Here is a 144,179-nt window from a genome sequence, read left to right on the forward strand (position 1 = left end):
TTAAAAATCCCTTTTCTGAGCCCTTGACTAAATGCCACCGACTTTAAAAAAAAAAAAAAATGCTTTCTCTAGTGCCTAAGTGAATAACAGATCCAAAGCAGGATTCCTACAGAGGGGCAACATGGACTGGGAGGGCGGAGGGTGGAATTATCACACAGGGTCAACAGCCAAGCCACACACATGGCCCCCAGCACCACCAGCATTGCTTGACGCCGTGCAGGTCCGCAGCTCCCTGCACGGAAGCCTCTTCATGGCCTTGCAGCCAAGCTGAAGCGCCTCTGAAAACTTGGCCTGACATCAGCCTGTAGCTGTTAATTAAGCTTCAGAAACTTTGCGTCATGTGTACATGCACTGCGAGAATAGCAAAATAAATGAGAACCCGAGGTAGAGAAGTTGGAGGTTTCAATAAATAGAACAGAGAGAGAGAGAGAGGAAGAAGGAAGGAAGGAAAGAAGGGACGGAAGGAGGGAGGAAGGAAGGAAAGGAAAGGCTTTCTCCTTCCAGAAAAGATTCCCCCACCCCGACATTTCTCATTCTGCTATTTCTTTCTAAGCGGGGAAAGTGGATTTTGAAAAGTAAACTAACTTTTCCTTTCTGAGAACAAAATGCCACACCTAGCCTGCCAATTTGCCACGGTCAGAACGGTCTGACTTAAATCATTTCTGCATGAACAAGGGAGTGGGAAAAGAAAGAGAAGCAGGTACAGGGCATGAAAAAGACATTCGTTCGCCACAGAGGAGGCCAAAAGTACGGGGCACAATGTGACATAATTCACACACACCCCCAGCCACTCAAAAGTACAAGACATGACGTGGCACAGCTCGTTGCCCCCCAAAAGTACAAGACACCATGTGGAACAGCTCACCCCCTGCTCAAAAGCAACCACAGAAAGTATCACAACAGCAGGGCTCAATATGAGCCCTGTAGCCGACAACAGGTATGTTTGCTGTCTGCTGTAGAGGAGATGTTCCGAGCCACCTGTGCTAAAATCAGAAGACCAAAAATAGCTTTATAAAAGGGCCATAAACAAAACCCCACACAAGCAAAAACAGCTGATGTTTTCCAAATCTCTACCCTTAAAGATAATCTTAAAATATATTCTTTAGACTGTTAGCACTTGATTTTCAAAATGAGGCACACATGCTTGTTTTCTTCTATAAATTTTATGCTCACGGATAAAAGGATTTGAGAGCTGACCCTAAAACTGATGTAAAACTGAGCTGATATTGAGGAACGGGGGAGGAAAGGGACCATGTGTTTGAATCAGGTAAACGCCTTTTGAAAAATAATTCCTACCAAGTAAATCATTTGTGTCAGTTCATCTTTTAAAATTTTAGGAGAATAAGAGCAATCTTCAATTTGACTTTTTGAAACATTTGAGAAGTTGTTTTAAAATTAGAGATTTGGCATCTGCCTCTTAGAATAGATACAAAAATGATATAAGATTGAATCATCTCGGCAGTCCACGTCTTGTCATAAAAGCTGTAAGTGATGAGAAATCAAAGGGGAAACAGAAAGACCAAAAAAAAAAAAAAAAATCATTGGAAAATGTCTCTGGAACATACCTGGTTTCAATCTCCAACAACACAGCGACTTTCCAAGAGACCGTCGCTATGGACATGATAGCCTCATGTTCCCCACCACCCCAAGGAGCTGTGCTGGGTTCCTTAATTTTTAAAACTCCTGGTATTCTGAAATCTCTAAGAATCCTAAATATTAAGATAGATGTGGTAACTAGAATTGTCACAGCACTGTCGGAAACTAGATATTCAGAAGGCATTACCCTCTGTCTTTTCATCAAGGTAGTAGAAACGCAGAGGTCACAGCTCTGAGCCAAAAGCTGGACTTTGTGAAGAACAGAAAACAAAACAAAAAAGCAGTGCTTGCTTTTACCCGTCCTGCCCTCCTCCCTCCCTCCCTCCCTCCCTCTCTCCCTCTGTCCTCCTTCCAGCTCTCATCCTTTCTTCCTTGACTCCCTTCTTTTCTTGTTTCCACTCTTGTTTATTTTTATCTCTTGTTTTTCTTTTCTTTGGTACAAATCTTGTTTATTTGTGGAATGCCCTGGGAAACAGCAAAGAACAAGGTTTGGAGGCTTCCTGCTTATTATCCTTGTACCTATAGGGCTAGGTGGCGCTGGCTCGTTTTGTGACAGAGGCCACGTGGGTTTGCTCGTAGAAATGTCGCTATGGAAGGGGAGAATCCTAACGGCCCAGTTAGAGAAGAAGCTTGGCCGTAGATCTGTGGCTAGAGCCGCAGGTCTAAGTTCGAAGGCTGACGTGGGACAGGCACAAGTCCAGGCCTCAGCACGTGGCAGATGCAGACAGAGGAACTGTGCTGGGGAAAGCTCTCGTGCAGATGTGACAGAGGCAGGTGGCCTGGAGGGCACAGCCTTGCTGCCAGTTTCATCTCCACCCTCGCCAGCTCACTGGCAAAGAGCAGAGCGGTAGAACAGCCGCCCGTGTTTGCTGTGAATGGAAGTGCGGGAAGTGAGACGTCAGCTCGGTGGACTGGGGGAGGGTCATGATCGTGTCTTTTCCTCACTCCGCAGCCACTTGGGATGCTTTGCGTTAAGAAGACTGCTTTTCTCAGCCTCATCTCTTTTTAAAAAAAACTTTTTTTAAACCGGGTGTGGTAGTGCACGCCTTTAGGCAGAGGTAGGAGGATCACTGTGAGTTCGAGGCCACCTTGAGACTACATAGTGAATTCCAGGTCAGCCTGAGCTAAAGTGAAACCCTACCTCAAAAATCGAAAAGAAAAAAAAAAAAAAAAAAAAAAAAAACCTTTTTTTTTTATTTATTTGAGACACAGAGAGAGGAACAGGCAGAGAGAGAGAGAATGGGCACACCAGGGCCTCTAGCCACTGAAAACAAATTCCAGATGCATGTGCCATCTTGTGCATCTGGCTTACATGGATACTGGGGAATCGAACGTGGGTCCTTTAGGCTTTGCAGGCAAGTGCCTTATCCACCAAGCCATCTCTCTAGACCCGTCTCAGCCTCCTCTGAAATGTCATAAATTCAGGTGTTCTGATACTAGCAATGAGGAGCACTCACTGAGTTCTTCCCTGCAGTCAGATGCCATGAAGAAGCAACCCAACTTCCCTATCATACTAAAGGTGAAGGACTAAATGAGAATCTCTCCATCTGACTGATGGAGAAACTGAGGCACAAAAGGCAGAGGAATAGGTGCTGAGCCCTGCAACTTGATACCCATGACTTTTAAGGAAACGTGCATACAGCAAACAATGGTTAGACACCTTAATTTGTGCACAGGCTGGCGCTTCTCCAGATAGAGACCAGTGTCTGCTCACAACTGCAGGAGTATGTGGAGATCTGATGTCTCGCTGTGAGGAACAGGACACACAGATCTTCAGGACAGAAAAGATCATGAGCACCGCAGAGCACAGTCAGGGGAGGCATTGCCAGTACACCTGACCCACCTCAAACCCTCCACGTGTCACAGACATATTGAAAGAATGCTTGTTCTGGGCCAGGCAGGCGGACACCTGTCACTCTGCCCCCTTCCCTCCATTTGACAGATGAAGAGAGCGAGACCCAAAAACAATGAGGCCAAGACCACCCTGCAGTTAGGTACAGAGACAAGCTCAACCTTGTGAGCGCCGGCCTCGGGTTCAAGGTCAAGGCTGGTATGATTTGCTGTACAGGAGGGAAAGTGGAGGAGTGGAACGAAGTTCACTTGTCCTTTGGTTACAAGAACGTGTTGTCCTCCTGTAGGAAGGGAAGTGAGCCAGGACCCTGGGCTCGCCAGTTCACCTGCCCTGTGATCCCAAGCAGCAGAAGCCTGTTTTGACATTTACACCCAGCTGCTAATAGCTTGGGTTTTTTTGCTTGTTTGTTTGTTTGTTTGTTTTGGTTTTTCGAGGTAGGGTCTGACTCTAGCTCAGATTGGCCTGGAATTTACCATGTCATCTCAGGGTGGCCTCGAACTCATGGCGATCCTCCTACCTCTGCCTCCCAAATGCTGGGATTAAAGGCATGCACCACTACACCCAGCCCTAGCTTGAGTTTTTGATGCTTGTGCAGGTGAATAAGAGAGAAATGTTCTCAGTTGCTCATAACATAAAATATCCAAGCACTTTCTGATTCTGCTGGTTGGTTTGCCCATGACTTTCATCCCATCTGAAGACAGTCTAGACCCACTCGACAGCAGATTGGATGTTGGCTATGTTCAAATGGATGAAATGGAACTCCCTTGGGCTAGGACTGGGAACGGTAGGTAAGGCCCAGCACCTGACCCCTTAGCCTCACTCTCTTTACCTGTGCCGTGGGGACAAGAAATCCAAAAGGACGATCAGGTACACAGGGTAGCTCCTGCCAAGTGCTAATTTGCACAGGCTCAGTCTTTGCCCTTTTACAAGGCATCCTTATCATCACCATGGGAGGTAGAACTTCAGCTCAGAGAAGGGGAAGGAAGCTAAGGCACAGCAAGGTCAAGTTACCTCCCCCAGTCACAGAGCTGGTAAAGGAGAAAAGACTTGCTTCTGGGCGGGTCTCACACTGGGCTTTAGTGGAGCAAATTCAAGACGACAGGCAAAAATGCTTTTGCGGACTGCACCAGGCCCCAGAGACGATGAAGCCTATAGGCTTGTGTGGTGGTTTGATTCAGGTGTCCCCCATAAACTCGGGTGTTCGGAATGCTAGCTTCCCAGCTGACAGAGATTTGAGAATTAACACCTCCTGGAGGCAGTGTATTGTGAGCAGGTGTTATAACCAGTTTCCCCTTGCCAGTGTTTGGCACACTCTTCTTTTCCTATTGTCTACCTTATATGAGCCAGGGGGTAATGTCCACCCTTTGTTCATGCCATTGTTTTCCCCTGCCATCGTGGAGCTTCCCCTCAAGCCTGTAAGCCAAAATAAACCTCTTTTCCCCACAAGCTGCTCTTGGTTGGGTGATTTCTACCAGCAATGCAAACCTGACTGTAACAATTTGCTTACTGCTATATATTGAATGTATATTTATTTATTTGCAGAGAGAGCTAACCTAGAGCTTAGAACATTTAAGAGATCCTGAGCTGGGGAATGGGTTCTCAGCCTGTCATTGGCTTTCATGCACTGTTCTCCTTGTGTTATTCTTCCTGAATAGTCTTTAGATTTGAAGTGTTCAAAAGGCGGGGTGTCAGACTGTCCTAAGATGCTCCCTGGGGGGTCCTTCCCCATCTCTGTTGCTAGATGGAAGTCAGTAGCCTCGCCCCTCCCCCTCCATTGCTACTTCTCCCACTTTCTTCCCTGGCTCCTTTTGCAAGAACCAGGATTAGAAAACTTCTGAAAGACAGAATAAATAATAAAAATAAAAATAAAAGTTCAATCTTTCTTTCAGCCATTAATTTTATATTCCTGATTGCAACCCTACTGTGTTTTTACAAAAATAAATAAATAAATAAAATAATACCACCAACCAATAAATAACATGGAAAAACAGTGGCTGATTCCATCACTTTTAGATTTTAGAGAAAGCAGCGGCTCTTACTTCTTACATCAATTCATTGCCTTTGAAGCAGCATAAATGTGACGACTCCTGTCATATGCATGTTAATCAGAATATGAGTGGATCTCAACATCAGTGGGCTATTTCCCTAAGTGTTAGGGCAGCTTTGGCCCAAAGTACATAATGTTACCTAGGATGCTTCTCCAGGGAACAGGTTTCTGGACTTCTGGGAGAAAAGGAATGTGTGTCACTAAACTCACCTTTTCTCAACTCAAAACCCTTTATACTCACAAAACGGTGTGGTGCCGCCTCTCCCAAGTACCCCTTATGAACTCAAGAAAGGTTTGCATAGCCCAGAACCGATCCTTCTGAAAAAAATAATTTTTTAAAAAATTAAGGAATTATCAAGGACTGGGAGTATGACCATGGATAAAGAAATTACCTAACAGGAGTGAAAAAAAAAGTAACCACAAAATACTGGCTACATGTCATATCTTAGAAAATATTCATGTCTCTTCTCACTTAAAATAGTTACAAGGGGCCTAAAATGTTCCCCAGTTAGTTGATAGGGCAGAATTATTCAAGAGTGTTCCTCTATTTACTTGTTTTATCAAGTAGGTCACAGTCTTTCACAGTACACTCAACGTTTATTAAGAATACAGACGTGTGTATGTGTGTGTGTGTATGCTTGCACGTGCACACACACATGCATGGTTGCAGTCATTTCTCCTTTACACATAAGACCTTCTCCCACTGAACACTCGCACAGAGAGTTGCTCACAATTTGACATGCATACAATTTGGGAAGATTGATTCATTATACAATTTTCAAAAATTCCTCCATTGTGATTGTCAAATCATGATTGTTCCGTGAAGGAGTTTTGATATTCTGAGAGTGGCCCTTCTACATCTAATTCAATAAACTTGCACAAATTTTCAAAGCAAAATAAAACACTTGGCCCTGAAAAGTAAGTGATGGCCCTGACGCAGAGTAGAAAGAAACATAGCAAGAAAGAGGTGCATTGAACACTGGTCCTTCTGGGTATTAAAGCCACATCATTGACCTGCTTGGCCGTTCATGTCTCAGGAGTGATGGAGGAATGGTATCAGGATGCAAAAGTTAAGGTTTGTTGTGTGTCTACTACAGACATTCTGGATGGAGGAACACTTTCCTATTCACTAACCATGTAACAGTCTGATAAAAGATGCCAGCAGCATAGTGGAAAGGAAGATTAACAGAGACATGTTAAGCCACTCGTCTGAGGTCACACAGCACTCCGTGACTGAGTTATTCTTACCCATTTATCATTCTGACCCTAAAGCCTAAAGTTATCCCCTACATCCCATACTGCTTCTTATCCTGAGTATAATTTATTTCTCCTTTTAAAATTATTTATTTTATTTTACTTATTTGAGAGAGAAAGAGAAATACACACAGAGAGAATGGACATGCCAAGGTTTTCAAACTCTGCAAATGAACTCCAGATGCATGTGCCACCTTGTGCATCTGGCTTACATGGGTCCTGGGGAGTTCACCCAGGATCATTTGGCATTCCAGGCAAACACCCTAACTGCTAAGCCATCCTTTTAGCCCCATTTCTTTTGTTAAGTCACAATAATAGTCAATACTAATGATAAAAAACATAGTTAAGAGGCAAGTTTACTCATAAGCCAAATACTCATAAAGAATCCCTTTTTGTTCCCATCTCTTTTACAGATACCAGTGTAATTTTATTAGAAGGGAGGAGAGGAGTGAGTCCTCTTGAGAGACTCAAACAGCCCTGGTTGTCCATGGTCTATGAGTCATAAAGACTTCCACATGATTATTCTAAGCCAGGTGGCCCTAAAGGGCTGAGCAGTGACTCTTGGGGCCCGGGGCAACGCGTCCCGGCTCTCTCACTTGTTCGCCCTGTTCTGTTCTTCACCAGGCACCACCTACACCCCAAGCACTTCCCTGACAACCCTCTCCCTTTCTCCCCAAACACAATGGAAAGTTAATTGAATGTTTTATGCCTTCGAAATATCAAAGAAATGAAAAGAACGTAGGTTTCAACCATATTCCAATAATAAGTGCATTAATTTTTACCTTTTAACTGACACTTGTACTAATTTCCTTAAATGCTCTCTCTGGTTCTTTTTTGATCTGTCTGGCTTTGTTGGACTGATGATGAAGGCTTTACTTCAAATGCAAAAAGATTAGCTCTCTTTTCCTTAATAGCACAATTACAGATTGTGTGATGTCTCCATCATGAGAGAGCTGGGACAGACTTTTAGAGTCGCACGAGTTTATTACAAAAGTGGCAGTAATAATTTTAATTACTTTACTCTAAAAAGATATCCAAATTGCTCTAATTGTCTGGTGGCATTCAGAAACTGTTGTGGGTAAAAATGGGAGAAGAGCATTTAATTTGACATGGGTCATTGTTTTAATAAAGTGCTGAGCTATATCATAGCCATAAGCCCACGTTCCGTAGAATGCTGGTTAAGAAAGTCTCAGGGAATGCAGAGTAATTTTCCTGTAATATTCAAAGTGAGCGAGAAGCAATAAGTCTTAGTACTATTTGTGGCTTACTATTTAAAGCCCAGGAAAAACAAAGAGTAAACTCCTTTAATTTTGTCAAATGCGTACAATGTTTAAATTCGGCAGTGACTATGGTTCAAAAGACCAGATGTTCTCTTGTATTTATATAATTATTTTGCACAATAGTTTACCACTGGAAAAAAAATCAAAGCTTATTGTTGTCTTTGGCATTTCTATGCTTAACACAAAAAAGTCTAAAGATTGTATTATATTAAATTAATTCTAATTTTATTAAAACCAGAAAGACAGAAATAAATGGAGAGACAGTCAAATTCATCTAATACTAAATTAAGTCCAAGAACAAGCCACATTGATCTGAGAATAAAAAGCCTCAAGTCTAACGCGTTCAGGTTAACGGAGGAGAAGCTGAAGCCGTGTGACCCATTGTCCGTCTATTTTAAGATGAACATTTGTTAATTCTAATGAAAAATGTTGCACTTAGACTCTGGCAAAGAGACAATTATACCTCCCCAACCCTGCCAGGACTCAAAAAAAAAAAAAAAAAAAAAGACCGAAGAATTTTAAGAAAGTAAAAGAAAAAAAAAAAAAAAAAAAAATATATATATATATATATATATATATATATATATGAGGAAGAAGCATTTGTAAAATGATCTGCAGGGGGATGCCAGCTTGTGATCAAACTAGATGTCCCAACAAGACAGCTGAAAAAGAGTCAGCCCTGGTTTTTATTATCTCTGCATACTCAGGTGAGAAATGACACAGGTTTCCATAATGAAGGACCTTTCAGGCAGTAAATCTATTAATTAAAAAAAATAGATCCTTTGAATAAAAGCCACTCACCTAAAAGCAATGATTCTGGAATATATGAACAGAACGAGTGTTGTATCATACCGTGCATGCAAAAGACCTCTTAGATTCTTAAATTTATATCTTTCTAATTCTCTGTTCACATGCATGATGAATGTGGAGTGTTGTTGGGAGGCGGGGATTAATATAAACGAATACCACATAGTGAAGGAGGCTGAAAACCTTGTCTCATCTCATATTATTCAGATTTAGTAACTTGTGGGGGGTTTTTTCTTGGAAGGAAAGAAGGAAGGAAGGGAGGGAGGGAGGGAGGGAGAGAAGAAGGAAGGGGAGAGAGAAGAAAAGGAGGGAGGAAGGGAGAAAATGGAGGAAAGGAGAAGAGGAGAGGAAAAAGAGAAGGGAGAAGGAGGGAGGACGAAGAAAGACAGCCTTTACTGTCGCTCCTCTAGAGAAAGAAGGAAGAGGGAGAAAGGCAGAAAGAAAGGCAGCATTTACTCTTAGTAGAGGGCTTGCAGAACCAAAGGCTCAAAGCAGTTATATAACAGAGAGAACCCCAATGGGGCGCTTTACTGCCCACCCCCCGGATCTGGAGTGGCATTAGAGAAAGAATGTGACTTTCAGAGTGGCACAAGGGATGTCCTCTTTGTCAGTGCCCAGACCGGCACGCAGAGCAGCCTCTTTCTAGCTGCCGTTTGGGTTTCTGTCTCTCTGGATCTGCGTGAGCTCACGAACATCACCAGGCCTGCAGGTGAACAGATGTCACAGGAAGGCCACGGCCTGGCTGTCTTTGGTGACAACTGGGCAATGTTTCATATCCTGAGCATCGGTGAGACTCGGCAAGTCACCATCCATTACAAAACATAAACACCGCAGAGAAACAGGTGAAATTTCCATCACCTTAGCTGGGAAAATAATTCTCTATTAAGTGCTACACATATAATTACAGGGGCTCTCCCTAAGGTAGGTGACATAAAGTTGCCTTCGTACACCATTTCAGCACAACAGTGAGCAAAGTGCCCTTCTTCCCCAGCCTCCCTAAGGGTCACACGAGCTGCCCCCAAGGCAAGCGAGGGGACGCTGGGAGCTTTACGGCGCACACGGCCACTTCCTGGCTCCTCCTGCCCGCTCTCAGGAGCCCACTGTTCCCTTAGCAGTCTGCGCTCGGTGGGGAAAGATGGCAAGCCAGACAGCTCGGTCCTTGCCAAAACTGCAAATGTGTGCCACCGCGAGCAAGACACCGTCAGGAGCAGTTGCTAATTTATTGTAAGTGCCCCCTGAGTTTTAACTTTATGTGGAAAAAAAATAAATAGATCTCAAGCTCTCCCTGCCAACCCAGCCCCGCGCCGGTCTGCAGTGGTGGCGGCGGAGGCTGGTGCGTGAGAGCCGCAGCCACCCGAGAGAGGGGTCACAGCGTCTGTCCGGCCGGCCAACCTAGGGCGGGTGTGCTGCGCCACGGCCGGACTGCATTAGGTGCGGGTGTGCCACGTGGGCACGAGCTGACCTTTCCTTTTCCTAAGTTGGCTAAAGACACACATACAAAATAGGGTGGTGTTTTTTTTTTCCTTCAGATAGTCTGCAATTCCAAATAGTACCGCAGGCTTCTCCAAGCCCGGATTCCGCAGCGAGCTTGGAACGCAATCAGTCTAGTTTAAAAATTCATTATCTAAAGTGAGGAGCCCGGCAAATATTATAGTTTCATAAATATGCAGATTTTGTTTATTTAAACATTTTTATGACACTTTGTGTTTTCCTAAATTGGGTCATCATTTTAATATAATTGGAATCTGATATGTGTCCTGTTTGCCTTGAAAGCCATCTGGTTCATTTTCGACTTTCAGAAACCAAATTGTTTGTGGTAATATTGGGCCTTGTTCATGGCTCCTTCTGAACTAAGACGCGGCTTGGGAACATTGGGCGGAGGAAGCTCAAGGCTATCTGGGGAGGCCTCCTTGCTTTCCACCTTCATGGAAGTGGACAGCAAGCCACGCAGTTAAGACAGGCTCCATGCCATCCTATGGGGAGAACAGAGCCCCTCCGGCACCTCTCGGATGGAAGACAGATGGCCAGATGTGCAGTTCTAAAGGCAGGTGGTGATGTGATGGTTTCCTCTCTGCCCAGTCAGAAGACCTCTGGAGCAAGACTCCTCTAGAGCTGCACCTTTCACAGGAATGAGCATCTAGCTACTGCTATAAATACCATTGTTGGTTGCCGGGATTCCAGAAACACAAATCTAATAGAGGTGTGGTGCATACAGAATTGTTACCTCACAAATTATTCCATAACTGGGTGGCTGAAAACCGCATGCATTTATCCCCTCCAAGTTTTCCTGGGGTCAGAAAGGCAGATGTGACCAAGCTGGACCCTCACATTGGCCTTCCCCTAGGGTAGATTACACCAGGGCTGCTTGCTGCTTCAGTGTAAGCTGAGCGTGGGGCAAAAAGCAGGAGCAAGACCCACGTCAAAGTCCTCTGCCACCTAACCTGGCACATGGTCCATCCCTGGGCTGTGCCAGGTAACAGCATCAGGCCACCCTTCCATGCCCAGTGAGGGTGAGGGTGAGAGTGAGACCCTGGTGTTCGAAAGCCCTGGTTCTACTATGTGTGAATTAATACAGTCTGCAAGGAGCCCCTCAACCAGCCTTCTCCTCTGGGAATAAGAAGTTAAACCAAAGCTTCCTCCTGCTTACTCTAAAGCATCACTGTGCCCCATTCACAAGGTATGTAGGTCACATATTCCCTTATTCATCTTCTATAGAGAGGTGGTGGAGAACGGGCCAATATTCCATTCCAAAAAGTACACCAATAAACCAAAACACTTAAAAATGCAGGCATGGTGGAGAATACCTGAAATCACAGCACTTGGGAAGCTGAGGCAGTAGGATTGAGACTTGAAGCCAGCCTGAGCTACATAATGTCTACAATAACCAAAACCAAACAAAATTAACAATCCGATTTGTGTACCATTCCCTTGACCAGAAACTGCTTATTAAGCACGCCCTCCTCGCAGAAGACACAGTGCACCTGTTGACCACAACTGGATCCACCCCTGGGCTGATGCGCACCAAAATCCCCATCCACTCTGCACGCAGACTGGCCTTTGTGGACAAAGTTATTCTCTTTCTCAGTTTCTCACTTGGAAATGACAACAACACAATCTCCCCAACGAGCAATGGTGAAAATGTCACAGGAAAATGCAACATTTTTCAAACTGTGGGACTGAACCCCTTCCAGGGTCTAAAGGCAGTTTCGTGTGAGCAGTGGAAAACTTTTTTTTTTTTTTTTGAAAGACAGTAGTATTTTGCACTTACCAGGTGTAATGATCTGTGTCTACTGAAACTTAGCCTTTGTAAAGCATTTGCATAGCAAATGTGTGGCTGTCTCCCAACAAAAACTTTATGAACAAGGACAGGTGGTGGGCTGGATCTGGCGCAGGGGCTCCAGTTTGCTGACCCCTGGCTCAGTAGAGGGCAACCAGCATTTCAAAAGTATACAGAAAATATCCCTGTGCTTTGTTCCGAGACAAGGTGAGCGCATGCCCTTGGCATTTCAGTGTCAGTAGTGGCGTAGACAGAACCACGGCCACGCCCTTTCCAGCTCACACACCGCGTGCTCATGCGAAATGTAAGATACACTTAATTATATAGCTTGTAATTTTTTTAAAAAGACCAAGATTGTGGTCAGTGAATGAGTTGGGCATATGTCGCCCTTAGGGGCCACCCACTGGCCATCTAGAACCCTGCATGGGCATTCAACAGAAAGGACAGGCATCCTGCACTTCAAAGGTGACGTAGTCCAAACAGGTTGCGAGCCGCAGCAAGCATGCGTGTTCAGTGTGTGGAGTGCTAGAAATCAGTCGGCTGTGATCAGTGCAATGCTCTGGGAACGGCACCCACCGAAGGGTTCAGACACTCACCAAGCAGCTGTGATACAGTAGGCATTGTTCTCATAACAGGCAGTGACTGTGACAAAACCCAAGCCCGCGAAGGCCGCAGTCTAGGTGGAGAGACTTAAAAAAAAAATGACCAAATGCGTGTGTGTGTGTGTGTGTGTGTGTGTGTGTGTGTGTAGTCACACTCTCAAAGGTGGCCCTGCAAGATTATAATGGAGCTGCAAAATGACTGTCCCCTGGCGACACTGTTGTCTCAGTAATGCCCCAGCATAAGAAATTACTCACGTGGGCTGGAGAGATGGCTTAGCGGTTAAGCGCTTGCCTGTGAAGCCTAAGGACCCCGGTTCGAGGCTCGGTTCCCCAGGTCCCACATTAGCCAGATGCACAAGGGGGCGCACACGTCTGGAGTTCATTGGCAGTGGCTGGAGACCCTGGTGCGCCCATTCTCTCTCTCTTTCTCTCTGTCACTCTCAAATAAATAAAATAAACAAAAATTTTAAAAGAACACTACTGCTCAAAAGGTCATACAGAAGAACAGCGTGTGTAAGGACAGACCAGATGTGATCTTCACCACGGGAGGCGACGTCACTGCCTCGTTCTGTCTCTGTGTACATCTAACGCCTTCTGTCGCTGTGACCAAATGTCTGACGAGAAGCGGCCTAGGGAAGAATGTGTGTTGGCTTGCACTTGAAGAAGAGATACAGTCCCTCATGTTGGGGAAGGAATGACTGGCAGCAGAAGTGTGAGACACATGGTCAGGAAGCAGAGAATGGTCAGGAAGTGGCTCCGGGCTATAGAATCTCAAGGCCCGCCCCCAGTGACCCACTTCCTCCTGCAAGGCTCCACCTACTAAAGGTTCCACAACCTTCCCGAACAGCCCCACCGGATGGGGACCAGGGGCTCAAATACCTGGGCCTGTAGGAGACATTTTACATCCAAACTGTAGCATTACACTACACTTTGGCCATTATTTTAGAGTACACTCTTACCCGTATTCAAAAATCCAGGGCTGGAGAGATGGATTAGTGGTTAAGGCACTTGCCTGCAAAGCCAAAGGACCCAGGTTCAATTCCCCAGGACCCACATAGTCAAACACAAGGTGGTGCATGCATCTGGAGTTCATTTGCAGTGGCTGGAAGCCCTGGTGTGCCCATTCCCTCTCTCTCTCCCAAACAAATAATTATAATTTAAAAATCTGCTGTAAAACACAATGCCATGCTGTATGAGCCTCATATGTCTTGAGTTGTGCATTTCATGATTGTCTAGAGAGGGTGACCTGCCCCAGACAAGCTGTGGGAGCACAATCCATGGTCTCTGCTCAGTGGGGAGTGAGATCTCCTGAGGACACATTGCTCAGGTCTCCTATGTTAGCTGAGTGTGGTTGGGACTCTGGGTGAGAACTGTAGCCCCATCTTCTCAAGAGACTGAGGTAAAAGGGTTGAAAGTTCAAGGTCTGCCTGGGATACAGCATGAGTTCAAAGACAGTCTGGGCAATTTAACAAGACCCTATCTCAAACTAGAAAGTGAAAGGACAGGTTGAGGTTGAGGATGGAACTCAGCAGTACAGTACTTTCCCAGCATGAGAGAGCGAGCTCTGGGTTCCATCCTCCACCACTGCAAGAAGAAAAGGAGAAAATGTCTGATTATCAAGCATCACGTGAATGAATATACAGGTGCAGTGATAAATGTATGCAATATACATAATAATATGTTACTCCCTAAATACTATCTATAAAACAAAATAAGAACGGAGAAGTGGGGACAAGGAGGGCCACTGGAGATATAATAGAAGCAAAGAAAAGACTTCTAAATTCCTGAGGGAGAGGGTCCCAGATGGGACAGCCAGTGCAGAGAGCCGAGGTGGCATGCGTTTAACGACAACAGAAACCGCTTATTTCCACCCCGGGTCCAGTGTGGACGCTCAGAGAAGCTGGCAAGGAGGACCTTGGATGAGACAGGCTACCTAGTACTGTTCCTTCCAGGGCTCATGTGGTGACTTATGGGTCACAGGTCCCTCGGCTGGGTGAGCAGCCCTGAGCAAGGGGAAATAAAGTCGTGTCAGACCTATGCCCTTGCTTGTGACCCGCATTGCCTCCAGGAGCCAGGAGCGCACCTGACACCGTAACTAAACCCGGAGACGCGGCTGTGATCCCGACCGATGCATCCCTCCCCACCGGAGCCGAGCTGAGCCCTCTTGGGGGTGGCTTTTCCAATGGCCCTGTGGACATCACAACATTACATGACGTGTGTGTGTGTGTGTGTGTGTGTGTGTGCGCGCGCGCGCGCGCGTGCGCATGCGCGTGTGCGTGCTTTCTATGAATATCCAGTGAAAGTTAGTTTTCCTCAAAGTAAGTGTGCCTTCGCTGTATCACTTATCAAATATGCCCAATGTATTAGTTTCTTTCCTCATTGCTACAAAAAGTAACCTGACAAAAGTAACTTTAAAAATGTATATTTGGGACTGGAGAGATTTCTCAGTGGTTAAAGGCACTTGCTTGGTAAGTCTGACAACCCAGGTTCAAATCCCCAGTACCCATGTAAAGTCAAAAATACAAAATGGTCCATGTACCTGGAATTCATTTGCAATTGCAAATGGTCCTAATGCATATCTCTTTCTCTCAAATAAATATTTTTTAAAAATGAAGAATGGTTGTGGCTTAAAAATGAGCTCAGTGGTTAAAGGTGCTTGCTTGCTTGCTTGCTAAGCCCGAGGGCCAGAGTTCTATTCCCCAGTACCCATGTAAAGCCAGATGCACAAAGTGCACATGCATCTGAAGTTTGTTTGCAGCAACAAGAGGGTCTCAACAAGAGGGTCTCTCCCCCTCTCTCTCTCTCTCTCTTTCTGTCTCTCTTTCCCTCCCTCTCTTATAAATGAAATTTAAACCAGTAACAACGAAAACCAGGAATAGTTTATTTCAGCCTGCTGTTCAAGGACTCTCAGTCCATCGTGGCGGGAAGGCATGGCGGCGGAAGTCACACTGCACCACCGTCAAGAAGAGAGAGCCTTGACTACAGCTGTGCAGGTCGCTCTCTCCTTTCCATACAATGCAAGCCGCCAGCCCATGGCGTGGTGCCGTTCACATTTACAGCGGACCTCCCCATCTCGATTCATCTACAGAACCCCTCCGGGACATGACCCGAAGGTGGTTTGTGTGGTGATTCTAAACCCTGTCAAGCTGACGACCAGAGATTTACCATTGCATTCATTATAGACTTTGAGGGTTTCAGGTAGAAATGGAATTCCACTCAGTGTCTCTCTTATGCCGCTTTCCTGAGTGTCACACTCGGATGTGTACACACTCACACTCACACTCACACTCATGGATATGTAGGTGCACAGGTGCACCTGGTCAGGGGCCTCTTTGTGCCCCTCAATGACCCACAGGGAAGAGTGAGATTCAATTTCTAAAAGGGTGCAAAATATTTGTTTTGTCATTCAAGCAGCCATGCATGCATTGGTTACTTTTGCATCAAAGGAACAGAACAGCTAAGAGAGGAGAGAGTCACTTTCCCGTGTCATGACAAGGAAGACATGGCAACTCAATTCACAATGGCTGCTCCTTTTGAGGCCAGTGTTAATGCAGCAGAGAGACCAGAACCAGGAGCAATTACCACCTCCAAAGACCCCTAGGGCGCTACCACTGACTTCTACCAGCTTCCACTGCCTTTGCAGAGCACCAACCGCTAAAAAGAGAGCAGTACTTAGAACATGAGCCTAGGGAGGGAAGCTTGATTCAAACCGCAGCAAACTGGGATGCAGACCCTCCCACTGCTACGTGAGCCCCGGGACTTTTAGGACAGTCACATCTGACAAGCAGGTACAGAACAGAAGTGTCTGGATGAATGCTCCTAGAGCGAGTGCTCCCTGGGCAAGAATGCTCTCTGGGTAGAACGCTTCCTGGAAAAGAGTGCCCCTGGGTAGAATGTGTCCTGGAAAGAATGCTCACTGGGCAGAATGTTTCCACGGCCAGATGCTCCCTAGGAAGCATGCTGCCTTGGAACGCTCCCTGAGCAGTGTCCCTCTCTTAGTTCTTCCGCTGCAATCTGCTGTGACGAGGATGTACTTCCTGGGGCTGAGGATAGCTACCTATCTAGCACACACCCTCTTCTCCATCCTTCCTAAATGAGCTCTGTCATGACTCAAAGCAGCAATGCATCCAGTCAAATGCTACTTTCTTGAGCCACTCTTGCAGTCAGGGATGGCCAATGGAGAGTGTAGGTGGACATAATCTGATGGGGCTTGGGGGAGTTCTGAAGGGCACGCCTTCTGTGGGAGGCTGCTCTCTTTAGCTTTGCCTCACTTGTTCCGCTGTGTAGAGCATGGGCATGATGCCTAGGGGTACAGCCGCCACCCGGGGAACCAGGAGGCATCCTTGAAACTGGGAATGATGGGCCGAGGACTGCAGGGCAGAACGCTGGAAAGTCTCAGGGTCACGAATTCAATGCAAAAAACCACCAAGGCAGCTCTGAGGAGTTCACACAGTACGAAGGAAAAACACCAGAAGGATGGAAGTCCCTGTTATTTTGGGTTACTAACAGCTGAGCAGGCTTCTAGACGGCATGTCACCTTACAGGTTTGCTGTGATTTTACAAAGGACAATTTTGTACCTATGCGACATACCCCATACAGTTGAGATGTAGGGACTGCTGTTATTAGATGTGGGTATGTACAGAGTCTATATTTAACAAGCACTGCAAGAGATTTTTAAAAAAGGAAGGGAGGAAGGAAGGAAGAAAAGTAGGAAATGAGGACTTGGAGTCCACATTAAATGGTGTAGAATCTTCGGCTTGACAAAGGTGTCTGCTGTACCCTCCAGAGCCACGCGCCTCAGCCACACCCACAGACCACGGCCGCCTCCTGAAGTCCTGTGAGGAGTCAGAAAAGCTCAGATTGCTAAGAGCTGATGTAAGACATGGGGCGACAGCCGAGCTCTGGGGAAACTGAAGTTTGATCTGAGGCTGGTCTTTGGTCTACTGATGTGAGCACTGGGGTTAAGGATTGATGCAAACAGCTCGCGATGGGTGATTCCCAGGAAATGGGGGGGGGAGCAGAATTCTGTGCTCACAAGCTGTCAATCTTAACAGAGACCGTCTTTTCTTCCCTTCCAAGGCTTAGGGAACCTTGTGCAAGAGAGGACAGAAAGAAGGTAAAAGCTGCAGGAGGGGAGGAATGCTGTGGCACTCTGCAGTCCAGACATGACAGGCCACTGCACTCGTGAATCCAAAGCAGCTGGGTCCTGCACAGGATAACGCCGGTCAGCATTCCTTCGGGGATGGGGGTGTAGCTCCCAAGACCTCGCTCCTCTCTGAGGAGCTAAGGGCAGGTAATGGTTGCTGGGGGAGGGGGATCGTTATCTCCTGTGGTGTAGCCACTAGTAAATGGTGGGGAGAAGAAGGGGCTAGTGACGAGGGAGATCGCTCAGGCTGGTTCAAAGTTGTGCTTACCACACAACTCGGAGGGCCTGAGTTTGGATCCTCAGAGCCCATGTAAAAGCCAGATGCTGTGGCAGTCTTCAGCAATTACAGTGAGCCTATAGCAAGAAGAGAAGTGGAGATGGAAATTTCCCGAAGCTCATGAAAGAAGTGATGAACAAGAGACTCTGCTTCAAAATGAGGTGGAGGACCCACTGACCTGGACATTTACCTCTGACCTCCACATACATGCACCCGCACACACATATACCACACACATGCACGTCAGAGATAACCTAAATAGGGCTGGAGAGATGGCTTAGCATTTAAGGTACATGTCTGAGAAGCCTAAGGACCCAGGTTTGATTCTCCAGGTCCCACATAAGCCAGATGCACAAGTTGGCATATGTGTCTGGAGTTCGTTTGCAGTGGCTAGAGGCCCTGGCATGCCCATTCCCACTCTCTTTCTCTCTGTGTATCATGTCCCTCTGTCTCTAATAAATAAATAAAAATAAATCTTAAAAAATAACCCAAATAAGTAATTTTAAATATTTTTAAAAGAAGGAGTCCAACAGCAGTGGGGAGGGCCATGCACACAATCAAAATGCAATATACATGCATAGGTGCATGAAGTTACCAAAGAACAAATAAAACAAAAACAATCCATTCCATCCTGTGCATATGACTGGAAGAAATTACCTAAACTCATCACTAGAATGCTGTCCACATCTTTTGGTTGTTGTTTTGAGGTAGGGTCACACTCTAGCCCAGGCTGACCTGGAATTCATTCTGTAGTCTCAGGGTGTCCTTGAACTCACAACAATCCACCTACCCCTGCCTCCCGACTGTTGGGATTAAAAGCGTGCACCACCACGCCCGGCTTCTGTCCATATCTTCACAGTATTAATTCCTTTTCATATTCAACAAATATTTCTTGGGTCTATCCTGAGCCAGGCAGTGTCACAGCATTTGGGATTCATCAGCCAACGACTGTGTCCTCCACTTTTTAGCTCATCTGAACTGAATTTATTTGGCAAGGAAAATTTATATCACTTTCCTAGGGGGAAAAAAAAGCCACACCCTTGCCAATGATAGAAAGTAGTGGTGAAAATAAATACAATTTCAAGAACAAACTCATGCCACTGTCATGAAATCTGTCTCCTGAAGTAGGCTCCAAGTCTCAAGAAAATGTAGCAAGGACTGGCGACATGACAGAAACCTACCAGCACCTTGGAAATCCTTACTCTTTATGCAAATCAAAAAGTGAGGAAAGAGTTGGCTATGAAATATCACATGCTCTCTCTGGTTCATGGTGTTCCCACCCTGGTGACCACGAAGTGAGTTATCCCAGGCAGATATACCTCACCTTCAGGGAAACCCAACAGGAAATCCCATCTGTGGTATTGTTTCAGGCTTAATCATGAAGCAGGGATGCCCCATAGCCTTAAGTACAATGACCTCACACACCCATGGCCTAAGAACACAGCGCTGTGCTTCCGTTCCTGGGGGCCGTGAATCTGATGGGCACCTGACGCTGTGAAGCTTTGGGACATGAAAGTGAATTCACATCCGTCGCACTCCTCCAGGGCTCTGTCCATCTGCTTGTCCACGACGTGGCCTTTTATTGGCGAGTTGCTCCATCATGACGGTGACTGGGTTCCATAGGTCACTTTATATGTTCTCCAGGCAAGACCTGGCCTCACACCACTCCAGAAATGTGCCCCAGCAGCCTATGCCGTAACATCCCCACACACCCCTGCAGATCACCCATGTTCACATGTTAGGCATTACAGAGAAAGGAACCAAGAGATGATTCGGGATGAAAAGGGTTAAACATTTTATTATTCTCTCTACATTTGTAGTAAATTGTGTAATAGTTTTCATGTCTTAATTACTTAGATTTTATATTGAGCCATAGTGATATTATCTCTCCTTTTGTCTCCACACAATTGTATTTTATCATAGCTTTTATTAGAACCTACATGAATGGAATTCAAAATGAACACATCATTTCTGTTACTTGGGCGGTATAGAAAAGAGCACCTCTCTGATATTTGGCATGAAAAGTACTTTCTTTTGTATTTTATGACATGAGCAAGTTATGTTAGGTGGGGACATATTTTGAACAGAACAGTAGCTAAGGGAGACTTTAAACCTACTTTGGCTGCTTTTAGTAACTTCCTCAGAAAAGAAGGGTGAGGACTGCTCTGTGGATTCAGATAAACTTCCCCACCAGAGCTACCTAATTATAGTAAAAATACAAATTCTATATATTAGAGATTTTCTTTTTGAAAAAGTTGGACTTAGTCTTTGTATTAGAAAATTGTCAGAAAATAAGGGAAAAATTAAGATATTGCATTTCATCTGTTAATAGAGCAGCTACACTTATTTTTAATCCAAAAGTTAATCTTACGTGTAGCTAATGGCACCAGTGGAATCCCCGGCTGGTTCCTTTTAAGAGCATGTGTGATCTCCACTACACAGAGTTTGAAAAATCAACCAGAAACTTGTGTTCAAAGAAATGTCGCAAGGCCTTCAGAACGGAGCTAGAAGTGTTTTGTTGTTGTTGGGTTTTTTTTAGCCTTTTTTTTTAAGCCAAGTATAGTGGAATCTATAAATCAAAAAGCCTCTTGCATATAAAAGCTCAAGTTCAGGAGGGGGAAACCTCTCAACAAAAGGCTCAGTCGATCCTTGAGAGTGATGGCATTGGAAATAAATGCAGAGAAATATTAAAGATGCATATTTAATATTGTTGTGTTTATTACTTCATTTGTAAAAGTCAACCAGCTAGAAAGTGTGAATGAATAAACTCCTCACTGGCTGGAAGTTACATGGAGAGGAGCGAGGAAGTTGTGCTTTAACTCTTGGTGTGCCTTCATCAGTTCGCCTGCATGGGGCATTTCCTCCACCTCTGCCTGGGAGGGGTGCTCAATGTGTCTCCACCTTTCCTGCCACCACACCTCCAAAATGCAACTCCCTCCCACTGGCATCAGGCTTCCCTGGAAATACGGCTCTCTCCTTACCTTGCCTCTCAATGTGCGAGTCTCGAGCCAGCAGGGCTCCACCTTCTGCGTGAACCTCCGCAACTCCGTCCCGTCCCTCTGCCGCACGCAGCCCGTGCAGGGCTGGGCCTTGTCTCATCAGCTTATGTTCTCAGCTCTCTCCGGCGGCCACGGCTTACAGACAGCCGTGGCAGTGTGGCGCAGTGTGGACCGACGCATGTGCCCCACCCAGATTTCACGCATGGGGGACCAGGTTCCTCACACTACTACCAGAAAGAAAAGTCTCACCCCATAGGACAGTTATTCGCCCCGAAGTGTACCCCTTAAGAAATGTGGAAGTCTAAACAAGGAGAGGAACCAACCAGCCGGGTGATCACCATCACCACACCCTTTCTGGTCATCCCAGGAGAGGCTCAAAGACTGGGCCATGGTGGGAAGGGATTCCAGTATGAGAAACACAAGGCTCTGAAGAAACCTGCAGCCATTTCCCTCTGAAGGAAAAGAGGAAAGGAAAGAAGGAAGAAAGACAGGAGAGAGGAAGAAGGGGGAGGAGGACTAGATCTCTTAAAGAGGAGAGAGAACACAAACCTCAGCTGCTGTCCCTTTATAAGAATCCTTCCATGACTTTCCAATTACCAGCCCAAGCGCATTTCCAGATGTTGCCTCGTTTTAACTTGCAGCTTAGTGTCCCACCCTGTACGCCCTCAACCCTCATGAAACCGTGGCAGTGCCAGCAGGGGGACAGCACGGGTTCCGTGCTTGTCGCGGCTCGGCTCCCCGCCTGCTCCCCGCGCTACAGAAGCCCGCGTCCATCTTCTCCTCGGCTCCATTCCTCTGCGCCACCACCTGCCGCCCAACGCACTCCCTTTGGAGCCACTTCCATTACCTCCCTTTTATTCACATGCCCACACTGCCACGAAATATAAAGGGCTTGTTGAGGAAGTCATTTCACCATATTTTCTTGGGTGTTATATGTATGCTCAGAAAGGAGATCAAGAGACACAGAAACAGGACTGCCCGTCAGCGTGGGCAAGCACGACACAGTCAAGGAAGCCAGGCGTCTGCTTCCCCTGCGTGTCAATTGGGAACTTTTGGTGCCAGATGTCAATCATTCATAAAGACCGCTGCTGTGGGAAGTGCCCGTCCCTTGTCTTTGCAAACACACGCTCCACACACTGTACCTAGCGCTTTCTGTCATTCGTAACAAGTGGTGGGAGTGGGATTTTAATGGCTACCATAAATACATTTCCAGCAGCAGGGAAATTAGGAAAGAAAGAGAAGAAACTCCACTTCCGGTAGTTCTAGAAGCCCTCCCGTTCACTTGTTGCTTCTCAGAGTTCTGGAAGAAATAAAAAAGATGTCACATTCAATTTTCATAATCCAACAGCTCCACAGCAGAGGATTGTGAGGACGCGGGGTCTATCAGCTCAGTGCTGTTCTTACTGGCTCTGAGACAACTGGAGAGGTCATTACCTTCTTGATGGGGCCCAACCATGAGTCCTACTTGGCCATATCCTGCCTCCCCTTGACTTCAGGCAGATGGTGAATGTCATGAATGGGGTGTCTAAGGAAGGCTCTGTCCCTCTTCCTGGGACAGCCACAGATGCATGGCTGAGTCGTGCCTGTGAGTACCCTCTGCTGTCCCCACCTCCTGCCAAAAGCAGTGGGCTTCCCATGGGAGTGGGGATGGGAAAGCAGACTGACCCAGATGTCTTCCATCTTCTGGCCAAGCTTTTAGGTCTAGTGGACAGGAGCCCACACTGGCTCAGACAACCACAGAATGATGCAGAAAGAAAATTGTCAGACTCAGTGGGTAAGACCCTTGCCCTGCATGCTTGAGGACCTGAGTTCGAATCCCCAGCACCACATCAGATGCTGGATGTGGTAGAGCCTGCCTGTGACCCTAGAGGCAGGGAAAGGGTTCCCGGGGCTAGTCTAAATCAATCATGAGCTCCTGCTTCAGCAAGAGAGTCTGTCTCTAATAATAACAGTAAGTTTGAGCGTGATTGAAGGGGACACCTGACATTGACCTCTTGGACTCCAAACACACATCTATACACATGTGCCCACACATGTTCACACATAAATGACACACTCAGACAAAAAGAAAAAACAGTCCCAATAATACATCCATAGACCAAGTGTGCCTGCGACTGATCTCCTCCAGTGGCTCCAATTCCTGGGCCCTCAAAACACTGTTTGTCCAATGTTCTTAGAATTTTTGAGCCATACGATGACCTTCTTTCCCTCAAAAGCCACACAGAACCAGTTTGGGCCACTTGTCCATAAGGAGTCTCCGTGCCCTCAGGAAAGGTTACTGTGGTTCAAACGCAGGGGAGCGGGATGGACGGATGTGGTCTGTCCAGGGGGAGGAAGCCTTCTGAGCAGGCTTCATGGAGGACATGATGTGAAAAAAAAAAAAAAAAAACCACAACCCAAAAACTGACCAGGGACAGGAATGTTCCAGATGAACTGCAAAACCCAACTTCTGAAACTGCTATAGTTGCTTGGGAGAAAAGGATTCTTCTAGCTGATGCTGCCACGCACGTTCTCTGCATAAAGCAAGAGGTATCATATAAAATACGTGGGTTTATTTTTTCCTTAAATCCTCTCAATCCTGCCTAGGATCACACAACTTGTCCCCCAAGTTCCTAAATGTGGGAGCTGCAGCAGCCGCCGGCCACCACTCTCCCAGACAATCAGGATGCAGGGGCAAGGGAAGAGTCCTTGGCACCTCTTCCCTGATATTCTCTTTTAAAGTGACCAGAATAGACAGCAAAGAAGTGGAGGATGTGAACACGATTTGGCATGTCTACAGACGCGTGTCCTAGCTGCTTTGTAGGTCAGCTGGAAGGAGAGGACTCAAGGGAGCGTGCATTTAATAGGTCATTGAAATTTTAATGAGAAAGCTCTCCTTTATCTCGCCCAGAATTTATCCATTTATTCATTAATGCATCCACCTGCTCATTTATCAATCAACTCGCCCGTTCCCAACTAGTCCCTGTAAAGATTCATCAACTTACAGGAGAGCTTCGCGATGTAGACATACGAAGAGCATGGGGAGTGGCTCCTCTGAGAGATAAATGTGTGGCTTTGGGTGTCCTGAGATCTGGGTTCAAGTCCCAACACAGCAACTCACCAGCTAAGAGAACTGGCCATCCAGCTTCTACTTGTCCTTTTATTTCCCTTGCCCACTGTTCCACCTGGTGGACGTAGAGGGTGACCAGGAGACCAGGGTGAGCTCAGGATGCTGAGGGGGTAAGGGTTAAAGGATGCCAAATGAGCTAGGGATGCTGAATGTGCAGCTGGCGTTCTGCCCTTTCTTTTTTTTTAAAAAAATTTTTATTTATTTATTTATTTATTTGAGAGTGACAGACACAGAGAGAAAGACAGATAGAGGGAGAGAGAGAGAATGGGCGCGCCAGGGCTTCCAGCCTCTGCAAACGAACTCCAGACGCGTGCGCCCCCTTGTGCATCTGGCTAACGTGGGACCTGGGGAACCGAGCCTCGAAACAGGGTCCTTAGGCTTCACAGGCAAGCGCTTAACCGCTAAGCCATCTCTCTAGCCCATGCCCTTTCTTTTTCCTCACTCTGCAAGCTCAACCTTGAATGTGGCTTTATCCTCTAGCTCAGGGGACCACGGCTGTCCATGTCAGCCTCTGCCTTTCCCGTTCATCTTGCCGCCCTGAACTCCACCCTCAGCGTTCCATGCTGGTCTCAGAGCCTGCCTGTTAGCGTGCTTCTTGTCTGCCGCTGCTCTCGTGTCTCTGAACAGCTTTCTCCTTGAGCTCCTGTGAGAAGATAGCAATGAAGACATGACCGCTAGTCCAGATTCCCCTTGCACCTGCCGGAGAGAGCAGGGTCTCAAAGAAGTGAGGTGACTTACCTGCTCGCGACCATAGGGATGCTTGGGGTGTAGCCTGGAGGAGCCAGGCCAGGCCTGTGCACCCCACAGTCTGGACCTGCTACCAGCCTTTCAGATATTTCCTCACTAGTTCTTTTGATCTATGTCTACCCCATCTGGCTGTCACTCGGTACCACCATGCACAAGTACACACACACACACACACACACACACACACACACGGCAATTAAAATAGGAAGAGACACCACGCAACCTGTCTTGAGAAGTGGACTCCCGTTCCTTTTTTTCACCTTACTTCTTTATGTCAGTGTGTTTAAAATAATGCCACCATATCACTTAATCTCAAATTCTTAGTGATTTTTTTCAGTTTAAGAAGAATTTATGGCTAGGAGCATACATAGTTGAGCAGTGTCCTGACCTCTGTGTACATGAGACCATTCGCGGTACTGCTCCCCAAAGAAGAGAAAGAAATGTTTCCCAGATATCTTCACGAAGATGCCTCTGCCTTTCACTCTGGCTTATTCCTTCAAAGTGTGTAAAATTGACTTTTGTGGTGCTTTAAGTGTTATGTCCCCATAGCCCCTGGCAGTCGCAATTAAGTCTCCTACTCTGTTCCCACCTAGGAGAATCTTGGAGGTGGAGCCCAGCTGGAAGGAGTGGGTCACCAGGGGTGGACCTCAGGGTGGAGTCCAGCCCTGTCTCTCTGCTGTGGCTGTGTGAGGAAGCCTCTCCCGCCATGATGGAGCCTCCCCTGGAATCAGTAAGCCTAAAGCTAACCCTTTCCTCCCAACAGCTGCTTCTGGTTGGGTTTGTGTCCCTGCAACAAGAAGGTCGCGACTGTAGCATCTCCTCAAATTATCCTCACATCACTGACCTTTTTCTTTGTGCCTCCGCTCTGAGACAAGTGTCCAGTGGTCCCCCACACCACTGACTCCAGTCTCTTTTTTTTTTCATATTTTTTGTTTGTTTATTTATTTGAGAGTGACAGACACAGAAAGAAAGACAGATAGAGGGAGAGAGAGAGAATTGGTGCGCCAGGGCTTCCAGCCTCTGCAAACGAACTCCAGACGCGTGCGCCCCCTTGTGCATCTGGCTAACGTGGGACCTCTGGAACTGAGCCTCGAACCAGGGTCCTTAGGCTTCACAGGCAAGCGTTTAACCACTAAGCCATCTCTCCAGCCCGACTCCAGTCTCTTATAGGTCCATCATCCTGTTCCATGCTGCTTTCCTACAATATGTCCAGCTGTTTTTGCTCCTCTGCCACCATGTGAGCCTGCTCTGATTTCATTCTAGAAGCCCCTTTGCTCTTTCCCCAGAGACCTCACCTTCTCGAATTTTACATCCTAACCAAAGTCAGAAACAACCAGGTTGTCTTGGTTTCTCCAAACTGGCAACAAAAAACTTCTGTTGTGTATTTGGCTCCAATGTATGTGTGGGTGTGCATGTGTGAATATGTGCATGTTGTATAAGTGTGGATATGTGTGTGTGTCCACTAGAGTATATGCATGCTCACATGTATATGCATCTGTGTATATTTGTATATCTGTGTATTGTGTGTGCAACTGTGTGTATATGTGAGCATATGCAGGTATATCTGTGTACAAGTGTATGTGTGTACATGTCTGTATTGTGAAATGTGCATATATAATCTGTGTACATGTATGTGTGTGTATGCATATGTATGTCTATGTGTACATGTGGGTGCATGCATGTATGTGCATATATGGGTGCACCAGGGCCTCTAGCTAGTGCAAATGAACTCCAGAGGCACGCACCACATTGTGCAACTGGCTTTCTATGAGTGCCTGAGGGGGATTGAAGCCAGGTGGCCAGATTTTGCAGGCCAGTGTCTGAAGTGCTGAGCCATCTCTCTGGCCCTGCTTTCCCCCTTTTATTCAGTCCAAGGATCTAGCCTATGAAACGGTGCCACCTACAGTTAGGGGGGGTATTTCCACTTCAGCTAACCCAATCTAGAAACTCCTCCACAGATACACACCCAGAGATGTGTCTCCTGGGAGAACGAACCAAAATCCTGTCAGGCTGATCATCAGTATTAACCCATCACACCAAGGGTCTCAGATCCCCAGCCTGCTCTCAGGTAGGGCCAAGCACAGGTGTGCCAAAGTCATGAGCCATGAAGGCTCAAGGCAATGCTGAGGCTAGGCCTGGGTGCTGGGGCCAAAGAAACACTGTGTCAGGCCCCTGCTCCCTGGGCCATGCATCCCCTCTCAGTTTCCAAGACACACCCAGGATGGATGGAGCCCCTCTGCACTTGGCTTAAAGCCTTGGCCATTAGTTCTATTCAGAGCCTTTATGGGTTTGAAAACATTCCTCTTCATTATCCATAGTGATCCACGAGAATGGCATATTTGAAGAAATCATCATGAACAAAGTGGCCAATTTAGCAGTGAGATTTACTAGGAAAATACTCAGCAAAAAATAGCCAACCACCATGCTTTCTGGGAGAGGAAGTAAACTTGCTGTTGGGGGTCTTCAAATTTCAGAACAGGGTCCAGTGCCGTGAGCTGTCACTCAACGTTTCCTGTAGCAATTCTCAGCCAAAGAAGAAAAGTTATTTTAATAATGATAAAAAGAGGAAATGAAGTGGCTTCAATTCTAACCAAACCTAGCTATGGGGAGAAAACGCGCCCTCTCTCGCATCCTTCTGCAGGCGTGTGGGGGAGGGCGGGCACGTGTGTGCTTTAAATATAGAACCGCTAATAATCTTGCGCGTCGATATTCTGGGCTTGGGAGGCCAGACGGCAGGGCTGCGCGCTGGAGTCAGAAGCCCTTCGCCAGGCAGTTCCCCCCGGCTCTGCAGTCCAGGACGGGGTGCAGTTGCTGCCCTAGCTTCCAGTCTCTCCTCAGTCACGCAGATCTTCCAGAGCCCCTACCACCAGCTTGGCTGTCGAGAGTCCGTGCCCTCCTGGCTGGCACAGAGACACTGCGGAAATGAAAGAAACCCAGATTCCTAACTCCTGCCAAGTGTTTTCACAAGGCCTGGCCTGCAGCAGCTGACAGAACATCACAGAACTTGACTTTGGAGCCCTTGAGCAGTTATCCACCCCTGTGGGAGCCGGGGTAACAGCACTGAAGGACCACAGTGCCCAGAGCCCCATCTTCCAGAGCTCCCTTCCCCTGGTACCCAACTGCCACCTTGGATTCTCTCATGAACTTGAACCACTTCCAACAGTTTCTTTGAAGCGGGCTGCCAGTCTAAGCCCGCTCTGTGGAGCCATGAGATCCAGGGAGCTTGAGTTTCCAGGTCACAATGTGGAGGAAGCCAACCCCAAGAAAACACCACTTCAGACCACCCAGATGACTCAGAAGTGTCCGTTTGGGGACTCTTGCAGCATTTTTCTGACGAAGGAATCCCTGTGGGTGCATAGTCGTGTCAGCTACAGTTCTTTGAAAAGCACCTTGCTCAAGGCCAGGCCCACAGGGACATTGGTGTCCTCCCTGTGACAGGAAAGGCACCACACGTAGAAAAATAGAGATACGAAATAATACACACAGAGAAGCCACTTTCTGAGGTGTCTATGAGCTGCTGGTAGCTGACACCCATGCAGTGATTAAGCACATGTTTTGAGAAGTGTTGTATATCAATTTCCTCCCAACTCAAACATTTCATCCTAGAGGGAGGCTCCACGGGAAGTTCCAAATGCAAACACAGCTTGTTAATAGTCTGGGAGTAAAGACTCAGGATGTAATCACCTCAGAAGTCTCAGGAAGTTCCTAAAACTGACAAGATTCAGAAGGGTCCTCTCCAAAGTGGAGTAAGGAGTCAGAACTGCTTTGGAGAGACCATCCACAGGGCAAAGCTGCCTTCGTGTCCGGCGCTGGGCTCCAGGGACATGGTTTCTGTGGGGACACCTGCAGTGCCATAACATCGCTGCCTTCAAGTCAGCCATGCACCTGTGAGTAACCCCAAGAAACTCCCTGTTCTCTAAGCTAGACCTGAGTGCAATCCTTTATTTGGTCTGTTGTCTTTGCCCTATCTGAGGGTGAATAGACATCTGCTCATGTCTCCCTAGGAAGAGTTAATGCAACAAACAGCTCACAATTGACAAAAATTGGGGCTGCAGAGATGGCTCAGTGGTTAAAGGCACTTGCTTGCAAAGCCTAATGGCCCAGGTTCAATTGTCCAACACCCATGCGCACAAAGCAGTGCATGCATCTGTAGTTCCTTTGCAGGATCCTGGCACATCCATATGTTTGTTCCTTCTCTCTCTCTCTCTCTCTCTCTCTCTCTCTCTCTCTCTCTCTCTCTCTCTCTCTTTCTCTCTCTCTTTCTCCATCTAAGATAAATAAAAATATTTTGTAAAAAAATAAAAATAAAAATAAGAGCTGTAGAGATGACTCAGCAGTTAAGGCACTTGCCTATAAAGCCTAATGACCCAGGTGCAATTCCTCAGGACTCACATAAAGCCAGATGCACAAAGTGGCCCATACATCTGGAGTTTATTTGCAGTGTCTAGAAGTCCTGGTGCGCCCATTCTCAATCTTTCTCTTTCTCTTTTCTCTCCCACTCTCTCTCTCTCTCTCTCTCTCTTTCTTTCTCTCTGTCTCTCTTCTCTCTGCTTGCAAATAAATAAATAAAAATTTAAAAAACTTTAAAAGTGGCCTTTTATTTAAAAAATTACTTTTTTGAAGCAGGGGGTGGGGGAATGCCCTTATCTACTGAGCCATCTCTCCATCCCCCACAAGTGGCCTTTGCTCCCAGAGGAGATGAGCTATGGCCACCAACAGCCAGGCAATGAATGGAGTGTGCGTCCAGGCACAGGGGACACGCTGCATGTTACCTGGGTGTCTGCTCTGACGCAGGGCTATTCTTACTACCACCTCGCAGCTGAAGAAGCAGTCTCAGTACTTCAGAGCCCAGGCTGGCAGTCTCTGTGTCGCCTCATTGCCTGTACTCTAGTTTCCACCCCTAGCAGTTCCCCGGAAGCCCAAGTTATAAGAAATGGGAAGTGGCTGGGCAGGGCAGGCGGGGGCTTTTCAGATGGCCCTTGAGAGAGCTGCTATTATGGGTAGCCAAGGGCAGGTCCCGGGAGTTTGAAAAGGAAATGGGCCCCTGGATATGAAAGTGCCCACGCGCCTGGTGAGAAGAGTTTGGGCCCGACTCCAAAAATCAAAGAACTTGAAAACCAATTCAAAAGCCAGGCAGGGCTTGGATATTTCCACTTCTTCCCTGCACCTGACAGCGGGGCTTCTACTCCAGGTCAGAGCCATTCCGCTGAGGAGCTCAGCTTTCCTTCATGAACCGTTTCTCTCCACGACTCAGATTTATTTAACTGCCATTAAAATGCAAGCTGGAATCTGCTCTCCCATCTCCATAGCAATGGGGATCCTCAAATCCAGCACCAGTTTTAATGATTAAATTATCCTTATTTTTGGTTCTTGTATCTTGACATTTCTCCACACTTTATTATATGTTCACTAATTCCATTGCGCCACACTAAACACCAGTGAGGAATGGAACTCCCTCAAGAGATGGGTTCTAACTGAGAATGACCCAGGGCCCAGGTATCACTTCAGACACATCATTTTAGTAGTAGTTAGAGACTGATCTGTGCCACAATTTGTAATCCTAAGGTATAAAAAGAAAAAACTCTTTTCTTAAAAAATAAAAGCATTTATTTATTTATTTACATGAAACAGGAAGAGAGAGAGAAAAAAAATGAGCACACCAAGGCCTCCAGCCACTGCAAATAAACTCCAGATGCATGCACCACCTTGTGTATCTGGCTTATGTGAGTTCTGGGGAATCAAAGCTGCGTCCTTAGGTTTCACAGGCAAACACCTTAACCACTAAACCATCTCTCTAGCCCAGAAAAAAGAAATCTTGATTCTGGTGTCTAGCAGGTAGATTCTTCTCCAACCAGTAAGGAATTAGGAGACAGGGATATAGATATATCAAGATGGAAATAAAAGAGTTTATGGGCAAAGCTCCCTCAATGGGGGGAGACCCCCAACCTGGCTGCCATAGACTACTGCAGAGGACCAGGAGGACAAAGCCTGGAAGCCAGGCCAATGGTGTCTTGCCCTTCTAGAGAAACTTCCATCTTGGAGCCACAAGACTTGAGAGAAGTTGGTCACATGGTTGAATCCAAGGCAGTTGTTATGTGACCTGATTATGGGGCAGTAAGAAGATGCCGATGGCATGCCTTCAAGGAGAAGCTGTTTTGTGGCTTGTTCCTTTAACATTTTGCAAGGCACTTAGAACAAATCTCACAATTCTGACAGCAGACCTTTTCTGCATATATGTGCAGTGTACATGAATGTGTACGTGCAGGTGTGCATGGGTGTGGAAGCCAGAGGCCCGTGTCAGGCGTCCTCCTCGGTTGCTTCGCTTTAGTCTGAAACATGGTCTCATGTTCGTGTGCGTGGCTAACTAGCTAGCTAGTGAGCTCTGCGAGTTCTCTGCCTTCCCTTCCTCTGCACTGGGATTCTGGGTGCACACCACTGCACCCAGCATTTTATGTGGGTACCAGGATGGAACTCGGGTCCTGACACTTGCAGAGCAAGCATTTCACCCACAGTGCCATTTCCCAACATTTTGAAATTTTCTAGGGACTTGTATTGTGTGTGTGTACACCTGTGTGTACATGTGTATGCATGTGTGTGTGCATGTGTGTACACATGTGTGTGTACATGTGTGTGCACGCACACATGTATATGGGCTTCACATGCCACAACACACTTGCGAAGGCCTCACGACAGCCTCGGGTGTTTGTCCTCTCCTGCCACCTGGAGCCAGTGTCCCCTTGTTTTGCAGCTGCGTGTGCCCCAGTCTAGTTGGCTACCCACGAGCTTCCAGCTGCTCCTGGCTGTACCTCCCATTGCAGTGGGGCCACTGGGCCTACAGACTTGTGCACCGCTTTGCAGCCGCTGTACCCGGACGACTCCTGCTCAGTCCTCTAGACAGCAGCATGGCCTCACCTGCTGCACGAAGCTCTCTGAACTCACTCCTGCACATCCAGGATCCTCCACGCAGCACTCCCATGCTGCATTAGGCATTTACCCCACACTGGCCCAGGGGAGCTGGCTCCTGGGGGTCCCAGTTCCGGCCCTGCTCAGCCTGAGGGAAGGTCCGTGGGAGCAAGGGCAGCCAGAACCGCCAGCATCACCAGCATCCTTGCTCCTGGCCAGGTCAACGTCCCTCTTCCTCTCCAAGGCCCTATGTGAGGGATACGGGTATTCCTTCTCCTTCCGTCGGGGTACGCCACTCCCCTAGAGTTCCCTGTATTTGCTAAATTGAGGGCCATCTACCTTGTCACGGCCACATCACATTGGATATGGTCAGGAGCCACAGATGCCATTGTGAACGTGATGAGGGGGGACTAGGACGAGCGGGGAGGATGAGGGAGGAAGGGGTCCCTCCCAGGACTTCTCCTTCCCACTTAGTCAGTGATCCGCTCCTTGTCCGTTTGCTTAACTCCCCTAAGTGACTTCCAGGGAAGAGAGGAGGATGTGGCTTGCCCCCTCCCCAAGAGCCAAGGGAAAGACGGAAGACCAAAGCTAACCTTAACCAAAGTGATTAAATGCCAGCCCCCTTCCAGGCTCTCCACCCACCCACGCAGCCATCCACGTGTGCTTCACTGTCTGGGTCTGGCAAAGGCAGAAGCCCGGCACAGGATCCGTATGTGCTTTGCTCGGTCATGGGACTTCTGCAAGGCACAGCTAAGGCTCAAGACTGCCTTGCCAGGACGCCTCCTTCAAGTGAACTCTGTGGGCTCCATTAAAATATCATGAACACTGATTATGTAGTTATAAAAAGATAATCTCAGGATGTTTGTGCAGAAAGAGAAGCCACGAGGCTGGAGAGAGAGCACAGTAGATAAAGAGCAAGCATGAGGTCAGGATTCAGCTCCCCAGTGCCCACGCAATGCCAGGTGGGCACAACAGCCCACCTGCCATCCCAGAACTCAGGAGCAGAGCCTGGATTCCTGGGGAAAGCCAGCTAGCTGTACGAGACCAATTAGAGAGCTCTGGGTTCCAGCGAGAGACCCCCGCCTCTGAAAGCAAAGGACGGAGAGGTCAAGCAAGATGGCCAGTGTCAACCTCAGGCCTCCACACGCACACACGTGGTGCTCCCGCACACGCATGAACATGCATGTGCATGTACACTGCACACACAAATGGGGAGAAGGAAAACAACAGTCATGTCCCTGAGGTTTTGAGGGATGAGTAGGAGCTGTTCTGGGAAAGAGGAGGAAAGGGAATTCTGGGTGAGATGAAGAGAGGAATTGTGAGTGACTCAGGAGTTGGGTGGAAGGAACAGGGGATGAGACAGGGCAGGGGCTGAGGAGCTCGCATTGGCCAGGCTGAGAACGGCCTGGGGCAGAACACTAGGAATCCCATGATCCTGCCATACTCTACAGGAAATGGTGCCAGCCGGTGCTGGCATTTCACTCCCCCACTCGCAGAGAGCTCCTGCCAGCCCTTCAGGGAGCTGCAGACACCGGCAGCAGACCTGCTCAGTGGGCCTGTGCAGGTGAGGCCAAGGGACTTGCTGGACTTCTAGGCTCCCACGCCTAGCCAGGTGGCCTGGGATAAGGGCACAGGCCCCTCCCACACAGTGGGGCAAGGTGGGACGAAGGCACTTCAGATATGAAGGCACAGATCCCCCGTTGTTGATTACTAGGAAACCCCAGATGCTCAGAAAATCTATCAGCTAGATCACGAATCCTGAAATAGCACAGTGTTATTCTCTACAAGACTATTTTTAAAATGTGCTCATCAGATGTATTTATACCCCATATCTTCTAATTAAAAAAATGATTTGAGGCAGCTAAAATGGCCAACATGAAATAAAATTAATAAAAGAAAACTTGAAATAAGGAAATGTGATTTTAACGGTCAACATCAACACAGTTGCTGAGTTTAGAACCAGGTTCTGAGTTTCCTAGTGGCCAAAGCAAAAAGAGACTCAATGTCATTTAATTTAGTGTCTGAAAGGAACAAACATGCCGGCAACTCGAGTCAGATACTTTCCTTGACGCAAACTCTGAATTCACTATTTCAAGCTACATGCTTAGCAGGAAACACAGAATCCAAATAGACTCGTATGGTTCATAAGAACTTTGAATAAATGTTAAAGACTTGACATTTACAAAAGGATCAAGAGACAGAGGGTGTGGCCCGTGGGTGAGAATTCCCTGAGGTCCTAATGTCCCTCCTCCATTTGTTCATTCACCTCATCCCTCCATCACTGCTGCCAATGGTTGTCAAGCTCCAGGCTGTCTTCCATGCCTGGGAAGGTGGAATGACTGGTCACAGAGCCAGAATGAGAGCCAGGGCTGGAGAGGTGAGCTGTAGGTTTACCACACCAGGCTGGGGCTGGAGTCTGGTGGCCACCGGCATCAGCTGTGCGGTGGTCACTGGTGAGCACCCGGGTGTCTGATGTGAAAATCCACGTAGAGCAGTCCAGAAGGGCGGACCTTGGCGCTAGCTCTGAACCTTCTCTACATAGGGTCTAGCTTCTCCTTCCCTGTACAGTAAAGTAGGATTTGCCCCAAGGATAATCTGCTCTGGGCTGGGGGAGATGCTGCTGTCATGTACATGCCTTGAGGGTGGCATTTTTAGAGTGATAAACCCATCTGCACCGTTGATCAGGGGCCTTCATGCTGCAGACCTGAGGGGTCACCAGAGTGTCCCCCTACTCCTCAGTTGCACCACAGTGAGGTAATTGTCTTCCTGTGTTAGATGTTAGTGTGCACCAACCAAATCCTTAAAGGGGAACAGTACAAAAACCAAAATAAAATTTCATGTGATCATGGGTGACTTGATACTGAAACTACCCCGCATATTATGACTTCATTTGACACTGGGGCCATTTTTCCTCCGGTGGTTATAGCCGATCTAGCTACCTAGCAGGATCATTTGGTCAATCACCAATGAATATTTCTTAAATGTATACGAACGAGACTAAGTGACCCAAAGTGTAAGCAAGTGAGCATGCCTGGGTCCCTCGGGCCACCCAAGGAAACTTTCAAGAGTGCTGACAGCCACAGGGACACCCGTGAACTTCTAAGCAGAGCAGGATGGGAAGTGAGGATAAAGGTATGTGTAGTCTCGTCTTGGGGATTAGCTGGGGCCTGCTGCAGGCAGCACCTGCCATATAATAGGTGCTCAATCAGGCATCACATCCTCCTTGCTGTGGTTATTATATTATTCTATGTCATCTGGTCTAATTTCTCTGTGTTTAATTATAAATAAGTGAGGCTAGGAGGCCTTCAAGTCACATGATCCCAGAGGGACTAAATAGAGGTGAGAGTGGACGCCCCAGCATCACTGTCAAGGGCTCTTCCTGGTCACCCTGACTGTGGAACCAAGCAGCTTCTGGCTGCAGTCACATCTCCAAGGCCCTGGCACTTTGATCTGTGGAGAAGAGACACAGTGGGCTACAGTGCTGCAGAGGACCAGTCGCCATGGCCCCTCCAGCCCAGCCCAGGCCAGCCCAGCCCAGGCTCAGCTTACACTCGTCACTCTGCATGTGTCTCTTCTTAGCATTCTGCCTGCACTCCTCTCACAGGCTCTGCAGAGGCAACAAGGGGACAACAGGGGTGAGGCAGCCCCAGAACAGCTCATGTGGAGAAGTACTGCGACAGTGCCCAGGATACCTGATCAAGGTATTAATGAAATGCACTCCACAGCTAGTTTTCTTTATTTATTTTAATTTTTATTTATTTGTTACACACACACACACACACACACATATATTTGTTATATACATATGTATATGTGTATATATGGAGAAAGAGAATGGGCATGCCAGGGCCTCTAGCCACTGCAAATGAACTCTGGATGTATGTGCCACCTTGTGCTTCTGGCTTACGTGGAACCTGGAGAATCGAACCTGGGTCCTTAGGTTTCGAAGGCAAGCACCCTAACTGCTAAGCCACCTCTCCAGCCCTCCAGTCCACAGCCGGAAGGAGAGGGGGAGGCTGGGGAGATGGCTCGCTGGCTAAAGTGCTTGTTGCACGGGCACGAGTGCCTGAGGTCAGATCCGTAGGTCCCATGGAAAGCCAGTTTCTGTGGAGGGCATCTGTGACCTGAATGGACCAGAAAGAGGCAGAGAAAGGCCTGGATCCCACAGTGAAGCCCCACAGCTTGGTTTGGCACAAAGCCCTGGAGGGCATCAAATCAGAACCCGACCGTGCCCTTTGGAAAGCGTCATCTACTCACAGAAGGCCCCATTCCATTTGCAGTCAAATACATGAAACACATTTTTTAAGCAGAAGTATGTCTCAAATGCCACATCATTTGTCATGTGTCTGAAATTCAAGTTGCACTGAATATTCTATATGTTACAATTATCGTCTTACTGAAAGAACAAACACCCAGCCAGAAGCAGCTTAGGGGAAGAAAGTGTTCATTTCAAGCTTGCAGATTCCAGAGGAAGCTTCATCTTTGCAGGAGGAGAAGGTGGCTGGCTTCATCTCACATCCACCGCAGAAAGATAGCACCCACGGCACCAGCGAGTCCAAGCTGACTCGGAACACAGGCCTGGAATCCAGCCCAAGGTCCACCCCTAGTGCTATGCTTTTTCCAGCAGGTCTCTACTTGCCAATCTCTCTACTAGGCGGGGACTCCATAAGAAACCTTTTATTGGTAGGGTCTCTGTAGTCCAGGCTGTTCTGGAACTCTCTCTATCATCCCAGGCTGGCTATGAACTCACAGAGATCCTCCCACCTCTACCTCCCAAGTGCTGGAATTAAAGGTCTACTATACTTGCAATTGCTTCCTCTGGACACCCTGCCTTCCAGGCTGTCTGTGGGGGGGGGGGGGATCTTTGCAGCCCAGAATGGTTGTCTCCAGGCAGGAGTCATGCTTCTCTATTGAAGGGACATCTAGTTCAACCAGAGGCAGTCGGAGCTGGCGCGCCCTGGGGATGGCAGTCCATTGGCTAGCACTTCACGGGGCCCTCTGTGTGGCCCAGAGCCCCTCCAAGCTCCATCCCAATGCTGGGGAGCTGGACAGAAGGACTTTGTATTGTTTGTGAGACTTTTTGGTTAACAGTAATGGAAAGAAAGAAAAAAAAGACAAGGAAAGAATTGGCAAAAGAAATTTGGGAAAAGATATGAGGTCAGCAGGGAAGGTTTCCGCTGTAGTCTAGAAGGTCCGGTAGAGGGACTCAGCAGCTTCTCCGGCCCGCCACCCCACTCACGGCTGCCTTTCCAGGCCTCTAGTCAGGAAGATCTGGGGTAGGGACCGAAACTGGGACTCTGAATGGAAGACACAATGGTCCTCCCTAGAGCCAGCAGCAAACCTACGAGGAAGGGGTGACCTGGGACTCTGACCTGGGTCTCTCTTCTCCACACAGAGCCACACCGTGCAGGGTGTCCAACTCATGGCAAGGGCTCAGTAAATATCCCCAGCGTTTCAGCCCAGAATGAGGACACCCTGGGCTCTGTGGCCTGTACTGTTAGTATGATAGGGAGAAATAAATGGGCTTCTAAGACCACAGCCACTATTCTCTAGTAAATTCACTTTAAAGCATAGGGAGGAAAAAAAAAAGAGAGAGAGAGAAAAGAAGAAAAGGGGAAAAAAGCCCTCTCCATCACATATCACCACTGAGGAAAGAGATAAGGCTTAAACCCAGGATGGATTCAGGCTTATATTTATGTAGAGAAGTAATCAGACTATCAAAGCAGCAGGAGAAAGTGAAAGGGTGTTAAGACAAATGAATTTAAAAGCACACAATAGCAGCCCCAGATTCGCTTTTCCAGGCAAGGAAATATTTCAGAAGATTAAAAATGGTTACGTAACACCCAGAATCCACATTGTCAAAAAGATTTGTAACTCAATGTTTTCCGACCCAGGTACCAAATGAAAGAGTTTCATCTAGGTTTTGATCCTGGCAATTTTTTTTAAAGATATAAAATATATTGAAATATTTAAATTGCTTGTCAAATGTAAACTTGCCCATGTCCTGACACTTTTAAAATATAACGCAGCTTCAAACATCACTTCTCCTGATAGGATTTTTAAAGTTGTTTTATAAGGCATTAATAGTAAAGATCAGAATCCGAAAGACTACTGTATTTGTAATATTCACATTTTTTCCCTCATCCCCTGTAATTTCCAGAATGTAATTCTGCCCCCAGCTGGTTAAAACATCTTTGACATCAGAGCAAAATGGAAGACATCTAAAGGTCTTCCTGCACATGGGGAGGAGAAGGGCTAGTATTTTGCAGGGCTGACAGGTGGTCTAGGAAATGAGACCCTCTAATTCTCCCCCACCCCAGCTCAGGAAGGCCATGTCTGTCTGTTTGCTGAAACAAGCAAGCAGCATTTCTGTTCATTCCATCAAAGAACCAGAACATGGGGGATGCATCTCAGAGAGGTGGGGGCTTGGAACTCTTCCTAGGCAGCTTCTCCCTTAACGAGGTATTGATTGCCTGGTTCTGATCATCAGCCTTCTGTGGGGATCAGCCCTCATGGAAAGTTAATAAAGACAACTGACTATCAACCTCACTGTCTGTGTCCCGGGCACGCAGATTTGTTTTCTTAATGATGCATTTTTCTGCCTTTTCCATTAAGTTTCGTAAAATTTATTCAGTGTGGCTCCATCCCTGCAAGGGCTGCAGGCTCAGCGTCTTTAGGATGGCACAGGCTCTCTCTCTCTCTCCATGGGGTGGGCATCTCCCACCCTAGCAGAAGAGAAGCAGCAAGGGAAGGTCCCTAGAACCTAGCCAGGGCCACAGACGTCACCATGACAATCGCGAGAGCTTACGAAGACTCGGCCTTTGGCCTCCTCCACTGTCAACTGTGTTCATGACGTCAGGACCTGCGATCTGACAGGGGTCTCTAGAAAAGAAATCGTGCGGAACCCTAGTTTGACAACATCCCAGCTCCGAGAGACAGCTTGGGAAGAGACGTGCAGGGTTGGAATAGCCACTGTGGGTTGCAATAGCAGGATCCGTGCCCAGGAATCTCAGAGGCATCCCTTAGGAGTTTGGAAACTACCCTACAGGGATCCTGTGGCATGGGATAGCGCGGAGCAAACAGAAAGTGGCGGCAGTCTGGAAGAGTAAAGCTAGTCCAGTCCCTCTCTGGTCAGCTCTCATGGGTGACTCAAGAAGGCCTTCAAGTCCTCTGGATTGCCCTTCACCATCGGTGAGATGTGCGATGTCAAGGTCAACATTGAAAAGTGCTGGGGGTCAGGCGGGGGGCTCGGGGGTGAAGTGCTACAAGCATGAGGACTTCAATCCCCCGCCCCCCAGCATGTCCAGCATGGTTAGGCCTGCCCGGAAGGGAAGACAAATCTGTTCTTAGGGCTTACTGGCTAGCTAGTCTGGCCAAATTGGTAAGCACTTGATTCAGTAAGATACCTGCCTCCACAACAGGAAGTGGAGGGTGACTGAGGAGGATGCACAGTGCTAGCCTCTGACCTCCATACGTTTTTATGCATGCACACGAGCTCATCCACACACATGTGCTCCCACACACATGATTCCAGTGTTCCTATAAGTGTTGGTACAGTTCTCCGCACCCATAGGAGACACTTGGAGAAGGGAAGTTTAAGATAGGGTTTAAGATAGCAAACTCTCCCTGTAAATGGCCAGATACAATCAATAGCTTAGGCTTTGCAGGCCAACAGGAAAAGTCAAGGATAACACATAAAGAAAAAATAAAACCAGACCTGGAGAGATTGCTCAGTGGGTGAGGCACTTGCCTGCAAAGCCTAAGGACCTGAGCTCAGTTCCCCAGCACCCATGTAAAAGCAAGTTGCACAAGATGGCACATGCATCTGGAGGGGTTTTTTTGCAGTGGCTAGAGGCCCTTGCATGCCTATTCTCTCTACCTGCCTCCCTCTCTCTCTCTCTTTCTCTTTCTTTGTCTCTCTCTCTCAAATAAATAAATAAAATATATTTTAAAAATAAAATAAGGGGGCTGGAGAGATGGCTTAGTGGTTAAGCGCTTGCCTGTGAAGCCTAAGGACCCCGGTTCGAGGCTCGGTTCTCCAGGTCCCACGTTAGCCAGATGCACAAGGGGGCACACGCGTCTGGAGTTCGTTTGCAGAGGCTGGAAGCCCTGGCGCGCCCTTTCTCTCTCTCCCTCTATCTGTCTTTCTCTCTATGTCTGTCGCTCTCAAATAAATAAATAAAAAATTAAAAAAATAAAAATAAAAATAAAATAAAATAAGGGCTGGAGAGATGGCTTAGCCATTAAGGCACTTGTCTGTGAAGGCTAAGGACCCAGGTTTGATTCCCCAGGGCCCACAAAAGCCAGATGCACATGGTGGCGCATGTGTCTGGGGTTCCTTTGCAATGGCTGCAGGCCTTGGCATACTCTCCCTCAATCTCTCTCTCTCTTTCTCTCTTTCTCTCTCTCTGTCTCATAAATAAATTTTTTTAAAAAAAATTAAAGTGTATTTAAAATGAACAAATAAACTAAAACCAGAAAGGAAAAAATCCTCTAAACCAGGAGTGACAGCAGTACCTGCAACCTCAGTATTTGGGAGACTGAGGCAGGGGGATTATGAGTTCAAGTCCAGCCTGGCCTGTACAGTGAGACCCTATCTCAGCATCACAAAACTCCAGGCTGGAAAGGTGACTCAGCAGTTAAGTGTCCGTTCTGTACAAGCATGAGGGACCGAGGGAGCCTACAACCAACCAGGTTCAGATCTCCAGAACCTGTGTAAACAGCTGGCCATGGTCACGCGCACCTGTAACCCCAGCCCTGCAGGGTAACGAGCAGAGATTTGCTGGCTCCATTGCAAAGATGAAAAGGGGAGGGTGAGTGGTGGAGGGAGACACCCAGCATTCCCCTCCAGCTGCTGCAGGTGAGCCCACGGGGTGCTGTAGGCAAGCGTACAGGGTGCTGTGTCAGCACACACACACACACACACACACACCACTCTCACCACACAAAATTTAAAAAATTCTCAACTTCTTATTTAAAGAAATTGACAATATAATCATCACGATTTTTGTCACACTGGTCTGCACATGAGAAGGATGAAAATATTTGGGGGGGAATATCATATGTAATACTCCATTATGAAATTGATTACAAACACTCATTATAAAAACAATATGGTTTGCAAGCCGCACTAAACAGATGTGAGCTGGATTGGCTCATGGGCCATAGCTTGCAGGCCTTTGGTGGGAGGTGAGGAGGCACCGTCCTCTGCCTGTCCAGGTCCGTTTGTGTTCCCTGCGCCCTGGGCTGCCAGCACCCGCCCGAGTTCTGGTGTATTCTGTGCTTAGAGCCTCCTCCCCATTCAGAGGAGAACTCTGACATTTGCTGTGAGGGTATGAGAGGCAAGGCCCTGGGAGACCAAATGAAAGCAGTAGAACTCTTGAGACTGGATTAGTGCCTTTATAACCAAGACACAGGAGCTGATCTGTCCCCTTGACCACTGGAGGATGCATCAAGAAGCTCCACCTCTACATGGAAGCCCAGTCCTCAGCTGACCCTGAATCAGGCGCCATGGCCTTGGATGTCCCCGCCTCCAGCACCCTGAGCAGCACAATGTAAACTACCCTGTCTGTGTGTTTTTGTCATAGCAGCCTGATGGCTCTGTCTGCTCCTGTTCTCTGTCACCTCTGCTGGGAAGCGTTCTCTGAACTCACCTTGCCCTGTGAAGAATGAGTGACCAAAGGTAACGGAGTCTCCTGGCAAACTCTGCAGAGAGGGCCAGCGGGTTTGTTATGCATTTTTTTCACTGGGTGTAGGCCCTGCTACCTACAGAAAAAGGAACAAAGGAGGGATTGAACCTGGGCCAAGCCAGAGACCAGGCTCCTCCTCCCCTGCCCACCAGCTGGGCCCATCATCATCTTATCTCCCGCATCATCACACACAGTATAAGAGGAATTCTGTTACCTCTGTTTTACAGATGGGAAAATGAGGTCAAACGGCTTGGGCAAGGCAGGGTGCAAACACACTACCACCGACTGCTCCATCCCACTGGATTTTCACCTGGCCACTCCTGATCTCTAGCTAGGGCTGTGCAGGTAACACCTTACCCGAGTCCTGTCCCATCTCTACACCTGAGAACTGAGAGTGTCACCTTTCATTCTCCTCCTATCCCCCAGTGCTATGAGCAGACAGCAAAACCTGAGTGCAGCAGTCTCCTACTGTCCCTTTTTCCCCAATTGTCCCCACGCTGCTATGACCCCTTTGCCTATAAGTACAGGTGGAGGAAGCTCTGATGGTGCCCCTAGCAGTCAGTGGGGAAGCTGAGGGCCAGAGAGGCAAAGAGTCTTGAGATTCTTCGATAGGCTGAGGGGGTAGACAGCATCAGCTCTGAGCGACTGCAGTGTGACTTGGTGCTCACTTGGCCCTGAAGCAGGTCTGTGAAAACAAGACAGGCTGTTGCTGACTGCTCCAGGAAATGGGGGTGCAGAGCCAGGGTGAGGGATGGTCACACTGGCCATGTGAGGATGACGGATATAGCAAGGAGTGGAAGCTGTATTGGGAGACCTCAAACTCTAGACATATATAGGCTGAAGGGACAGCCAAAGTAATCTGAGAGTTACTGAACATGGCACGTGGACAGAACAAGAACACCTCAGGGTGACACGGAGGTGTATGCCCTCTGAGCTGCCAGTTGCTAAGATAAGAGACACTGAGCAAGCTTTTGTTCCTAGTTCGTTGGCAGGGTCTGGGGCCCAGGATCCTGCTCTATGCATAGGAAGCTACAGCATCTGTATATGGCCAATGATGGCATTGATGAAGAAGCAGAGGTGAAGGTCCTGGTCACTGGGATCAGTTCTGTAGACAGTACCCAGGACTCCTGAAATGGACAGCATCCTGGGAAAGGGCACAATACGGAATGGCTCCTAAAACCACACGATGTCAGTGAGTTTGTGACTGGGGATATCTCAGAGCACTATTTCCTCTTGACGTCACTTCCTCGGCAGGTTTGCACCATCCATGACATCTCACCAAACACTGCGCCACTTGCTGTCCATCTTCCGACTTGTACTGTGTGGCAGTCAGGTTCGCACTGCTGGCAGAAATCACCTGACCAAGAGCAGCTTGTGGGGGAAAAAAGGTTCTATTTTGGCTTACAGACTTGAGGGGACACTCCATGTTGGCAAGGGAAAACGATGGCATGAGCAGAGGTTGAACATTACCTCCCAGCCAACATCAGATGGACAACAGTGACAGGAGGGTGTGCCAAACACTGGCAAGGGAAAACTGGCTATAATACCCATAATCCTGACCCCCAACAATACACTGCCTTCAGGAGACATTAATTCTCAAATCTCCATCAGCTGGGAACCTAGCATTCAGAACATCTAAGTTTATAGGGGACACCTGAATCAGACCATCACATACTGCATATACCCTAGCTGGACCCAGAGCCCAGAATCAACAGTGGCCTAGATTAGCTAGATTAAAGAATCAGTGATGGAAGAAGAGCACAGCGAGGCACATCTTGACTTTCCTATGTCATTATAAACACACAAGGGTAATGGAAAAGCATGCCCTAAACAGGTTGCGCCCTATTGGGGTTTGAATGTGAAATATTCCCACAGGCTCTTGTGTTTGAACACTTGGCCTCCAGATAGTGGCACTGTTTGAGAAAGTTGTGCAAACCTAGGAAGGTGGAGCCTTGCTGCAGGAAGTGTGCTACTGGGGGCAGGACTTGAGGCCGTATAGCCTGGCCCCACTTCCTGTTCGTCCTCTGCCTCCTGCCTGGTGATGTGACACCATCTGTCTGCTCTTGCCACCCCTTGCCCACCACAATGGACTCCCCACTGTGGAACTGTGAGCCAAGTCAACTCTTTCCTCCCTTAAGTTGCTCTGGTCAGGTAATTGTCCCCAGCAAGAAGAGAGTAATCACTATAGGGAACATCATTTCAAGGGAAGACAGACCTCATGTGAAGTCCCATTGCCACTGCTTCTCAGCTGTGTCACATGGGCAGAATTCATGTCACCTCTCTGAGCTCCATTGTCCCTCTGAAGCAAGGACTGTGGCGGAGGAGGAAGTGAGTCAGTAGGTCACCTTGAAGAACAAAGAAGAGCTTCTCATGCTTGCTTTCTTCCTCCTCCAGCCAATATCACCGGAGGTTGGCCCTACAGTAAGTAGCAAATGAGCAATGTCTTGCACACCAGTGGCAATAAGGGTTAGCCCTCAGTGGAGCTTAGCAGGAGGGTTAGCCCTCACTGGAGCTTAGTAATAAGGGTTAGCCCTCAGTGGAGCTTAGCAGGAGGGTTAGCCCTCACTGGAGCTTAGCAATAATGGTTAGCCCTCACTGGAGCTTAGCAGGAGGGTTAGCCCTCACTGGAGCTTAGCAATAAGGGTTAGCCCTCAGTGGAGCTTAGCAGGAGGGTTAGCCCTCACTGGAGCTTAGCAGGAGGGTTAGCCCTCACTGGAGCTTAGTAATAAGGGTTAGCCCTCACTGGAGCTTAGCAGGAGGGTTAGCCCTCACTGGAGCTTAGCAATAATGGTTAGCCCTCACTGGAGCTTAGCAGGAGGGTTAGCCCTCACTGGAGCTTAGCAATAAGGGTTAGCCCTCAGTGGAGCTTAGCAGGAGGGTTAGCCCTCACTGGAGCTTAGCAGGAGGGTTAGCCCTCACTGGAGCTTAGCAATAAGGGTTAGCCCTCAGTGGAGCTTAGCAGGAGGGTTAGCCCTCACTGGAGCTTAGTAACAAGGGTTAGCCCTCAGTGGAGCTTAGCAGGAGGGTTAGCCCTCACTGGAGCTTAGTAACAAGGGTTAGCCCTCACTGTAGTTTGGAAGTAAGGGTTAGCCCTCAGTGGAGTTTTGATTTTCATTTTCCCAATAGGTGAAGATGTGAGGAGTTTTGCACACATTCATTGGCCATTTATATTCTTCTTTTGAGGCATATCTGTTCAATAATTTGCCCACCTGTTGACTAAATAACTTGTTCAATTGTTAACATTTTTAGTTTTTATATATTCCAGGTATCAGTTTTCTATCTGATGCACAGCTTGTAATAGTTTCCTCCAGTTCTGTTGGATGTCCCTCTGCTCTGTTAATTATTTCTTTTGCTCTTGAATTTGATGATAAACCCATAAAAAAATATCACACAGAATGAAGGAAGACTGAAGTAATTTCCTCTAAAATCAACAATAATACAACAGTGTCCATTGTCAGCACTCTTAGTCAATAGAGAACTCAGAATTTTAGCCAGAGCAGTCAAAAGAAAGACACAAAAGGAATATAAATAGGAAAAGAGAAAATCAAATTATCACTTTTTACAGATGATATAATTCAATAGGTAGAAAACCCCGAAGACTCCACAAAAAGATAATTAGAACTGGGGTTTTTTAATTGAACAAAGTTGAAGGATAAAAAAAAAATCAACATGCAAAAATCAATATCTTTCCTATACACCAACAATGAACTCACTAAGAAAGAAATCAGAAGACAATCCCATTAGTAATAGCCTAAAACTGACCAAGAAATAAGTCTAACCAAGAAGGAATAAAACCTTAACAATGAAAATTGTAGTATATGAAAGACATCCCATTTTCATGGACAGGGAGATTAAGTGTTGTGAAAGTGACCATGTTACCCATGACAATCTACAGATTTGATGTAATCTCCATTAAAATACCATCAACATTACTCATAGAATGAGAAACAAACATTTCTGAAATTCATATGGAAGCAGAGATGACCCTTCATGATCAAAGTAATCCAGAGCAGGAAGAGCAAGGCTGAACACATCACAATACCTGACTTGAAATGACACTGCAGGTCCATGTAACAAAATAAATAAATAAAAATAGCACTGGCCCAAAACAGATATATAGACTTGTTGGGTATTCTTGAACATACCATGCAAGCACCAGCCTTGGATCTCTCTCTGGCTTTTCCCTCTGTTGAGAAGGCCTTTCTGCATGGCCTGGTCCTATTTCCCTTTGAACTCCATTCAAATACCACCCAATCAAGGAAGTCCTCAATAAAAATCCACCTCCACCCTCATGGTTCCCCTTACCTGCACTGGATTTTTCACTGCTCCCATAAATGCTTACCATATCATTGAGAGGTCAACTTGTTCCTTAGTGGTCTCTCTCCCAGTGAAAGGGAGCAGCCACCAGGGCCGAGAAGGTCTCTGTTTGCTGCCGGTCATGTGCCTGGACATGAGGGGCAGCTCTGTGGATATAGACAAGAGAAGGTGGGGCAGAGGCAAGGGGGGAAAGGAGGAAGAGAGATAGGATAATAGGGAAGAAAGGAAGGAGAAAAGGAGAGAGGGAAAGACAGAGGAAGGAAGGAAGGAAGGAGGGAGGGAGAGTGGGAGGGAAGGAAAAAGGGAAGGAAGGAAGAAAGGAGGAAGGAAGGAAAAGAGGGAGGGAAGGGGAAAGGAAGGAGGGAAGGATAGAGGGAGAGAAAGGAAGGAGACAGACAAAGCAGAGGAGAGGCAGGTAGTCAGAAGCAAGGCAGGAAAGCAAAGAGGAGAGTACAGGCGACTCTAAGCGATTTGCAGTTCGTCCTTCTTCGCACTTATCTCCAGTCTTGCCACTAATTTTTTCCTTACTTGATGCTTTCTTTCTATGATACCTTCCCTTTATTCCAGTTTCTCTCTCAATCCCTCAAACTTTCTATGCCCCACCTTTGAACTTGGCTCGAAGTACACTCACCATGAAAACTTCGCCTTGCAATCTTATGTCTCCAACATCCCAAGGTTGTATAATAACCAAATGTCTTTGTTCTCACAAAGAGTGTGCATCAAGAATCAAAGAAGCAAGAGGAGAAGGAACGTTCCAGGCTATTACTGTAACAATCCAATTACAATGCCTATCAAACTTAACTTCACAGGTTATAGCTCCTAATTGCCTGACAAAAATTGACACTTTAGTCGCAACAGCATAATATAATCAGAGTCCAAATTAAATTTGATCGTGGGCAGAAAACGATGCTATCATTCGAAGGCATGGAAACAGGAGATCAACTGGCATGATACCAGGGATCAGAAATTAAAATTATTCATTAATGGCAATGCCTTTCTGATAATGGAAACGACACAGTTCAGACGGCTTCGTAAAAACACTATTAATTAAAAAGATGATAGACTTAACAAGCCGTAGAAACCAGTGGGCTTTTTTGGGGGTATGCTTGTTAGAGTGAAGGATAACATTGTGTGAGAAGGAAGTGGAGTATATTTTGTGAGAAGTATTTTGCTGATGCGCAAGCTGAGTTTACTGGCCACAGCTCTTGGTAGTGACCCTCTCCAGGGAGCTGTGTTCCAATGCTATAAAAAAAAGAGAGAGAGAAAAAGAAAGAAAGACAGAGTGTTTGGCCATAATACAGCTTTGCTGTAAGTGCAATGGTGCCGGCTATAAAACAGAAGGGGCCAATTCATAAAGGAAACACACAAGGGAGTTTTGCATACAATAAAAGAAAAATATGTGCTGGAGAAGCTTGGTAACATGTGCGCACGCGTGCACACACACAAGCTTGATTTCTACCTTGCAAGTTCAGTGGGAGTTTTAGTTTAGGAGGCTGAACTACACAGAAATATAGGCTAGCCAAGGTCAAGGGGCAGACATTTGAAATACCTGCTTTTGGTTTAAATACACACACACACACACACACACACACATATGATATCAGAGGAAGGAAAGTTAAACCCTGTGGAAAAGAATTATTCAATCAGTCATCATTCTATCAATATTGATTATCTTCAATGTGGTAAGTCTCATCTTGAGCAGGGAGCCTAACACTGACCAGACCAGGAAAGATGCCATCCCCCACATAGGGGACATCTGGTCTAGCCAAAAAGGATGGGGTCTGGTCAAGTACTTAGGCTGGACACAAGGACAGAGAGTTCTGTTAATACATGATGGAGGGTTCCACTTCCCAGAGGAAGTGACATTGAAGGTAATGTCTAAATATTAAGTTTATGTGACCAAGTAAAGAGTTCTAACCCAGGAAATGACACCTCAGAGCCTTGGGGGACCCTTAAGGATTCAGCAGTGAGGAAGCTTCTAGAAGCATGGCCAGACACAGTGGCATTCACAGAGGGTCACATGCTACTCAGCTTTATGACTCAGCCCAGCATTGACTACAGAGACATCCTCAGGCGCAGGCCTCCTGAGGTTAACAGGACACGTTCTGCCATGCTGGGGCCACGCTTAGCATGCGTGACTGCTGAGATGAGGCCGTGGAAGCAGGTGGACATCAGTGTTTGAAGACATAGGTTAAGAGCCATCACGTGACTCCGCTGGTCTCGTCCTGCTGGGAAGTACAGACCAACGCTGCTCAGAACTCCTGAGACACAAAGCCCACTGCTGGACAGGAGCAGGAGCAGCAAGTTCATCGGCCTCTGTAAACTACTGTGCCTCCCTCCCCCCTGTGGGTACCACCTCTGTCCTCACGCAGGCATCAGGGATAAAAGCCACCTGGGATTTCTTAGCATCTGTTGGAGTGCCAAGGAATAGAGGCAGGAGGTACACAGTACCCAGATGTTACATGCCAGGGAGAGAGCCTGGTGACATGCAAAGGTGACCCTTGCCAGCATGCTAACCAACAGTCCTCATCAAATGTCTTGTGAAGCTGCCTGGAAACCCAAGATCCTATTAATTTGGTCCTATATAAAAAGGCAAGTGTCACCAGCCCCAAAGGCATCCCTTGAATGCAGAATTGCTCTACAGTTAGATGGTTTGAAGCAGTTAGATTTTATGGGAGCCAACATTGTTCAAAGACTGCTCTGTTTATAGCCAACAAAGGCGTTTTCCATGACATTCCCCTGCATGAAGAACAGGTAACACTGCGCCAGGTAGCTAGGCGAGAGCTGGGGAGGAAGGAAGGGCCTCCTGCAGGCAGGTTCCCAGCCAGTGTGGTGGGAAGGAATTCCACCTGAGCCCTGGAGGCCGGGGGGCCACATCCCCACGACTGCCCAGCTCACCGTCCAGCTGACATTCTTCTACCTGCGTCCCTCACCATTTGCTTCATCTAGACTATCTGCTTCCTTCTTGTAATTCCTCTGTGTTCTGGAAGCCAGAGATCTTTGCCCCTGCTCTACTCTCTGCTTATAAAAAAAAAAAAGGCACAGACGAGACGGGGGGGGGGGGGGGGGGAGGGACGAGGAGAAGAGGATCCCAGCCACTTCCACATGATCTAGTAGGCAATGGGGTCAGGGACCAGGGGTCCCAGCACCAGTTGAGGTGAACATTTCTCTCTGGCAGGCAGTTTTGGGGTGCTGGGCAGCAGCTGGGCCTGTGGGGGTCTCTTTCCTCCTTCTCTTTATTGGCCAACGTGGAGAATGCACACAGTAGTCATCACACGGATCAGAGCGTCGCTGGCAAAGCTGAGCACTTACTCCAGGTAGAAATACTCACCCAAGATCACACACAAAGAAGGGGATGGCTCCCTGGTTGTCACTGCAGAGGCAGAAACTAAGGGAAAGGAAAAAAAAAAAAAAACAGCTGCCAGGTTCAGAAAGAGCCGAATGGTTCCACAACAGCCCGGAGTCTTGCGGTGCAGGCATCAAAGCACCGTCCCCTCCCGCGCACAGTGGTGTCGGGCAAGCTCTGCCCCCTTGCTGGTTAACAGATTACACTTCTTGGACCCCAAAGCCGGAAGAAGAGCTACACCTGTGTTAAAATGATCTTGGCAGCCAAAGCCTCACCTTTGTGATTAAAAAGAAGAAGAAAAAAAAAAACAATTGCAAAGCTCTATACCCAATCCATGTGCTCAGAGACGGATGTGCCCGAGGCTGGAGGCCTCCCACCAGAACTCTCGAAGAGCGAATGTGTGGGCTGACCCTGGGTTCTGCACCGTAACTAAAGCAATTCTCAAGTGAGATACTTAATGTACGTATAGAAAGTAGAAAACACTGGTGGATACTTAAGCAACAAGGGTAAGGAAAATCAAATGTACTCTAATTAGTCAAGAAAGAAGCCATACAAGAAAATACTTGGAGAAAAATTCTAAGATTCTGAATATCAAATGTAAGGGAAGGAATAAGCTTCAAACTAGGTGAAGATGCATTCCTCACACATGTAAAGAGACATTTAACATAGAAAGATTTGTTGTAAATTTTATTTTATTTTATTTTATTTTGTTTTATTTTTTAAATTTTGTTTATTTTTTTATTTATTTGAGAGCGACAGACAGAGACAGAGAAAGAGGCAGAGAGACAGAAACAAAGAATGGGCATGCCAGGGCCTCCAGCCACTGCAAACAAACTCCAGATGCATGCGCCCCCCCCCCCCCCCCCCCGTGCATTTGGCTAACATGGGTCCTGGGGAATCGAGCCTTGAACTGGTGTCCTTAGGCTTCACAGGCAAGCGCTTAACCACTAAGCCATCTCTCCAGCCCTTGTTGTAAATTTTAAAAGATAACATCCTGCTGTAGAAAATGAGCAAGTCACGTGAGTGACGAATGCACAGTGAAGAATCTGAGGGACCTTCTGAGAAAATAGTCCACACTTCTACTCAGGTGGTAAAGATGAGAGCTGGGGATGGCTCGGTGGGCGAGGGCCCTTGCAGGGCAAGTTTGCGGATATGTGCTAGGTCCTCAGCACGGATGTACAAGGCCAGGCGGGGCTGCACACCTGTGACCCCAGCGCCGAGAGTCAGAGACAGGAGGGCCACTGCGACTTGCTGCCCAGCCAGGCTTTCTGAAAAATAATGAGCTCCAGGTTCAGTGAGGGACCCTGTCTCAGGGAAATAAGATGGAAGAGAGAAAGAGGCGGACACTTGGCACCCTCCTCTGACCTCTGCATGTGTGCTCATGGGACACACACATTTGTACACACACGTGCACACTCATTCATACACACAGCACATGTACCAGACACCGGGCAAAAAAAGAAACAAATATAAACAACTCAATGAGACAACAATATGATTTTGCTATTCAAATTGTCAAACAGTTCTCTGTTCTTATTTTGTTTTGTCCTTTTGAATGGTGACATCATAATCAGGAATAAACTATCTCATGGTCTGCTGAGAGAAACTACAGAGCCATGCCACTTGACGTCCTTGTCTATGGTGGACAGTGATACCTCCCAAAGAGACCCCATTCTAGTCTCCAGCCTGGGTTACACAGCAGCCACAGAGCAACCCTATGGGTCCCGAGAAATAGAAAGGAGAGGCAGACGAGTCAGTAGTATGGTGCTGTGATTTGGAAAGAAATAGCCCAGCTGTGGCAGGCTTTACGAATGCAAGACTGGGCCTCAAGCCTACCCAGGAATGTAGAGGGACTCCAGAAAATCAGCCCAGCCATGCCTTGATGTTGGCCCAGGAAGCCCGATTTTGGACACAACTTCTTCAGTCTAACATGATACCTGTGTGTGGTTTGTAGCCACTTCATTGATGCTAACCACAAAAAAACACAACCACAGAAAACTAGCACACAACTCTTCCCTCACCAAAAACTAAGCTTCTGATCATGAACCTTATGTGAAACATTCAGAAACGTAACCAGATGGAAATACTCACTGGTGCTTAGGATGGTGTGCTATATGCATGAGCGTGAATCGCCATGGCTAAGGGACTCTGGTCATCTTCAGCGTGGAATACTCTGCAGCCATTAGAATCATTTTGAGGAAGATAGTTTCTTTTTATAGAAAAGTATAATGTGTTGGTTTTAAGGTAGGTTATAAAACAGTATGTTCAGTAGCATACGGTGTTTGAAAACCCACACAAGTCTTTGAGCAATCTCCCTGTACAAAAATATTAGCCTTGATCTTTGGGCTCATAGGAACAAACATGTCTTACTTTCCTTTCCACCATTGTCTGTATTCTCCACGTGTCCATTATATAACCTTTAAAAAAGGGCTGGTGAGGTGGCTCAATGGTTAAAGGTTCAATTTCCCAGTACCTACCTAAAGCCAGATGCACAAAGTGGTGCATGCATCTGGAGTTTACAGAGACATGAAGCTCTGATGTGCCCATATTTTGAGTTTCTCTCTCTCCCTCCCCCTTCCTGCTTCCCTCCCTACTCTCTCTGTTTATAATCAAATATATAAAACTTTTAAAAATAAATAAATGAAGGCTTTGAAAAAATCATAGAGGTATAGTATAGCATAGTCATGCCATGACATAACATGCCATCACTTAGAAAACAAACTGTGGAAGGATATTTGGTGGCACTGGAAAGATCAGCGATAATCCACTGGTTGAAAGTGCCTCTTGATGACTCAACTGTGTTGAAAAGAAAATACCTGTATGCACAGAAAGATTGATTGAGAGCAGTGGCACGCCCAAGGTTGGGAGAATCGTGACAGGTTTGATTGGATGTCACTGAAAGCACATAGATTGTTTTGGCTGTTGCTATAGTTAGAAAATGCCTCTACTTAGATCTCCTGGACATGGGACTTTCAAAGACCAGCAAAGGTCAAGGACAGGGAGTCCAAGTGCCCATGGTGACAGGTCTGCTCCCTGCTTGGGTTCTTCTCCAGGCATTTTTCTCTGCCTGGCACCCTTGGTGGTTGGTCACCCTATAGAACCTTATGCTGGGTGGCAGCTGAAAGTTCCAGTCCAAGATGAAAGTTATTCGCTGCATCCCTGGTATCCTGGTATCCATACCCCCAGCCTCCTGGGTTGCTCAACTGTCTCAGAGGCCTCTCCCCAACTCCATCCAGAGAGAGTCCCAGGCCTGTGGCTCAGAAAGCTGCAGGCTGTCATCTTCACGGCCAGAAGCTAAAGGGCTCTTCCTGGTCGCTCAGCCTGGTACCTTCTCAGGACAGCAAAGTATCATCATGCCTGGGCTGTCGCTGGCTCAGTGCCCCAGGTGGACTCCTCCTCTCTCCTCCTGCCAGGCCCTTGTGGCTTTGTGTCCATGATGACCGAGGAGGAGTGGCAAACAAACGTGTGTTTTATCTACTCTCTGCAAACAGAAGACCGTTGTCAGGATTCTGTGTAGACACTGATTTCAAACAAGTCCACGTCAAGGATACTTACCGTGTAGGAATTATGGTCACCTATATTGCAGATGAAAACCATAGGCTCACAGAAGATGTCCAAATTACTATCCCTTTTGGCTGCAGGAGCCTAACCCTGAGTCTCACAGGGTTCTACGAGAAAGTCATGTGCACAATTAGAGTTTCCCAGAGAGGGACAAGGCAGATGGTTTGTTAGTAAAGTGCTTGCCACACAAGCATAAGGACTAGTTCAGATCCCCAGAGCCCACATAAGTGCTGGGGGCGGGCATGATGGTATGTGCCTGTGATCCCAGCCCTGGAGGAGACCAGAGTATTCCCAGGCCTGGCTGGCTACCAAATTGGTCTGCTCCATATTTAGTGAGAATCTTAAAAACATAAGGTGGAGAGCAATTGGGGAAGATACCTGTTGTCAATCTCTGGCATCTACCCTCAAGTACACACATGTACATACATGACCCTATATATGTAGATGCAGAAGCTAATAATAATAATAATAATAAAGTGTCCAGAAACATGCATGAAGGAGAGAAAGGATGTCAAAATGGAGACGAGCTTATACCAGGGTGTGTGAGCCACACAGTGTTCCGGGCTAGCCACAACAAGGCAACACGGGGACGGAATGTGAGAAGGTCTGGCCAGGCCACATCTATGCACTGCGGAATGAGGCTTAAAGCTCACACTGTCATGTTATCACCATTCAGCTCCATCGGCATTGACACAGACAAGAACAAGGGAGTGAATCAGGGTAAGAGGCCATGAAGATCTGGCATGGCCCCAGCCTAGGCTGGGCTCCAGAAATCTCTTGGTCCTGGAGATGAATAGAGATCCAGTCTGCAAATCCCAAGGCCATTTGACTGGCATTTGCAGTGCCGTGGGAGGTCAGGTGAGAGCCCTTTGTGGGCCCTGGAGGAGGCAGGATGGGGCGGGGAGGGAGGGCGCTGATCAAGCAGCATGTGGAGCAAGCCAGGCCGGGCCTGGAGCCCCCACGGACTCACCCTCTGGATCCTAGTGAAGCTGAGGCCACCTGAGGTCCAGTGGCCAACGTGACCGCTAAGCACCAGCAGGATCTGGCCATGCTAACACAAACACCGCCTACACCAGAAGCATTCGGTGGGAGTCACCTAAAAAGATGCGCATGGATCCTCCAAGTCACCAGTGACAACTACAGACTCAGACTCCACATGGGAACTTGCCACAAGGTTTGGTTTCCAAGTCAGGAGTGAAGACCACACGGGAGCGTCCACTGGCCATACTTCCCATTCCCAAACCTCCAGGGCATTTCCTGGGGGCGGGGGGCTCTTACACAAGACAGTATGGAAGATGCCCCAAACACCCCCAGTTTCAGATTATCCACACTGTAATCTCCAAGGGCGACCTGCGGCTGAGACCTTCTAGGTCAATTAGAACTACGCGGGAGGAAAGACATATTTTGGATGTTCAGAGGACTCAACTTGCGCAGAGGGTTCGCCAAAGCAAATGATTGAAAGGAAGAGAAAGAACAGTAAAGCCACGTGGGCTCTCAGTGCGACGGAGCCTGCCTGGGACGTGTTGCTGGGTGACAGGACGTTTTCCCTCCCTCTTCACTTCTGGGAAGCCTCTGTCCATCCCATCAGACACCAGTTCGGATGCCTTGTCATGGGCGGGCTCTGCATGGGCCACGCCGCTGCTCTCCGTCTCTAGACACAGTGAGGACCCTCCCCCATGATGCCAGCGTGGTCTCGGCCCGTTACCTGTGTGAGTGAGTCTAGCACACATTTTCTGTTTTCTGTACTCCCAGAGCCAAGCATTGAGCCATGTACAGTGTTAATAATTCAAGTGAGGCCCTGTGGAGGCTTCCAGATGTCCTGGACACCACGCTCAGTGCTCAGTGGCTCGCATTCCTGCCCTCAGAAGGAAAATGTAACCCCAATTCTTCTTTGTGGCCCCCTCATAAGACAGATGAAAGCCCAGCTGTCTCCTCCCCTCTCGGTAAAACAGACTGTAAGAAGCACTTGTGTCTTCTGTTTGTTTTTTTCCTCCATTTTTTCTTGTTTATTTATCTAGCTCTCTGTCACTTATAATCAAAGCAGTCTTGATAAATATATGAGATAGCTAAAAAGTAAAAGTAATGAAAGTTCATTAGTCTTGTCAATAAATAATTTTAGTAGATGCACATTCATTTCCTAATGTGTGGCCTATTTTAAAACAGAATTGCTGCTCCCAAGCTTACATAATTTATCAGTAGCTGCTTCAGACTTAAATATCTAGTTTTGAAAAAAAGTACTCCAAGCCGGGCGTGGTGGCGCACGCCTTTAATCCCAGCACTCAGGAGGCAGAGGTAGGAGGATCGCCATGAGTTGGAAGCTACCCTGGGACTACATAGTGAATTCCAGGTCAGCCTGGACTAGAGTGAAACCCTACCTCGAAAACCAAAAAAAAAAAATTTTTAATTAATTTTTTTTAAAAACCTTCACATTAAGTGAACCATGTTTTTTTTTTCCTCAGACTGAAATTTTCAATCAAAATACTATCAATTTTATATTTTTTGGAGATTCAAGAGTTTTACTTAAGCTTACAACTTGACGTTGCTGTGGGCCCAGCCCTGAGGTGCATCTAGGGACGGAGCTGAATGCCAGCCAAAGCCGTGCCCAGCCCAGGGCTCTGTCGGGGCTCCTGGGCTGGGCTTGCCTGAGGCGCCGGTGCTGCTATTTCTCTCTGCTTGGACCTGTGGACCGGGCCGGCTTCTTCCACATCTTGAAACATTCCCCGGATCTGTAAGTGTCAAATAAACCTTTCCTCCTATCAACTGTGTCTGGTTTGGAAGTTCATCCAGGCCACATGAGCCTGACCATGACATCAAGTATGGTTTCAACTGCAAACGTGTGGTCTGCGCCTAGCCTTGCAGAGTGCACATGCGAGAAGATTCCTGTGGAACTCCACCTTGCGCCGCACTTTCCTGGTGAGGGAGAAGCCGTGCGTCGGTATTCTGTCTCCTCTGGCTCTTGTGTGGTTTGAAACAACTGTGCGGAGGGTGCGAAGTGAAGGAAGTTTTTCAGCATTGCTTTGTGGACTCCAGGAGACAAGTTCTCCTACTCACACTTCCTGTTTTTTCAATTTCTAGTGTGAAAACTCAGTGTATCTTATCACCAAGAGACATAGCGTCTCCTCTATCTTTGGTTCTCAGTTGTCCAAGAAGCCTGGGACATAATTCAAACCAGGCCAGGCTCTGAAGCCAGCAGCAGTTCTTTGACAATGTGGGAAGGAAGTCCAGAGCCCAACAGACTGGGGTGAGACACAGATTAAGGCTTCACCCACCAAGGGCATCACTGGCAATCTCCTCTCTGAGTGAGCACCATGGAGGCTTCTTGCACAGGCTTCGGTGCATAGCCTCTGCACAGCCTTACTGTGTGGTGTGTGGGCATGTAGTTTCGTCTCCAACTCTTAGACCTGGACGGTGGCTGAATGCCGGGGGCAACATGTGGGCACTTACATACAGGAGAAGTGATGTCACCAGAAGTGAGGTCATGGCTGGGGCAATGGCTCGGTGGGAAAATGTTTGCCTTCAAGAATGAGGACCTAAGCCGGGCGTGGTCGCGCGTGCCTTTAATCCCAGCACTCGGGAGGCAGAGGTAGGAGGGCCACCATGAGTTCGAGGCCACCCTGAGACTCCATAGTGAATTCCAGGTCACCCTGGACTAGAGTGAGTCCCTACCTCAAAAAACCAAAAAAAAGAATGAGGACCTAAGCTCAGTGCCCAGAACCCATGTAAAAATGCTGAGCATGGAGCTGGAGAGATGGCTTAGCAGTTGAGGTTCGATTCCCCAGGACCCACATAAGCCAGATGCCCAAGGTGACACACGCATCTGGGGTTTGTTTGCAATGGCTGAAGGCCTTGGTGAACCCATTCTTTCCATCTGCCCCTCTCTCTGTGTCTCTTTCTCTCTCTCAATCTCTCTGTGTGTGTGTCTCTCTCAAATAAATAAAAAATAAAATATCTTTTAAAATGCTGAGCATGGTGGTATGCACCAGTGATCCCAGTGCTGGGGAGGCAGGGGCAGGAGGGTCCGGGGGCTCTCTCCTCAGCCACACTAACCCAACTGCAGTCCCAGGCCAATGAGAGACTCGGTCTCAAAAAAGGTGAACGGTGTGAATGAGATCCAAGGATGTCTTCTGACCTCCACATACACATGCACACATGTGTGCATATATACCTGTATGTCCATAAACATCACCATACACACACGCAAAACAATGGGGACGAGATCAGTTAGCAATATGAATCTACCACTGCATGAATGACACAGCAGCCTACTAAACTGGAAACATACATACATAAAAATAGAAGGACCAAACTCAGGACAACAGTGAGTGTATTAGAGAAAACACACAAGCCAGTAACACAGCAGTTTATCACAACTGTCAAGAATGACGTGCCGCACAAGACTTTGGGGCCTGCGCTTGGACTTGATGGGCGGTGCCTTAGGCGGGTCCACACCAGCGTCTCACACACGGGCTACACCATGAAGTCACGGGGTGGCAGGAAGTTTTCTGAGCATGCCATCACCCTTCACTGACTGAAAGGCCATCACTGGCTCTTTCAGAACACGGGACTCAAAGTCAGGCCAGAAGTCTCGTGTCTACAAATAGTAACTTTCGAATAAACAACAGTTTGACAGCCAGAAATAAATAAAAACAGATTTAAATCTTTTCTGAGATCACTTCAAGATCTAATAAGGAGGCTCAACTCCCTCTCCCAAGTGCAGCATCTGACTGTAGCTCAACGCATACAGGTGGGTGCAATGCGCATCTGCTCTGATGTAAGGCGGTAGGGTTGTCTCGCTGCTCTTGGTAGGACCAGGGCGTGAAGGCGCCCTCCCTGCGCACATTCCCAGGGTCTGAGTTGAGAAGACTGAGGCGGATGACAGAGAGAGCTCAGTTGTCATGCGGCTGCTTATGAAGGCCGGGGGACGGGGCGGGGGGCAAGAGCCTGAGCCACCTGAGTTCGATTCCCAGCACCCATGTGAACAGCTGGACGTGGCTGTGCACACCTGCCACACCAGTCCTGAGGGAGGCAGGGACGGGACAACTACTGGGTTTCACTGGTCACACAGCCTGAACGAAAACGGCAGCTCCAGGAAACTTGCAGATGAGAGAAAAGAGGACACTTGATGTTTCCCCCTGGCCTCTGCATGTGCACAAAGTGCACACATCTGCATACACACGCGCGTACACACACACAATAAATACGCATTTAAAAGGAATGAGGCTGAAAACCCCCTGAGAGACGTAGTGAGGCCGATAGCCACAAGAATGGCTGTGTCGGTGCTGGGCAGGGACCTCTGGGTTCTAGGGTGCCACACTGACTCTCCCTTGCTCCCGTCACACAGTCCCTGCTCTGCAGCCCTGGCCTAGAGTAGTGGGCGGTCGTGTGCCAAGTCATGTGGCCCGTGGAGTCAAAGCCAGAGAGACTGAAATCCTGGCCTCTTGTCTTCCCACCATCAACACATGTCCCCAGTACCCACTTCCTTGGATGTCCTTTACCTAGAGAAGGATCACAGGTCTTTTCCAGAAAGACCCCACCCAACTCCAAAGTGCAATGAACAAACACCCATGAGAGAGAACTCTCTCACCCCAGGACCAAGAGGTCACTCCGGTCGTAAGATTGGGGTACAACCCTTCACCTCTCTGAGGTTTAAGAGACTGCCATTGCTTCGGGGTTTTATTTTTTGTTTCTTTTGTTTTTCAAAAGATGACTTTATGTAGCCCAGGATGGCCTCTAACTCACTATTTAGCCAGGGATGACCTTGAAGTCCTGATCCTCCTGCCTATACCTTTCAAGTGCTGGGATTTCAGGCATGCCCACCCCCTCCCTGAGCCCAGCTGGAGGCCTGGGTTCTCATCTCACAGCTCCACGTGCTGCTACTAAACTCTGTGGCAAGCATTAATGGAGAAGGCCGCTCTGGCGAGCAGTTCTGAGAAGCAAAAGCTGTGGTCACCACTGGCTCTTTCAGAACTTGGAACTCAAACTCAGGCCAGAGGACCCGCCTCTGCATATAGCAGCTAAGACAGATGTCTGTGATCCCAGCGAACCCTATAAGAAAAGAGCCGCGGCCGTAGAATCAACCAGAAGCTTACAGGACGGCTAGCCTGGTGAGCACAGCAGTGGACAAGCAGAGACCCTGCCTCACAAAAGCTCAAAAGCGGAGACTGAAACCCAAGATTGTCCTCTGGCCTCTACTCTCGTGTGCACACATACACGCATGTGCATGCACACACGCATATGCAAGAAGCCCTTCTTTATAAAAGCCTGGAGCCTCATCCTCTCGGGCAGCCAGGCCTGATTTGGTTTCCACATGAAGAAGGCATCACACAGAACTGTCATTCTGCCCAAGGAAGCCTCAAGCAAGGAATGAAAGACTCCTGACTGTAATGTCACCCAAAGCTCAGTTCCACTGCTTAACATCAGAGGGGCAGTGAAGAGAACATTTGAAGCCCCCTCTAGAATGTCCTAGAAGATTCTCGAAGTAAGTATATGTGCCTGAAGTCCAGCCCAGCCTTCTGCAGAGGCTTGCTAGATACAGCCATTTGTTTTAGGAATTGGCAAGGAACCCATTGCGACCTTGGGACCCTACTTTAAAAGCTAAGACTGTTACTTCATTTGGATCTGAGCAGAAACCATCACCAGCAACCTCTGAGGAAAGCCCATCACTCGGCAAGCAGTGCAGAGGGTCCACAGGGCCCATTAGCATTTAATGTGATTCCTTATGGTAAGTGATGGCTGAGTTCACGCCGTTTGGAATGGGACTGGTTTGGTCTGCCCGTGGAAAGTGATGCATTAGTGAGATTAAGTGGGGCTCATCACACCAGCACATGTCTCTGGAGCTGCTATCTGCAGTAAGAATAAGGAGCGCAGGAAATGATCTTTAGCAAATGACAAATTTTTGTACGGATTCCATCACGATTTTGAACAGGTGTGTCAGTTCACAGCTTTGCATGGTACAACCCAGTTTCCTGACAGGTCACTAGCCCCGAGTCAGTGTGGACTGGGCAAGTGCAAGCTTAGCTTTGAGCCTTTGCTGGAAATGAAGTAAATCCAGGAACTCTAGAGAAAGTAAAAGCTCACAGTGGGAGGGAAGTCGGGGCACAGACTGCTGTGACCCAGGCACTGGGCGACGCTGGTCATGAACTTGCACTTTGTCCTTCTGAACTTGGAGATCCTCAAGGGCGAGAACCGTACCTACAAGATGTGATGGATGCAGGAATGGACAAATTTAGCATGATTCCAGTTTTAAATGAATGGAAATCAGGAAGATACACAATATTGGCAGTCCATTGTCTTAACCATTCAGGCTTATCCTTTAAGGGGAAAAAATAGAATGTTCTAAGTAGGTTGTGATTCCACAGCCTAATGCAATACCACATGGTCATCCAAATAACATGGATCCTGACAGGTGAATAGATAAGTAAAATGGGATCTACATCCAGAAGACATTATTCAGCTGTAAGGGGGGAAGGGTAATTCCAACACATGCTATGTTGACATTGATGTACCTGGAGGACTTTGTGCTAAGTGGACTAAGCCAACCACAGCCGGGTGAATGCTATGTGACGCCACTTTCATGGACTTCATAGAGTAGAGGATTCTGGGAAAGTAGAAGCAAATGGTGGTTGGCACAGGTTAAGGAGTAGTGCAATAGGGAATTTAATGGTCATGGAATTTCATCTTGGTGAGATGAAAGGGTCCTGGGAATAGATGGTAGAGGGTGAACTTTAAGCCACTGAAATACACACTTAAAATCGATGAGGAGGGGAGAGGGAGGGAATTACCATGGGAATTTTTTTTATAATCATGGAAAATGTTAATAAAAATTTTTTAAAAGGTGGATTCTGGAGGAGGATCAAGGAATTTAAGGTGATTCTGGGGTATAGCAAGTTCAGAGCCAGCCTAAGACCCTGTATCAACTTTCCCGAAAATAAAAAAAAAACTAATCAGATGCCAAAAAAAAAAAATTATGAGGAGGCCAAAGTTGTTACCTGTGTTCTATAACAATTAAAATGAATACTGGAAAGTTTGTCAAAGTGGGAAAATGCAGCATGTTAAGTGACATGACAGTATAAAATAGCCTTGATGGCAAACCACACAGGCATGTGGGAAGGTAAGAGGCCAGCGAGGACCAAGGCCCGCTGGGTAAACCTCACAGGATGTGGGAAGGTAAGAGTCCAAGCACAAGTGAGAACCAGTGCATGCTGGGTGGCAGGAGGAGATGACCATACACTACTTTATATTTCCTTTAAAATTTCTGAGTTTTTTTCTTTTGTTTTGTTTTCATTTTCAGTTTTTCAAGATAGGGTCTCACTCTAGCCCAGACTGACCTGGAATTCACTATGGAGTCTCAGGGTGGCCTCAAACTCATGACAATCCTCCTACCTCATCCTCTCGAGTGCTGGGATTAAAGTCATGCACCACCATGCCAGGCTTAAAATTTCTTTTTTTCTTTTTTTTTTTTTTTTTTTTTTTTGGTTTTTCGAGGTAGGGTCTCACTCTGGTCCAGGCTGACCTGGAATTAACTCTGTAGTCTCAGGGTGGCCTTGAACTCATGGCAATCCTCCTATCTCTGCCTCCCGAGTGCTGGGATTAAAGGCGTGCGCCACCACGCCCGGCCAGGCTTAAAATTTCTTAAGTACGTAGTGATATAGTTAGATTTAGCAGATTTGGTGGAGGGAGGCACAATCTGCAGAGCTAATGGTCACTCCTCCACCTGGCCTGAGGCCCCTATGCTGTGAGTGAAGGAGCCCCTTAGTCAAGAATGGTAGCGCATAATCAGAACAAGCAAGGCAGGGCGAGGGCATCTGGAGAAAAGTGCAGCCAGCTGCTGGATGAGGCCTTCAAGTGCCCATGAGGAAGGACGAGAGGGTGCTGTGAGGCAGCTGTGAGAGCAGAGCAGGAAGCAAGGAACAAAAATACAAATGTATTTATTTATTTATTATATGGTCGGGCATGGTGGTGCACATCTTCAATCCAAGCGGCCAGGAGGCAGAGATGGGAGGATCGCCATGAGTTGGAGGCCAGCCTGAGATGACATAGTGAGTTCCAGGTCAGCCTGAGCTAGAGAGAGACCCTACCTCAAAAAAAAAAAAGTAATAATAAAAATATATCAGAAAGAAGATGACAAGTGGGTGTAGTCGTGGGCTTCTCTGGATTCCTAAGAGAAGGATCTAGAACTCTTCAGGTGCCAGATTCTTTATTTATTGGCTTAATTATTGATTTACTTGCAAGCAGAGAGAGATAGAATACAGACAGAGTCAGAGAGAATGCTCATGTCAGGACCTCCAGCAACTGCACATGAACTCCAGATGCATAAGCATGTGGGTACTAGGGAATTGAACCTCGGGTCACCAGGTTTTGCAGGCAGGCACCTTAACTGCTGAGCCATCTCTCCAGCCAGCTAGAGTTGCTTACTAACTTCGTTTGATAGAGGTGGTGGTAAAGGTGCTATGAGAATGGTGATGATGTCAGTAGTGATGCGCAAGTGATGGGGACAGAGATAAAGACCGTTGTGGTGAGGGACAGTGGTGATAACGGAGATGATATTGATGGTGTGAGGAACTGGTATTGGTGACAGCGGTGATGATGGTGATGACAGTAAGGATGGTGGTGATGGTGATGAGGATGGTGATGGTAATACAGCTGGACTGGGCAACAATGTGTTAAATAAACTGCAAGCAATACAACACAAAGTTGATGCAGAAACATGAAGTTAAAGGCAAAGAATGCTATTAACTCGGGCATCTGGGCATGGATCATGGGTGGAGAGGCACACGTGTGTCTCTAGGGCAGAACTGGGGGCCGGGAAGCCCGAGTTCTCACACATCATGAGCGTCGCTTCTCCTCTTGAAGCCTCACTTTTCCTGCACGTGACATGAGAGCCCCACACTGAAAATTCTTAAAGCACCTGTGGCTCTGACCTAAAAAGAAAAAGATTTTTAGCCCCTCATAAGTTCTAGGACAAGATAGGCAGGCTGGAAAGACAAAACAGTTCATAAAAGTGCTTACTGGGCTGGAGAGATAGCTTAGTGGTTAAAGAACTTGCCTGAAAAGCCTAAGGACCCAGGTTCAATTCCCTAGTACTCACGTAAGCCAAGTGAACAAGGTGGTACATGCATCTGGAGTCTGCAGCGGCTGGAGGCCCTGGTGTATCCATTCTATCTATCTATTTACCTATCTATCTATCTATTTATCTGCCTCTTTCTCAACCTCTCTGAAATAAATAAATAAAAATATATTTTTAAAGAAGTGCTTGCCTAGTAAGCTTGTGGACCTGAGTTCAATGCCCAGTACCCTCATAAAAATAGCTGGACATGGTGGCTCAGGCTTGTAATCCCATAACTGGGGAAGGAGAGATAAGAGGATTCCTGGGTGCGGCTGGTGGGGGTGACTGGCTGTAGTCTAGCTGCTTGGTGAGTAGCTAGTGAGAGACCCTGTCTAAAAGGAGGAGGAAAGTGCAAGAGGAATGGCATCTGAGGTCTTCCTCCAGCCTCCATGCTCTGGTATACACACACATACATACACACACACACACACACACACACACACACGCACAAATACATATGCACATATGGGGAGAGAGAGAGAGATGATATTGACACAGATAGACTGCACCAGGCTCACTCTGAAGCTGATCTATTACAGCGGCTTCTGCTGTCCGAGGACTTCCATGAATGCCCTCTTTAACCAGAAGCATGTTCATGTCACAGTACTCACAATAAACATATGAATAAAAACAAGAGCAATTCATGTAATTATACAATCATGTTACATACATTATATAAATGCCATGTAACCTCTGAGGGATTTGAAACCAGGCATGACTACAGATACTCCTAAGTAAATAGCTGTTATGCTTGACTGTCCCTTGAATATAAGCCAGGCATTATAGAAAGTGACTTCTGTCCCTCCCCCCTCCTCGGCCGGGGCTCATGTAGGATTTTTCCATCCAACACAGACACCCAAGGATCGCAAAGCAGCAGGCATTTCAGTGGCATGCTTCAGAAAATGCCCAAGCGCCAGGTCTTTAAGATTCATACACAGGCACTCAACGAAGTATGCCACCGTAACCAGATCATGTCAGGTGACCAGGGAAGGCAAAGCGCCTCCGAGAATGGGAAGGTAGAGCGAAGAGAGTGAGCAAAATGAAACAAGATGGTGGCCATTGGATCATTTGTGTACCTGCAGTTGGCTTCCTGTGGCTCCAAGTGGGTAGTGTACTGAGCCACGGAGGAAGTTGGATGAAGAACAGTGCCTGTGCCCAGCGACATCCCTCAAAAACAAGAGGACGCAGACAAAGCAGCCGCCGTGAGGATGTGGAATCCATCACCAAGAGGAGAGCCCAGGGACGATTCGCCACCCTGTGCAAGATTCAAGAGATGTCCAGAAACCTGGGGCAAGTGACGAAGGCAGACCAAGCCTGTACACTTCTCAGTCTTACAAGAGCCACTGGAGAAAGAACCAGAAATGCTGGGGGTTGAGAGTCACACGTGGGTTTGTATGCGGTGGTCATGCACCAGTTTACCATCTCCATCCTCATGCAGGATAGTTGTCCCCGAAAGAACCAGAGGTACTCTATCTCCACCTGAGAAAGTAGGGTTCCGTTCTCCACAAGTGCTCACAAGATTTGGGGAGACCAATGTCATTCTTGCCTGGGACCGGGTGCCGGGCTTGTAACTAAAGGATGATAGTTCCCTAGTTCACTCTACGAACACACTCCATTCTAAGAGAAGATAAGTTAACCTCTGGAGGAGATTGCTATGGGTCAAAGGCTTGTGGTCCCCAAATTCAAAGATGGAAGCCCTCTCCCCTAGGACATGGTTGTGGGAAGAGAAGCCTTGGAAAAATAAACAGGCTTAGGCCATCAGATGTGGCCCCATGAGAGGGCTGGTGTTCTTATAAGAAGAGAGAGATCTGCTATGTGAGGGCACAGCAAACCGTGAAGAGAATTCTCACCACAAACTGAACTCACTGGCCCCAGCCTCCACCCGCGGGAAAAACAAGTGTCTGCTGCTGAAGCCACAGGCCACGGCCCTTTGCTCTGGCAGAGGGAGAGAGCTGTGGCAACTTCCAGAGAGGTTCTTGACTGCACGTGATGACAATGGGAGGAAAAATGACAGCTGTCATGGACTGAATTTTGTCCCCCTAAAAAGGTGTGTGGGGCTCCTAGCCCCTAGTACCTCAGACTGTTTGTCACCTTACTTGCACATGTTGTCATTGCAGGTTATAGGATTAAGGTGAATTCAATAATCTGGTGGCCAGTGGCCACCAGAAGCTGACCCAGAGCTGTGGCATAGACTGTCACACAGCTTTCAGCAGGAGCCAGCCCTGCCAACACTGTGATCTCAGACATTTTGAATCAAGAACTTGGAGAAGCTGGTGCGGTGGCGCACGCCTTTAATCCCAGCACCCGGGAGGCTGAGGTAGAAGGACCACCGTGAGTGCAAGGCCACCCTGAAACTGAATTCCAGGTCAGCCAAGACTAGAGCAAGACCCTACCTCCAAAAAACAAAAACAAAACAAAACAAAAACACAAAAGCAAACAAAAAAAGAACTACAAGAAAACAAATGTCCATTACCATCGCCACCCAGTGTGCTGTGCTGTGTCTCAGCATCCCCAGAAAACTCATCTAAGGATGAGAGATGACCAACCCATACCAACGCCCACACCACCAAAAGCTGACCACACTCAAGTGTCCAAGTGGTTCAGGACAAGACTTGGAGCTCTCAAAAGAGCCAGACATGGTGGCTTCTTTACCACCACTACCTACATCCATATGGGCAAGAGACCCAAGTTCTGAAGCCCTACTTCTCTGCTCTCTAGAGCAGGATTAGACCATGTGGCAACCCAGAAGTGTGTCACTTGTGCAGCGACTGCCCAGGATCTTTTGTAGGTGCTCAGGTACTGAAAGCTACAATTTATAAATCCTGTTCTCCCTCCCTCCCTCCCTCCCTCCCTCCCTCCCTCCCTCCCTCCCTCCCTCCCTCCCTCTCTCTCTCTCTGTGTGTGTGTGTGTATGCACATGCATATGCATGCCACAGTGTGCATGTGGAGATCATATGTCAGCTTTCAGGTGTCAACCCTCACCTTCCTTTGAGACAGTCTCCCATTGCATACTGCTTCATTCACCAGGCTTGCTGGCCCAGGAGCTTCCAGCAGATTCCCCTGTCCCCTCCCTCCTCGACATAGACTGCTGGCATTGCAGACACCAGCTACAGTGTCCAACTTTTTATGTGGGTGCTGGGGATCCAAACTGAGGTAGTCAGACCTGCATGGCAAGAAGTTTATCCACCACTGAAACACCTGCCAGCCCCCAATGTTTTCATTCAGAACTCTGTCTACAAAGCACCGTGGACTGATCCCAGACATCCAGTGCACAGCTAACTGGTAGCTTTATCCTCCCCTCTGCAGAAGCTTCTGAGTCCTGGGTTGACACCTCCTAAATTGCCCATCCTGACCCCATTGGAGCCCCCCCCTTCTCCAGCTCGCTTAGCCTGGAGAAAATGCATGCTCTACCTTACCCATTTACTGTGTAGATTTTATACCCCAAACAAAGGTAAAACTAATGAATTCACAGTCAACCTTTTCAGCCCTGTGATAGAAAAAGATTTTCAGTCACTTTAGCCCACGCTACATTTGCACCCAGGGTCACCCAGAGAAAAGGACAATACATTAATCTCTGTCCTCCTTGTGTTGAACAAGCTCTCAAATAATCCATAGCACGGCACAGAGTGAAACTCAAAACCTTAAAACGCCATCTATCTGGTCCCCAATTAAAACATAATCTCTTTAAGCTGCCAATACCACCGACCAAAATCAATACCTGGGAGGGATTCTGAGTGGCGTTTCCTAGCGATCTGCTCAGACCAGGAATGCGTTGTTGCTGTCATGTCCAGAGGGATGGAAGCGGACCTTTGAGGAAACCACAAGACGGAGAGGGGTGCAGATAACCTGGCTTCCCCTTCAGAGGAACTGATGGGCGAAGCATCTCTTAGGATGATGGCCACAGTGGTGAGAGGTTAGAAATTCCAATGAAACCACAGTCTATCTCGCAGGACATGACTTAAGCACCCATCCTGGTGTCTGATGGGTGTCTTGTGAGCTCTTCCAGTGTGGTAGGTGTTCCACTGAGCGTGAAGGACCAAGAGATCGATGGTGAGCAAGGAACGCCCGGGACCATGGCTCACTCTCACTCACCCTTTGCACACTTGAGAAAAAAACTGGGCTCCGAATTGCTTCGGGATGTCCTTTAAGTCAAAGAGTCTGTCTTTGGACCCAGAGCTCCTGACACTAAGGAACTCGCTCTTCCTTCCTCGGCTCACTTCAGGCATTTCTTAGTTACTTTCTCATTGTTGGGGCCAAGTGCCTGAAAAGCAGCGAGTGAACGGAGGGAGGGTTCATTTCCGCCTGCAGTTTGAGGTCACGGTCATCCCGGCCGGGAGGACACAGCAGCAGGAGCTCAAGGCAGCTGCTCACGTGGTGTCTGTGGTCAGGAAGCCATGAAGACCGCTGCTCGGCCAGCAATCTCCCTTTTCTACTGTCCAGCACCCTGGCTCACGGCCCAGCACCACCCACAGTTAGGGTGGGGCTTCCCACCTCAGTTAATCCTTCACAGGCATGCCCAGAAGCAAGTTCGTGGGTGCTTGATGACTGGCACTGCCATGTTGGCACTCAGTATAAACCCTCTCAGGTGCCAAGGACAGCTTTGAACTGCACATGCACAGAGACCTACCCACTTGATAGACACCGGCACCCTTGAGCCCAGCAGCCGTCACACCCCACAGTCACTTCAGACGGGCTAGAGGCCAAATCTTCCTTTGCAGAAGCCAAGGAAAATCTCCTCCTCTGGCCACCATGACCTCCATCTTCAAGTTCTTAGCTAGTGGGGCTGATGGTCAGCTGTGCTCTGACTCCTCCAGTGTAAGAAGTCCACTGGGCTTCGGGGCTGGAGAGACGGTGCGGCGGGTCGAGTACTCGCAGCGCAAGGGTGAGTGGCTGGTTTTAGATCCCCAGAGCTCAAGGCAAACACCGGGCGTGGTAGCCTGCTTATACCCCCAGCACCGAGGGGGTGGGAACCATAGGGCTCACTAGCTAGCTAGCCCGCCTGACCCACCGAGGCCTGGGCTCGGTGGTATATCCTGCCTCAAAACCCGAGGCAGAGAGAGTGATGCGAGAAGGACACTCCACATCCTCCTCTGCCTTCCCATGCATGCTCATGGGACACATGCATCTGCACACATATGTGCATACACCACACAGTCATACCACATACCAATAAAAAGCAAAAGGTGGAAAGTGGCTGGGGAGGACACTTGACTTTGACCACTGGCCTCTATGCACACGTGCACACATGCATGAGAACCTGCACACACGTTTTCCCCTTGCATGTAAACAAGCATGCGTACATCACGCACACACATACATGCACTCACACAAAGCCCGTGCTCTATAGAGTGTTGCCTCCCTAGTCATTCCCTCAACATGGCACCCACGTTGCATGGGTGAGGGAGGAAGGAGAGATGCTCAGTATCTACAGTGGGCCAGGCCCTGGCTCACCACATGGAGTGTATGGGAGTCTGGGGAACAGGAACTGGGGTATAAGGTTCAAGAAGAAGGAAGCTGATCTCCCAGGCTATGGATCTTTCTTTGGATTCAGAAAGCACACAGGCTGTATGTTGGGGGAGCATCTGGCTGAACCACAGACCCAGGGTGGACAGTAGTCACATAGTCACAGGAAGGAAACTGCGCCTTGGGAATGAGCTCATGGGAAGGAGCTTTCATGGGCATCCACAGCAATGACCCAGCCATGCCACACCATGCCTATTTATACTGAAACCTCTCCTCCTACTTCTCATGCATTGTTGAGCTTAGAGCCCAGAGCCATGTGTATGCCAGGCAAGCAATGTATCCCAGCCCTGCCCGACCTTCACCACTGCCTGGACAAACTTCAGCCCTATGGGACCACAACTCTGCAAAGGGACTGAAGAGGTAAAAAAGATGTCAGTGAACTAACGGGACTTCTGTGGGAGACCCTTTGAAATATAAAACCATGTGCCTTTTTTTTTTTATATAATAGCCATCTTTCAAACAGCTGGGGCCTAGGCCATTTGGATTTGGAGACCTGAGCTGAGCTGAACTGGCTGGGCAGATCTAGGTGGCTATGCAGCAGGACTGTGCTGCTTTGGGGAAAGGGACTTGGAAAGTACAGGGGACAGAGATGGAAGGCAGGCAAGACTCTACCATCAGAGACTTGAAGGCAATGTAAAGACAAAAGCCCACCAGGCTTCTGTCCTCAGGCCAAGGAAGCTCATTCCTATCACACTGCTGTCCAGGTCCTTGGTGCTAGCAAGTGTCCCGGGGAGGCTGGGATGTGCTGTTTTGCTGTCTGTTTCTTGGCCCACCTCTCAAGGTAGCATCAATCTCATTAGGGTCTGCTTCCAATCCACAGAGCATTCAAAATCTTCAGGTCAGATGGAGGACCGAATGCAAGCACGACCTTCGGGTGCTCTTCAAAACCGGGCCTGTCTATTGAAAGCTTCGCAGTTCTTTCAGTAGGACAGTCACAGAAAGGTGCAATCAGGTCTTCAAGATGCCCAGCTTGAGGGAAGACCTCTTCCTGGGAACTTTGGATCCTCCCCTCCACTCTCAAAAGAGGACTTTGTGAAGTGTATGCATGTGTGTGCATGTGTGCGTGTGCATGTGTATGGGTCCATGCATACCAAAGCGTGCACGAAAAAGTCAGAGGACAGCCTTGGGCATCAGTGTTTGTTTGAGGCAGGGTCTCTTGTTCATCTCTGCATTTACCAGGATAGCTGGCCTTCACATTTCTGGAGGTTCTCTTGTCTACCTCCTGTCTTGTTGTAGGTACTCTGGAGTTACAGATGCGTCCAGCTTGCTGTGAGTTCTAGGGATCAGAAGTCGGGTCTTCTTGCTCCCACAGCAAGCACTTTACCCACCGAGCCAGAACCCCAGACCCAAAGAATTCCTTTTTAAAACATGCATAGGCTCACACAAACACAAGGTCAGGGTTACCAAATACTGGTGACATTTTCACATCATATTTTAAAACCACTAAATTGGATAAGAAAACACGAGTTTTGTTTCCATGGCATTTAAGTTTAGTTCATTGGCAATCACAGAAATAAAATAACTACAATTATAATTGTGTAATGAGACAGCAAATCACATTTGGTATTTATGAAAAATATAGGAATAGGTTACATGAGGCATGAGAGATAGAGTTCCTCCTTTTTCTGTGGTTTTGCTTGTCACCATTTCAATGGCCCACGATTGGCACATTCTGAAAATGATTCAGAGTAGAAAATACCAGAAATAAATCCAGAAATAAAGATTGTAAGTGAAGCCCATTCTGGGTAGTGTGATAAAACCACGTACTTTTTGCACCTTCTCACCTAGAACGCGCACTGTGTCTCCTTAGGATGGTGTATCCTCCTTGTATGCGTCACCTGCCAGGGAGTCAGTCGAGAGCGCCGAGTGTTACCACGGTACTGGGCCCAAGCCTCCCTCATTTTCACTTAGCGGTGACTCAGAAGCACAAGAGTCATGATGCCGCCAGTTTTGTCACAGCAGAGAAGTGCTCTACATGACTATTGCCTATCGTCACTGTCAGCTGAAGGTCCCAGGGAAAAGCCCCACCTATATTAAACGTTCTACAAGTTGACTCGTGGACAGAAACATCAGTGATGGCGCAGGGCTCTAACATTGCCAGTCCAGAGCTCAATTAAACCTCAGTCTTTACTCTTTTAAATAGCCATTCATTGCTTGCCTTGCGTATGACCTAACATCCCTATTACTGAGGTAAATCCTTGTGGGATATACAAATGGAACCATAGGCTATACCAACCCCCAAAGCTAAGAATGTCATCAGATAGCATCTGAAACCTGGAGGAGAGATTTTCTCATCTTGTTGTAACCTGCCTACCTGATGTTTTTACCAATACAGTTTGTAAAAGCCTTGATTTATGACTTCTTTCGTTCTGTTACTATAAAAAGTTCATGGAACTGTCACCACATGAGGACATGGTGTTTGTGGTGCCTGACTCTGCATTCCCAGCCACAGCCACTCATATCCGGCTCCAGAGTGGACTTTCCTGTTCCCTTTGAGGTGTGAGCTGTGCATTTATGTTGACATTACTAATTTCCTGCTGCGCCTAATTTATAAATTGAACGTATCATAGGTATGTATGTATGGATGGATAGATGAAAAAAAACTCTGATAATACAAGTAGGCTTTGGGAATATCCAAAATTCTAGCCATTGGGAGTCTTGGACTACATGGCTACAAAGAAGGGGGGCATGGTGTTAACAATTTAATTTTTTGAGGAACCCAGACATCCTTCTGCAAGTCACTACAGGGAACCATCCTTCACTGACAGCCAGGCTGGGCTTTCTCTTGCAGCAGGAGGAGACCAGAAGCCTTTGCATACTCCCGGCATGCATTATCACCGCTGGCATGGCAGCGTTTCACGGGGAGATTTGTCAGGATCACCCCTGTCACCAACCACCTCAACCCAGGGAGGTACTGGTGGGAACTGTTTTCAGCTCCAGGACCTCGCTCACGTTTTGAGCAAATGGCAGGAACCGGCTTCCTGTGGCTCTTGCAACTCATATAGGACCTTTACTTCTCCAAAGGCCTGGGAAAGCCCTCTGGTTTGTTTGGAGCACATTGGCTTCTACCTCGAAGCCCTTCTGAAGCACCGTAAGGCGCCTGGGGCTCTTTCTGGGTGAGGCCATGCTCTGGCCGGGCAGGGCCAGTGGTACTGTTGACCTCAGGTCTTGGCCGGCGGACGTTTGAGAGCCTCGGTGTTGATGAGCCACCAGAAATTAATCATCAAACAGATAATGCAAGCAGCTCTTGCTATGGGCATGCTGAAAGGCCCCCAAAGCATCCAGCCATTAGTGGCATTTTAAATCCTGTCTCCAGCCTCGCACGCTGACATGAAAACAGTTCCTGGATCTTAAGACAAATGACACACACACACACACACACACACACACACACACACATACGTTAAAGCTCAGAAATAGTATTAAAACTGACATGCATGCTACAGAATTTTTAAGTGTAAACTGAGACACTGTTAATTTTATATTAATTTTCGTATTCAATTTAATTTACTCAAAAGAAACACTGAATATATCTCCAAAGAATCTGTAACTTGCTGCAAAGCTGAAACAAGAGCTCAACTCTAAGCAATTACCCAACATGACATTTCTACCTAAGTTTTAAGTGGGCAGATTGTTGCTACAATAAAATACTGATTCAAAACAAGATAAACTTTATTGAAGGCTCCTTAGGTAAGTTTAATTGCACATCTCTCCCATCATCTCACTTAACCATCACGTCACCTGGGAAGAGGGACCTCACTTATAAGAGAATTCATAAACTTAGGCTTTCAGAAGCATCTTAAAATTTCCATGGTACCCAGATAATGGGATTGACTCTAGGACTGGACTGTCTTACCATTGAACTACCATAATCAAATTCACCACATGACTTCTGGAAGTTATGTGGGATTCAGGGGCCACTGAGGGCATGGCTTTGTACCAAAGTGAGTTCTCTGTCATGCTGGCTCTGCCTCCCCACCTTACCACCTTACCACCTTACCACCTTACCACCTCAGCATGCTATAGAATGTGCCCACCAGTAAAAGTCTCTCAGCAGAGATGTCCCTTGACCCTAGACTTCTCAGCTTTCACAGCTGTGAGAAACACATCTCTGTGGTGATGAGTGACGCCGTGTCAGGTATTTTGTTACAGCAGCAGACACTCCAGACTACTGGCTTCAAATCGCTGAACATCTGTGTTCCCGCAGGCTCCACATCAGTCACCACGAGGAGCCACAAAGCACAAGCATCGGGGAAGGCTTTGCTGGGCCCCAGCTCGGAGCTCAGGCCACCACGCACTGTCAGAGAAAGTCACAGCAAATGTGCACATGGGTTTCCTGAATGTCTTGTCTGTGTCTATATTTGGGGAAAGCTAATAGAATTGGTGCCCTGACTTTATTAAGAAATGGGTACTTTTTTATTTGATACAGAAAGAAAGAGGAGAGAAAGAAGAAAAGAGAGAGAATGGGTGTGTCAGGGCCTCCCGCCACTGCAAACAAACTCCAGATTCATGCACCACCTTGCACATCCGGCTTACGTGGGTCCTGGGGAATCAAACTTGAGTCCTTTGGCTTTGCAGGCAAGCGCCTTCACTGCTAAGCCATCTCTCCATCCCAAGAAAGATATTTTTAAGAGCCAAGCACAGATTCACTCCTATAACCCTAGCATTCAAGGAGGTCAAGAAAGGATCACCTCTAGTTCAAGTTCAGAGTGAATTCAAAACCAACTTGGGCTACAGTCTCAAAAAAAAAAAAAAAGAAAGAAAGAAAAGAAGAAGGAAAGAAAGAAAGGAAAGGAAAGGAAACATATGCATTTTTGAATTCTATTAAAATAATGTCAATTGGTCCTAAAATATGGATATAATTTTCTATATTAGCTACTGTTGAAGATATCGTTTTCTAAAGATCGGTACAATGTCTATTGATACAGAACATTTGGCTATCATGTTCCAGGTACAAAAGATACCTAGAAATTTCATTACACTCAAAAGATAGAAGCATTTCAAGGGCCGTTAGATCTGCGTGCTGAACTGCCGTCCCGACGTGATGGATGGGCCTCCCGTCGTAGCACACACTGGTCCCCCGGGGCGGGGGGAGGGGCGGGGGGAGCAGGACATGAGGCCCGAAATGTGCGATAACAGGACCTTCCTCTGCGTTCGTTTCTAGGGTCTCGCTCTGGGCATGGCCTCCTTTGAGGGATGGTAATGAGTGCTCCAATGACCCACTGTCTTTTCAGAAGGCCACCTAAGTGAATTCAAGTGGACACATGACCATTTCAATGAACACAGCGGCCAGATGAGCCAGATTCTTTGTCAGGAGTGGTCTTAGAGCCTCTGCCATGGCTGAGTTGAGAAGGGCCTAGCAGAGGTGTGGCACCCAAACAGACAGAGTCCTGAGATTTTCTGTAGCAGTGTCCCCTCCCCTTCAAGTGACCATGATACGGAAAATGCAGATCACTATGTTAAGAAAAAGGTAGACATTTTTCTGTCACTTTAGCGTCACTTGGGAAATGTCTTTGGGATGGCAAATTTTACCCTGAAATTCCCTCCCTGCTTCTGACAGCTAAGATTGCAGGAAGGGGTGGGAGTGTCGCAGACAGGAACGCCTTTGCCGGGCAAGCAGGAGGACTTCAGCTCAGATCCCCAGCACCCACACACAGGTTGGATGGGTCCAGCGTCCTGCCCATAACTCCAGTGCTTGGGAGACAGAGCCAGGAGCTCCCTGGGGCTAACTGGCTAGCTAGACTCACATCAGTGAGCTCCAGGCTCAAGTGAGAGCCTTGCCTCAATAAGTCAGATGGAGAGCAAATGAAGAAGATACCCGAGGTCAATAGCCTGTCCCTCACATGCATGCGTGTGCACACACACACACACACACACACACACACACACACACACACAAGCATGCACACGCACATGCAAAAAAAGGGGCCCACACACAAGTGGACATGAATACACACACATGCAAGGAAGAAAGACTCTAGGCAGTTGTGCATCACCATAGTGCACAGATACAGTCCTAGGCTCAAAAAGAACAGATACTGGGTAAATTTTGTTGACAGATTCAGCCTATCACTGAGTCAGAATATTTCTTTAATGGCCAGTCTTGACTTGCCAAACCCTCTTCTACTTTGATTTTGAAATGTAAGCATTTGAAAGCCACATCATTAACCTTAACTGTTTAAAGAATGGTGCTAGGATTACCGACTTAAATCTGGACACTTGCAGAGAGCAAGCCCGGGGACTAGTTTGGCCCACAGCCTGTTTCTGGACAGGCGGAGAGAAGAGAATGATTTCAGCATGTTTCAGGGAGGAACGGTCAGAAGGATCATGACTCTTCAGGACACCCCAAGCCCTTTAATCCCAAATGTGACCACGTAAACTAAGGTTAATTGGAACACGCCTGTTCGTGACTACATTTTCCGTGGCCATTTTCCTGGGACAGGGTCTAAGGTGAGTGGCCACAACAAACAGCCCAGGTCTTTCAAATCTGCAATATTTAGCATTTGACCTTTTAGAGAAGAGTTTGCTGAATGTGGTCTAGAGAACTTCCCTTGTGTAAATTAACTTGGGTTAGGGAGATGGCTCAGTGGGAAAAGCACTCGCCACACAAGCTTGAGGCTCTGCGTGAAGATCCCCAGAAACACGAAGTCTGGCACAGTGCCATGTCTACGACCTCAGTGCGCCTGTGGCGAGATGAGACAGGCACACACAGGAGAATCTCTGGAAGCTCAGGAGCCAACTAACTTGGCCAATGTAGCAGTGAACAAAAGACCCTCCCTCAAAAAGAACAAGGTGGAATAAGAGGATGACATCCTTGGACCTCCAGGAAATAAGCACACACACACACACACACACACACACACACACACACACACACACAAGGTAAAGTGTGCCATCATTGAGCAAAGTGAAGCAGGATAGATAGGAATAATCTATACATATCCAACCCCCCCCCCAAATAAACAAATGTCCTATATCAAAACAAGCAATCAGACTTCTCGGTTCTTGATTTTTAATCTGAACTGTACTTTTAAAAATATACATTTGCAGCTGGGCATGGTGGCACACGCCTTTAATCCCAGCACTTGGGAAGCAGAGGTAGGAGGGTTTCTGTGAGTCCGAGGCCACCCTGAGACAACATAGTCAATTCCAGGTCAGCCTGGACCAGAGTGAGACCCTACCTTGAAAAACAAAACCATATATATATATATATAGGCATTTGCTTGGGCTGGGGGCAAGATCAGTGGTTGAACACTCTTGCTTGCAAAGCTTTGCAGTCCTGGTTCAAGTCCCCATTGCCCACATAGAGACAGAGGCACAAAGCGGTGCATGCTGTGGGGTTCATTTGCAGTGGCAAGGGGCCCTGCTGTGCCCATGCTCATTTTCTTTCTCTAGCCTTGAAAACCAATAAAGAAAAAGATTTTAAATACATAGATAGATAAATGGGTAGAGAGAGAGAGAGAGAGAGAGAGAGAGAGATAGTAGAGAGGTTCAAAGAAAGAGCAGCAAAATGCAAATTCAGTTTTTCATTTTTCAAACAAGCAAAAGAAAATAAAAATATAACAATAGCACATATATTAGAAGTCGCCAGTGATTTCAGACAGATGCTTATGGCCCAGGCCCCATCCCTCGCCTGGTACTAATTCTCTGATGACAAAGGTGGGATTGACTTTCACATGAGATTTAAACAGCAACAGTCTCCAAACACAAGCAGCCCCTCCCGCTCTCTGCGCCCCCACCCATGCTGTGGTAAAGGTTGCGCCTCAAAGTCAGTAAGTAACTTACAGTAATGGATTTCAAAGTCAAGGATCTAATGCAAATCTAAGTATTTGCTTATACACTCTCTGAAGTCTCGACAGATTAAGTTTGGAAGTATTTTCATAGATCATATCTACATAATCTAATAGAGATGATTTCAGGAGCACCGACGGTGCTTTCTGCCGTGAGCTCGCCAGAGCCCTCGCCTCGCCGCTAGCATTAATAACGCATGTGTTTTTGTTTGAATTTTTTAAAATTCCATCCAATTTGTGGAACCATGTTGAAGGGTTTTAAAGAATATTCTCTTTGTGTCGAGAAGTCTCCATCTTAGCTGAAGCACAGAGGAGAGATGGACGCTTCCAGGGACAAGCAGGAGATCCTCGCCTCCGTGAAGTTTGCGTAACGTAATTGACTTTGTTAAAGGACATTAAGGAATGGTGTGATTTACGTCTCCAGAGAGTTTAATACATCATCCGCGTGAGGTTCCACTTATTTAAATATTTCATTTAAAAAGGTGCGGCAGGCTCGTAACTCCATCAGCGGCCCCGCCCCGGCTGGAATGGATGCTTGAACCCAGTCGCAATGGCTGTGACTCAAAGCAAATGAAATCTCTATCGCCTCTTCTTTTGACAGGATGGTGCCACCACCCACCACATTACCCATTTCCATCAGGTAACGTGAGGCCCAGGCAAGATTTTCCTAAGCTAATGTCTTTAAGGGAGATCAGAGAAGATTAGACCTTAAAACTTCAATTTCCTTAATGTAAGTCATTTTTCTCAGAGTAGGCCCGGGCAGGAGGGTGGGCGGGGAGGGGGGGGGCGTCAGCAACGTGGGCACAGCACCAGCTCAGGCTCCATGGCGCTCACTCGGGTCCACACCTTATAGCCTTGTGGCCTTGGGTGTCTTGCCTGACCTCCCTGAGCATCCCTGTCATCTGATGGAAACTTCACCAGCGCCACTAAATGCCCAGGTGATGAGTGCCAGGCAGGCTCTGCTGACACGGCTGTGATGACCGAGTTGCTGTCCTGGAGGAGCTCTGGGGTGCATACTTCCCCCCAGCAGCTTCCTTCCCATCAGAGCGGGGACCCCAGGTCAAGGACAAGTCCATAGGCACCTGATCCAGATGTTGCAGATATGGAGGAGGGTCACAACGAAAATAAAGCAGGAAGACCCAGATTTGGGAGAAGGACGAGGCCAGAGCTGCTACATTAGAGTCGCTGCCCTGAGCACAGACTGTAAGGCAGACCAAGAATGAACCAGGGACAGAACTCAAATGAGCACCAGAGAGCAGGTCGAGCAGGAGTGACCTAGAGGGGCGCACCTGAGCAGAGGGAGGGTAAAGCAAGACAGAAGTTAGGCCTGAGGGCACATGGTGCAGCCCTGCCATCCCACCTAGCTACTTGGAAGGCCGAGGCAAGAGGATTACAAGTTCAAGGCAAACCTGGGCTACATTGCACCTTCAAGGCCAGCCTTCTCCACTTAGTGAAACTCGGTATCAGGTAAGTGAAAGTATTGGGGCTACAGCTCAGTGGTAGAGCACTAGCCTAGCACGTGTGGAGCCCTGAGCTTAATCCTTAGAGAAAGGAAGAGAGAGAGAGAGAGAAAGGAAAAAGAGAAAGCGAAAGAAAGAGAAAAGAGAGAAGGAAGGAAGATAAAAGGAGGGAGGAAAGAAGGAAGAGAGAGGAAAGGAGGGGGGAAGGGAATGAGAGAGGGAGGAAGGGAAGAAGGAAGGAAGGAAGAAGAAAGTGAAGGAAAGAGGGAGGGAAGGAAAAGGGGAAGGAAAGCTGAGTAGTGTCAGGTGATGTCGGGTTCTGTGGGCCATGGACCAGAATTTGACTTGAAGCCTCTCATGGGTTTAAAATGAAAATAACAATATGTAAATGATTGGATATAAAAGAATGAATGGGGCCCATGAAAGAACTTTCCATAAACCTAATGCCAATGTGTACACCCTCCTTCCCTCCCTCCCTCTCTCTCTTTCACACATACACTTCAGACACACTTTAGATAGGCCACATGTGGAGTGCTGAGAGGTCACCTATAAAGGAGGTGACAAATGTGACAGGAACTTAGTCATCCCTTCTATGGCATCAGCTCACAACTGTGAATGGCCAGTGGCATTTTTTAAATTAATTTATTTACTTTTGTGGGCATACTGAGATTTAGGTATGATTTATGCTGGCATTTTCAAATACAATTTGTGTTTGTTGATTCCCTTCACCCTTTCCTATTCCCAAGCCCCTCCCACTCTGCCTCCCCAGTCTCTTCCTCCTGTTCCTTCTGTTCTTTTGTGGTTGTAAAGAAGCCCTTGGTGACATATCAAGGGACCTGTGCAGATGGTCAGTGAACACTCAGAGGACAGTTCTTGTGGATTCTTTCATGTCACATGAAGGGCACCTGTAGCTGGGACCTGGCCTCCAGAGACACCCAGGCTGAAGGGGCTGTGTCTCAAACACTCCAAAGATCATGCCCACTGGGTCACAGGAACGTAGGGACACACGCAGGTACATATTCTGTGTAATTCGCATGTAAACAACAGGCAAACCAGTGAAAGGTACAAAAAAAAAACAGGTTTTCTTAAATGGCTATTTTATGTTATATATGACCCGGAGTATGGGTTAACAAGTTATGATTTCAAGATTATTTTTCAAGGAGGCAAAACATTTCAGGAATGGATCTTCTTTCCTTGCTTATTGCTTTTTCTTCTTTCTTCTTTATTTCTTCATTTGGTTGGTTTGGTCTGTGTTCTGAGACAGGGCATCTCTGTGTGGCCCTGGTTGGCCTCAAACTTGCAACAGCCTTCCTGCCTCTGCTTCTCTGGATTACACAATGCACCACTCTGGGGAGGATCTTTCATGGATACTTTAAGGAACAATGTTATATTTGGGTTACTGTCCTGTTTAGGTACAAGCAACACATAGAAGAACTTAGTATTACAGTTGTCTCCAAGCCAGCATGTGCATGGTATGAAAGTTCCTTGGATGGCAGTGTGGGGGAAACACGGGCGTGAAGTCTGGGTGCAGAGCATGCACTGGTGGACTCACGTTCTCAGGCACTCCAGTCCAGGAAGCTGGACCATGGAGGCTACAGTTCTCAGTGCACGAGAGCCGGGCAGAAACACTGTGCGCTCTTCCAGCAAGGAGCTTACACAAGCTCTCGAGGCTCCCTTCCTGTTTGAGCTACTTAGGTTCAAGTACATTGTCTGTGGGAGTGTCCCTGAAACAGACCTTGGTTCTTGCCTTTGGTGGCCACTTGGGACCTGCTAAGACATTAGAACCCCAAGAGGTGGACCAGTGAATGGAAGGGGGTTTATCCATCACAGTTGTTATACAAGAGAAAGCCACAAGGTCACTAACTAACTATAAGGTGGAGGGAACTCCAGGGAGGGAATCTTATAAATCCATGAGTATGCTAACCCCACTCTGAGACCCTGGAGCCAGAAACTCGTGTACCTGGTGAGACTCAGCATCAAGTTGGGTCCTCCATCCAACTTTCTCCTCTGGATATACATTTGACCCTAGCCCTGAGAATTAACCTGTGTCTGCCAGCCTGAGGCAAGTCCAGGTTTGGTGCCAAATCCATCCTGCCTGTGGCCATCAGAAAAGCAGCCTGAAGGCAGAGAAACCTCGCTGCCCTGGAGGGATGCCAGCTTAGGCAGACGACACCTGCTGGGGCTCCAGGCCAGCTCTTCAGTGGAGAGAAATGGGCATTCGCCACTCCCACCTCCCGACGCGCCTGACACGCTTATAAACCATCCTCCCCCAGGAAACCTTCCTCCTCCGTGCGAGGGCAAGGCCAGCTCCTCCGAGTCTCCTCCCTGACCTATTCTCCCTTACATTTGTCATCACTCACTGTCACAGCAGTCTGTATAGCAGACACTTTTTCTCAAAACCAGTGTAGAATCACAGGAGCAAGAAATTATGGATTCATTGCACTGGGGAGATAGCTCAGTTGGTCAAACATTTGTCTTACAAACATAAGGACTTAAGTTCAATTATCAATACCCATGTTAAAAAAAAAAAAGCCAGTCATGGTGGCATGTGCTCATAATCTCCTGGGGAGGTAGATGCAGGAGGATCCCTGAAGCTCACTGGCCAGCGCCAGTGATTCTACCCAAACTTGTGAGCCGCATGCCAATGACAGATATCATTGCACTCCTGAGCTGACAACAATACCCAAACAAACACGCATGTGCATGTACATGCATAAGAAAAAGAAAAAACAGTACCAGTTTCTTACGTTTCCATAATTCAACCAAAGTTCAGCTTTAAGTCTAGTAGAAGCCTTGGCTCTGTATGAAGACAGTGTCCCCCAAATATTGCTTTATTTTTCTCCTACACGCAACAGCTTTGCCCCACTCCCTGGGGTTCTAGGCTGGTGCAGTATCTCTCCCAGCCTTGAGATGCAGCTTCCACTTCTAAGCTCCAGGCTGGGCTGCCCAGCTGCTCTCATGCCCGTGGGCAAGTGCGGTTCTTCAGGCTTGGAGAGAGGGAGAGATACCGCGGCTGGGGTTGAGGTGCAGACATATAACTGATTTAGGTCTCGATTCCAGAGGACACTGTCCATGGGCAGAAAAACATGACCCACAAGCATGACTAAGCTTCCATCTCTGAGCTTTGTGACCATGTGACCTTAGATGAAAGACCTTGACATGAGGAGACCACCCTGCCCCATTCCAAATGGCTCAGTGTAATCGTGCAAATCTTTGAATGTGGGGAAGCTCTCCAGGCAGGAGTCAGTCTAAGCCGAAGAGGGCACTGTGAAATGCTGAGACAGAATGCAGGCATCTGCTAGCAGTGAAGGAAAGTATGAAAATTAACTCATTCCGGAAGAACAAACCCTACGGCCCAGTGACACCTATAGTAGAATTCTGGCCCAAAGAATTGCGGGGAAGTAAAGTGGTGTTTTGCGATACTGCGCCTTCATAATTTGTACAACAGCCATGGAAAACTATTCTGTCCAGTCTAACGACACTCCCTGGCTGCAAAAACCCCACGATCACAATCACTGGCTGGGTGCAGGGTAACTTCCCTTGGTTGTAAGAATCTCCCTCCTCCAGTGACATGAGAAACCCAAAGCATCGGCCTCAAGCTGTCTCTGCCCCTATCCAGGCCTTGTCCATAAGCAAAACCCCCTCCATACCAGAAACCTGCCCAGCAGAGGCTGGCAGACCCAGCATCCCCACACGCCTGAGAGCAGAAGCACCTCTCAGGATGCTTGCTGGAAGGTAGGCCCAGGGAACCCCTTCATTGCTGACCCCCAACCCCGTCATCCCACTCACCTACTCCGTCCACAGTGGATGGCATGCCAGCAGTCTGCGCTGCTGGAGGAAGGGGAGGTGGTCGAGTTAAGAGATGTCTCATAGCACCTGGCCCCAAGGCAGCGCCAACTCACTACACTTCCATCGAAATTCCCCACATGCTCGTTCATGCACGCACAGGCACCACAGCAGGAGCGCATCATACCAACCCTAGAGATGTGTTATGTTGCTCCCATTTCGTGCATGGGGAAACTGAGGTCCAGAGCAATTGATCACTTGCCCAAGCTTTGAACTTGAACCCTTAGCTTTTCCCATCATTCATCACTAACATCACAGACTCAACCCATTATCTGGGCGATCATGTCCCAGCACAGGGTTTGCCTCTCCAGGTTTAGTTTGCAGGGGCTCGCTGAACTCATGAGGGTGACTTAGGGGAAGTGGAGGAGAAGAACAAGAACTAGATCGTGTCCTAATGGCTGGTCATTAGTGACAGGCCCAGGTGTTTTCTCCGTTCTGGGTAAGTAGCGACCAGCCAACAAGCCGCCATCCCACTCCAGCTGGCTTGGTGCTTCCCTTCCATGGCCATCCTCCGCTTGTGCGTCCAGATGCAAGGCAGGTACCTTTAATCGGTAGGGCCACGTGGCTGTGAGGAGGGAGGGCTTGGGGCTGCGGAGATAGCTCACTGGATAAAGTGCTTGTCACACAATCATGAGGACCCGAGTTCAGGTCCCCAGAATCCACGTAACAGCAAACATGGCAGCTTACATCTGTGATCCCGGGCTCCTGTGGTGGGAGGAGCGCCTAAGACAGGAGAACAGGCCGGCCCGCCTGGCGAACGCACTGGCGAATATCAAAGACACTACCTCCAGCAAGGTGAGTTGGAAGGGGAGGACTGATGCCCGAGGCTGTCCCCTGACTGCCACATGTGCGCCATGGCACACACGTGCCCCCACCTCCCCCCACACACAAAGACTATAAGTTTATAAAAAAATTTTTTTTTGGTTTTTTGAGGTGGGGTCTCACTCTAGCCCAGGCTGACCTGGAATTCACTACGGAGTCTCAGGGTGGCCTCAAACTCACAGCGATCCTCCTACCTCTGCCTCCCAAGTGCTGGGATTAAAGGCATGTGCCACCACGCCTGGCTAAAATTATTTTTTAAAAGGTGACTGGACTCTGTTCATAGCCCCTGCATCCAATGAGATAGAAAAATCAGCAAAGTGGGCTAGAGAGATGGCTTAGCAGTGAAAGCGCTTGCCTGTGAAGCCTAAGGACGCAAGTTCCATTCCCCTGATCCCACGTAAGTCAGACACATATGTTGGTGAATTTACCTGGAGTTTGTTTGCAGTGGCTGGAGGCCCTGGAGCACCTGTTTTCTCCCTCCCTCTCTCTCTCTCTTTCTCTCTCTAATAAATAAATATAAATTTTAAAGAAAAATCAGAAAAGAGAAAGATAACAAATTCAGCTCCCCTGAGGTCCCCCACTCATTACTATCTAGTAGCCTCTTCACCTGGCTCTCTGTCTCTCCCATCTTCCCCGGATGTCACCTCCTCAGAGAAGCCTCTGGATTCACTCCAGCCCAGCAAAGTTGTCCCGAGATTTGTCCCTTAGCACCTCCAGCCCTTGTCATCCTGGACAAGCAGTTCTGTCAGGTGCTTTTCCCTCTGTGAGGACAGGAGCCAGAATGTGTGCTTTTGAGTGTCACCACTTAGCAAACAGAGCTCAGCAGCAGGCTGGCCCTAGGACCTAAGAAAGCTACCCAGATGACCTCTGCCCCAGGTGACTAACAGTGTGCGCCTGGATTTTCATTCACTCCCCATAAGAGCTCCGCAGCCTAGCTAATCTCACTTTTGCCAATGAAAATAAAAGGATTAGCCAGCCAAACCAGCTGAGCAGGGTCCTTAGCTACAAAGTGGCAGGACTTCTGCTTCAAGCAAGGACTGTCTGATTCCAAAGACCATTGCACTGCCCTTCCTTTGAGGGTAAGAGTTTGAAAACTTTTAAAAGCAACCAAAATGTTATTAAGAGGGATGGATGTGAGGTTCCAAGATGCATAAATAAATTGCTATTCTTGGTCAGGATATCCCCAGCCTGGACCCCAGAGGACCCCCAGGAGAATCCAAGATGAGCAATCCACCCTTAGGCACACACAAACCACGCCATGAGAAGCAGCCTGGAGGGGGATGACAACGCTGAAGGGCCCGCTGAAACCCTGTAGTCAGGGCCTGTCCTTTAAGCTGCCAGGACAAAACTTTCCAGACTCCTCTAGCTCCACCATTCCTTGGGAAAGTCTTTGCGCCTCTCCCCATCACATGCGTGTCTTCCTGGCCTTTTCTTCCACCCTCCCTTCTTTCCCAGTGAAGCGTTACCGTTTCTTTCACGTGTTCCTGGCAACAGGCCCCCCATCAGTTTAGGGGGCTGTCCCCAATCTCCCCCAGCTTCTTGCACATGATACTGTCACCATGACCTCTCCCTGACTCCCCCCAGTATGTTTGTGGGTGCAGGGGTTGGGTGAATCACCCAACATACATGTCTTTGTGCCTAACATGTGCCAGACACCTCTTGTGGTTGGAAACATTATTTATCCCTGCTGGAATAATGATTTTAAACCTTTTTTTGGGGGGGGGTCAGTTTCAGTTTCTCACTCAACATTCTGTGAATCATTGTCTACTTTTCAATAAGAGAAACCACACAAAACAGTTTCCGTGGCTCCCAAGTATTCAACGCAATCCCCACTTACACACATGCAGCGTGCAGCTGTTCTGTGTGGGCAGAGGGAAACCAGAGAGAGGTGGCCTGAGCTGCCCACTGGCAGAGAGGACAAGCTTTCACCATTTCCTACTTCAGAAAATGAGAAGAGCACACAATTGTTTAACAGACGAGCAAACGTTGGCATGGAGGGACTCGGGGCAGGTCTGCCTGTGAGTGCCCAGCAAAGCTGTCTGCACCTTGGCATTCAGACCCAAGGCCCAGAACCTCCAGCTAACACATCCCTGTCTCCAAGGAAGAACAAAGGGATGAGTTTCTTCATTAGTTAGAGTGCCACAGAGTTCGAAATCAAACCAAAGCATTCAAATCTTAAAAGTTTGATCAGCTGAGAAATAAGGATATTAAATATGATTAAGTGTGATTGCATTTGAGGGACAGACTGTTCTTCCATTACCTCCTTTGATTAAAAAAAGCTATCTGCGCTGTGAGGCTGAAAAGTTAAATGCGGCAAGGAAAAAAATAAAAGCCTGCAAATTTGCTGTCATTCCTACTTTTAGAGAGAATAGTATTGTTTAAGATGCGTTCGTCACCACATCCAGAACACATGAGCTAGCATCTGAAGTTAATATTCTCCTCTCCCCCTTAATTGCTAAAAATAAGAGTGATTGTGGTGAATAAAAAGTTATTCCTATGATTCTTTAGGGAACATGAGAAAAGCTACATTTTTTTAATGACACATAGACAGGAAACCATGATTCCTAAAATGGAATTTAATTGGCGCAATATTGAAGCTTAAATAGTAATAAAGTTCTTTGTCCTCGGGTTATGTGGGGAAAATTGCCCATAATGTTGCTTGGATTATATAATATCCGAGGTACCACCCTGGTCCATCTTCTTTCCTGCACATGATTATTTTCATTGCTGTTTGCATCATTTTTCATGTCTGACCCCCCCCCCTTCCCCTCTGAGCTTTGCAAATGATGCCAAAGTTCAGAGTTTTTAGAACGGCTGGGACTTAACTAGATCAAAATGAATTTGGACAAAGGAATACAATGGGGAAGTGCAGGGAAGGTCTTTTCAGCAATGCCAAATGCCGTCTTCAGAGATGAGCTAAACGCCAAGAGAAAAAAAAGAAGACAGAAAGAGAGAGAGAGAGAGAGAGAGTGCGCTCGCGAGAGCAAGAACTCCTAGGTAATAACTCACTTATCTCCACTTTCTAATTGAAGAGTTGGCTGGGGCTCAACACATGGCCCTGACCAACTCCAGCCCTCAGGATGTCACCAGAGAGAAAAATGATCAATCACAAATTAGCCTTTCATTAGGAAAGGTTGAAATTGTTATGAAAAAGAAAGTGGGGAAATTGCAAAAAGGAAAAAAAAAGGTCTCTGTCAAAATCATTCAAAAACCTACAAGCTATGGAAATCTACCAAAAGTGACACCGAGAGGCCATTTGAAGAGGCCAACTGGACTCGGCTTGGGTGGCACGGGGACTTGGTCTCTTGAGAGTGGCTGCTGGTCTAGGGCTGTGAAAGTGGAGACTCTGAGGTGTGGCTTGAATCCCAGCACCCCAGAGGCTGAGGCGGGAGAAGGTCAAATCCGAGGCCAGCCTAAGCTACAGAATGAGCTGCAGGCTAGCCTGGGCTACATGGTGAGATCTTAGCTCAAAACAAATAAATACTTGAATTTTAAATAACCAACAAATAATCTTTCAACAGAAGTCTGTCCTATGCATGCATACTATCTAAACTTCCAGTCTGGGTGTCTCAGATTTTACTTGCTGGCAGCCCTGGGCAGGATGCAGGTGTCGGCCCTTGCCTTGTCCTTCTTGCATTTGTCCCCAAAACCAGGTCCCCGAAGACCCACACTCGGGGGCAGGCGGGCTGGGGACACTGGCTATGGTCCCCAATTCTATCTGTGCCTACGTGTGGAAGTGGATCAGAGTCCTTGGTGGCCCTGTTGGAAGTCACACACAGGCTCAGCAGCTGTTCTGGGGGCCCGTGCTGGGCGTGGGTCTCTCCTCCGTAGGCACCTGGCACCTGCTACCAAGTGAGCAGTGAGGGTCACGGACAGCCCTGGTGAGTGAGTAACGACGTTGATAGTGCCTCAGCCTGGCCAGCAAAGCTTGCTAACAGTCCAGAGCCCGGGGCCCCCCCTCTCAGAATCTGACTCTATAGCTTCAGGTGCACCCAGGAACCCAAACTCCGCTCCTACCCTCCCATCCCCCACCGTACACACAAAACGACCCTCACCTAAAGAGACTCTGGATGAAATGCCGCTCTGCGGGCTCAGCTCCCCACCAAATCAGGCGGAGAACAGTGTGGCTTTTAAAGCACCGTATGAAGAGCACTTTCTCCAAAGACTGTATCATCCGTGAACATAGCATTATACAATTCATTTATGGACGATTCTTAGTTTAACAATGTGATGTCAAAATCAGGATAAACAGTAAGGTATGTGGAGATGGTCTATCTTAGAAAAACTCATTTTCTTGTCTCAGCCTATATTTTTGTTTCTTGTGTGCAATATAATTTCTCCATGAGGAGGATTGGATTCTTAAACGCTGTAGAAAATTATAAATTCTTTATAATACTTTATTGACATGCATATCTGATATTTCTGTACTTCCAAGATGAATGTTATTATAGAATTTTTATTATAGAAAAATAGTAGAAATTTATAAGATGAAAATAATTACAGAACTATATAAAGGAAAAGGAAAACTGGTGACCTAGAAAAATGTAAGCTTTATTTGAAAGGCATTTTCCTTTACTTTCTCCTAATTAAGTACTTAATACATGGCACTCTTCTATATACTTAGAGTTGTATATAGATGTTGCAAGTGGTCTATTCTGTGTGGGGTGCATATGCACGTGTGTGTGTGTGCATGTGTGTGGTATGTAGAACAACCTCATATTATTCCTCAAAAACACCATCAATATTTCTTTTTCTGTCTTTTTTTTTTTATTAGTTATAGACATACTTAGTATGGAAACATCACGTGTTGGTACCATCGTTTCCCTCATCCTTGTGCCCCTTTTCTGAAGGAGCCCTCTTCATTGTGGTCACAGGTTATCCTGGGGATTCTGGGTTGTGCTTTTCTGGGGGCAGCAGTCAGTTACTGGGGAGAGGCAATGCCTCTGGGCATAATGTCCCAACTTGTGGCTCTCACAGTCTTTCCTCCCCCTCTTCTGCAAAATTCCCTGAACCATGTTAAGTGTGTGTTAAGTCTGCTTCACTGATGGGCTCTTAGGAGCCTCTGGTCTGTGCTTTGGTAGGTGTTGGGTGTCCTCAGTGTCTGTCTCCTTCACCCTGGTGCTGAGTGTCAGGTTCACTGTGGAAGCAGCGCTCTTGCTCATCTCCCCAATCCCTCTGTGGTTTCAGCTGGGGTCATCTACTTTTTTTTAATGGGGTCTCTCACTGAACCTGGAGCTCTTCAATTAGGCTAGACTGGCTGGCCAGAGAACACCAGGGATCCGCCCTTTTCTGCCTCCCCAGAACTAGGATTACAGGTGTGTGCCAGCACATTCAGCACTTTTTAGGTGGGTACTAGAAATTGAACTTGGGCCCTCAAGCTTGCCAAGCGAGGACATTCCTGACTGAGCAGCCCCCCGTCCCTGCAAGTGGATTTCTAAATCTGTGTGCAATGTTAGCAGAAGGGCCCCTCCCGGACACAAGCTTCCCACCATGAGCCTGCGCCAGCTTCTAAGGAGGACTGTCTTCCACACTGCGGAAAAAGTTCAACGAGAACTACACTCTCCATGTCACAACCAGAGGTGGCCCATCAGCTTTCAAAAGTGGTCTTGTGAGGAAAACATTTCTTTATCTTTTAAAGGTAGACAGGAAATTCTTGAGCTATTTTTTTTAATATTTTTATTTATTTATTTGAGAGAGAGAAAGAGGCAGATATATAGAGAGAGAATGGGCTCACCAGGACCTCCTGCCATTGCAAAGGAACTCCAGATGCATGTGCCGCCTTGTGCATCTAGCTTGCATGGATCCCGGGAAACTGAGCCTCCAACTGAGGTCCTTAGGCTTCATGGGCAGGCGCTTAACTGCTAAGCCATCTCTCCAGCCCTTAGGCTGTTTTAAACACTCAGCTAATGCTACAAAACACCACCTGAAGAAAATGCCATAGTCGTGTGTGTGGCAGAGAGGGCTGCCTGGAGCATCCAGCAAGCCGAAGCTGTGCTGGAGTCCCCACTCCTGGTACCTATGAATTGGACCTCACGTGGCTTTGAGGCTGTGTTTGAGGTAAGAGAAAGGCCTTGGGAGGAAGCAAAGCCATCCAGGCTGGTATTTTCGTGCATCCAGCCTTTCAGGGAAGGTGGGCCACGACCTTGCACACTGCTTGGCTTAGGGTTCTGGACTCCAAGGCTGTCTTAAGCCACTTGATTTGCAGTACTATGTCAGATCAGCCCTAAAACGCTAATCGACGTGGGTTTTCTTACAAGTTCACAGAAAAATATTCCAATTTCTCTTTTCAAAATAATTAAGTCAAAAGGTAAAAAGGTTACATAAAGGGCTGGGGAGATTGTTCAGTCAGTCAAGTGCTTGCCTTGCAAGCATGACAACCTCAGTTCAAATCCCTGGAACAGGTGGAAAAGAGGACATAATGGTTCACACCTGTAACCCCAGCTTTGCAGAGGTAGACAGGTGGATCCCCAGGACTCTGGCCAGCCAGTCTAGCATACTTTGTGAATTCCAGGCCAATGAAAAAGCCAATTTCAAAAGAACAAGAAAAGGTGGGTGAGGACTGGAGAGATGGTTTAACAGTTAGGTGCTTGCCTACAAAGCCTAAGGACCCAGGTCCAACTCCCCAGAACCCACGTAAGCCAGATATACAAGATGGGGCATGCATCTGGAGTCAGTTTGCAGTGGCTGGAGGCCCTGGCATGCCTATCCTCTTTCTCTGATAAACAAATAAAAATTTAAATTTAAGTTTTTACAAAAGAGGTGGATGACACATGAGAAATGACACCCAAGTTTATCCTCTGGTTTCCATGTGCATGCACACACACAAGAAAAATGTGAATGAAATCAGTGAAACCTCCTCACCAGCCTATTAGGAACTGGCACGTCCACACACAGGGCCCGCTGGCTTCACATCGACATAGTACCCAGCCTTCTCCGCCCTCACTTCAGAGGCCCCCTCCATGCTTCCAGGTAGGAAAGGGGCATCAGGAAGCACTTTGTAACCAGGATGTGCCAGAACAGTCTCTGCTGTGAGGGGGTTCCCTTTGCACCCGGTACCACTTGCTCGAGTTCACTGACACAGACACCCCCACACACACCATGGGTAACACGGCGTGGGTTTGCTCTCGCTCTGACCCAGCTTGGTGCTCATTGTTCTCTTGACGAACATTTCTCAAAGCAGCCAGACTTTGGCTGAGGGGCCACCCCAGTCTGCCTAAAGTGAGGTCACCCTAGCCACTGCCCATAGGCCTGTGGGAGGAGGGACGATGAGGTAAAGGAGCTGAGGCCCCTACGCAGTTGCTGCTTAGCCACAGTGGGGCGGGTTCGGACATATTGCCGGCGGACAGGAGCCCTGGGAGGCCGCGCCTGAGGTCGAGAAAGCCAGCAGACAGCAGGACAGGCCGTGTTGCGCGAAATGGCAGGTTTTGATTCTAGTCCTCGAGAGAACCCAGGGGCCAAGAGCCAGTCATCCAGCTCAGCTAGAAGACACCAGAAAGGACCCCAGCACCCACCCTGGGAAACAGGGAGAACCGCTAAGGTCCTTGCCAGTGCCCTGTCGCTGGGCTGAGGGTCTTCAAACCTCCCTGTGACAGGCGTGCTTGAGGCGCCTCAGCCGTCAGTGCTTACTGTCTGTGGCAGCCAAGAAGAAGGGACCAGCCTCGGCCTGGATGCCAGCCTGTGTGTGTGGCTGGGATGGAGAACACACCATTTCCAAAGAGGTCAGCAAGCCTTGGCCTGAAGCACTGAGCCATGATCTAAAGCAAAACTGTTGTAGTGTATATGGTCCACTTCCAGTCATTTTGTTTGTTTGCTTGGTTTTCTTGACATTGGGTCCAGATCTTGTTATGCAGCCCAATCTGCCCTTAAACTCACAAACTCCTGCCACAGCCTCCTGAGTGCTGGGATTCCAGACATGGCCCACCAGAGCCAATGTGCTTTGGGGTCTACAAAAGGCTTGGGACAGGGGCTGGAGGAATGGCTTAGCCAAAGGACCCAAGTTTGATTCCTCAAGATCCATGTTAGCCAGATGCACAACGGGGCACATGCATCTGGAGTTCATTTGCAGTTGCTGAAGGCCCTGGCTCGCTCGTGCTCTCCTTCTCCCTCTCTCTCTCTCTCTCTCTCTCTCTCTCTCTCTCCCCCCCCTTTCTCTGTCAAATAAATAAATAAACACAAAATATATTTTTAAAAAAGGCATGGGGCCAGCACTCTCTTGCCTCTGTGAGATTCTCCAGATGGTCTGCACGCTGACTTGGTTCCTGCTTTGTTCTTCTTAGAATGACCCCTGGGGGCTGCTATTGAAAATGGAAGCGTCTGGACTGAAGAGCTTAGGCTGACCGTGCCTCTCTCCCCATGGGGAAGGACATCAGTCACTTCCATCGGCCGAGAACTAACGTTCCTCAACTGCCTACACAAAGAGGGCGCAGAGATGGGAGAGTTTGACAGAACCCATATACCACCTAAGTAAACCATTACTGTGAGTCTTTCCCTCTGGTCCCCAAAGCTCCCCAGAAATGTGCAAATAATGTTTGGGCAACAAAGCTGACAGCTCAACAGAACCGACTCAACACCCTGCCCTTTGTGACTCTGACGTGGGTCTCTGGTTGTCTTTCTCCATCACCTCCCAAACTCCCGTCCACACCTGCGTCTTACCCACACTTGACCCCTGGGATCACTGGGCTCGCTGGCATCCTGTTCAACAGGAGCATTCATTTTATGTATTTAAAGCAGCTTGCTTTACGAGTCGCTCCTGAGAGAAGTAATCTCATGTTCAGGCGGGTTCAGGTACCTCTGAGGAAGCATGTGTTCCAAGATCACTGCCTGGGAACAAGGCTTTAACAAAGGAAAAAAAAAAAAACACCCTCTCAGATGTAAAGAACTGGGAACACTGTTGAGGGGCCTTAATAATAGTATTGCTGTTAGAATAATATCCAGTGGCTCTTTCAGACGAGTGTATCTAGATGACACGTCTCCAGCCTCAAGTCAAATGGCCTCATCCATCACAGCCGAGCAGGGTGTCGGGAGCGCTGCATCGCCTCTTTCAACAGTGTGATCTTCACTGTGGCGATGCAATGGGGAGCTTGGGGTCCTGGGGTGTTTCCTGGAGCCCCAAGTGCTGAGTTCCTATCTGCAAACGAACCAAAGAATTGGAAAGTCCAGATTCAAGAGAATTATTTGTAAAATACCACATTTTATTCAGATTTTACAAAGAAGTGGAGAAAAGAGAAATGTGGGAGGAAGATGAAGTGGGAGAAGAGAGATGCAACACGTGGAGCCCAAAAGCCCCTGTGGGCCACGTGTAGGTAGCTCAGGAGTCCAGGTGACCGGATAGGGATCTGGGGGGAAAGAATGGATAGAAAAGAGAAAAAGTTCCAGGAGCTCCTGCCACATGGGGAGCTGGAGAGGATAAAGACCCCATGTGGGGAGTAAGGGCTGGGGGTCCTTCTGGCTGGGCCTGGCTAGAGGCGAGCCAGCCCAGGCCCAGCAGAGGGAAAACCTCAGCCACAGCTGGAAGTTTCCAAGTGATCAGAGAGCCTGCCCTCCCCTTGCAAGGGTATTTATAACCGTAGGGTGGTGGGCTGTCTTTTGGCCCAGGTGAACCAGAAGGCCAGCTGTTTGGTAGGGCTAGGGGCTGTCTCAGGAAGAGATTAGCTCTGGCACCAAGTTCTGGAGGCTGAACTTGACCAACCACAGTGTTTAAATCCTAGGAAAGACCTCCCTCCCAGGGGATGTCCTGATTGTGGAAAAACTGGTCTCTGAGGAACAAGGCAAAAGATAAAAAGTCAGATCATCTTAGATTTCTAGAGAGTGCAAACTTTTCTGCCCTTTCCACCTTTAGGGATCCAGTCGCCTTCACTCTGCCCTCCCCATCATGAGACTGAGCAAAACCAGTCGCCCTCCCCCAGTCTTCCCACAGGTCTGTGACTTAGAAGCTGACGGGGTCAGGCTGGAGGGAAGCCTTACAGACTCGAGGGCCGAGTGTGAGCCCCGGGACTCTGTGAAAACACCGCACGTGGCCGTACGTGCCTGGAACAGCAGCGCTGGGGAGGTGGAGGCCGGAGAAACTGGGGGCTCACTGGCCCTCCGACCCCGCCCAGTGGTGAGCTCCAGGCCAGTGAGAGACCTCGTCCCAAACGGGTGGACGATGGTGTTCCTGAGAATGACCCCCAAGGCTGTCCTCGGGGTCCCACGTGCACACACAGACATGTACATGCACACATACATGTATATGCTCACATGTACATAAACATACACACATATACACATACATGCACACATATTCACACTTAACCACACAGACACAATTGAGTACACACACACGTTAAAAAAAAGTTCATGGTGTCATATGCAAAGAACATCAGGATGACCAAAACCAGCAACCCTGGGCACCCTGCTCTGTGAGGACCTCGGCAAAAGCCACGTTGTGGGAGTCACGTGCTATGAAGAGTTATGGGGACTAGCTCGGTGAGGGTGGGGAGACCCTCCTTAACTGTGGGCAGCAGTGTTCGATGGGCCGGGGTCCTGGGCTGTGCACACGAAGAGAGGCTGGCTGAGCAGCAGCCTCCATCGCTCGGCTTCCTCACTGCCGAATGTGAGCGGCTGTCTGAGCTCCTGCAGCCTTCCCTGCCGTGACGGACCACGACCTGGAGCCATAAACCGAAATCCACCCTTCCTCCCTTAACCTGGTTTTTGTCAGGTACTTCGTCCCAGTAATAAGAGGGTACCTGGTACATCTCTCAACACTAATATTTGGGGACAAGTTTCCAACAGGTGTGTTTGAGGGGGGCACGTTCAAGCCTGAGCCCTGACTGGGAAGGTGCTTTTACCTCTGTGGTGACATGGGACCCAGGGGGTGCGGTGAGCCCGAGCAGGCAGAGGCAAGTCGCTCCCATCATACCACTTGCCTAATGCCACTCAGGAGCCAAGCTACCCAAGTGCCATAGCATGTTTCCTCTGAAAAATTGAGAGGAGGGCTAAAGTTTTAATGGAATGCGATGAAATGCATATTAATTATTGACAGGACTGGAGTCTTTTAGTGAAATACATATTTATAAACCTTTGTGGAGCATAGATCATTTACCTAATAGAGTGAGACTGCTCAAAAGTCACATCCTAATCTATCGGGTAAATATCCATTTATAATTGGTTCTCTAATCCTTGCTCTTTCCCCAGTAGGCCAGAATGGCCCAGCAAGATTGCTTCGTTCTTCGGAGTAAGTCTGTTACCATCATCATAACGTCAATACAAATACACACATTAAAGAAATTATTGAAGTGCCTGCCCCGGACCAGAGCTACTGTTCAGCTGGTAAGGTCTGAGAAACAAAATGGAGCCGCAGCCAAGAAAGGACGCGAGGATCCAGAGGAGACAGGCGAAGATGGGAGGAAGGCTTCCGGACAGGAGAGAACCCCGCTGCTCCCAGAGGAAAGACAGGCACGCGTTCGAGCTAAATCCTGCCCGCGCCTGGCGCCTCCAGCCACACTATGGTACATGTATCAGGAGCCTCAAGTCAGCCTGTCCCCCAGCACCGACTACACACACGGTGTATTTGCTTAGCATGTCCCAATCATCATGTCCCTAAAGCCATTCTGTTCTCGAGCCTGGAGCTCAGAGTGCTGAACACGGTCCCAGTCCTACCGCCCCGCCCTGTGTCCAGCTGAGGGGGGCTGCCCGCTGTCCGTGCCTCTGCCTGCCCCGCCCCCCGCTTCTCCACGGAGGCTGGGCTTGACACCGCAGCACTGGAGGGAGCAGCCCCTGAGGCCCGGAGTGGGAGTGTTGTCCCAGACAAGGAGCCTAGAGCAGACGACAGGAGCAGCCGTGGCGAAGGTGATTTCTGGGCCACCCACCCCACATGGCAAGTGGCCCGGGAGAGACCTGAGGGCCTCACCGAGCTACCAGGGCGAGCTGCTCCATCATCTCTTGCCAACCTAACCGGCCCTGAAACCGAGCCTCGCAAGACACCATATGCTGCTGTTCTTTGTTTGCTGAGCTCGGTTTACCAGTCCCAGTCTTCCGGGTCCCTCCTGTATAGAACCTGTCAGGAGCAATGGCCCCAGCTGAAGTGAGGGTCTTGGAACCTGAAGCCTTGCACCCCCAGTCCCCTACAGGACCCCACCCTCCCTGGGCCTCTGATTGCTCCGAGACCCATCTATGGAACCAACAAGCAGCGGCCAGGGCGCGAGATGCTGAGAATGCTGGCTCGCAAGTGTCCACCTGGTCAGGGCCACATGTGCCTGACGGAGGGGCACAGTAGTTACTATCTTCTGGCACAAATGGTTTCAAAGTGGAAATCTGCAGTTGTCTGCCATGGGAAACAAGCTGAAAGCCGCAGGGAAAGGGCTGGTGAGAGGTCTCGGTAGGTAAGATGCTTGTCTCCCAAGCATAAGGACCTGAGTCTGATCCCTGGAAGTGATGTGGAAGCGTCAGGTGGGGCGGCACCTGCCTATAACCACAGCGTTAGGGTGGGGGTCAGGAACAGAGTCAGGAGGATTCCTAGGGCTCACTGGCCAGCCAGTCTGGCCCAGTTGGTGAGCTCTGGGCCAGTGAGAGATCTGTCTCCAAAACTAAAAAGTGGATTGCACTTCTGAGGAGCAGCACCCAAAGGTGTCCTCTGGCCTCAACAAGCACATGTACCCACACATGCGCCCACAAACATTGAACATGCACATACTTACACACGAACAACACACACACACACAGGGTGGGGAGGGTCCAAATCACACACCAGGCAAATAGAGCAAGAGGTCACAAAGATGGCCAGGGAGCCCAGCTGCAAGGACCCCAGCACAGTGACCACCACCTACAGTGCACACAGGAAGGCGAAACAGGTTCGAATGAAGTGATACTCACTGAGCCACAGTAGACTTGGACTGGGCCCCATAGCCTTGCTCAGCAGGCCTGTGGTCATCAAGTTCAACTGTATAGAGAAAATACGGTAACTTCTCCCTTTTTCTGGGCTTATGAGGAAATGAACCATTTTTTACCAAGTAGATTTTTCAGGTAACTAAAACATATACCTTTGAGCTCCAAACGTTTTCAGATTTTAATTATTTTAATGGAAACATTTTATCTATTCTTAAAACAGCCTATTAGGTGTGATTAACCTTGTCTCATTGGCACGGGGCCATTAGCACTCACGGTGGCTTTGTGCTATGATGTAACCCAGTGACAGATCATCACCAGAACGCTGCGGCTGTTGGCTGGTCACCACCTGGCCTGTCAGAGCAGCTCTAGCCCTGCCTTCCCGGGCCATCTCCCCAGCCCCTTTTCTTTTCTTTGCTTTCCATTTTATTTTTGCCTGTGTGTATGTAGAATATTTATGTGGTGTGGTGTGGTGTGGTATATATGGGGTGATGTGATGTGACGTGTACTATCTGCATGTGTGTACAGATGTGCATGTCCCATGAACATGCACATGGAGACCAGAGAAGAACACTGAAGTCCTCTTAATGTTCATCATCATGAGATGAGTTGGCACCCGCCACCCAGAGCTACTGCATGTTCACAAGCCCCAGAGATTCTCTGTGGGCTGGGTTCGTCACTATGGGCTGGGATTAGTCCATACCCAGCTTCTTATGTTGGTTCTGGGGTATGAAAATTGTCAGTGTCTGACCCAAGAGTTCCTCACGCTTACAGGCCAGGCACTCTTCACCACTGAGGATCGCTCCAGCCAGAAAGAAAGGTACTTTTCATAAATGTGTGTGTCTGATTTATGGTCTTACTTAATGAGTCTATTATTGTTAAAGAATCTGTGGGTATTAAGATTTTTCAGTTTGGGGTTCTAGGATAGGAACTATTAATCACTGTTCACGTAACAACAGGTGTTTGGGGTCCACTGCAACTTTTAAGAGTAGTAAAATGGGCTGGAGAGATGGCTTAGTGGTTAAGTGCTTGCCTATGAAGCCTAAGGACATCGGTTCGAGGCTCAATTCCCCAGGACCCACTTAGCCAGATGCACAAGGGGGCGCACGCATCTGGAGTTCATTTGCAGTGGCTGGAGGCCCTGGCACACCTATTCTCTCTCTCTCTCTCTCTCTCTCTCTCTCTCTCTCTCTCTCTTTCTCTCTCTCTCCCTCCCTCTTTCTCTTGTCTGTCATTCTCAAATAAATAAACAAAAAAAAATTTTAAAGGTTGTAAAATGCTTGTCAGGTCTCTGGTCTTGGCACAGGCTCATGGACGTGTGTTTGGCTTAACGAATGCATGTTCTGACAGCATCACTCTGCATTTCTTCCCCCTCTCCTCTAATTTTCCTGCCTTGGGTAAGTCTCTTAAGCTTTTTAAACCTACGTTTGGGGCTGGAGAGATGGATCAGTGGTTAAGGCACCTGCCTTTGCTGAAAAGCATAAAGACCTGCATCTAACTCCCCACATAAAGCCAGATGAACAAAGTGGCACATGAGTCTGGAGCTTACAGTGGCTACAGGCCCTGGCATGCCCATTCATTCTCTCTCTCTCTCTCTCTCTCTCTCTATCTCACACACACACACACACACACACACACACGCACACTTTCTCAGTAAATCAATCAATAAATAAAATATTTTTAACCTAGGTTTCTTGGGGAATAAAAGCAATGCTGATGTGTGTGGCTTATGTTGCAGTAGCTTCGTGTTGCTGGCAGAAGACACCTGGCTTAGAGCAGCTTGTAGGAGGAAAGGGCTTATCTTGGCTCACAGACTAGAGGGGGCATTCAGCGCTGGCAGGGGAAATGCGGCACGAGCAGAGGCTGGACATCACCTCCGAGCCGACCTAAGGTGCACAACAGTAGCCGGAGTGTGTGGCAACCACTGGCAAGCGAGGCTGGCTATGACACCCATGAGCCAGCCCTCAACATAAGTTCCAGAAGGCTCTAACTCCCAAACTGCCACCTGCTGGGGACCTAGCATTCCGCACACACAAGTTCATGGAGGACACCTGAATCGAACCACCCCACTTAGGTGCCACTGGGATCTGACAGGCTGCATGCAGACCCAAAAGCCTACTCTGTGAGCACGTGCTGTCCCTGCCATGTGTCCAGGACCTCCGGTCAGCACAATGTTCCCCACAGCCACACCTCAGCATCTGCCCCCAGCATGAGCCAGTCCAGCAAGCCTCTTCCCCAAGCTGGAGGCCTGACCCGAGCGTCCACCCCATACTGCATACCCATCTACCAGGGCTGGGGTCCCAAGAACCAAGAGTTCTACAATCAATCACAGTGTTTTCATTTTCTTAAGACACCATAGCAAAGTCCAGCAAGGAGTGACTTACAGCAGGACCCCTACTCTGTCACAGCTCGGGAGGCCAGAAGCCAGAAATGTCTGTCCCAGCGCGGACGTGTGCCTTCTGCCAACTGGGGGAAGAACCCTCTTTCCTCCTTCCTGGCCACCAAGAAGTGTTCAGAACCTTTTGGCTTATTTACCCGTCACCACCTGGCCTTCATCTCTGTGTGCTGATGCTTCCTCTGTCCTCTTATAAGGACACCAGCCACAGAATTTGAGAGCCACTGATAACCAAGTATGAGCTCCCAGAAGTCCTTACTTTCACAAATGTAGTACTTCCAATGAAGGTCTCACTCTGAAGTCGAGGGTTTAGGAATAGAAGATACCTTTTGAGGGTTAATATAAATGGCTCAAAGTGGGGACCAGGAAACATCAGCAATGAGCAAGACCCCATCCATATGATCACAGCTCTGGGAAGGCCTCTGTGTATGCCTGAGATCATGGGATAGTGGTAAGGAAGTCTGTCCTGCAGACAAGAAGGTTGTGGTTGGGCTAAAGAAAGAGATGCTTTGGGCTGGAGAGATGGCTTAGTGGTTAAGCACTTGCCTGTGAAGCCTAAGGACCCCGGTTCGAGGCTCGGTTCCCCAGGTCCCATGTTAGCCAGATGCACAAGGGGGCGCACGCGACTGGAGTTCGTTTGCAGAGGCTGGAGGCCCTGGCGCGCCCATTCTCTCTCCCTCTATCTGTCTTTCTCTCTGTGTCTGTCGCTCTCAAATAAATAAAGAAAGAATTTAAAATATATATTAAAAAAAAAAGAAAGAGATGCTTTGGATACAAAGCAGAATTGTCACTCTGGAGCTGTGTGATTTGGGATAACCTGGAGCTCTGTTTCTTTAAGCAAATGGAAACTCCTGTGCTCTGCTCTTAGCATTCTCCTGTCAGGGATCTGGAGGGATACCTAGAGTATTATGGTCTGTTTTGCAACTATTATAATAGGTAAATAGGACTGAGTAAACTATAAACAATGAAAGTTCTAGTTCTGAAGACTGGGAAGTCTTAATGGAGGAGCCATCTCTAGCAAGGATTTCTTACTATATCATAGTATTGAAGAGGGTATCATGTGGCAAGAGAGAAAGAAAGGAATACAGAGAGATAGAGAAAGACACAGAGAGACTGGACAGAATTCATCAGTTTTATGAGCAACTCACATAACTGGCCCTCATCTACACATGAAGGCAGAGTCCCTGTGATGATTATATTGATTGTCAACTTGGTAGGATCTAGAATCTCCTTTCAGGGGTTATGTAGATTAGGTTGGCCTCTGGGCATGTCTGTGAGCCCTTATCTTGATTAGGTTAATTTAACTGGAAAGACCCACCATTCACTGGGCCAGAGCTGTGGCCTGCATAGAAGTAGAGAGCGGGCTGGCTGAGCCCCAGCAGTTACCTTTCCCTGCCTTTGCTGGGTATTTGGTCTGGGGATTAGAAAGCGATTAGCGCAGAAATGTGCCACAAAGGAAGTGGGGTCACTGCTGAGGTGACAGCCAGCCATGTGGTCCTTAGGCCTTTGGAACGAGTCTGTAGGGGTGATTTGGAAGAGTGCAGAGGTGGAGACGACAGAGCCCTACAATGCTGTAAGCAGACATGAATGAGCCAGTCTGGTGTTTGCATAGGTGACCACAGCACCAGCAGAAGGACAGAAAGTACTGGGGAGATTCCAGGCAGTAACAAGAACTCTGTAAGGAGCTTGACTAGAGACCACTTTTGTCCATGTCCAAAAACCTTCAGTGAGACTGAATTAAAAAGCAGACCAGCCACGGGGGAGAGGGCTCAGTGGATGAAGAGCTTTCCACACAAGCATGCAGTCTTGCGTCCAGATCTCTAGTGCTCGTGTGAAAACTGGGCAAGGCAACACGTGCCAGGACGGGGCAGGCAGAAATGAGGGGTTCCTAGATTTGCTGGCTAGCTAGTTTAGCTGAGTTGATGAGCTCTAGGTTCAATGAGAGACCCTGAAAAACTAAGTGGTGAGCAACTGAGGAAAACACCTGACATTAATCTCTGACCTACACACACACACACGCACGCACGCACGCACACACGTATGGACATGTAGGAACACCCACACACATGCACACACAACAGCTATACATAATCAAAACAGTAAGGGATGAGTTGAATTGATGGAGGGGATGTCAAGACAGCACAGCATTCGGGCTCTGGTGTGCTTTTTGTTGGCTGCTTGTAGCCAAGTTTACAGTGAGAATTGAGAACAAAAGTGAGCAGAGGGGTTGTTACAAGTAAGCACCTTGAACCACTGAGCCATCTTCCCAGGCTCTTGAGGGAGTCTTAAAATGCACAGTCTGGGGATGGAGAGATGGCTTAGCGGTTAAGCGCTTGCCTGTGAAGCCTAAGGACCCCGGTTCGAGGCTCGGTTCCCCAGGTCCCACGTTAGCCAGATGCACAAGGGGGCGCACGCGTCTGGAGTTCGTTTGCAGTGGCTGGAAGCCCTGGCGCGCCCATCCTCTCTCTCTCCCTCTATCTGTCTTTCTCCCTGTGTCTGTCACTCTCAAATAAATAAACAAAAAATGAACAAAAAAAATATTTAAAATGCACAGTCTGGCCATAAAAGGAACCAACTGAAAGTTATAGACAAGGTTGCCAGGGATTGACACCAGCAGAAAGAAGTCAAGCATCTTCCCTGGAACAATGAGATGTTTCTAGACCCCACCTACTGTAGACGCCAGGGCAGGAACTTCAAACTCATTTAAAAGACTTCCCCAGGCTAGAGAGATGGCTCAGCAGTGAAAGCACTTGCTTACAAAGTCTTATGGCCCAGGTTCGATGTCCCAGTACTCATAAAGCCGGATGCACAGAGTTGTTCATGCACGTACAGTTCATTTGCAGAGGCAGGAGGCCCTGGCACAGCCATTCTCTCCCTCTCTCTCTCTCTCTCTCTCTCTCTCTCTCTCTCCTCATTTCTCTCCATTTCTCATAATAAATAAATAATTTTTAAAGGAAACAAATACCTCCCCTTGAGAAGAAAGCCACGAGGGTGCACACAGGACTTCCTAGGGAAATTTTCTGGGTTTAGCACCCAGACACACATAGACGGCTGGAGCCATGATCCAGGCAAATCCCGCTATTGCTTGAGCTGGAGGCAGGTCTAAGTGTCACCCACACCGTGTTGGTTTTGCAGGCCTGTAGAATGCAAAAGTTATGGGGACATGGACGGTCCACCCAGATTTGTATTTATGTATCAATTAACTCGTTTATTACTGGCTAGGGGTGCCTCAGATGATCGGGTTTCTCCTGCTCCTTCAGCCTCCTGACGGCAGACGGGTCTGTGACACAGAGGTTGTGCTGCGGGTCCAGACCTCACCAGGCCCGTTTTCATGCCGGAAACACAGTCCCAGATGCCCACAGCCCGCCACTTCATCTTGTTCAAAGAAGGAGCAAGGGCACTTGGTGTGCTGGCTGATTTCATGTTTCTTCACCATTTTCCAGAGGGAGGCACCATAGCGGGTCCCATACTTACCAATGATGCCAACCTTCTTGGTGCGTTTGTGGCCATGCCATCATGACCAGAGCCAGAGAACAGAGAGGAAGCCCCTCCAAGACTTTTAAGGATAGTCTGGGATGCCAGGTAATGTGTAAAAGAGTAATATTCCTTGAATAAATAGGATAAAACCTATGTTGCAATGGCAGCCCTAGGATGCTGGAGATGCTAGAAATATGGACTGTCCATCAGAACTGCAGACAGTCGTTAGAGGCATCCCAAGAGAGGAGTCACGAGATGTGCAAGTGGTAGAGGTGAGGCTGCCCAAGCCCATCAGCGCTGAGACCACGGCACCACGTGGCCCACATGCCATACTCTAGGGGGAAGGCTTGCCCACTGTGTCTCAGTCTTGATTTGGTGCCATTTCTCTTTTCTGTGACCCCCATTCCTCCATGTGTATCGGGATGTTTACTCTGTGCCATCAGACATTGGAAGATTGTAATTTCCTTTCACAGGGACTCATAACGAAGAGTTTGCCTTGGGTCTCAATAGAGACTTTAAACTAAGGTTTTTGAAGAATGTTGAAACTGTTCATATCTGGGAGACTCTTGAGGTTATACTGAGCACATTTTGTATTATAGGATGGAATATGAGCCTTTGCACAGCCAGAGGTAGAATATTATAGCGTAACCTTTAAGTAAACTTTAGTGTGATGAGTTTTGGCAAGAGTTGAACTTGTTAATATTCATTGTCAACTTAAATGAATTTAGAATTACTTAGGAGATTGAGGCACAAGTCTGGGTGTGTCTATGAGACGTTTTTCAGAGGAGCGAGTAGGGAAAACCCATCCTGAATGCAGGAGGCACCGTCCCGTGAGCGAGCGCTGCGTTCGTGTGCTCTGTCCCTGCCTCCCGGTCACAGCTGTGCTCTGCCACACCTCCTCACCTCCCTGCCGTGTGGGATTCACCTCTCTGAAGCCAGGAGTGAGTGAATCGTCCTCCTAACTTGTTGTATCCAGGTATTTGACAATGGTGACAAAAACAGCCCAGCACAGGCTTCTTGGTTTTCAATAAGTCTCATTTCACATTTCATAGATTAAAACTAAGGTATTCATATGACTCGCCTACGACTTAAGTGTCAGCATATATTTTGAGAAGGGCCAGATAGGCAATATCTTAGGTTTTAAAGACTATATGCTCTCTATTCAAGCTATCAAGTTCTGCCATGGCACGCAGAAGCAGCAATTGACAATAACGTACAAATGAATGAGCACACAGTGTGCCAATAAAACTTTACCTGTGGCATTGGAATTGGAATGACCTGTGACTTTCATGCATCCTGAGATTTTATTCTTTTTCATTTTCATTTCTTTTCAACAACTTTGGAAGTAGCAGCTACAGGAGGATGGGAAGATGTCCCAGCAGTTAGAGGTGCTTGCTTCAGGCTAGAGAGATGGCTTAGTGGTTAAGGCACCTGCCTGTGAAGCCGAAGGACTCATGTTTGATTCTCCAGATCCCTCATAAGCCAGTCACATAAAGTAACACAAGCGCACAAGGTCGCATATGAGCACAAGGGTGGCATGTCTGGAATTCGACTGCAGTGGCTGGAGGTCTCTCGCTCTCTCTGTCTCTCTCTCTCTCTCTCATTTTTACTCTCTCACATAAAATAGCCAGTCTATTGGGCTAGGCTCAGGAAAAAAATAGTGCTTGGTTCCCAAAAGGTGAAACTATTCATGGATGATTGGTAGACAATGGCCATTTGATTCAAGGACCTTAGTTTGGCTTCTTCCTAAACGTGAACAGCTTTCCATCTTGGCTGCGCAGCAAAGTCACTGCTGAGTGGAGGGGAGATAATTCTGTGGGTAAAGCATTCACTATACACACACGAGTTCAAGTCTCCAGGACGCACATGTGGGGATTTGAATGTAGAGTGTCCCCCACAGCCTTGCGTGCCTGTGAATCAGCCTCACACATCATCCCCCACTGGCAGAGTCTTTGGGAGGGGGAGTCTTGATGGAGAAGTCGCATCACTGAGGGTGGGCCTTGAGGTGTGACAGCCCAGCCCCACTTGCACACTCAGCTCGGTCTCGACGTCCTCCCTGCTCGTGTGGAGATGTCGCACCTGGCTGGCTGCTCTGGCCATGCTCTCTCTGCCATGGTGGAACTGCAAGCCGCAAATAAAGCCTTCCCTTCCACCAGCAGCTCCTGGCCGGCGGTTCAGTCTCAGAGATGAGAAGGTAAGTGATGTACCGTGGAAAGCTGGATGTGGGCAGGCTAGACTGTAATCTCAGCATGTCTGTGACCAGATGTGAAGAGAAGACAGGAGAATCGCTGGAAGCTCACAGCATAACTCGCCTGGCATCCACGACATCAAGCAAGAGACGCTGCCAAAAACAAGGTGGAAAGAAAGAACCAAAACCCAAGGTTGTCCTCTGGCTTCCATGTGTGCACCGTGGCACACGCGCCCATATTCACACCTGCCCAAAAGTTAAAAATATCACCATTGGCTGGAGAGATAGCTTAATGGTTAAAGCATTTTGCCTGAAAAGCCAAAGGACCTCGGTTCAATTCCCCAGAACCCATGTAAGCCAGATGCACAAGGGGGCACATGCATCTGGAGTTCGTTTGCAGTGGTTAGAAGCCCTGGCACTGTATCTCTCCCTCTCTCTCTCTCCCTCTCCTCTCTCTCTCTCTCTCTCTCTCTCTCTCTCTCTCTCTCTCTCTCTCTCTCGCAAATAAATAAATAAAAATAAAACTATAAAAAAGCTAGCACCATTACCTATAAGGCTAAAATACTAATAATAGTCAATGTTGAGACTCACACGAGTGAATTACATCAGGCCTCTCAGAGAGGCACCTAGGCAGGCATGTGGGACTCTCTCTTGAACACAAATGCCACACTGAAGCTATGCTTCCCTTAGCCACAGACATGCCAGCTCAGCTTTGCCAGGTCCCATGCCAGGGCCACTTTAGCTTGAGATCTCAAGACCTGGCAAGAGGAGGTGACATCCCTTGGCTTGTAGTTTGGGTTGCCAACACTCTGTACAGGAACTGATCCCAGATGCGGGCTTTGGGCATCTGCAGACCTCACTGTCAGTCACCATGGAGTCGCAGGCAGAGAGGAGGCTTCCAGGACACAGGGTAAGCCTGGGCTGGGGAACCGAAGAACTGACCCCATGAGTGGCTCAAGCTGGCCAGGGGTCAGGGGTCTCGCTGGCTGCCGCCTTCCCAGCAGATTCACACTGCAGACACCAAGTGCAAACAGGTGGGGAGCTGCCTTAGACCATCAGAGGCAGAGTGGAGAGGACGCTGGATCCAGAGGCCTCTGCTCTCCTAGCGTCCTTCCACTCTCCGCCTTTCTTCATAGATTTCAAGGTGATGACAAAAGAGAGAACAGCCTTCGCATTTGTTAATACCCATTTGACCCACAAAAAAATTCACCAGCATTTCGCAGCTTCTAATTTAAAAACCATTAGACTGTTCCGCTTGGCGGACCAGATCTAAATATTCTTAAAGGGGAGGTTTAATTTAATGATTACCTTAACAAGCCCCCTTTTAAAATGATGATCCGCCAAAATCTGGGGATTTGCTGTGGAATCTGATCCAATAAGTGGCTTTACAAAGAGGAGCAGAACGGAATCTGATTTGGTTCAGAACGCAGTGAAAATCATGGAAATTACTTTGCATATTTAATCACTGTGGAAACATGGGTACCGACTGCTTTCTAGAGATTACCTTGCGGGGGGGCGGGGGCGGGCACTCCAGACTGGCTGCCAGCATGCCAAGCACCGATTTACAGGGAGTTAGTTGGGTTTATAGAATACTGCGTTTTGGAGACTTTGACCTGCCCAGCCATGGACAGAAGGACACATGGTTTTCTTGGGGTGTGTGTGTGTGTGTGTGTGTGTGTGTGTGTGGATGTGCATGCATGCATGCATAGAAGTGAGTGCCCTGTGCTCACATGTGTGGAGGCCAGAGAAAGACGTTGGGTTTCTCGTCTACCTTTTGTTTTGGCCTTATTTTCCTAAGACAGGATCTCTCACTGAGGAACTCTTCAGCTTTTTGTTAAACTGTCTGAGCAGAGAGACTCGGTTTTTCTTCTCTCTGTGCCCCTCTCGGTGCCCGGGTTACAGACATGCGCCAGCTTTTCTGTGGGTTCAAGGGATCGAATCCAGGGTCTGATGCTTGTGCAGCAAATGCTCTTATCTGCTGAGCCATCTCCCCGCCCCCGCTCGCTCTTTCTCCCTCTCTCTCCCGTTCTTTCAGAAGAAGTTAAGTAGTGGTCTAATAGCTAGCTTGGTGGGAAGAAAAAAGAAGAGATGTCTCGAGGCTAAGCCTGTTGGGTGGCCTCCTCAACTTTCCTCCTTTTTGTGCCCAGAGGTGGGAAGAAACTACGAGGGTTCAGGCTGACATACCCCTCTGAGTCTGTTGTCCAGAACTATGGACACGCCGTGGGTGCTGTGGAAGCGGAGTGCCCTTCTGTCGGCTCGTTCACACCAAGCAGACAATCCCGTCTCTCTCCGTGCAAGCACGATTAGTGACAAGAGCTCTTCAGGAAGCTCTGCTTGGAGCCACTGCTGTCAGGAGTGGGACACTTCGCCTCCCACCTCACCCTCTTCTCATTCGCAGGTCACCCCCTCTGGGGCTCCCTTAGCTGTCATTTCCTCGGCCACAAGATTTCTGCTTGCAGCCCTACCTGCCCCGCACACCTCTGTCAGCGGGTGCGCAGGCTGGAACTGGGCTCTGTGGCCTGCAGGAACTTGGAAGGTTCCTCTGGCTAGCCTGGGTCACCAGCCTGCAGGTGGCAGGTTATGAGCTTTCCCCATCTCCGCAATCACAAGAGTCAACACCTTTCACCAGCCCTGTGCATCCACGCGTGTGGCCCGTCGTCAATGTGTGTGAACATACGCAAGCTGATTCCACTTCTCTGCAGCTCTTCAACACAGTGGACATGGAAACAAGCACGTGAGCTCAGCCAGCTGCCACCGGGCATCCCGCCTTTGTGGGGTTCCCCCCCGACCCACTGCCTCTGTGGAAGGTCTGGGCATGCACACTGGAGGAATCAGAAACTAGATGAAGACCTAAAAACCTGGACGGAAGCAAACACTGAAAGCCATCGCAGACTCCAACAGCTGGCACTCACTCCATGGTGCCCGCCGACCCCAAGGCCAGCTCCGGGCTGTGTGTACACTTGGCAGAGACATGGACGGAGGTAGTGTGATGAACGCTGCCTGGGGAGAACGAGTGTGGGTGTGGCTTGGGTTTGAAAGGGATGAGATGTGCAAAGTGCATGTGTATAAACAATGGCCGTCATATACGGACGCACACTATCTACTCTGAGGTTGTCTCATGTGCCCCTGAAGCTTCTCCAGTGCCAGAGCTCAGCGGTCAGAGGTAGAGCAGGCATTACTATTACACCTCAGTTGTGTGTGCTCACCTGTGTGCGTTACCTGTGTGACCACATGTGTACGTTCATGTGTGTGAGTGTGTGCTCATGCGTGTGAGTGTGGGCGTGCACGTGCCCCAGCACGTGTGTGGAGGTCATCGGGTCACCTCAGCTATTGGTCCTCACTGTCCACCTTCTTTGAGGCAAGGCCTCTCATTATTCACCACTCTCAACTCCAGGCTAGCTGGCCCATGAGCCTCCAGAAGATTCTCCTGTGTAGTCCTCCCTTCATCTTAGGTACACCGGGATCACAGAAGCCAGTCTACAGCGTCCAACTTTTACGCTGGCTCTGGAAAGCCAAACCTAGGTACGTGCCTGCATACGGTAAGCTCCTTGTCCACTGAGCCCCCTCCCAGGCCTGCACCGACTCCTCAAAGCTAAAGAAGGCTTAAATGGCAGGCAATGCTCAACCACCCACAAAGCGGGAAGGGACCCTCTGCTTCCCTTAGCACCTGGCGCCTAGCCTTGGAGTGTCCACTCCATGCCTCCTCCCTGTGCCCAGGCCTCCTGCGCTGACATGCTCTCCAGACCTGCCAAAGAGGATGTGCCTACGGCAGTAGAGCTCTGAGGCCTCAACTAAATCCATCCATACTTCACCTTGCCCGGAGCTGGCGGAAAATCCCTTTCTCACCCAGACACATATTGCCTCCCACAGCCCTGCTCCCGAGTTTTCGCTTACCAACCAGCTGTCCTCGGGCACACCAGCCATCACGCTAGTGCTTCATTCTACGAGCAGAAGCTTCTTGTGGGCCTGTCGCCTGGAGTCCATCCATCTATCCATCCATCCATCCACCAAAACAAGGGTAGAAAGCGTGCTGCAAATCAGACATTGTGGCACCCAGGAGCAGGGACAGGGTAAGACAAGATGGCATGTTTCCCACACCAGAGACATCTGTTCTTTGGAAGGCTGGCTACCCGAAAAACATCTGGACTCCAGTCCACTCCTCTGGGTTGGCTCAGTACCTGAGAAGCCATCCCCAGTGTGCTTCTTGTCCCCACTGGGGACCTGCTGCTTCCTTTCCACCATCACTGTTCCCAGCATGGCGCAGTCACAGTCACGCCGGTGTGTCCCCCTTGCCTGTCCTTCCCCTTCAGACGAAATCCCTCACAGTCTTGCTTTTCAGCAGGTGCCCAGCCCCTTGCATCCGCGGCGGCACATCCACACGCAGACAGCACCTTCAGAGCCCCCAGAACATCCAGCCAGAGAGGAGTCGCCTTTGTTCAAGGCCAGCAAACAAGCAGCATCACTAGGATTAGCCATTGTGACCAGTGCGATCTTCTGCTCTGCTTACGGTATTTATAAGTATTATTTCATTTTCTTAACAATTTCACAAAGGAGGTAACAGTTATCTGTCCAGAGTGAAGCGACCATCAGAGGTTCAGTCTGTCTTTCAAGGTCACCTAGCTGGAAGAAGTGAGTGGCGAAGTCTGAACTCTTGAGTCATCTGAAGGGCTTGCTTTTTGCCCCATCTCTGCCTCCAACAGGCTATATCTGCATTTGAATTTGTGCTCCAAAAGACATCTCAGAGCTCCAACCAGGGACCTTGACTGGCCTCCCTCTTGGCCACTGTAAGAGATCTTCCCCAAAGAGCCCTTTTTCTCCAACCCGAACCTCTTCAGGAATGGCTTGGCTCAAAGTCTGAATTACAGAACTCAGCTGTCAATGACCCCAGGTGGCTGTGTAAAGGAATTACTGCCACAGCCACGGTGAAAAGAAAACTTTATTTCCGCCACTTTCCAGTAGAAGCTAATTCAGAATAACTCCGTTTAACAGTTATTTTATGCTGCAATGCTGAGCACCTCAGGGAGTCTTTTAGGGATTTTAAAGTCTCTTTATTTATAAATGATTCATGCTGCATTTTCAGAAAAACCTACAATTAGTGTGGGTAGCACTGAAGCTCCTTAGGGAAAGGTAAAAAAAAAAAAGAAGAAGAAGAAAAGAAAAGAAAGAAAAATAAAATATACATGCATGTGCAGCACCCTTTCATCCATTGTTGTTTTGCAGTGGACTATAAAAAGAGACCTGAAGAGAAAGGCAAGGCGATATTTTGTCTAACCTTTTAAATACACGCCCCGTTTGACAGTATTTGTACAGTACTTGTTCTAGTGATCTGTTCAGCCCACAAAGTTCTTTTAACACACGTTTCAGTTTGGCACGTGCTCCCCGGCCTACAGAAGCTTAAGAAACTCTGAGCTGCTAGGGCCGGAATTAACCTCGGGAGTGTGGACATGAGCCTGGGATGGCTGAGGTTTCAGGAATCGGCCCCAGAGAGGGACAGAGAGCAAAGGAAGGACTCTGGGCTTCAGCTCTGAAGCTATCTGGGAGGATTGTGAGTGTGATAAAGTCCTTGACCTCTTGTCCTGGGAGGTGGATCCTGCATACCCACCTATTGGGCTTAGACATTTGCTTTGTGTCCCATGTAAAACACAGCCTGGCTCCAAAAGGATCTAGTCTTGGGGGAAAGATGACTGTGGAACAGTCCAGCAGTGGACAGGGGACAGAGGCTACGTGTGAGAAGCTCAGCCAGCAGAGAGGGATGGAGGTGCAGGAGACAGACTTAGGAGCTTCCTGGAGGAAGCGATGCCATGTTTAAACTGGAGCATGAGCAGGCAGAGAAGACCCAGGCTTAGGCTGAGGCCTCACCACATGGCTATCTCGCAGGTCAGGGTGAGGGGAGCCAACACACATCATGCCAGCAACTTGGCTGGGCTGGAAGACACAGCCACAGGGAGGAAGGGTGGCGATGGCACTAATGCATCTATACAAGAGGTCCCAGAGGCCGGCCCCACCCCCACCACCATGCTTGGGCAAAACAACGGGAGCCCATCTATGAGCCAGATAGCCGGCCCTTGCTGCCACCTCCATGTGAGTCACCCAGCCTCTGGAACCGTGAGGAATAAATTTCTATGGTTATAGGCTCCTTCCAGGGCCATGGTGTTTTGTTAGAGCGACCCAGACTGAAACATGCCCCATCACTGTGGAAGTGCGATCAGGCCATTTCACCACAGGTACTGAAAGAGCTGTGATGTGGGGTGATGGGTACAACCTTGGATGATGGGGGAAACTTTGGGTGATGAGTGTGACCCTGGGTGGCAGGTGTGATCTTGGGTGGTGGGTGTGACCCTAGGTGGTGGATATGACCGTAGTGGTAGGGATGATCCTGGGTGGTGGGTGTGACCTTGGATGACAGCATGGGGGTGTGATGTGCTCAGCCCAGTGTGGAGGCTGAAAGGTGCTATGAACTGGCAATTTGTTCAAGAAGGTTCCCATAATTAGTGGCCCTTGTCTCACAATTTGTCATAGATCTATATACAAAAGTCAAAACTATAAATCTAAGGAAAAGAAAAACAGGAGAAACTTTTTGTGACCTTGAGACAACACTGAAAGCGTGATACAAACAAGAAAACAATTGTCCACGGCGGCCCTGTCACACTGAGAACGTGTGTGCACAGAGACCACAGTGCAGGGAATGAAGACACAGCGGGCAGCAGACGCCTGCAGAGCCTGTGTCTGAGGAAGGACTTGTATTGAAAACATGTGACGATGTCTCAAGTCCTTTTCTTTTCCCCTTTTCAGTACAGGAGGCAGAGCCCAGGGTCCCCCACATACCAGGGCGGCGCTCTACCACGGAGCTGTACCCCAGACGTCCAATCCTAGTAATAAAACCAGGACCCTAACTTGGAAAACCAGTAAGAGAAGGCTTGCCTGTGCAGACGCCTCAGCAAGACAATACAGGTAGCCAACAAGCACGCAAAAGACGCTGTGTTCCCTACAGCAGCCGTGAGATACAAATCCAAACAGGGAGACACACGCTAGCCCCCGGACGGTGGCCAAAGCCCACCACGCACAAGAGGACAGGCGCAGCAGAGACCTTCCCTCGCTGCTGGGGATACAGGATGGCAGAGTCGCTGCGAAAGACGGTTCTGACACGACTCACGATCCTCCAACCATATGCAGCCATGCGCTTCAGTACTTGCTCGAAGGAACTGAAAATTTATGTCCACCCAAAAAGCCTGTGTTTATAGCAGCTTTATTCATAACTGCCAAAACTTGGAAGCAACCAAGATGTCCTTCAGTGACTGAATGGGTAAATACAATGTGGTCCATTCAGACAATGGACTATGATTCAGTGTTAAAAAGAAATGAGCCGTCAAGTATAAAGAAGACGTGGAGGATTTTAAATGCACGCAGCTGACTGAGGGGAGCCCGTCGAGGGGACTGCTATGAGATGCTACGTCAGTGGACGCAAATCGTCATGCGTTTGCCTTAAAACCACAGAACGCGCTTTGCGGGAAGTGAATCCCGACGGAAACAGCCACACACGTGAGCAAGAGTTTCACAGATTGTGTCAATATCCGGTTGTCAACTTGACAGGATTTATAGTCACCATGGAAACAAATCATTGGTCATATCTGTGAGAGATTTTTCTAGACTGGGTTAATGAGGTGGGACAATCCACCTGAGCTGTGGGCGGTGCCATCCCATGGGCCAGGGTCACAGATGGAATAAAACCAGAAAGTGAGCACAGAAGCAGCAATGTCCCTCTACTTCCTCCTGCCCGCCACCCCGTCATCATGTCTCCCCGCCTTGACACATGTCACCTTGAAACTGTAAACCAGAATAACCGTTCAGCTTCCTTAAGTCACTCCTTGTCAGGTTGGCAGGATTTTTTTTGCTTGTTTGCTTTTGTCACAGCAATGGAAAGTAACTAGAGCAGCAGACATGTAGCAAACAGATCCCTCTGGAAGGGCAGGTTGATAACAGGGGTGACTGTGACTTTCGAGACAGGGGTATCTGCACCGTCCGCTCCGATTGGCTGTAAGACCGAACGCTGATGCAGGACACGAGGCCTCCTTTTAAAACTAGCTAAAGACTGAACAGATACTGATCCCAGAGGAAATGCAAAGATGTCAGTGCTCACACCTCAACTTACGAGGGAGACGCGGTTCAAACCACAGTGAGATGCCCCACACACGCCTGTGCAGTGGCTAAAATGAAGGGCGAGGACGTGAAGCGCCGACAAGGGTGGGGAGCCGCCGCACTGTCCTGCAGGGCTGAGAAGCTGAACGCTACCCTGGAGCAGCGTTTGACAGCTCACTTCCCACACAACCCAACATCTCATTCTGAAGAGTGTACTCAAATGTGCAAACCCCGTGTGTCAGTTACGGTCTCAGTGCTGGGACAAAATACCTGACCAGCAGCAGTTTGGGGAAGGAAAGGGTTTATTTGGCCTATAGTTCTGGAACGTAGAGTTCATCATGATGAAGAAAGCAGGGCAGGAGCAGACGGCCAGGCATCACATCTCTGTATCAGCAGGGAAAACGTAGAGTGAGAACAGGAAATGCGGCTGGGTTATAGCACCCCAAGGGCCACCCAGTGACATACTTCCTTCAGCAAGCCTCCACCTCCTAGCCTTCCTGAACAGTGAGTGCCACCAACTACAGACCAAGTGTTCACACACAGGAGCCCACAAAGGGCATTTACATTCACACCACCACATGTCAGTTCATACAAATCTTATAGGAGAACATTTCTAACAGCTTTGCCCATATTAACAAAAACCTGGACGTAATGCACATATCTCTCACCCAGGAAATAAACAGTGCTAATCCATATGTTAGAATACTATTCATTAATGAAAATGGAAAAGCCAAACTTCTCATCCATGACAACACAGATAAATCTTAAAAGTCATTTATGGAGCTGGAGAGATAGCTTCCTGGTGTGACAAGCCTGACAATCCGAACTCAGATCCCTAGAACTCACACAAAGACAGATGCAGAGTGAGCATGTATGTCATCCCACTGTGCCCACAGCAGTGGGAGTCAGGGTCAAGAGAATCCCAAAGCTTGCAGGCCAGCTAGTCTGGCATTCACAAGGACCAACAGGAGAGACTCCATCTCAGACGAGGTGGATGGAGAGCAAGACGGACACCCAAGGTTTTCCTCTGGCCTCCATACCCATGCCATCACACACACACACACACATCATTTATCCAAACTCCAACTCAAACCCCTGTAAGACCTGTTATACGACCTTCCTAAAAAAGCAGGACTGTGAGGATAGAAGTGACATTGGAAAGTGACAGGGGCCGGCTGGGGAGGGCAGAAGGCTGGCCACGCATCACAGGAAGATGTTTCCCCATGATGGGCCTTGTCCACATTTTGAGGGTTGGCGTTACACTCCGTACATAGTGGTCAGCACCCCCAGAGCCATATCACCAAGCATGGATTCCACCTCTGTAATTACACCTTGATATTGAACAAGGGGAGGAAATAAAGTCATTATTCATAGTTTTTAAAATCCTTAGGAAGATGCCAAACCATCTTTTTAATGAAACGGCCCGGTTCAAAAAATAAATAAATAAATAAAAGGGAATTGAACCATTCTTTGAACATCACGGCCTTCCATTTTTAATATTGGATTTCATTTTGAAGGAAGTAATAATTTGTATAAAGATCAAAACTGCACCAAGATGATGTAGCATTTGAATTTTTTATGAGGCAGAGAGGCCCATGTTTGGCTGGCACCTCTCTGTGCTCACAGTGACAGGTGCGTTGGGCGCAACGCTGTGGTTAATTACAGGAATGGTGGCAGAGCAGTCACCTGGGCCAACTTTTTCCTCCTTGCTTTCTAGGTTTTGTTCCCCAAACTTCCCTGTCAGAAAGCTCATGGTGCTGATGCTTTCTCCCCTCACTCCCCCCACCCCCCAAAAAGCCCACAGTTCTGTCAATCAAGTGGCGACATGACAGCCAATGCCGATCGCCTGATTCCTTCCCTCCTAAGCTGACAGAACCAAATGTTTATTTATTTATTTACTTACTAATAATTTATACCCTGTCTCCTTCCAGAAAGAATGTGAGTGCTGCGCTGGATTTCTTGGCATCACTTCCAAAACACATAAGCATCTCGGGAAGAAAATCACCACTGGAGAAGTGGCCTTTGGTTTCCTTCCAGAATCCACAGCCACACAGCATCACTTAATGAGCCCATTACTGCAGAATGTAAATAACGGGCAATATGACCTGGCTGATGTGTGAAAGTAGGATTCTGAACACAAACCCCTCTGCAGGGCTGTCTGTCCAGAGACAGGAAGGTTAATTGGCCCAAAGACTTGACATATTGGTAAAACAGGCACTTTCTGCCCTAAAAAGTCAATTAAGCCAAGAAGTAGTTAGCAGCTATCAGGTGGCATCTGGGGACCAGCAGTCCCCATACAGAATTTTAACAACTTGTCTAGGTAGGTGTTGGGACTCCATGGGCAAACAGAACTCAAGAGAGGGTGTGTAACTTGCCCATGATCACAGAGATCATTAACAGGTCGAGTTCTGACTGTGAAATCCAGTCTTTCTTTTTATTTTTATCTATTTATTTGTTTATTTAAGAGAGAGGTGGAAAGGAGGGAGGAAGGGAAAGGGGGAGGGAGGGAGGGAGAGGATAGAAAAGAAGGGAGGGAGGGAAGGAAAGAGGGACGGAGGCAAAAGGAGAGAAAGGCATATATCAGGACCCCAGTCAGTGCAAATGAACTCCAGATGCATGTGCCACAGTGTGCATCTGGCTTCCATGGGCACTGGGGAATTGAACCTTGGTCCTTAGGTTTCTCAAGCAAGCACCATAACTGCTAAGCCATCTCACCAGCCCAAACTCTGGTCCTTCTAAGTGCAGAACACAAGCGTCTTTTGCTTTCCAAGTTACCATTGATATTTTGAGCCCATCCTCCAAGTCTGCTACTGGTTATCTGGGATGACCTAGTTAATCAATGCTTTGCCGATATCCTATACACAGCTTAGGACAATGATGCAAGTAGTGGTCATGGTCTCTGATGCTGGTTAGGAAGAGCTAAGCTGTAAGGAGAGGCAAGTTCACAATGAAACTGGTTTCAACAGTGAGATGACACATAACAATGCCACCCCAGCAAGTGATCGGCGTGGGTTCCTTGCACCCAGGCACTAGAATTCTGCTCTGCTGCCATGAGAGTCCCCTGGCCTGGCCCCTGTCCACACGAGACTTCTTCCTCAGGCATATAGGAACCTCAAGGCAGCAGATGTAGGAATCTCCACAAAAGAAGACATGAGTCCAACTCCAAAGGTATAAGGCTCCCATCCTATACACCCCAGTGCCATGGTCCCCAGACTCTGGAGCACATTGCACACAGTGGGTCACATACCCATCATCAAGGGACACACTGTAAAGGGTCAGTGATGGCCATAGTGGTTGTAGGAGACAGTTGGTCAGTGTATTTTAATCCACTTCCCCTCCTGGACACCCAGTGTATTGAATACTTTACTCACTGCTGTCACAAAATACCTGACAAAAACAACTACAGGGGAGAAAAGTTCACTGTAGCTCACAGTCTGAAGGCGTGTTCCAGCATGGTGGGGAAGGTATGGCCATGGGACTGTGAAGTGGCTAGTCACATGAAATCCGGGTCAGAAGACAGAGAGAGAAGGAGGAAGGGAGACCTCAAGGCCCGCCCCTTCCTCCACTTCTTCACGTCCTCCATGAAGGCTCCACCTTCCAAGGACTCCACAATCTTCACCAACAGCATCATCAACTGGGGACCAAGTGTTCAAGGGGAATTTCATAGTCAAACTGCAACAGCCTGGAAGATGGTTTCCCAGACTTTCTTACAATTCATATCCAACAACATGAGCAGCTTCTACTAACAGACCATATCATATATCAGCAGCAACCCGTGTCCACACACATTTTCAACACTCTCTCGGTGTGACCCTACAAGAGAAAATTTCACAGGCAGGGGTCACTCAGTCAGCACACAGCAGGCACACTCAGGTCTAGACGTCATGAGGTATTGGGTTAAGCTACTCCAATTTTAGGGTCATTTGTTACTGTAGCTAGTATTGGTTACCCTGACCAATTCACATGAGTCAGCATGTTTTCTAAAGGGTCAACCATCATAAGCACTATGTAGCAAGTCCTGTGCATCACACGTGGTCATGATGGTAAGGGCCAGGGTCTACCATCACCAGGGAAACAAAGAGAAAATATTAAATAACTGGTCTGGAGAGGTTGCTTAGTGGTTAAGGCACTTGCCTGCAAAGCTAAGAGACCCATGTTCAATTCCCCAGGACCCAAGTAAGCCAGTTGCACAGGTGACACATGAGTCTGGAGTTCGTTTGCAGCAGCTGGAGGCCCTGGCACACCCATTCTCTTTCTCTCTCTCTCCCTCCCTCCCTTCTGCTTTCTCTCCATCTCTCTCAAATAAATGAATAAAACTAATTTTTTTTTTAGAAAGAACTATGTTCAACTTTAATGATTAGTAGACAGCCTATAGTCTTTGTGTGTCCTTGAACAAGTCACTTCCAAACTCTGGTCACTCAAGGGGTTATATGCATGTATAGTGACAGAAACAGCTGTGCAGATTGTCCCCCAGGATGGCTCTTCACTCACCAAAATAATTACTGTAGAGCATTTGCCATAATTCCTACCAAACAGGATTTTCATAATTCGGATCAAGAAGCCAATTAATATAACTCTCATTTATTGTGGCTGCCTGGCCATAAAATCCCAACAAATCAAGTCAACTCCCCAACCTCACTTGGATCCCCACGTTGCTCAGCCATATTCATTATACTATTATAGTCACATTCATATTTTTTATTATTAATGATGCCAATACAATATTTATTCACTAGGAAATAGCTTCTGCTTAAGAGAGAAATATCTGCAGTATGTGTCTCAGGCTAGGCACACCCTGGACCCACAAGAGCAGCTCACTGAGTTGCTCCTGGGTACCAGAGCATTCTGCACACATTAGTGTACGGTTCTATTCATAACCTGCCCCTCACACAGACATGTGCACCAAGGCCCAGGAAGGCAGCATATCTTGTCATATTAGTGTGTGCTTGGTCTCTATGACAAGACACCTGACATCAGTAACTTGCAAGGAGGACATGCTCACTCTGGCCCAAGGTTTCCGTGCGCGATCTGCTGCCTCCACTGTTTCTGGCATGAGGTGAGGCTGACCGCGATGCAGGGGAATCTGCAGTATAGCAGAAGCTGCCCAGCCCAGGGACCCAGGAGGTAGGGGAAAAGAGAAGAAGAGGCAGGAAACTGAATCCACCCTTCAAGGTCATGGTCCCAACGACATCCTTCCTCCCACCTAGACCAGTCTCCTAAAGTTTCCACTACCCCTGCTTCGTAAGCATTGATGGATTAATTCACGCATAGTCAGGATCCAGTCACCTCCCAACGGCTCCTCTCTGAACACCGCTACGCTAGGTGCCATGCCCTCAACACATGAGCTCTGGGTGGACACAGAAGCTCAGAACTAGGATATTTGCCAAGTAGCCCACACACAGTCTGAGAGGAGCTAAGTCTTCTGCCCAAGCAGTAAGTAGTCTCTTGTTTTATCCCAGGATCCTGGCAGACACACAGTGACGCATGAAGGTAATGGCTCATGTGTCTTCAAGTACTGAGAAAACAGACCCTGGGAAGGTATTCAGGACTGAAAGGAAAAGACTGTGTCACTGTCTCTAGTTGTGACTATTCATTAAACCCCACCCCTACCCCTACCCCTCCCCCCACACACTTATTCTTTAAATAAACACAAATCGCCAGCATATTCATTTCACTTTCCAGTGATCTGCTGTGGAAATCTGGATCAAAAAGATGAGCCAGGGCTGGAGTGAAGGCTCAGCAGTTAAGGTGCTTGTCTGAAAAGCCCAAGGACCCAGGTCTGATTCCCCAGTACCCAGGTAAGCCAGATGCGTAAGGTGGCACACGTGCCTGGAGTTCCTTTGCAGTAGCTAGAGAGCCTGGAGCACCCGTTCTCTCCCTCTATCTGCCTCTCTCTCAAATAAATAAAAAGAAATTTTCTTAGAAAGTGAGCAAGGTCGACAAGTTAGTACACTTCCGTATCAGTAAACTGAAGCTGCATATGACATCAAAAGGCACACGCTGAAACACTCTACAATTTCCCAAAAGAAGTAATGGAAATCCCTTGGCATCTTTGTATTTAGCCAGCCGCATATCATCTCTTCAGTACTCGATGTACACAGGAAACAAAAACTAACCAACCAAGATGGTTTCAAGGTAAAGCACAGGGTGCCCAGTTACATGTGAACCTCAGATAAGCAATGGATAATTCTTGCTGCATAATTCTGCCCTTAACAAATGTGGTGGAAATTCAAGTTTAGCCAGCATTTGCCTTTATAGTGCTAAATCTGACAACTCTATCATGAATATTAGAATTCTACTATTGCCCCCCACACACACCGATAGTCCTTACTCCCTTGTCCACTCAAATATCTCCTCCCTGTCTAGACCCAAGAAAGACAAGCTGTGAGCTTGGTGAGTCGGGCTCTGAGCACACTCCTGGCCCAACCCTGAGCAGTGGCCAGGCTGTCTTGGTGGTCAGTAGACACGATTCTCTGAGGTCCCACATAGCCAGCCGTGAGCAGGCAGGGCCACCCTGGCTCTTCACCTTGCAGCCCCGCTGGCTCAGCCTAAACAGGCAGACTTTCCCCTCAGAAGCTCACTGAAAGAGATGGCAAATAGACATTGAGTGTCAGCACCGTGTTCCGGTGCCTCATCAGAGAGCCCTGCCCTGGTGTGGCCGCAGCTCCTGTCTTCTCCAGATGACCATCTATCTACCACTCCACCAGGCCCCCCGGTGGAGGGCAAAAAGGAACACAGAAGACCATGGCATCGCCATGCCTCAGCTTGCCAACACCCCGAAAACTTAGCCCAGGACCTGAAACTTCCTCTACCAAAGCTGAGAGAATGCCAAATACGGCCACCTCTACCAGGCTCCTACTTCCTCAGAGTCACGCTGAGTGGACCAATGAATAACACATGCTTTCTGTGGACCAAAACTTAATGGGGCTGATGGCTGTTGTCCAGCGTCTCGATAAATTATTCTTGTCCTCTTCCCCGAAGCACATCCTGGCCCAGCCCTACTGCAGGCATTCACACTAGTGAGCCAGTTCATTCTTCCTCCATATAAACCCAGTGACATGAAGCCATTTTGTTTATCTAAAGAAACTTTTGTGTCTACCACGATGTCTAGCACCTGTGAGCACCCAACGCTCTGGACCCTGACCTCTGGACCTGACGTGACCCTGGGTGAAACGTGTACTCCTTCATCTTCCTGGGCAGCATGTCGCCCCACCTCAGGTGAACACCAAAGACAGCAGCGTCTCCGTCCCCTTGCTTCTCTCTCATTTTATTTTGCTATTTTCTCATTCTGAGACAGGGTATTGCCGAGACAGGTATGTATGCTGCTGTGGCCTTGAACTCACAATGCAGCCCAGACTGGCCTCAGACTTGCAACAACCCTCCTGCCTCAGTGCTGGATTATTGGTGTGTGCCACCGTGTTTAGTTTTGCTTTACTCTTCAAAAATAAAAAGTGAGGAGGAGCTGGGCATGGCGACCTGTAAACCCAGCACTAGGGAGAGACAAGCAGAAGGAATAGGAGTTTCAGGTCAGCCTGTATCCAAACCAAAATCCCCACATCAATAAAGAATAATACTAGTAATAACAGGGGCCGGAAAGATGGCTTAGCAGATTAAGATGTTTACAAAGCCAGTCGGCCCAGAGTTCAATTCCAAAACCACCCCCATAGGCAGGACACAAAAAGTGGCATCATAGTCTTGTGTTCATTTCCAGAGGCAAAGGTGCTGGCATGTACACACACAAACACCACGCATGCACACACAAGTTAAATGATAATTAAAAATAATAAAATAATGGTGTGGCCACTATGAAAAACAACGAGGAGTTTTCCCCAAAACTCAAAAATAGAACTACTTCTAATGATCAGCAATCTCATCTCTGGGATAAATCCAGAAGAATTTAAACCAGGGTCTATGGGAGGTGCCCTGCCACACTCTTCTAGTCACCACAGCAGCAAGGAAATGACCGAAATACCCGCGGACAGATGTGTGGGGTGCAGTTCACACATGTGATGGAGCATGACTCAGCCTTTAAAGGAAGCCAAGCCTGCCGGTGGTGGCAATATGGACGAGACTCGAGTGCAGGATGCCAAGTGAATCGAGCCTGGCACAAGAGGACCGCTCCCCATGATCCCATTTCAATAAAGATCAAAACTTGTCAAATTCATAAATACAAAGCAGATGATGGGGGAGGGTTCATTTTGGCTTGCAGTCTGCAGGGGAAGCTTCATGACGGCAGGAAGAGATGGCAGAACAGAGCGTGGACATCACTTCTTGCCACAGCAGGTGGAAGATAGTGGTGAGAGAATGAGCTGAGCTCTGGCAAGGGGAACTTGGACTATAACACCCCAAAGTGTGCCCCCAGAACACATCTCCTCCAACTAGATTCCACCTCCCCTATTGCCACCAGCTGAGGACAAGCTCAAGAGTTTCCGGGGAATATCTGATTCAAACCACCACACTTACCCAGATGAAACAGCTTTGAACAGTGAGACAACTGGACATCATCTGGCCTTTCCTTGTCACCCAGCTACCTCTCCAACTCACCATGATCCACATACCCTCTGACTCAGCTACTTTCTCATTATGACAAGATACCTGACAATAATGTGTTTAAGGGAAGAAGTGTTCATTTCAGTTCACAGCTCCAGGTAACAATCTATCACGGTATAGAAGGTATGGTGGCCAAACCATGAAGTAACTGGTCACACTCAGTCCAGGTTGAGAAAACAGCGAAATGAATACTGCTGTCAGTCAGCACTCTCCTTTATAAAAGTTTTTTTTAATTTATTTGAAAGGAGAGAAAGAAAGGGATGGATGGAATGGGAACACCAGGTCCTCTTGCCAGTACAAAAAAAAATATTCCAAAAGCATGTGCTGCATTGTGCATCTGACTTTACATGGGTACTGAGGAATTGAACTCAGGCCATCAGGCTTTCCAAGCAAGTGCCTTTAACTGCTGAGCCATCTCTCCAGGATCCTCCTTTCTATACAGTTTAGAACATCAGCCCATAGAATGCTACCACCCACAGTTAAGTTGGGTCTTCCCACCTCAACTAACTTAAGCTAGATGATCCTTCACAGGTGATTCCAGGTCCTATCAAGATGGCAAACAAGTTAAGCTGTCACACCCTGGACAGCAGCAGTAGAACTTTCATGATTTCAAGAATCTCTAACACCCAAATAGGAAATCTGAAATGTCCCCCAAATCCAAAGCTTTTGAGGCCCCCTGATGCCACAAGACTGGTTGTGTCGAGCATATGCAAACATGGTTTCAAACAAAAGACCCTTAAAAGTATTGTGTGAACATACCCTCAGGTTATTTATATAAGGTGTATGTGAAACAAATGGGTGTCCTGCTTGGGCACGAATGAGCCCTAGCCCTCGACATCCCATTACACATATGCAAGTATTCCAAAATTTAAAAATTATTTGGAGTTTCAAACTTCTGGTCCTAGGCATTTAGATACAGGATATACAACCTGTATCACAGTGTTTCTTGTGCTTGTTTTCAGCGTGTCGTGGAGGCTCATTCTTGTGAAGCAGCAATTTGGGGACCAGTGAAGAGGTTCATCTAGAATTCACTCCTCAGCAAACAGCCATGTTTTCCCGTAGTGGGTCCCCGAAGGCAACTCCAGGGCTTCGCTCCCTGACCCCTGCCTGCGTACGTTACTGGTCTGCCAGTCATCCTAATGTCACCAGAAGCCAGCTGGTCACCACAGAAGATCCAAGACTGCTGACTTTAGCCTTATAGAGATGCAATTTGGGAATGTTAGCAATGGCAGCATGCTTTAAAATCAATACCCATCTATTAATTGTCAGAGAAGACGTGTGAGCTCTACAGCTTTAAATGACGGTGACTGGCACGTGCCAGTGACAGCACAGGGCTCAGTCAGGAGACGGGCACCGACCCGCAACAGCTAGCAGTCAGGTGTGAGGAAGAGGAGGGAAAGGAGGAAGAGAGGGCTAGGGAAATGGTTCCGTGGGTAAAGCGTTGGTTGTGCAAGAATCAAGGACCAGAATTCCCATCACCAGAACCCACGGGAAGCAGGATGCAGTAGTGAGAACCTGTAAGTCCAGCCAGCGCTCCTGCGCAGAGATGGGAGGTGGAGGCAGGAGAACCCCAGATGCTTTCAGGGACAAATGCAGCAGCAAACAGCAAAAGATCCTTCTTCAAGCATGGTATATCAACACCCAAGTTGTCCTCAGACCTCCAAGTGTATAGCATGGCATGCACACACCTACACTCACATACAGGAACATGCAGGCACACACATACATATACACAAAGATTCTTTAAAGAAATGTATAGGAGCCGGGCATGGCGGCGCACACCTTTAATGCCAGCACTCAGGAGGCAGAGGTAGGAGGATCATCATGAGTTTGAGGCCACCCTGAGACTCCATAGTGAATTCCAGGTCAGCTTGGGATAGAATGAGAACCTACCTCAAAAAACCAAAATAAATAAATAAATAAAAAAGAAATGCACAGGGCTGGAGAGATGGCTTAGCAGTTAAGGCACTTGCCTGTGAAGCCTGAAGACTCAGGTTTCACTCTCCAGGTCCCACATAAGCCGCACATACAAGGTGATACATGCATCTGGAGTTTGATTACAGTGGCTGGAGGCCCTGGCGCACCAATTCTTGCTCTCTGTCTCCCTCACTCTCGCTCTCTCACATAAAAATAAAAGGCCAGTCTGTTGGGTTTGCCTCAAAAATTTTTAAGAAAAAAAAAAGGAAATGAATAGAAATCAGGGAGATAGGGGAGGAATAAGGAAAAGATGAAGGAGAGAGAAGTTGCAAGCAGGAAGGCAGGGAAGGAATTAGCTCAAAGATGGAGTGATATCAATAGTTTATAGTCACAGGAGTCATCACCCCTAAGTTACTCTCCCCAACAACCAGGTGACCTGCATACTTTTACATATGGGTTTTAAATAATGAAAGTGAGGCTCAGAGGGGTGGAGGGGCTGGCCAAGAGCTATCCAGTTGAAAATGCCCCTACCCCATGCTGTCCATGTGACTGTGCTGATGGCTCAATGAACCATCTCCTCCCCTGTCCCTGTGAGGGTGACTTTTTAGTTTGGCTACAGTCAGGCCTAATGGTCTTAATTTATCTCTGGTTTATGTCTCCCCACCCCACATCCCATAAACACCCCTGGACAGTCTGGGCGTGGCTGGCCAAATGAGCTCCTTAGGAGCACGGTAGCTAGGATGTGCCAATGAAGGCATCACAGGTCACCCTTGTGGCTGAGATGCAGAGCAGGGACTGGCAACGAGGATGTGGCCATGGGGCCTGCATTCATGCCTGAGCTTCCTAACACAGTGCCCAGCCAGATGGCTCCTGGCACACTGAAGGATCCATTTATACTTCTAGTGACAGGTAGAGCAAAATCAAATAGCCAGCAGGGCCGCAATCTGAGGAGGCTCCGGGAAGATGTCTTCCTTCTTCCAGCAGTTCTGTAGGCACATGTGGCATCTGTGACCTACCTCCGTCTTCTCATGACTGCCCTCTCCCTGTGCCTCCTCCTCTTACCAGGTCATGGGTCATAAGATTAGCCCACCACCACCTAAAATCCAGGATGAGTTCCTTTCCCAGTTCTTAATTAATTGCATCTGCAATGACCTTATTTTCATAGAAGGTCACATTATAAGTCCCTAGATGGAAATGGTGTGTGTGTGTGTGTCAGGGCAGAGGACACTGTATGACCTTCTATATGTTCCCAGGTCCATCCTTGGTGAAAGAGGTGCTTTTGCAGGTGACTGTGATATACATGTGTGCACATTTGTATGTGTAGACATGTGTGTGCCTTCAGCTACCTTCTCCAGTCACTCTACGTCTTGTTTTCTTGAGACAAAGTCCTTCTCTGAACTTGGAGCTCACTGAATCAGCTAAGCTAGCAAAGCAGTAAGTCCTAGGGGGTCCTCCTGTCTCCACTCCTCCGGGGCTGTGAACACAGGTGCGCCACATGCTCAGCTTCATAGATGGGTGCTGGGGAGTCTGAACTCAGGCCCTCATGAATGCACAGTCAGCCCTGAGCCCACTGAGTCATCTCCCCAGCCTGTCCAAGAGATGTGAAGTGGGCAAACGTAGTTTATGAGTTAGGGGCCCCCACTAATGCCCAGCAACTCCCCCACAATGTACACAACAGACAAAATGTAGAGCAGGTAACACTCCAGCCATTTGTTACCAACATCCCAGGAGAGAGGCTAGAGCCTTGAAGCCCTGTGGGTAGGCAAAACACCAACCCGTTTCTATGCAAACTGGCATCATGGAGCCTTCCACCCCGCCCCAGCGCCGTCATAGGAGTCGGTGCTTCCCGACCCTTCTGTACACCCTGCCTTCCACTGCAGAAACCCCGCAAGGCACCAAACGAGGTCTGCAGAGCGCTCATCTTTAATCTGCACAATGCACAGCTATTTTGCATGTCGTTTGCTTTACATGACATGGTATGATTTCTGATAAATTCTCCAAATTTGCAGCTTCTGTCAAGATGAAGGGGAAAGCCCAGTAGGAAGGGAGCAGAGATGAAGAAAGGAGAAGAGGAGAGGAGAGAAGTAGAGAGGGAAGGAGGCAGCAAACTCCCTGGGCTCAGAAGATCTCCAAGGCATATCTCCAAAGCTATCTCAGGAAGGGAGCCTCATGCAGTTCCTCCGGGCCCCCAGCCCCTGTTTCTAGGAAAACGCCGTGCCATTGAAGTCGGGCAAGGCATATAGCTGCCTCTTCAGTGTGCCTGGAATTAATTCCTTGAAATAGAAACAAATCAGAAAATCAGCCGCCTGTGCCCTCTCACAGATGAGCGCTATTTGTATGGGAAGGTGTGACCCTTGCTGGAAAAGGCAGAGATTCCTGGGTAGAGTTTAAATAAAACCCCTGCCTACTATTGCCATTCATTTCTTACAGGGATGGAACAGGTTATAAATCCAATATCTAGCACTCAAGGAAGGATCAGGAAGAAAAGTGCATATTGCAGTATTCACATCTAACTTTGCAAAAGTGTGTATAATGTGCATGGATATGCACATAGGTATGCATGTACGTGTGTACGTGTGCAGGCGTGTGTGTGCACAAATATACCCATACATAGTTAGGGGAGTAATTCTTAATCCTCCCCACCATACAGCAATGTCACATTTTAATGTGACATCATGTCCAATGCATATTCATGAAGTGGAATCTTGGCAGTGGCACAAGAAAGTGGGATGAAGTGTGTTTGGCGGAGTGCGTCACGTTTCCAGGCCAGCGGATTTTTTGATTAAAGTCCCTTATCCATTTTATCATGCATATCCACTCTCTGATTAAAGTGATCTGGGGCTGACACTCACAATGTCAGTATGCACTGAGACCCTTCACACAAAACATGGTTGGAATTTATATCCTTAAAAAAAAAAGACCCTGCCTACCCAACAAGGAAACCAAACCAGGGCAGCGCTCATCTGAGTCCGAGTCGCCCTCCGACGCTCCGCTCCGCCTGTCCCACAGTGCGAAGAACTCGAACTCAGAATGCCAATCAGTGTCCAACTTCAGATGCACAATGTTATTGCTTTTTTAAAAAAGTTAATTTCCTTTCTTTCTGATTTTTTTTTTATCAAATGTTTCCATTTGCGGAAAATATAAGCAGAAACTCCCAAAGCAGAATATAAATAATGAATTTCCCCAGATGCTGGCCTTCCACACAGCATGTCAACATGCCCCATTTTCCCTAAGCTTGTCACACAGCTTTACAGAGAGTGGGCCTGCCATCAGCTATGCCGAGAAGCATCAGGACCATGGTGACAGAGACCAAACACTCGTGAGGCCACAGCCGGGGTGGACTAGGCAGGATAGCCCCAGACCCCTGCCTTAGCTGGCACCACCTTCAGAATGGAGGACAGCAGGGTCAGTGGCCAGCTAAAGTAGGGGTGGGCCATTTCAAGTACCGGAGTTCAGAGAGTTAGGCAAGAGAGGTCCGCATTGGGGAGGGCAGTTTGGTAAGTAGGACCTAGACTCCCAAGTCACAACTAACCACCAGGTGACCCTTCTGGAGCAGGGATGAGAAAGCCTGCGTTGAGGGCCTAGCTGAGCTAGAACTGTGCTTCATGCAAACAGGAGATTTACTTACTGAACACAGAAGCCCGTTTCAGTGGCCCAAAGAGACAGTGTGTTCTCCAGCTCACAGCTGACTCTCTGCTCTAAAAAGGCCACAATCTACCTGCTACCTCAAGAAATCACACAGTCGGGTTTAATTTCTGGGATCCCTCAGGAATCTACTCTTCTGGTCCTCTGTGCCTTGTTCCAGAGCCACTAGGTAGACCCAAAGAGCAGCCTCCTCCCCAGCAGCCACAGCCAGGCTGGAGGTCCAACATTCTCTGGTGCTCCGACCCCTCTAGAGCCCTGTCCTCACATGCAGGGGCAGCGGCGTCTGTTCATCACTGCCCCTGTGAGATCGGCGACCTGAGGCTGGGCTGCCTTTTCCCAGGTCCCCAACATTCCAGCGCTAGGATATCCCCCAGGAGGGGACCTTGGCTTGGTCTATGGATTAAGTTAATGCACGCATGAATTAGTAACTCCAAACCCTCTATGACACCGCCTTTCCTCTCTAGCTCACCCTGGCTGTGTAGTGACGCCTGGGAGGCAGGCTCGGAAGGCTGAGCGTTCAGAGCAGGCCGTGAGGAGCAGAAGAGAACCCACCCAGGAAGGGGCACACAAACCTTGATACGGCCTAGCTGAGAGTGAGCAGAACCGTCTGGAGGGAGTCAGAGGCTCTAATTCATGGAACCATCCAGTGACAGCTGGAGCCAGGGGCCAGGACCTGTCGCAGAGAAGTAGAGTTTTAAAATATGGATAAACAAATGATAGAGATAGATAGATAAATAGATGATGGAGAGATAATTGATCAATCAGAGAAAGAAGCATGAAGAATATATATATATATGACCATTGAATTGATGAGTTGCCAGATTTTTTAATTAATTAAACAAAAATAAAATGCAAGTGTTATTGTCACTCTCTTCATAAAGGATTTTTCTTCCCTTATTTTTTTAAAAATTTTTATTTGAGAGAGAGGGAAAATGGCTAACAGAGAGAGAGAAAGATTGAAAATGGGCACACCAGGGCCTCCAGCCACTACAAACAAACTCCAGACTCATACGTCACCTTATGCATATGGCTTATGTGGGGAATCGAACCAAGGTCCTTTGGCTTTGCAGACAAATACCTTAATGGCTAAGGCCTCTCTCCAGCCCTCTTCCCTGATGTTTAAATTGCCTCTCAGACATAACTATGGCTTCAGGCTTTGTCGACAGCTCACTCGGCAAGGTGCATGCATATAAGCATGGGGACCTGAATTTGACCCCCAGAATCCATGCAAAAAAAAAAAAGCGGGAGGGTGAACAGGCAAATCTCTGGGGCTTTTTGGCCAGCCAAACCAACCTACTTGGTGAGTTTCAGGCCAATGAGAACCCCCGTCTCAGAAGAGGGGGACAGTGCCTGTGAAATTACACCCAAGGTTGTCCTCTGGCCTCCACGTGCACACCCACACGCCTGCACACAGGTTCACAAATGCATGTCAATGCCAACTGATCATCCAGCCTCCCGCCCTCCCTCACTCTGCAGAAGAGAGGCCTTCTCACATCAAAATTCTACAACATGGATGTGTGTTGGAATAAAGGACAGCTCTAAAACAAAGACATGAGGCTTCCTACAGACTCTCTTCTGCCTTGAGAGTCTTTCGGGCATGCTGATCTGAGGAAGAACCCCTGGCCTACACTGTTCTATGGGCCATCATGAAGGACACCAGAGGGCAATTCCCCATCCCCACCCTGGCCAGAATGGCAGGGGAGTCTCCAGCACTCAGCCACTTTCTTTCCTTCTTCCTTCTTTCTCTCTCTCTCTCTCTCTTTCTTTCTTTGTTTTGTTTTTCAAGGTAGGGTTTCACTCTAGCTCAGGCTGATCTGAAATTTACTATATACTCTCAGGGTGGCCTTGAACTCACAGCAATCCTCCTACCTCTGCCTCCTGAGTGCTGGGATTAAAGGCGTGCGCCACCACGCCCAGCTCCGCTCGGCTACCTTCTTGATCAGGATGTGCCCAGGTCTGGGCTAAATTTAGCATTCTCCCCTCCAAACCCCAAATAGAAGTGAATAGGGTCAGATATGAGGCCCACACTGCGCTCTTCCTCTGAAAATCCTGGTCCGTGCAGGCTGCCTATTGCTGTGCGGCCTTGGAGCGGCTTCACGCCTTCCCAGCCCCACCGAGGCCCCCAGCTGAGCTGCTGCCTAGAGCTCTGCTCTCACTCGGACCCCCACCCCAGGTCTCCATCCACCGAAACCCCTGCCTGCTGGGCTCTGGGGGCAGCAGACCTATGCCAAGCTCCAAAGCCAAAAAAAAGCAGGAGAATTCCAATAGCCCTGGCTTACAGAGTCTGCATGCAAGTGACTTAACCAGAAGAACAGCAGCCAGATAGAGACAGAGCTCATTCCCAAGCGCGCAGGATCCCATAGCCTTGTGCCCAGCACACGACTCTCCTTCCCCCGGGCGCCCTTTCCTACTGCTATATGTTAGTGTCCACTGAAGGAGGGAGGGAGGGAGAAGGCATGGCTGAGGGAGAGACATAAGGAGATACAGGGCAAAGGAGGAATAAATGGAAGGATAGAGGAAAGAAAGGAGGAGGAGAAAGAGAGAGGAGGAAGGGATGAATAGAGAGGGAAGGAGGGATGATGGAGGGAGAGATTTAGGGAGGAGAGGGCAAGATGGAAGGACAGAGGAATACAGGGGGGGAGGCTAGCCTTGCCTGAGGTTAAATATGGGAGAAGCCTTAGGCTTGCCAACTGAATGTGCTGAGGGATACAGGGATCACGAGGGCCCTAGAGGGATACTAAGCTCTGGTGTCAGGCTTGCAGAGGCAGAAACAAAGAAGAAAGGGAGGCTAGGGGTAAGAAGGATGTTATGGTCTGTTCTTTCCAGAGTACCACTTATCTTCAGGATTGGAAACTGTGCTGATATTTTAATCCTCTTCTAATTTGATCTTTTCTCTTTCCCACACCTACTCAGAACCCCATTGAGATCTGTCTTCTACATCTTCCAACTTTAACCTGGGCTGAAACTCCATCCTGAAGAGGAGGAGGAAGGAGTGGAGAAGGAAGGAAGGAAGGATGGAGGGAAGAGAGAGGGAGGGCACAAAATTGGGAGGGACTTGAAGCTCTTGTGAAGCCCATAGCACTTCCCAGGCTGCCCCTCCAATCCTGCCTCCCTCCCGTGGTCCAGATGTAGCTCCCTTCACACTGTGCTCCATACATCTGCTGCTGCTGTCCCTCAAATGTCCCTTGCATTGCTCTCCCTTTATGCCCACACATGTCACCTCTGTCATTGACCCTTTCACTGAAGTCACCTCTCTCCCAGTGGTCAGAGGTAGATAAGCCTACAGGTAGAAGGGATGTGCTTCCTGGGACCTAAGAACCTCTGTCATAGGGACCAGTCCTTACGTGGCCAGGAAGCACAGGGCTGCTGCTACAGGGAGAGAAGGACAGACAGGATATCGGTCTGCAGGACATACTAGCAGGTACCTGATTACCCGAGTGAGGACATTGAAGTGTCTGTCTCATATACTATAAGGGAGGAAGAGGAAACAAATTCTCAATGAGTCCTCTAGGGAGCAAGCACAGTCCTGACCATAACCTTGTTTTACATGTGAAAAAACTAAATCCCAATGACATTGATGAAGGTCACAGGACAGCAAGCACAGGTCAGCTGGGCCCCAACACCTTTCTGTTTTGACATCTCACCCAAGCCCATTGTCTTTTGATTCCCTCAACCACTTTTTCTAATATTTTACTTTTATTTATGTATTTATGAGAGAGAGCGAGAGAGACTGAGAGTGGGTGCACCAGGGCCTCTAGCTACGGCACATGAACTCCAGACACATATGCTGCCAGGTGCATCTGGCTTATGTGGGCTCTGGGGAATCAAACCTTGGTCCTTAGGCTTTGCAGGCAAGTGCCTTAACCACTAAGCCATCTCTCCAGCCCACCACCAACACTTTTGAGATCGACTCCTATTGTAAATATAAGAACCAAGGCACAGAGAGATCACGCAGCTTACCAAAAGCTTCACAGCTAGGAAGCAACGTCCCTGGAAACTCGGACTGGGAGGCCTGGCACCAGAAGTGGGTAGGTTCAAGCTCCCACTGTGGACCACCAGGCCTTTTGCAAACAGAGTCGGCCTGCGTCACTAAGTTCCGCCTCAGCGTCTGCCTCCAGTCGCTAGTGACTGCAGCCATGCCACAACAGCAAAAAAGCGAAGAAAACCTTCGCCCTGCCAGCTCCTCCCGGAGACTTAGACATGCACACCGAGCCTTGCTTTCACACCTTTTATGACATTTGCGTGGCTTAATTAAGGAGGCGCCTGGCTGCCACGGCAGGCTTCTCGTTTGTTCTATGGCAGCAGGAGGCACAGGAGAAGGTCCTTCAAGAATCCCAAAGTGGTCACAAGGGCTTAGAGAGGGGTTTGAGCCCCCAGAATGGCTGTAAGAAGCCAGCTCCCTTAGCAAGCCAGGAGGCAGACAGACAGACAGAGACGCCGTCCTGTGGGGCCGGGAGAATCCTGAGGCGGCAGGATGGTCGCAGGTGCAGGATGGAGCCAAGTTGAGCAAATGCTGCCGATGGTCTGAGAATGTACTCCGGCTGCTCGGTGTTGGCTAAGAACCTTCCTCAAATAAATACATCACCTCCCTAAGTCACCCAGCTTTACCGGAACCAACCTCACCTCAACCAAGGTGAGTAGTCTTAGAGTCTCCCTGGGTGTGAGCCTGGGTGCTCCAATCTCCTCTACTCAGCACACCAATCCCAAAGGATTAGGGCCGCCAGGTGACCTCACTCAACCTAATTCACTCTTCACAGACCCAGCCCCCATAGCTGAGTGCCAGGGTGAGGGCTGCACCTGGGGGACCTTGGCGTGGGACACGAGTCAGCTGGACACTGGGAAGCAGGCTCATCCCTTTGGCATGAGAGTCCTTTAGCCTCAGCACCCTGGTGTCAGCTCGTGCTGCTCCAGCCCTTCCTGTCACTGAGCAGTCACTATGGAGAGGTAAGCAAGGGCTCTGCCAGATGCCACCGAGACAAAGCTGAGCCAGTATCTGTCCCTCCAGTCGCTGGCAGTGTCCCATAATGCGATTTACATGTACGAGTCACTGTTGACAGCCTCCATGGCATCTAATTCTTCCAGGACCCTTGAGAGAAGGTTCTGAAATTGTCCTTGTTTTTTAGCTGTGGAGACTGGAGCCCAAAAGCCATGTAGGGCACCAGATTGCAGTGAGCATGGGAAGGAGCTGAATTCTAGAGTTCTGATCTCCAGTCCAGAGCATCTGAATTCGCTGTGGAGTGTTCTTCCTGCAACTACACATTTCGGTCATGTGTTCAGCATGGTTCTATGGAACTCCTTATGTAGAATGGCTATGAGCTTACATAAAAAGCAGGTGGTAGGTGCAGGGGAGGGAACAGCCAGAAGAATTGAAAATCATGGGCATAAACAGCATGGTCCTTTGGCTACAAGACTTAGAAGGACCCTTAGAGGGGATGACATTTAAGTAAAGACCAATAGGAGACCAAAATAGACAATGCAAAGGCCCTGAGGTATACTGGTGTGAACTGAACCTGGAGAGGTCAGTGAGGAAGACCAACTTGTTCATGACCTTGGGAGAATTTATCCTAAATATCATCAAAAGAACAGTAATATCCTCTACCCAAAGGAAAAGAGCAAGAACAATGATATTTGATGTTCCCTCAAGTTATTGTAGAAAACAAGAGTGGAATGGATGAAGATAGCCAAAGCAAGGCTACTGAGAACTCAAGAGGCTCCAGAGGGAACTGTTTTCAAGTCAAATAAAGGACATTACACTTTCAAGCCATATCCACAGGGGTACCATGGTGACCTCTGGGAGTGAGGGAGGCATGGGTAAGGTGGGGTGGGCATGAGGGTGGGAGGATTGGCAAGGGGGAGCAGGGTGGTGAAAAGGGGTGGGCATGAGGGGGCAGGATGGTGAAGGGGGTGGGCATGAGGGAGGATGGGGTGAGGGGGATGGGCATCAGGGGGATGGGGTGGGGGCAGGGTGTGGGGCAGGCATGGGGGTCATGGTGGTGAGGGGGGCTGGGATGGAGGCTGGGGAGATGGCTTAGTGGTAAAGGCCCTTGTCTGAAAAGCCAAAGGACCTAGGTTCAATTCCCCAGGACCCACGTAAGCCAGATGCACAAGGTGGCACATGCATCTGGAGTTTGTTTGCAGTAGCTGGAGGCCCTAGCATGCTAGCTTGCGCTCTCTCTCTCTCTCTCTCTCTCTCTCTCTCTTTCTCTCTCTCTCTCTCAAATAAATAAATAAATAATAAAAATATTTTTAAAAAATAAATCAGATAGATGGCTAGAAAGGTAACTTGGTGGTTAAGTGCACTTCCTAGGCAAGCACGGGGGTCCAAAATCACCTGCATTTGAATTTTGAGAACGCATATAAACAGCAGCGCCCCCCCACCCCCGTGCCTAAGGCCAGTCCTGTTGGGAGCAGAGACCAGAGAATCGCGGGGATGCAGAAATAGCAAGCACTCGCCAGAGTCAGTAAGAGAGTCCATGACACGCAAAACCAGGTGAGGGAGTGATGGAGGAGGAAGCCAGACTTTCTCCTCCGTCCGCCGCAGGCGAGTGCATGGGGCACCGCATCAGCACATGCATGCGCAGTTACCACACACACCTCACATATGTGTGTACACATGCCCGGGGGAAAGGTGGAAAGCACTTAAGAAAGACAAGTCGACCTCTGGTCTTCACATCCATGCATACGTATGTGTGGCTCACACACAAATACTAAACACACATACACACATGCATGTGCACCACACACACATATATGTAGAAAGGGGGAATGAAGAAAGAAGGAAGGGAAAGAAAGGAAGGGAGATGAAAGATCATCCACAGCCACTGCGTGTGGAAGCTTGGGAGTCATGGGCCGCTCGTCACCTCCACACAGCAGGACCGTTTTCCCTACTTAAGAAAGAAAACAGCACAAAAATACTCAGAAAGCTGGAAGCTTGCACAAACTTCTACTTGAGTGCTGGAGGCTCACTCTCATAGTGTTCAAGTGACAGCGCATGAAGAGGCCCACGTATCACCAAGAACCTGCCATTCTCCTGCGCCGACAGGGTGGGTCACGTCTGCCGTGGTACGCAGGACAGCGCGTCACGTCAGCTACCTGTGTGGCCTTGCTGTGGGCTTCAGCATGAAGCATGGCTTGACTGCACATGGTGGCACGTCGGCAACGGTCAGACTCAGACGGTTAAGTTCCCGTGTGCTCCACGGAGCTGGGCCCAGGTGCTCGCGCACCGAGCTTAATGCTAGCCTGGAAGTTACTGCCAAGATAATGTTTACATACCATTAGCATTTCCGTCGATAGCGCTTAGGCGACACAGCTAACCCTCGATAATAAGGTGGCCTTTATCCAGTCAATTGGAGGCCTTCTGAGAAACAGAGAGGTGCTCCAATGGCCAGGGGACTCCAAGCCAGCAGTGCGGGTGTGCTCAGACCTCTAAACTCCGTTCTTCTGGTTCTCCAGCCTGCTGGCTTGACTGCAGACTCCGGATTTGCCAGGTTCCACAATTGTGAGAACTGATTTGTTAAAGTACATTTCAACCTCTCAAATCTGACTATATGGAGATGAAAATGAAGAGAGAGAGAGAGAGAGAGAGAAATGGAAGTAGACACATGTCCTCTTGGTTCTGTTTACCGGGAGAACCTACCTGACGCATATTTGTAAGCAACGGTGGCGAAGCTTTGACAGCCCCAGCCAGCGCCCTTCCAGCCACCAGGAGTCTCTAACCAGCTCTGACAAGTGCTGAGTTGGTCCCGCCATCTGCAAAGCACGGGGTCAGAAAAGCCGCGACCCGTGGTGATGCCACGCGGATCGAATGGGCTGATGCGAGCACAGCACTCAGGCAGCACCCCAGAGGGGCCTCAGAGCACGCCAGCCAGCCCCATCACTCAGGCCATCAGCTCGGGCTTAGCCTCTCCAGGGCTCCTGCGTCTCCAGGAGCGCCGAGTCGCTTAGGCAGAGCACGTTGCCCTCTCCCAGCCTGGGGTGTTGGCCGGAAAATCCACCTTTGGTGTGTGTGTGAGTGTATCTGTGCCTTGAACACCCATCACCTCCTGATGATTCCAACACCTTCCTTGTGTGTCGGAAAGTGCAAGAAACAGTTAAATGTTTCCCTACTGAGATACCAGCGAGCCGGTTCAGAGATGGCCGGCTCAATTCAATCAAAATTAGTGACAAGAAAGCAATTTTCCTGCTCCGTTCAGCACGGAGAGGTTTTTGTTCAGCTTTGTTTTATCAGAGGCCATTCTCTGTTCTCTCCTAGAGGTAAGCGAGGAATTCCAGCAGCTCTGTGTCTCCCTTTGTCTAGATAAGTGTTATCCAGTGAAATGAACACAATGACACTATGTTTACCTTAATACTGTTTAAAAATCATGCCGCAATAAGAGATCAATACCTCTCTACAACAATTTACCGAAGACCCGGCTGGGGAAGGAAAATTCAAATTGCATCGATTTATTTTCCATGTGCATGCAACAATGACAGTCCATGAATGGGCATGTTGGCAACGCGGCCCACGAGCAGAGAGTGGAAACACCGGCCCGGGGCACCAGAGGAGGAGGCCGGCCGCAGGGGGTCTTTGCCAACACCCTGAGAGGGGGAGAGCGCACACACACCCCAGCTGCCCAAGTCACAGGCCTGCGGAGTGCAGACCTTGAAAGACTGCAGGTGACAAGTGTCCTTCTCCCATGGCCCAGGTGAAGCAGAGACCCACAGCCAGCCACAGGACGCTTGGGGCTTTGTGAGTGGGACACGGGTTGGGTTTTCAACATTCACCTTGGACTCTGGCACACAGTAGGTGCTCAGAAAATGTCCGGAGAATAACTGAACTGAGCCAATAAAGAAAGGGAGGGGAGGGGAGAGGAAGAGGAGAGGACCAGAAGGGAGGAAAGAGGAGAGACTAGCGTATCCGATTGCCCTGAGCCAGGCCCTGCCTCTGTCAGCTCATGTGGGTCCAGCGACACCAAGGATGCTAGAAGCAAATAAAATGAGCACAGGAACACCTCCTGCCATGCACTAGGTATCTAAGCAAGGACAAGGCAGAGCTGGGTCTATGTTCCTCTTCTGGCCACAAGCATCCCACCAGAGCCTGAATCCCCAGGGCAGAAGACGTCCTGAGTCTGTGGACAGTGTTCCCAGACCCCAGAAGGGCAGGAACTGTGACCCTCCACACCAGAAGCAGCAGCTGGCAGTGTCTTTCCCTTCTTGAGAGCCCTGTGTTACTGTTCCGACCACTTTGAAATATGCTTTGGATGAGAAATAGAATTTAAAAGAGAGAGAGAGAGAGAGAAGGATGGAGGAGGGGGAGAGAAGAAGGAACGTAAGTGGAGAAATTACTGGAACTAGAGAAGGGTTTTAATGGCAGCGTCGACATCCTACAATTTCACACATTAAAACATATTTTTAAAGAAACGACCACGGTGCTGATTGTACGAGGGCGAAGCTTTCCACTCTTCAGACTATTAATAAGGGCTTCCCATAGAGAAGACAAATACATGCTTGATGCATTTTTAATCCTTTGCCAATACATTTGACTAAAGCTGTTTGCTGTTTCAATGACAGGATTTAACTTGCCCTTCTGTATTCAACGTTCCTGATTATTAATGACATTTACGAAACACAAGCTATAAAGTTACATTCTGGTGGAATTACAGCCTGTCCTTCTGTCCCCTGCAGAAGGGAACATGCATCTGAAGTGGGGGGGGGAGGAGATGACTGCTTCAGAAAGACCCCAGCACTGTCAACCATGGATAAGAGAATGTCTCCAACCCACCGGCTGGGCTGCCCTTAAACCTTCCCTCCCTTCTCTATGCAGGAGCCCCCGGCCCAGCAGCTTCTGTCTCTTGTAACCCTGACGGCCATTTCCATGAGAACCACTTCACAACCACGGGGTTAGAGAATCTTGGCAATATTAAACCAAATTCACTGAAGGTATTTAGGTTTCTCGGGATCTCCTCATTCAAATGCCAATAATAAAATCTTCCAGGAAGAAGAGTCGGTGAGGAATGTGAATGACTTTGAAACAGGGATCAAGGGATCAAGGGCAGGCTCAGGGATTTTAACAGGATGCAGGCAGAGGGGGAATCCTTACCCGGACATAGATGATTATTTTGTGATTTTTTTTTATTATTTTAAGAAACAAATTAATGCCTAGGTTAAAATGAAATTACGTATGTGCATGCCCTCCTGGCTGTCTTTATTCAGCTGGGTTTTTGAATGTTAATAAGAGCCAGTGAGCTCGGCAGAACGGGTAAAAACAGTTGGCGGAAAGGAAGGGGGACACTTGGCTTTGGTTTACATAGCTGCTGCTCTGGAGCAGTGACGGGGACCCAATGTGCAGGTGACAACCAAAAAGGGGGAGAAGGAGACTTGGATGCAGTCTGCAAACAGGACCCTTATTCCAGTCACACAAAAGCACGTCAGGCCCCCAGTGTTATGTGCTCAGCCCTGACCCCTATTGTAATAAAAAGTAGATCCCCCCATGAGCCACGGAAAATCAATACTGCATTTTAGTAAGTTTGTGTTAATTTTACACCTTTCAGCCTGGAGGTGGGATTACGGCTGCAGAGAAGAGAAGTCTTCTGCCGCCCCGCTCCGTCGCTGTCTGGACATAATGTCTGGAAACCCCTATCACTGTTTTTAAGGAGGGTGGAAATGATGATGAAGAAGGAGGAGGAGGGTGGGGTGTGGAGGGTGAGAGATTTTAATAGCTAATAATAGGAAAGAACATAAAAGCATAGATCCAATTTAAGCGCAAGAGCCCCTGTGAAAGTACTGCTTGTCAGTCTTGGGGTGTACTGTATAGGGGCCAGCTCCAGAGCATGGCAGACCAGAAATATAAAGTCCAGATTTAATTCTGATACAGAGAAATACAATTTCAAAACCGGACGTCTTATCATCGGCGTGTCCCCACTGGAGAACTCATTTCCCTAGCAAAAGGCTGTCAATGCCATTATGTCCTACATGGAAGCAATTTACCTCTACAGCTAAACAGGGCTACCAGGGCTGTGGAAACTTAAGCATTTGAAGTTATCGCTCAGGGAAAGAAAAAAAAAAAAAACAGCATTTCAAATGTCAGTGAAATGGGAAGGAATAATTGAAAAGTATCAATCAGAGAAGCAAAAGGTTTCCAAGGCTGACCGTAGCCGACGACCCGGCTTAGCGCCTCTGCTTTTCTTTCCGGCTTCGTCGTCTCTTTGCCTGCCTGACGTGCCAGCCCATGGCCCAGGGCGGCCCCTGGTGCTACCCCCTCCCCAAGCGAGTTCAAAGTCAACCCGGAGAAGACAAGAACACGGCTTGGTCCTTACTCCATCACAGAAGGAAGGGGCGACAGCATGGTCGCCTCCAGGCTCCAGTAGCAAGGACAGCTGCTCCCCCATCAGGCCCTGAGCCACCCAGGACCCAAGGTGATGGGAGTGCCCGCACTGGAAGGTCCTGGGAGTCACGCAGTGTCGTGAGTCACCACACTGGTGACCCTGGGGCCTAGTTCGTCGTCGTGACGACTGAGAAGGTTGTGAGGAAGCTTGGGGTGTGCAGGACACAGAACTGCTTTTCCATCTGGGGCCGCTCACTGATGAGTCCTGACATCCTGATACGACACGGCAAGTCTCCACGCATGTTTCTGTCCCCGAGGTGCTCGCCTCTGTTCTCTGGCAGAGAGGACAAAGCCCAGCCAAGGAAAGGGTTCTACCCACGTCTCGCTGGGGGAGCCAATGAGGGTCGCGTACAGAAGCATGGGTGACCCAGGCAACTGTATCACCCAAAAGCTCAGCCCAGCAAAGGCAACGACTCCCAACAGCTGTGTCCCCTGGAGCCCCTGCTCAGCTTACAGGCAGCCCCACTGAAGAGTCTCTTTCCCCAGCAGATGATCCCTGTAGGACCCCGAGAAGGGCTTGGAGAGAGAAACTTGCCGATCTCTTGTCAGGTTCATGAGCCTCTTAAGCCTCCACCGAGGGAGTCAGTGGGTTTCAATGCAGAGGAAATCCTCCCTGTGCCTCGGTGTTCTTGCCAATAAAACTGAGGAGAACTGCGCTTACTTTGCAGAGAGACGGAGGGTAGGACACGGCATGTATGACGTAGCCGGGACCCTGCCTGGCCGGGAGCAGGTGTGTCCAGGTGTCACTTGCCGCTCGTTCCACTTACTAAAGGTCCTGGAGGGCCCCTGGGGAGCTGCCTGCCTGCCCTGCTCTTCCAACACCCACGTCCCCTCCCCCCGGGCTCCCTCTCCACGTCTAGTATATCTTCCCCATGCTTCACAGAGCCGACTGCTTCCCCACCAGCTCCCAGCCCAAACACCAGCTGACCAACCTGCTTATGGTTGCGTCCACTGATTTCATTCTACCTTCATTATGGAGCTTCTGTTTGAAAGTATTGTCCTCTTTCCCCAACTTTAAAAAAAAATGGGGGTTAGAAAGATTGCTCAATGGTTAAGGCATTTGTCTGCACAACCTAATGACCTGGGTTCAATTCCCCAGTACCCACATAAAGCCAGATGCACAAAGTGGCACAAGCATCATCAGGAATTTGTTTACAGTGGCTAGAGCCCTGGTATGCCCATTTTATCTCTCTCTCTCTTTCTTTCTCTCTCTCTCTCCCTGCCTCTCTCTCTCCCTCTGTGCAAATAACCTCTGTTAAAATAAATAAATAAATAAGTTTTTTTTTAAAAAAAAGCCCCATGAGAACAAGGCCCCTGCTTTTCTTTTCCCTACTAAATCCCTTCAGTGCTGATAAATCAGTTACCAAGAAAGGACTACAGTCCCTCTTATCCACAGGGAATACCTTTTCCTATACATGCACACCTGTAGCAAGTTTAATTTATAAATTAGATGCAGTAACACAGTAACAAAAACGAATAGAATGGTTATAATAGTATGCTTTAATTAAAGTCATATGAATCTGGGTTCCTCCTCACTCTCCTCTCCCTTGCCCCATTGTGGGTCCACCTTGGGGTGGGTAGTGTATGCCCTGTGGAAACACTGGTGACAGAGATGTTGTCCCTACCAAGAGGGACAGGGAAAGATGACAGATGACATTAGATTTCATCATGCTGCTTAGGAGAGCAGTTTAAAACTTATGAATTGTTGACCATAATTCCCCATTCCTATTTTCAGACTCCAGTAACCAAACTCTACTTACTGCTCAGTGGGTTTGACACCCCGGAATCACAGAGATGCCAGCAGCCTTGGGTGAGTGAGCCAGTGCATGCGACACCATCCAGTTGACTGGAGTCTGCAGAGCCCAGGAAGGGGTGGACGCCCCAGAAAGCCAGCCACCATCCCTGCCTGTCACGTAGGAGCAGCTAAGTAGCTGGGCCCGGACAAGCCCTCCCTCAGAGCCATGCTGCAAGATGGGGGCTAGACCTGCTTGCTCAGAGGTCCATCCTTGGCAGCCTGGAGTAAGGACCACTCCATACAGGAGTTGCTCCGTGTCATCTGGGGGAAAGGTCTGACCCACCAGGCCCCTCCAGGGTTTGCAGGGCAGAGAACTCCCTCCTGGAGCCAATTCTGCAGGTAAGCTCTGCTGGACAGCTTGGGGCCATTTGCACACTGCCCCTCTCCAAGTCCACCCCAGCAGCCACCTGCCCTCCAGCCCTGTATACCTTCTTGCCCCCACCCCTTATTTCCTGTCACTCTAGCAAACTCCTAGGTCCTCCCAATCCCCAACACCATCTCTGATTGTGCTGGAAACTAGCTGGTCCTCCTCTTCCTTCCCAAGCAGAGCCTGAAATCCCCCCAGGAAAGCCTCCTCTGGCCTTGGAGGGACTGCCACCTGCCTCTCCTGAGTCTCCCCCCCCCCCCCCCCGCACTTTCCCTTTTTTCATAGCACTTAGAATTACGCAGGTTCCCCTGTGTGTCTCAACCCTCCCCAGGCCTGGCCGCTGCGTGTGTGTGTGTGTGTGTGTGTGTGTGTGTGTGTGTGTGTGTGTGTGTCTGACTGGGGGCAGATGATGCTACGAATCTCTCTGAAGACAACAGCACTAGTCAGGCCTGTGCGATGGGTCACTTCCCAAATGCCCAGCCTCACCTTACTCACATCCCCACCTGAGTCCATTGTCCTCCCAGGTGAGGAGACGTGGAGCGATTGTCCTTAGCATGGCTACCTACAAAGAAACTCAGCAAAATCAAATTTTAAAGTTAACCATCGCTGACTGCTGTATTTCTGCAGTTCAAAAATACACACAGTTTCCCAATCTAAGATTTTTAAAATTCAGATGCATCTTACAATCGATGTGAATATTTAACACAGGAACGTTTCTCTCTTCTAGAAAAATCTGTCATCCTGTCTGATAGTGGCTGGCACTTCAGAGCTGAGGAAGCCTGGGTGCATGAACTTGGTGACCCTCATCACTGTTCCTAGTGCCAAGCTTCTCTGGTTCCAGGGACATTCTCTTATACCCTACAAATGTTCAGGAACTCCCTCCAGGGAAGTGAGTGCCACAGGCTTCTGCCAGGTAATGACTGTCCAGTCTTTTTCGTGTGTGTATGTGTATGTGTGTGTGAGAGTGTGTGTGTGAGAGAGAGAGAATTAAAGTTACCCATCCTTTTCATTCCTGAACACCATCTTACCTTAACGTGTCTTCTTTGCTTTGCTTCTCCTTATTTGACCAGAGGCCCCTCAGCTGTCCTGGCTGAGCACCGCTGGGCCCCTCGGACCTCCTTGATGTCCTGGCTCTGGTAGCCTTGGTCGATCTACAGTAAAATCACTCAGAGACAGTGGGGAGGCCAAGCCTGGCAGAGCGGTGCCTGCGGGGACATCAGTTCTGTTCCTGTGGGTTCCTACCACCTTGCTCAAAGGTCTCCAGGTAGAATTTATCTGATGAGGTAGGTCTGCCGAACAGACGCCCAGCTCCACATCCCTCAACCAACACAGAGCAATGCCCTCCCCACCTCACTCAGGGAGAAGGTAGCCTTTGGCTTCTCTGTTGAGTAGGGAAGTGTGGTGGTTTGATTCTGGTGTACCCCGTAAACTTAGGTGTTCTGAATGCTAGGTTCCAAGCTGATGGAGATTTGGGAATTAACACCTCCTGGAGGCGGTGTGTTGTTGGGGTCGGGCTTGTGGGTGTTACAGCCCCCTCCCCTCTTGCTAGTGTTTAGCATGCTCTTCTGTTCCTGTTGTCTACCTGATGTTGGCCTGGGGGTGATGTCCATCCTCAGCTCATGCCATTGTTTTCCCCTGCCATCATGGAGCTTCCCCTCTAGTCTGTAACCTGAAATAAACCTTTTTCCCACATGCTGCTCTTGGTCAGATGATTTCTGCCAGCAATGCAAACCTGACTGCAGTAGGAAGTGACAGGCCTACTCCTGACCACAGTGCCCATGGCCTCTGTTCTACCAGGTCCAAGCATGGTGAGAAGGTGATAAGTGGCCCTGGACAGGTCATTTACCCAACCTTCATCTCATCACTATAAAGCCAGGGATTACCACCGGCCCCAGGGCTGCTCAGAGGAGGACAGGGTCGCTGTGAAGGATGCATACAGCGTGTCCTACAAACAGAAATGAAAAGACAGCACGAAGCCTCCAGGAGCTCCAGCCAAGAACTAGTGACAGGGACGCATGTGGCATGGCTGTGTTATCTGACCTTCAGACTTCATGCTGGCCTGGTTCTTGCTCAGAACAGTCCTGGGGCTGGAGGACTGTCAATATCCTGAGGTTCCAGAAGGCTGTAGAATCTTCTCAATGAGCTAGGGAGGCTGAGTCTGAGCGAACTCCAGAAAGTCTAGGCCTGCAGTCTGCATTCTGAATCAGTTCCACGCACGATTCTCCCCCGCCCCGCCCGCATCACACAGGACGTTCAGCAGATACCTCCAAACATCAGCAGAAGAGAAGCCCACGGGAGCCACACCCAAATCCTGGGAAGACGGGAAGAGCCACGGGCCTGCCGGCAGCCGCTCTCCCAGCTAGCAGGCTCCTGGTAAATACTTGTTGTGTGAAGGAGTGGGTTGCCCAGAGAACAACATTTTCTAAATCTCTTTATTAATGAAAACTGTGACTTCAGAAATCCATCGGCATTGGAGCTGGAGTTTCGTGGAGAATCTCAGTAAGCCAGAGGCTTCCTGATAACATAGGAATCCCAGACACACGGTCTGCCACCCACCAGCTGCTAGCTTGTCCCCGTGCCTCCTCCAAGAAGCCAGTGTGGCTCCTTCTCACTGCTTACGCCTGCCCTTGTCCCAGTCAGAGAGTGCTAAAGAGACAGGGAAGGAAGAGACGTTCTACTCGGGAGAAGGAAAGGCCTGGCGCCATGTTCTGGAAACTTGTTTTTGGGCACTGCTTGAGTCTGCATCTCAATGTATGTTAGCTGTGCATAGGGCTGAACCTTCCAAAATCTCTCTCTGTTGAACTAATAAGGTAATTTAACTGCATTCAAAAAGAAAGAGAAGCTGAAACATGGCTCAGTTGGTAAAGCACTTGCTGCCCAGATACAAGGACCTGAATTCAAATCCCTATATCACATGTAAATGCTGGCTGGGCGTGGTGGCTCCCATCTGTAATCCCAGCACTCAGAAGGCAGAGACAGCAAGACCCCTGGAGCAAGCTGCCTACTTAGACTAACCCAGTCGGTGTGCTCTGGATGCACTGAGAGATCTGTCTCGCTGAATAAGGTAGTGAGCAACAGAGGTGGACACACTTGACAGCAGCCTCTGGTCTCCACACGTATGTGCACACACATGCACCTGCATCCACGCACATGTGCCCTCGCACATATACACACATGTGCAAGAGAGAGAGAAAGGGGAGCTGGTATGATGCTCAGTGGTTAAAGACACTAGCTTGCAAAGTCTAATGGACCAGATTTCATATTTTAGTTTCCACATATAGCCAGATGCACAGAGAAGGAAGAAAGGAAGAAAGGGAGGGAGGGAGGGAGGGAGGGAGGGAGGGAGGGAGGGAGGGAGGGAGGGAGGGAGGAAAGAAGGAGGAAGGGGGAAGAGGAAGGAAGAGCAGAGATGGGAAGTGGGAAAGAGGGAAGGAGAGAGCAAGGATTTGAAGGCTGCCCCCAGGACCCAGGTGCAGCAGGTGATCTTAGTTCTCACTGGGCTGGGTGGAAAGGATCTCAGATCAAGTCAGCCTTGGAGGAGATGTGCCAGCCAGTGCATGGGCCCCACAACATGTCTTTGCCCATCACATTCGAACCTTCAGGGAAGAAGCTTGATGTTCCCTTGTTTGCCTATTCATACCAACCTAGATCTAGCGGTCAGTATGCCAACCCCCTTTTTGTACTGTTGCCATAGTGGGGAATGGAACCAGGACCTTGTACATGCCAGGCAAGCACTGTGCCACTGAGCTATCCCAACCCTTTTGATGAACAGCAATGGCTGTGAGTCCTGGTGTGGGCCAGGACAGAGGATGAGATGCCGCATCCTGTTGTTCTGGCTACTGAGAGATCTGACTGCCACGTTCGATGCCGCTGATGAAACCAGACCTAGAAACGAGACCACAGAGGCCAACCCAAGCCCCCTTCCTGTACACTGCCTTGATCTGAACTCTCCAATAAGACATTTGACTGACTTTGGCTAAAAGAACCAGACCCAGCTATGAGTCTCTGGGCTTGACTGAGTGAGCAGAGCGCGGTGGTGTCGGCTACAGGGGGTGCAGCGTGAGAGAAGGGAGCTCCTCCGGCCGGCGGGCGCGCTTCCTCGGTAGTCGCTGTGGTGGGCTTTGCTGGCCGCGGCCACACCATCTCAGCTGGGGGATGGCGCGAGAGCAGCCTCAGACAGTCCCAGAGAACATGGCCACAGCTGCGTACCCACGCGTTCTGAAACCAAAGCCCCATGTGATTCTGCACTTTATGATTGTTTTTGGCTATCATTTAAAAATGTAAAAACAAATGGCTAAGAAACGGCTCCCCAGAACCCACGTAACCCCAATCCCCGGGGATGAGGCTGGAGGGTCTCCAGGGCTCAATGACAGCTAGCAGATCACGTCAGGGGAGGATGCGGATGAGCGGGAAGAGTGGGCACTGCAAGTTCTCCTGCGCCCTCCACATGCACACACATAGGGTGCGTGCTTCTTCACACACATGTGCATGCCGCACACTACACACCTGCTCTGTACACACACGTGCCACAAAAATACTACTGTTGGAATATAGCTCTGAGGTACAGCACTTGCACAGCATACACCAAGGCCCTGTTTTTAATCCCCAATACCATGAAAGAAAAAGAAAGACAGAAGAAAGCGTGGGTGAGAAGGAGGGAGAGAGAGAAAAAAAAGAGAGTAAATTAAAAGATAAAAATGAAAGTACAACCATTCTTGCGTGGCTCATGGGCTGTGAAAAAGGCAGGTGGCAGGTCACAGGTCAGAAGTGGCCTAAGGACTGACCCTTTGTAAGGACAATCTTGTACAAAGTTTTAGATGACTTGAGCTTTGCTTCTGAATCAGCCACTAATGTAGAGGAAGCCCCAAGCCATTTCTGACCCACAGCCTTTGCTTCTGTCTCAACAACATGAAGGTCAAAGACTCATGCTCCCCCAGGTCCTTCAAGTCCTCAGATGGGACTGTCACACTGAGGGTCATCCTTGGGCTCCCAGATGCCTGTCATCTGGTTCAAAACCCTTTGTTCTGACAGTCGTGATGTCACAGACCTATAAACTCAGCTACCTGCGAGGCTGAGGCAAGAGGATCGTACCTTCATGGATATAACGCAGAAGTAAAGTGTTTGTTTAGC

Source organism: Jaculus jaculus, chromosome 7, assembly GCF_020740685.1.
Source record: "Jaculus jaculus isolate mJacJac1 chromosome 7, mJacJac1.mat.Y.cur, whole genome shotgun sequence".
In the NCBI taxonomy this organism is placed as follows: domain Eukaryota; kingdom Metazoa; phylum Chordata; class Mammalia; order Rodentia; family Dipodidae; genus Jaculus; species Jaculus jaculus.